The sequence below is a fragment of the Leguminivora glycinivorella genome, chromosome 16 (genome assembly GCF_023078275.1).
Source record: "Leguminivora glycinivorella isolate SPB_JAAS2020 chromosome 16, LegGlyc_1.1, whole genome shotgun sequence".
NCBI classification, from domain to species: domain Eukaryota; kingdom Metazoa; phylum Arthropoda; class Insecta; order Lepidoptera; family Tortricidae; genus Leguminivora; species Leguminivora glycinivorella.
Window position 1 is genome coordinate 19,739,172 of NC_062986.1, and position 144,179 is coordinate 19,883,350.

Below are 144,179 nucleotides of genomic sequence, written 5' to 3' on the forward strand. Positions count from 1 at the left end.
TATTTACGTAAAAATATTTACGAAACACTCCACTATTGGACTACATAGGTAACAATATCAATAGCTCTGTCTCTCTCTAAAACACGTGCAAGCATGCAGATGTTACTACTGATAGGTAAACGATTATTTGCTGAGAGAACATGGACGTTAAATGTATAGGGTGTACGGCTTAGTAAACAAACCAGTCTCCATTATGTCCCCAGTAGGTCTCCAGTCTCCATTATGTCTCTGTTGTGTCTCCGGTATGTCTCCAGTCCCCAGTATGTCTCTGTTATGTCTCCATTATGTCTCTATTGTGTCTCCAGTATGTCTCCAGTCCCCGTTATGTCTCCAGTATGTCTCTGTTATGTCTCCATTAGGTCTCCAGTCTCCATTATGTCTCCAGTCTCCATAATGTCTCTGTTATGTCTCCATTGTGTCTCCAATATGTCTCCATTATGTCTCCATTGTGTCTCCAGTATGTCGCCAGTCTCCAGTGTGTCTCCACTATGTCTCCATTATGTCTCTGTTATGTCTCCATTGTGTCTCTGTTATGTCTCCATTGTGTCTCCAATATGTCTCCATTATGTCTCCAGTCTCCAGTATGTCTCTGTTAAGTCCCCGTTATGTCTCCAGTATGTCTCCAGTCTCCATTATGTCCCCGGTCTCTGTTGTGTCTCTATTAGATACTATAAAAGGGTCGGAGCGAGCCGACGCGCGTCATTCTTACAATATCCACAAGACTAACAGTGTCTCTGGCTTTCGTGTGTTATACTGGTGAGTGAAGTTGTTCTGCTATTATTTCTCTGTTTGTTTTTACTTGGAAATTATTCTAAGTGATTGTAAACTTTGAAATTGTGTCTTTGTTTGATTGTGCGGGGACAATATCGTCGTACAGTTGAATTTAGACCTGTGGTGGAATTGCTTTACTGTCAGTTGTGGGGTTAATTTAGTGTTCTATTTATAGTGTAGTGTTACATTTAAATTGATGTGTATAGTGAAGTTTTCTGTGCTTTGTTTCATGAGTGCCGTCAAGCAATACAAAGACTGGGTCGATGTATGGCTGGTGCTTGGAGATAAGTCTGTGTTTGGTTTTGTAGGGAGTAATTCTTGCAAAACTAAGCTTAGATTATAGCACGTAAAGGAAACTTCATTCGTTTATTTAGTTGGTCAGTAAAATTGAATTTAGTAATTTTCCATGGGGTTATTTAGTGAAAGTTATAAGCCAGATCATTGTTTGTGACAGACTGTTGTCCGGCTAAGCGCTTTATACCTTGCGGCTGTTAAACATAAGGCGTTTAGGGGTCTTTTTGTTCCAAGTGGAGGGCTTGGGCGCTTTTATTTACTTACAAAAGCGTATTTTCTCACCGGTCTCAAAGAGTCCAACTGTTAGATGGAAGTGAGGACTTTCACGATTGACGAAAGACATTAGGAGTAATCCTTGCTCACTGAAGTCGGCAGTATTTGAGGCTGGGGTCCTATATATATTTATATTTATTTACTCGGTGCTCTGGTTCATGCTGGCGTTGGTCGCTGGGGATTTCGGTTGTGATCGATCCATATCTAAGTTAAGTTTGATCGCAGCTGGGTCTTCCGTGTGGCTGGTACTGGTGTGTCTTAGAATACTGGATATATACACGGATAGGGCGATCTACTCTCTGCTACCCTAGCCCGCGGGCAAAAGCAGAGGGGGGGATCTGACCGACACAAGCCTATAGGTTGCCTATCTCAGCTTCGCTGGCTGAACTGTACAGCTTATGGTAGGGATACACTTGTGCATATTCTGAACATTAGATCTATGGTAAGTGATGGTCTGTGTTTCAGATATGCTAGAGTAGGGAAAACGATAGGATTAGGGTAGCGTCACACACTATTTCTATGAAAGTAGGGTTCTTTTACGATTGGTCTTAAAATATAATTGGTCAATGTGTATTTGTGTGGTTTAAATGGACTTTAAATGTGGTGTATACTATCTTAAACTGCTTGCTAAAACTTTGAACTCATAAAATCTCTTATTACTTAATTTACCTGAGTGTGATTAATAATTGTGGTAGCAATTTCTGATCTTTTGGTGTAGCGACGGGATGCTAAGTGTTGCTAACTGGGTTTTCAAGGTAAATTCTATCAAATTGGCTAGGGAAACAAACTGTCTTTGGAATAAAAGGATTAGTTTGTTATAGGGTCCAGTGGCATGCGAGCGCCGTCCACTGATGAAAAGTCAAAAGCTTCGAGGAGTTAGTAGACTTACTTGTTTTCATAAAGGTTAGCGACTACTCGGCATTTCGTTAATACATTAGAAAGGTCGAGAAGTTATGGTCTATTCTTAGTATTGGGGAAAAGGGGGGTTTAGCTAGGGAAAAGAAAAAAAAAACAAAAAACAGGGTGTTAGTTCGTAGATAGATAGCCCTTCAGGCTTACTTGCTTAGGTTCCCGATAAAGTGGTTTGGTCGGGTCAGGGGTCCCATACCGCATCGCAAGCCCTTGCCCAAGCCGGGACCACTAATAAGGCGTAGCGGATGATTACCAAAATATTTTTTAATATTTATTTCATGTATGTTTCACTCACTAACTTTTATTCCAAAATTTCTTCATCACGTCATTAATTTTCTCACATATAACTTTCTAGGCCTAAATCTGATAAAATACTCTTCTATAACACTATATTATTATGCTACAATAACCTTTATTCTTCTTTAAAATATAAATAAATAAAATTTTAAAAATTAGTCAAAAATACAGCTGATACTCATTAAAGGATCTAGGTTATTGCGGATCACGTCGAAGGGTTCTACTTATTCACGCTAGACGATCACAAGGCCAAATTTACGGGGTATATTTAAAGGGGGGTTAGTTATAAGTATGTTTAGTCAAGTAAGTAAGTAAAAAAGTAAGGTGAGCGGAGGTTTAGTTACAAGGGGATAAAACTGGAAGGGTAAAACTGGTGGTGGGGATAATGGCGACTACTGTCAGCTAATATGTGAACCGCTACGTCATCTGTTAACAGGATTGCTCTCTCAAATATAATAAAATAGGCTTCAAATAACGGTAGGAAGCTTAATGAATCGTACTAAAGAGTTTCTAGTTTAGTGTAAGTCTTAATTTTGTGACAGTAATAATTCAAAAGTCATGTTCGCGGTACCGAACACTGCCATCATCACAGTGAAATAGTAGGTTTGTTGCATGTTCGGTGTGGCGAACACCGCCAGCTACGCAGTGTATGAGTTCCAGGCTTGCATGTTCGGTATGACGAACATTGCCAACTAATCGGTGGACTTTATATCAAAATATTTTATTCGCAAATGAGCACAAAAGTAAATTACATTAATCTTACATCTACATACATAAAATTAATAGCCAACTCTAACCTAATTACGAACATCCCGATGCAAAAGTACCTATCCGTGCTCTTGCCGCGTTACCGTGTTGAACCGCGATGGATCACCTTTGCATCAGGAAGGTCCTACAGCGAGGATTCAGACCCCTCTTCTTCATGTCTTCCCACTTCCTCAAAAATACTTTGGCCTCCGTACACCAGAACCCGCGCTGTGAGGCATCCATGCCCGAGGTTCGCTTCAAAAGTGTAGTTAGGCGTGCACTTTTTGCCCTCGGTGTCAATAAGTCCAATGAGCCTGATGGTATACCAGCTATTGTGCTGAAAACGTGCGCTCCGGAACTAACCCCGGTTTCAACGCGCCTTTTTTCGCATTCATACTGCTCAGGTATTAAATGCCCGTCATCCTGAAAGACTGCTTGAGTCCATCCAACCGCAAAGAAGGGTAATCGCACAAGCCCTGCACACTATCGGCCCATTGAGGCCAAATGAGAGAACCTCTCTTCTCTCCAAGGTGATAAAGTAAGTGGTTAATAACCAGCTCTTAGCGTACCTGAAGAGCACCAGCTTATAGTGACCGGCAATACGGCTTACGCCATGGTCGTGGCGCTGGGGATCTTCTGGTATACTTGAGTCATAGTTGGGCCACCGCCATTGAGAACAAGGGAGAGGCTCTGGCAGTTAGCCTAGATATCGCTGCCTAAGGTTTTTGATAGAGTTTAGCATAAGACGTATTTCCCACGCTCCCCTCGTACGTCCTAGAAGGGCTTTGCATGTGGGTCGCCAGCTTTCTACCTGGGCGAAGCATTTCTGTTTTCATCGACGATCAATGCTTAGAAATCCAGCCCATTAACAGAGGTGTACCCCAAAGATCTATCCTATCACCGACCCTGTTCATCCTTCATATCAATGATATGATAGTAACTAGCAATATCTATTGCTATGCGGATGACAGCACAGGTGATAGCCAGCACACAGGTCGTGCAAATGCCTATCGTGAGCAGGTTTTGGAATGCAGAATGCAACTTGTGTCTCAAATGGATGCTTCTCTTAAGCAGGTATCCGAGTGGAGTAAACATAATCTCGTCGAGTTGAACCCCAGTAAGAAGTTTTGCACATTTTCCGCATTTAAAACCCCATTTGAAATAACATAGCGACTAGATTCCAGGACATTCCCCTTACCGTCTCCAAGAGTACCAGGATATTCGGTGTCAACATTACAAAGGAGGTCTAGTTTCGGGGTCACAAGGTAATCAAAGGGCACACAAAGTGTAAACAATACATTTATGTTTATTTTCTACGAATAAATTTGTATGTTTCTTACAAATTATATAGCAAATTATTTGGCACTTTTTATTCTTGATTAGCTGGCAGTGTTCGCCACACCGAACATAATTTTCCTGAAAAACTGAAAGATTAAGATTTTTTTCATTATTTTTTCGGGGCATCTTATGACCCACAAAAATAGTATTCAACAAAAAAATACGACATTTTTAATGTCTCTATGTCTGCCAAATTAAGGGTTAACTTGGGAAGAACATCCACTCAAGATGAACACCGCGAAGGCCGTCCATCTGTCGCCCTTACTGGAGAAAACGTAAAAAAAATTAATGATCTCGTTTTAACAGATAGAAGGATGACTATCAGGCATCTAGTTGAGCTCACAGGCATCTCGTATGGCAGCATTCAAAGAATCTTAACTGATGAATTACATATGAAAAAAGTCTCCGCTCGTTGGGTGCCTAGAATGTTAACGGCCGAACAAAAGAAAATACGTTGTGAGATTTCGAAGTCTAATCTTGAAAAATTTCAAACTGATCCCGAAACATTTTTGCGTCGGTTTGTAACCATGGACGAGTCTTGGATCCATCATTTCGATCCTGAGACCAAACAGCAATCCATGACCTGGAAGCGAGCGTCGTCCCCTACACCGAAGAAATTCAAGGTAGCAAGCTCCGCTGGTAAGGTCATGGCTTCAGTGTTTTGGGATGCTGAGGGAGTCATAATGATCGAATACCTGGAAAAGGGAACCACTATTACGGGCTCCTACTACGCTGACCAAATACGCAGATTGAGAGAGGCAATCAAAGAAAAGCGGCGGGGTAAACTTCGAGCTGGCATCCTGTTTCACCAGGACAACGCACCGCCCCACAAGGCCGGTGTTGCGATGGCTGCCATCCGTGATTCAGGGTTCGAATTGCTGGAACACCCCCATATTCGCCAGACCTAGCCCCCAGCGACTTTTATCTCTTTCCACGGCTGAAGGAAGATCTTAGAGGCAACAAATTTTTGAATGATGGCGAGGTAATGGCCGCTGTGGAGGCATTTTTGGAGGGTCAAGAAAAAGATTTTTTTTTTAAAGGAATTCGTAGTCTGGAGAAACGATGGTCCAAGTGTGTAGACTTGGAAGGAGATTACGTAGAAAAATAAATTATTTTATTAAACATTTTATGTGTCTTTCATACTGATTATCATTACTTTTGGATCACCCCTCGTATACCTAATTGGCAATCAAATCTGCAAATATTTTTGGAAATATTTGTTAAGTACCTACTAAACAAAAAAGGAAAAAAATGTCTTCTAGAACAGAACAGAAAAGTATAGCTTTGACCGTTGTTCTAGTTCCCTCCTAGCGGGTAAGAAATGTCCTCTCTTTAAATATATTAAGTATTATCCTTTTCAGTACAGATGGTGTTTTTTTTACGCACTAGTGCGAGAAGTGGTTCATTATATGTCAGGTCGAAACTTCGGAGGCTCATCTGTACTGAAAAACGTCGTACGATACACGTGCGAAAAGGAAATTCGTAACTCGTGTCGATTTAAAACACTCCCTTCGGTCGTGTTTTAATTTATCGCCACTCGTTTCGAACTTCCTTTTTTACGCACTTGTATCGTAACGTACTATTTCGATGTACAATAAAGTGATTACAAATAGGTATGTGGACGTACGTGAAATAGGTACGTGAAATAGTTATTTGTTATACAAGGGGGCAAAGTTGTATTTTAACGCCGAGTGTGGAATTGAAAAACGAGCAAGTGAAAGGATTCTATAGTTGAACCACGAGCGAAGCGAGTGGTTCGAGAATAGAATCCTGAACTTGCGAGTTTTTTAACACACGAGAAGTAAAATACATTTGCACCCGAGTGTAACACAAAACTTTTCCCCTCACTATAGCGAGGAAACTACAACGCAAAAAATGCGTTTATCACTGCTTCCAGTAGTTCCACAGGTGGTAAATCATCTTTATTACTAGATTCACCTACTTTTATCAATTGGAAAGCAGTTAATTTGTCTTTATTCAAGGTCAAATTACTTTACCCACTAGTGGATAAAATGCGTTTTTACCCGCTGGTATTAAAGGACAAAACACGTGTTTCCGAGCTAGTGAGAGGAAAATAAAGTTTCTGCAATGACTGACTGCGAGTACTGCGACCGAATGATAATAAGTACCAGCGCCATATAGTAGGTACCTAAAATATTTATCACAGTCCGTCCAGACCGGTTTGAAGACAGACGTGTGCTGTGTAAAATGGCCGTAGCAATCAACAGAGGTACGTAAACAATACTATTAAATAAATGTGAAAGAAACAGCTTCGTTTAACATCATTTTTATCTATTTTGAGATTGTAAGTAGGTACTTTGTGTTTCTGTCTGTCACGATTTAGTGCTAAAAGAGTATACTTTTCTAGATTCCAGTTGTCATTATTGTTTTTATGATTATACCTAACTTATTCTCGTAGAATACAAGCGCTGAAACTTTCAATGCTAAAGTCCACAATAAAGCTTATAAATATGAAAACAGAATATTTTCAAGTCTGAAAATAGTTGTACATTGTAATTTAGACCGTGTTGTAAAAGGATTGTGATAATCTTTAGGTACTATTACGATGCCGGCGTTGCCACCTGACCTTTTGAAACGTACGTTGTATTTACAATCGCGGTCAATGTCCGTTCTGATATCAATTTTATTACTTAATAGCATTTGAAGTAAAAATTATATCCATAATCTTATTTATTCACTTTATCATTATAAAGTATTATTACATTACATTTTTTCACGGGTATGAGTGAGGTAAGTATGAGATTTTTTTTCTACGTGAATGTAGATGGCGCTGTATAATACGAGACTTTACAAACATACGGCACCGTGTATGTTGTTTAGCTGTCAAATTCACTGGAAAGATTTTTCTCAAACTTTTTTTTCATAATTTACCTGTAAATAATATGGGTGCATGACACTGCGAGAATAAGAATCAGGTAGGTACTTACCTAATAACGCAACAAAGGTTTATAGTGATACTGATACGCAGAAAAAACAATTACTTACACCTATCTTAGCGTATTACCTTCGTATCGTAGCTTATCCTACAAGCGCGGATCCAGTTTCGTGCCCAAGGGGGGGGGGTCACGTGGTAAAGGCCCGGTTCCCCCCTGGTCACGTGGCAGACCACGTAGAAACGAACGCAGAAATAGATTTGTATGGCCAACTTAGGCTCCAGGGGGTGGTCATGACCCCCATGACCCCCCCCCCTGGATCCGCGCATGTTATCCTAACGTATGTTTGTTTGACCTATTGACTTCTTTTAAAGTTTCGAATATATTTCCACTTTCCAGGAATCTACATCGTAGGTGCGAAGCGCACGCCCTTCGGCCGCTTTGGCGGCAAACTGCGCGATGTCCAGCCATCAGATCTGCTGGCGACTGCCGCCAAAGACGCTTTCAAAGCTAGCGGCGTCGCTCCAGCCTTAGTCGACACGGTCAACATCGGGCAAGTTAATGTGGTAAGTAGTCCTGGTCTGGAATAATGCTAAGAAAACAGCTGTTGCCACATGCCACCACACCACGCACCAAATAACAATATTTGACATCTCGTAAGGTACAGGTGGGCCATCACTCTTGCCATGTTTCACATTATTAACTACAATGTCACATGTATCCACTGAACACGCGTGCCATAAAATATACACGTGGACACATAAATTAGACAAAAGATAAAGTTTTTTTTTTTAATACTACGTCGGTGGCAAACAAGCATACGGCCCGCCTGATGTAAAGCCGTCACCGGCAACTCAAACAGTGTCACATGCGCGTTGCCACCCCATTAGAAACTTGTACATTCCCTTTTGCTGAAGATAAAGATAAAAGACATTTATTCATGACGATTACATAACATGTACGGACATGTTACAGACATCAAACATAAAATGGCAAAGAACAAACACACTACTCAAGTTAATCCGGAAAATTGCGGGTCACAACTGGATGAGAGTAGCTCAGCGTGCGTAGCCGAATGCACAAACGCCTCGTAGATATCTATCTCTATCGCTCTTGCGTATTGGCGCGACAGAGCTAGACTACCTTTCGGGGCGTTTCGTTTCGCGTCGTAGAAATGCCATTCGGCTACGGGGCCTGAACCGGGACAAGTGCCGCACTAGAAGTTGAGGCCTATGCTCAGTAGTGGGCGATAAAGGGCTGAGATAATGATGATGATGAGTTAATTATGTATAAAATATTAAAAAAAACTATTTGTAGAATTAACCGCCCTGTAGCTAACTTAGTACCTTATATATGAAATATTGTTTCAGCTAAGTGGTTCATCAGACGGAGGTTTGGCTCCTCGTCACGCTGCTCTAAAGTCCGGAGTCCCTCAAGAGAAGCCCGCGCTCGGCATCAACAGGCTTTGTGGCTCTGGCTTCCAGGCTATTGTCAACAGTGCTCAGGTAAATCCACAGTTATGATAAGATCTATATCTCTCTCTATCCTTTCTGACATCAAAATAATCAAGAAATTGTATTGTTCTCTGACTCCATCGTCCCACCTTCGTCGTATGTAAAAACAGCAATAGCACATTTTATGGGAAGATCAGAAAACTAAAAACGGGACATAAAGCTTGAATGGATGGATGCTTTTAAACGGTTTCGGTGGATGAAAGAGACGCGCTCAACAGGCCTATAAATACTACCTGCAGTGTAACGACTGTCGGGCAAGAAGGAAATTGCTATGAACTCTGGATTACTCTGGAACTGATCAACACTTTCAACATAGACATCACATGTTGCAATCGACTACACCCAACGTTTAGTTTTTGTTATTAACTTCACATTTTAATTTCAGGACATCCTAACAAGCGCCGCGCAAGTTTCCCTCGCCGGTGGAACTGAGATCATGTCATCCGTCCCCTTCGTAGTTCGTAACGTCCGCTTCGGCACCGCCTTAGGACAGAGCATAGACTTCGAGGACTCACTCCAGAGGGGCTCTTTGGATACGCAGTGTAACTTCACCATGCCGGAGACCGCTGAGAATCTAGCTGAGCGGTATAAGTTGCAGCGAAGTGAGGTTGATGCCTTCGCGCTGCAGTCGCAACAGAGGTGGAAGGCTGGTGAGGATCTATTTCTTATGTTTTTGTAGTAGAATACTGGCTTTTCCAAAGCATAAAAAAGGCTAGAAGAGAGATAAAATACAAGGACAGCAAGAATCTTTTTTCCGGTTGACTTCTTTGCACATGGCGCTATCTAAATCCATAGAATAGATTCAGAAAAGAAATGGGATTGGGCTTTGAGATCCACATCTTATTTGCTCCATTATTCTAACAGAATTAATACGAACTAGGTTAGCTGGAAGAGATCCCTTAAAGGGATAAGCTCGCCTTTGTATTGGGTTGGTAAGAAAGTAATGAGCGAATCATAACCAATATTGTAATTTTTATTTAATTTATTATTTTAATCATTTATCAAAAATATAACGGCCTTCGTTATCTACTACTTGTCTCCATCGTTCTGGTAAAGAATGAATAGCATCGGCGAAGAAGTTCTTAGGTTTAGATTAAAAAAACTCAGCTATGTACTGTCATAGATGGGCTTGATCATTGAACTTTTTTTCATTCAAGGCATTGCTTAGCGATCTGAACAATGCGTAATCCGTAGGTGCCAAGTCTGGAGAGTACGGTGGATGAGGTATCACTTTCCAACCTAGCTCCAATAGCTTTAGCCGAGTCACTTTTGCAATGTGTGGGCGAGCATTGTCGTGTAAGAAAAGACTTTAGCATGCTGTTAACGATTCTGACAGATTTTTTGGTTTAAATTTTCAAGCTGATTACAGTATACTGATGCGGTAACAGTCATTCCACTTGGTAGGAGTTCCCAGTAAATAATACCATGAATATCCCACCAAACGGACAGCATAACTTTTTTCGGGTGAGGCTCTGTTTTTGGTGCCTCTATTCCTTTTTCATTTGGAGCTAGCCACTGACGTTTGCGTGTGTGATTTATATATAAGACCCATTTTCCATCTCCAGTGATAAGATGGTCCAACCAGTTGAATGTGCGGCGAAAAGACAGAAGTTGTATGCAGATATCAGCACGGCGGTTTAGTTGATCTCTATCAAGTTCGTGCGGTATCCAAACACTGTATATGTAGTTTTTTCCCAACTCGTGTAAATGTGTTTCTATGGTGACATGAGAGCAGCCTAACTCGGTAGCAAGAGTACGACTCGTTAGCCTCGGATCTCCTTCAATTAAGGTTTTTAATTTGGCTACATCAATCTTCACCGGTCGACCAGACTTAGGTTGATCTGATAATGAAAAGTCGCCACTACGAAACCGCTGGAAACATCGTTTCGCCGTGGCCTCAGACACAATAACTTCAGGAGCAACACGCTGACATATATTACGCACTGCTTCGGCGGCTGAATGGCCAGACTGAAATTCATATAGTAAGCAATGCCTTACATGCACTTTTAATTCGTCCATTTTCTTCCTTATATTAGCTCGGCGACAGCTAGTGAATGACTGACGAGAAACTGTGCGACTCGCCCTTTATATATTTTCGACCATAGAAGATTCTAGAACTCTCTCAAAAATTTTATGTGGAATTCAATCGATCGCTCATTACTTTCTTACCAACCCAATAGATAACCGTTATAATTATTCTCTGTACATGTAATTTGTTCTGTACAATAAAGTGTTTACTACTACTACTACTACTATTTGATTCAGGTTTTGTTGTTGTTTTTGTATGTTTTGTTAGCTTGATTTATCAATAGCCGGGTCCACACAGAGCAAGGTACGTCGTGACGTGAGGCAAAGTGCTCGCGCGGCAACCATCCAGTGTAGACATGCCTCGGCTGAGGCACGTCTACATTGCACATTTGTCGCGCGAGCACATTGCCTTGTTCTGTGATGACCCGGCTAATGAATTGACAAGCGCAACAAAATTTAAGGTGGCTTTTTCTATTCACAGCTTTCGACAACGGACTGTTCAACGAAGAAATGTCCCCTGTGACGGTGAAGGTCAAGAAGCAAGATGTGGTCGTGTCTGTTGATGAGCACCCTCGGCCCCAGACCACGGCTGAAGACCTGGCGAGGTTGCCTGTCCTCTTCCGCAAGGGGGGAGTGGTCACTGCTGGGAACTCCTCGGTAAGAAACGGAGTATGACGAAGTCTTGCAATAGTATATGACAATCCTCGGCCGCAAACCACGGCTGAAGACCTGGCGAGGTTACCAGGCCTCTTCCGCAAGGGGGAATGGTCACTGCTGGGTACTCCTCGGTAAGATGATTTTGTCATGTCAGTAGACTAGCATTCTTTTCCCCTGTAACGGTGAATGTCGATGAGCACCCACGGCCCCAGACCACGGCTGAAGATCTGGCGAGGTTGCCTGTCCTCTTCCGCAAGGGGGGAGTGGTCACTGCTGGGAACTCCTCGGTAAGAGATGTTGTCATGTCAGTAGACTAGCATTCTCTGTTCCCTGTGACTGTGAAGGTTAAGCAGGATGTAGTTATGTCTGTCGATGAACACCCACGGCCCCAGACCACGGCTGAAAACCTGGCGAGGTTGCCTGTCCTCTTCCGCAAGGGGGTAGTGGTCACTGCTGGGAACTTCTCGGTAAGATAATGTTGCCATGTAGACTAGCATTTTCTTCTGGAGATTTAAGATGGACAGCTGGCAGGACTGCCGTCACTACTGTCACGGCTGGTTGCTCGTGGCTGTTGAGGTTGATGAGCGTCTTCGATCGCAGACCACATTAAAAGTAGCTAAGCTGTCTGTGGCTGTGCTCACAACGGTGGTCAATGCTGGCAACTCCTTGGTCAGATGATGCTTCCATATGAGGTAATTAAGATTTCTCCTGACTGAAACCAGATTATTAGTAATTTACTTAGTTTAAATGGCAATTTCTAAACCGCATATGTGCACAAGTTAACCTTGAAACCTCTCACTTACTTCCACAGGGTGTGAACGATGGAGCCGGTGCCATTATCTTAGCCAACGAGGAAGCTGTGTCCAAGCACAGCTTGAAGCCTATAGCCCGTCTCCTCGGCTGGTCCTTCGTTGGCGTGGACCCTAGCGTCATGGGCATTGGGCCCGTGCCGGCTATCCAGAGCCTGCTGGCTGTCAATAAGCTTAGCTTGAAGGATATTGACCTCATTGAGGTAAGATACATTTTCTTTCCTGGATTGTTAAGATCAGCTTGAAGCTGCTAGCTTTTTCCAGTGCCCGCTATCCAAAGCCTGTTGGATGTTAACAAGTTTTTCTATAAGGATATTGATCACATTACGGTAATACAGTTAAATACAAATAACCTTTTCTTTTCTGGCAGCCTTGAAGCGTAAAAGATAGACATCAAGTAGTCTGAGTGGCTTAAGAAAGACTAAGAACGAGATTTAGGTCTTGCTTCTGCCGCCATGCAATTTTAGACCTCTTAGATAGTGTTAGAACGAATTAGACATTTATCAAATTGTAGGTATAGGTATTATTTATATAGAAAGTTTCAGTTGGAGCAAATATCTCTCTCTCTCTCATCTTAACGGTTTCCCGGTTGCATCCTCAGCTCGGGCGCTTCGGAGCCCGGGGTTCGCTTTCCGGCTTTTTCTCCTCCACTTCGCACGGTCTTCTGCATCCCTTTTAGTGAGACCATTAGCACGCATATCAACCCCAACGACATCAAGCCAACATTTCTTGGGTGCTCCCCTTCGTCCGGGGCCAGGCGGAGGTGGTATAGGAAGACATTTGTTCCCTATGTAACTTGCCGGTTTACGTAAGACATGGCCGTACCATCGTAGGCGGCTTTCTTGGAGCTTGTCTGCTATGTCACGGACATGAAGACTGCCGCGAATGCGGGAGTTTCTCACGCGGTCTCTCCGCGAAACTCCACACATCCAACGGAGCATGTTCATCTCCGTGACGCGCAGCTCCTGCTTGTGCCGCTCAAGCACAGGCCACGCTTCGCTTCCATATAGCGAGCTAGCAAATATCTCTATTATTACATAAGTGAGATCTTATCTCGATAAAATTGTTACCAGATCTGCACTGCAGTACAATATGCCAGTCAGAGATGCGATTTATTTGAAATAATTCTATTTAAAATGCAAATACAAAATGCAAAATACCTATTTTGTATTTTGCATTTAAATACCTTTTAGTAAAAAACATTTTGTATTTTACTTGAAATACTTTTTGAGATGTATTTTTATGCATTTTTAATATGCATTTCAAAATGCAAAATACTTTATGATTAAATTAAATTTAGCCAACATTACCAGTCAAACAAAATGTGAACAAATGACGCTTGTATTGCCGAATTTGACCGATAGAGGCGCCTGCTAGTGCTAGCCATGCGCGCCTGACTGACTAGTGTCAATTTGACACTGTCAATGTCAAACGAAAACGAATATTATCTATGGAAAGCGACGCCCGACGCCACTGACGCCGACGATTTAACGGATTTATTGTTTGCTGGACTGCTGGTGCTGAGTGCTAATGACTGATTTTGATTTAATTACCTACCTACTTTTAAGTGTTGAGTTATTATTCCTATTGTAAAAATCCTAAGCTATAGAATGAAAATAATAAATAAAGAGCATTTAGGTGATATAGGTATGAAATATAAGAACTAGATGCACAATCAACAAAATGGAGACATGGCTCTCTTTTCGTTAGTCTAGTTTTTTTACATTATTTAAGTGAGTAGGTATAATAGGTATAATAATACCTAAAAATAGTAGGCGATCAATAAATTCTGTTCTTCTCTTCTTCTTCTTATTTAAGAGCTAATGTAGCTCTTGTCGGTGGAGTATGCGCCATATTTCCCTATTCTCCGCTTTCCTCTATAGTTCTTGATACGACATGACACCGGCCTTCTCCTTGAGCTGGTCAACAAAATTCCTCCTGGGTCTTCCGCGCCCTCTTCTTCCTTTCACCTTTCCTTCTAGGATATTTTTAAAGAAGGTATCATGTCGTATCAAGTGACCAATCATTTTGCCTCTTCTGTTTTCTATTTCTTTAATTAGTCTTCTTTTTTCTCCCACAATTTCCAGAACCTCTTCATTAGTTCTTCGTTCTGTCCAACTGATTTTCTCCATTCTTCTCCAGCACCACATTTCGAATGCGGCTAGCCGTTTATTCTCTTTTTTGGTCAGAATCCACGTTTCGCAGCCGTATAAAGCTATGCTCCAGATATAAGTTTTGATGAGCCGTTTTCTAATTTTACGCGATATCTTGGCAGTGAAAAGATGTTTTTTATTATTATAAGCTTTTTTAGCCATAGCTATTCTAGTTTTAATCTCAATTGAATCTTCAGAATCTGCTGTCAATGTCCTTCCTAAATATTTAAATAAATAAAATAACATAACATAATTTATTGATTGCCTACTGATAAATATGACCAAAATGTCATTCATTACTTTCATTAGGTGCCATGTTATTAGACGTTTTTGTTCGGCATTGTGACTCTATTTCTCATGATTATTAATACAGAAAATAAATAAAAATATCTGAGATTTGGTCAAAAGGTATTTTATTTTCAAAAAGTATTTTGAAAATACCTATTTTGCATTTAGCACTTGAAATACAAAACTCAAAACTATTTGGTATTTTGCATTTGAAATAGTAAATCTGAAAAGTATTTTGCATTTTGTATTTAAATGCTTTTTTAAAACCATTTTGTACATCTCTGATGCCAGTGGAAGTCACATAATCTTATCGTATAAGTATTTTCGACCATTCCAAATTTAAAAGCTATTCTTATTTTAAGAGTAATAGACTTAAGCAAGGATACGTTTCCTCAGGATCGTAGTAAATGGAAATCCGTGATCTCTGCCTACCCCTCTGGGAAACAGGCGTGATTGTATGTATGTATGTATGTACGTTTCCTCAGCTGATGCCTTTTATTCGTACAGAGGGAAGAATAGTGACAGCGCAACCGGCCCAACAAGGTAGTCTTTCGAACCTCTTGAGTAAGGCCCGCATAATTTTAGGAAATCAGAAATATTTCGCCTTGTATGGCTACTCCGCCGGATCTCACTACTGAATCTTATGTCTTTAGAGTAGGAACTAGAAAATAATTGTAATCGTATCAACAGATCAACGAGGCGTTCGCTGCACAGACCCTCGCTTGCGTCAAGGAGCTGGGCATAGACCAGAGCAAACTGAACGTGAACGGGGGCGCAGTAGCTCTTGGCCACCCGGTCGGCGCCTCGGGCGCCAGAATCACCGCTCATCTAGCTTATGAACTGAGGTAAAAAAAGCAGAGTCTGATAGCAACATAAGCTCTACTATAGTTGCTCGAGGAAGCTCGACCATTGTCTTAGCAGAAGAATAATATAACTTTTTGATTTAGCACTTTAAGGCATCAAAGATAACTCGAGTTTTGTCCCTTTGGATATGTACAATTCCCAAGGCGTGGTGAGGAATGAAAAGAAGAACAACGCACGTTGTAAAAAGTAGTATATATTTGGGAAGTTTAAACCACTTTCATTTCGTTCGAGCGATTCTCGCTCAAACTCATTCCAGTGGTCTAAACTCCCAAATACATCCTAACCCTCAAATATCTGGGCAAGAATTGTATCATCATCGTTAGGAAGTTTAAACCACATCGATATCCTTTCGCGATAATAGTTGTGTTTAAAATCACTTCATACCGTTCGAGCGTTTCGCGGCCAAAGCAGGCATATTAATCGAGTTGACAATGTAAGTCATCATTATGGATTAACATTTCATTATAACAAGACGTTGCTAACTAACGAGTATTTACTATGAAGTTTGTTAAGCAACCTCAAACCCTTCGGTTTGACATACTAGCTTCAAACTGTTCAAAACAGAATTCTTATCATGGAAAACTTTTACCGAATTCAATCCGTTGCGTCATTTGTGGACCATCTAATTGTGGAAAGACCAATCTAATGATAGGTCTTCTTTTACATGAACAAGGAATTCGTTTTCAAAATGTGTATGTGTATTCAAAAACTCTTTATCAACCTTTATACAACTATCTAGAAAAAGTGTTGTCATTGGTTCCCTCAGTAAATTATTTCAAATATCGCGAAAATGATGAAGTCGTGAGTCCTCAGGATGCAGCTAATGACTCTGTATTCATATTTGATGACGTTGCATGTGAAAATCAAAATAATATAAGGGATTACTTTGCGATGGGACGACACAAAAACATTAATAGTTTTTACTTGAATCAAACCTACAGCAAAATACCTAAACAGTTAATAAGAGATAATGCAAATCTGATTATTTTGTTTAAACAAGACGAAATTAATTTACGACATATTTATGATGAACACGTTGGAACTGATATGCGATGGAACCAGTTTAGAGATATGTGTGCCACTGTATGGAACCAACCGCACAACTACTTAGTAATAAATAAGGATTGTGCGAAGAATTCAGGATGCTATAGATCGGGTTTTGATACATTTATTATTTTAGATGAATGTATTTAGAATGCCGCAATTACATTACACCGCCATTTCTTCATATAATTCCAACGAGGTTGCATCGTAATGAACGAAGAGAAGAATTTAAAAGAGAAGCTGCTTCAGTCAGCTGAGGCTGTAAAGAGAAAAGTTAAGTTAATTCGTAACATCAAAACGGCCAATGAAATGACATTAGAGTCAGTTTTAAAACCAATAACAGAACCTCTCAATGAGATGGTTAAAAGTAATAAAAAAAGTAACTTTAATAATGAAAATAATTACCTTAGCGACGAATTTAAGACTGATGATACAGACTGGAAAAACTCAATTAAGCGATTGAAATTCAGCCCTGAGGCCAGTGATAAGGAAAGTACTACTCACACCGTTGGTGTGAATTCTACGATCTCTAAAAGTAGAGACGTTTATGATGGAAGCAACGCCTCTTTAGATGACAGTATTAATAGCGAGGAATCAGCTGATGAGTTCTCTTTTAAGACTTCTGATTCGATAGATTCTCCCGGAGATGATAATAGTGATGGTAACATTTCGTATAATTTGGAGAATATCCCTTTTGGCGTACACAAAGAACGTGGTAAAATTATGCTCGGATCGCATGTGGTAGCGCTTGATAATAACAGTATAGTAATTAGCGGAAAAACTTACAATTTAACCCCGGGTTTGAAGGAATTATTATTTACAAAAGTGCCTGAACTTGAAGTTATAACTGAAGAAGATAAACTTAATTATAAGTTACTGCTATTATAAACGAATGCACACAGGCGTGACTTTAATCCAAATAAACCTATAAAAAGCAACAAAGGTAGAAAATATTTACAAATCATAAGGCCTATGTTTAAATATACTAAAGAACGTTTAAAAAGTAATGGGAGTAATGTCCAGGGACAAGGGCTCCCAACTATGAAAAAGGTAACCAATAATATTTCATACGTTTATTGGGATGATCCAAATGAGTTAGTTGAAAGATTAAAGCTACTTATTGCATCCCGGGATGCTGGTAATACAGGGTTAGATAACGAAATAATATCTATAATTGAAGAATTGAAAGAATCAGATATATTGAAAGATATATAATGACCTAACGATACTTTAGATCCGCAGTCAATCTTAATCTTTTAATAAAGCATGATACATAGCAAAATGAACATTGATAAATTTGGACACCATGTACATAAACGCTTACGAGTATTCGAATTTTCGGAATTTGGCGAAAGGGCACTAATTCGCGCTGATAATGGCGATTTTGATTTACAATCGTCTCGACTGAAAGGTGTTAATACACCTGTGCTGTCTACTGATGGTGTAAACAAACAATATGTTGATCAACTCTTTAGTGGCACTTACAAAAAAAGTGAATTGGATTCTTTGCTTGAAACTATAAATTCACAAATTCATAGCTTGCAGCGTCAGTTGAACTTGAACTTTTATACAAAAAAGGAAACTGAGGGTATTTTGAGCAGACTCAGTAATGGAAAAGAACCAAATAGTAAATGAAATTCATAGGTCTGCTCGCAAAAATTTTGCGCGGCGTTCAGTTGTACTAAAGGGCATAGATGATTTGTGGCAAGCAGATTTACTGGATTTACAAAAATTTCATAATATTAATAAGGGTTATAAGTACGTTTTGGTTGTCATTGATACATTTTCAAAATACATATGGGGAATTCCGATGAAATCTAAGACCAAATTTGAGACCAAAGACGCTTTTAGGCAACTAATTGACACTGCAAAACGCAAACCTAAACATCTACAGACAGATTTGGGGAAAGAATTTTACAATACTGAATTTAAAAATTATTTGGAATCCTTGCAGATAAACCATTATTCAACCTATTCAGTTAAAAAAGCATCAATTGTAGAAAGGGTTATAAAAACTTTAAAAGGCAAACTGTATAAATATTTTAGTTTTGTTGGCAATTACAAATGGTTTGGAAAACCTTTACATGATATTGTGAATTCATATAATCATACATTTCATCGCACAATAAGGTGTAGACCGATAGATGTTGATTTCCATAAAGAGTCTGAAATAAAATCTATACTAAACAAACCTCGCTCATACCTACAAACAAGGGCCAACAAATTCAGTGTAGGGGATTGCGTACGTATAAGCAAGTACAAAGGCGCTTTTCATAAAGGTTATACGCCTAATTGGTCTACAGAATTATTTACAATAAAACAAGTTAAGAATACTATACCCGTTACATATTACTTAGAAGATCAACGAAAAAATTCAATATTAGGCACCTTTTATGAACAAGAGCTGCAAAAAACAAAGTATCCTAATGTTTATCTTATAGAGAAAATAATGAAAAGAAAAGGCAACAAGCTATACGTTAAGTGGTTGGGTCTTAGTACAAGCGAAAATAGTTGGATTGAGCGCAGTGCTGTTGTATAGAGGTAAATCTATTTATAATACTGATGTGAATGTTACTTTATCACTAGTTAACTGACTATGAAAGGAAGAGGACTTTTAAATAGTGCCATTAATAATCTTCCATTTGAACTACACATACCTGGGTACAATTATTGCGGCCCTGGAACTAAATTACAAGAACGCTTAAGACGGGGTGATAAAGGTATCAACGGGTTAGATTCAGCTTGTATGCAGCACGATATTGCTTACGACAAATATTCACGTATAGAGGATCGACATAAGGCTGATTTAGAACTTTATAAAATGGCTAAGCGACGTATGAATGCAAAAAACGCTGGGAAAGGAGAAAAACTGGCGTCATGGCTGGTTAGTAAAGTTATGAAATCAAAAATTAAGACAGGGGCAGGTGTTAAGTCATTTAAGCACTTAGTTACAAAAATACGTAGCGAATTAAAGAAAAAAAGAATGGAAATATCATAAGCAGTGCTTATACAGCTGCGAAGAAAATATTTCCTAACACAAGTCGTATGCGGATACCTCGTATAATACCTATTCCAAAAACTGGAGGCATATTACCGTTGATTCCTATATTCGCGGGATTATCGGCTCTGGGTTCTCTGGCAGGCGGCGCGGCAGGAATAGCTAAAGCTGTAGGAGACTATAAAGCGGCAAGAAATAAACTAGCGGAATCTGAACGTCACAACAAAATGATGGAATCCATAGCGTTGGGCAAAGGATTACATATAAAACCGTACAGAAATGGCAAAGGACTATGCTTAAAAACCTCAAAAAACTAAATGGTAGGTTACCCAGTCGAGCTCTCACAAATGTCGATATTATCAACAATTCAACGGGTATACCTTATTTTAGAGGAGTATTTATGAGAGACCGCTTACCCAAACTTCCTAAGCGTAGAGAATGCGCGATAATTAACTTAGACGAATCAAAAAACCAAGGAACTCACTGGGTAGCCTATGCAAAGGATAAAAAATATTGTGAATATTATAATAGCTTCGGCGATATTAAACCGCCATTAGAGTTGATAATATATTTGAAAAGATTTGATATTTCATATAATTATAGGCAGTTCCAACAATTTAATACTGTAAATTGTGGTCATTTATGCTTAAAATATTTAAAACAATTTTGGCAGAGGCGTTTAAATTGTTAACACTAATAAAAAAAATGTCATTTACACGATGTCTTTCACTTTATCCATAACGGGAACCTCCTCTAGTCTTACAACAAATTATTCGCCTGAACTTCAATTGGACGGTGAATACGAATGTGGTCTACTGTATTTATCTACGTTTAATTCAATACCTAACATAGATAGTCGAAATTGCAAATTTTACTACGGTGAGGGTGAAGTATTGGAGATACCAGAAGGCTCTTATGAACTCCAGGATTTAAACGATTATTTAAAAACACATGTTCAAGGCTGTTCTTTTAAACTTTTGTGTAATAATAATACTCTAAAAACATCTATTATTTGCTCTAAGAGCATACATTTTGGTGGCGATAACTCCATAGGTAAACTACTAGGTTTCGGTAATGAAACTGTTCCTGCGAATATATTAATGGAATCTCCATTTCCAGTGTCCATTCTATCGACGACTATAGTTCGAATCGAATGTGATATCATTAGTGGATCATTTATCAACGGAAAACCGAGCCATATAGTTCATGAATTTGTACCTAATGTGCCTCCAGGATATAGAATAATAGAGACGCCTAAAAACGTTATTTATTTTCCCGTCACTCAAAATACTTTAAGTTCTCTTAAAATAAGACTACTAGATACCAACAACCAATTGATAAATTTACGCGGAGAAGAGATTCAAATATATTTACACCTGAGGAAAAAATGATTGATTTCAATAAAACAGCAGTGAACCGTGATAAATCAGGCAGTACCCTTGGTGCTATCAAGAAAAGAAGACCGAAAAGCAGGCTCACTAGTGAAAATATTTTGTTTCTCAGATCAATCGGTTTACTAAAATGAGCATTCTGGACTTAGCAAACTCCTTTAGCTATGATAACTCAATCGAAAGTTATGAATACCACTCGTACAAACCTTACGTTACAAGTTTTAATTTGAACGATGAAATTCGCATACCCATCAATCAGCAAGATATGTACGTGTTGCCTTCAGCTAGCACATTATACATAGAAGGTACTATTACAGTGATGAACAGAGAAACAAAACAACCCGTGTCGAGCGTCCTGTTTACCAATAACCCTGTCCTCCATTTCTTTCAAGACATTCGATACGAACTGAATGGAATTGAAATAGACAAAATAAAAATGCAGGAATCACAACAACAATGAAATCTCTTTTATCCATGAGTGAACATGAAGCGAGAATGGCAAAGTCGTGGGGGTGGGACATAAAAGGTACTAAAGTTACCCAAGGTTTATTTTCTGCTTCTATACCATTAAACAAAATTTTGGGCTTTGCTGAAGACTACAACAAAATTATTATTAATTGCAAACATGAACTTATACTTTTACGCTCTAACACTAACTTGAATAGCGTTAAATTGAACCCAAATGAATATATAGACAATGTTACTTTATCAAAAGTGGTATGGCGTATGCCTCATATTAAGGTTTCCGATCGGGAAAGACTGAATCTTCTTAAATATGTGGAAAAAGATCGTGCAATACAAATTGCGTTCAGAAACTGGGACCTCTTCGAATATCCACTGCTGCCAAAAACTTCCAAGCACTCTTGGGCTATTAAAACTTCATCTCAAATCGAAAAACCTCGGTATGTTATAGTTGGTTTGAAAACTGGTAGGAAAAATGCGTCCGACAAAGATATAACACATTTCGATCATTGTAACTTGAGAGAGGTTAAAGTTTTCTTGAATTCTATATATTATCCTTATGAAAATTTGAATGTTAGTTTTTCCGATGAGAAGTATGCTATATTATACGAGCAATATTCTAAATTCCAACAGTCCTACTATAATCGTAGTCAGGCACCCTTGTTAAATCCTTACGATTTCAAAGAAATAGCACCATTGTTTTTCGTGGATTGTTCAAGACAAAGTGACACTTTAAAATCGGGTGTTGTTGACATCAGAGTTGAAATAGAGTGCAGTGAGGATATACCCGATCAAACATCTGCGTATTGTCTTATTTTGAATGATAGCATTATAGAGTATAGACCTCTTAGCAATATAACAAGGAAAATATCATGAGCACTAAAAGCTTATTCGTGGATGTTCAAGGATTTAAATCATTAAATAACGATTTTATAATAAAGGAATTCGCACTTAGTACTAAAGAATACACGCAAGTCTTTTTAATAAAACCACCCTACACGTTTTCTCATTTATCTCAGCAAGAAAGAAAAAGAGTAATATGGTTAGAAAAAAACCACGGGATTTTATGGAGGGAAGGATTTGTCGATCACAGAGAATTTAAAAGAATGATTGCGAACCATTTAAATAACAAGAACATTTATGTAAAAGGAGCGGAAAAAATTAAGTGGGTTAAAGATTTGTGTGCTAATTGTGCTGTAATAGATTTAGGTGAACAAGATTGTCCTAATTTTCTACATTTGCATGAAAAATATTGTAATAAGTCTAGTGCATATAACTGCCTGCATCATGAAAAAAAATGTGCTTTAAAAAATGTTATATGTATTAAAAAGTGGTATTTTGATACTATTGTGTCTGCACAAGATTTATAACGATGTTTACTATTTTAGAAATAAGCACTGTATTATGTTTTAATGATAATAAATAAAAGTCTGTAATGAAAGACCCATTTTTTATTTTTTTATTTTACGCACACATACATTTTTAACCTTAACAATAAACTCAGAAATTTTCTTGTAACATTGATTTAGAGATTTGATTTATTAAACTGTATGCCGAATCCACAACATTGTCCACTGGTTCGCTGGCTATATATTGAGCACTAAAGATCATATTTTCTTCATCATCACTCTCTGCCTGGCTTTCCTGCCCGTTACGTAAGCCGATGATTTTTATTTGTATCAGACGGGGTCCCTCAGCAACGGATTTTCTACATTTCACAAAAGTAGTGGATGATTTTAATTTACGTTTTGGAGCACGCTGTTTAGTTTTTATTTTCTTTTTGTTGGGTGTTTCTATTGATGGTGCTGTAATGGTCACGTCATGCTTGTTGGCAAGTTCTGGATATGCGTCTTCAAATGTCTGGGTGTTCCACTCTTGAGCATGGGTAAAAGGATCCTCGGGGTCACAATGTTCGCACATGTTGAAACTGTAACACAATAAGTATTACCTTTAATAAAGCCTTACTATTAAGCATTAAATCTACCTCTTGTAATTTTAAGTTTTTCTTTTGTAAAATAAAGTTTAAATAAATAAATAATAATAATGTATTTAAATTATCACATAATATTTACTAAAAGTATATAATAAAAATAAAATAATTACTTACTTGAACTTATTACTTGAACGACCACTTCTTATTGTATCAAATTCATAAATGCGAACATGCGAACATTATAACAATATAGAGAATGTCAGTATTGCAGTTTTCCAATAATGTTGTTGACCTGCTTTTGCCAGCGTAGGCATGCACGCGCCAAGAAATTAGACTCTATTCAGCTATGCAATATATACAGGTTAGGTAGATAAGCTTCTTGTTACTTGTCGGCGTTAATTGATTTATCAAACAGCTCAAAAGAAGAGAGTCACATGTGATGAGCAAAATTAACACCTTTGTATACTTACTCATTATCATTAGTAAGAAATTGATGTATTTAATTATAATTTATAACACTGAGTGAAAGTTACTCACAGAGCGCACTTGCAACTATTATTTACTATAAGATAGGTATAGCTCTGTACTTCCTTAACGAAAAATGAATCTACAGCACTCAGGCTTTTGAGTAGGAAACTTATAACAAAAATAATTGTCATCCTTTTAAGAATGTATTCATCTTTTTACATTATTTTCATTGGGAAACATTGTTAAAGCTACTTAAAAATAACATAATTATTTGTACAATAGGTACTATATTGAATACATTCTTAAACGGTTGATCAGTATTTTGGTTACACCCTGTAAAAATGGAAAGTATGGGAGTGTATAAGAAGAAATAAACTGAACACATATTTTTTATACGTTTATTAGATAAGTATACAAAATAAAAGCATAAAATACAGACGTGCGTTATTATATATATATATATATATATTTATTTTCCAATGCAGTGAGTTAGCAGAGTATAAGTGGATATCCCTCATCCTGCTAAAATAAAGTGTAATTTTTTTCATGATTAACTGTGTTAACTAAGTTTAATAACAGTTTGAAACACTTTCACGGTAAATACAATTGAAATAGTACATTGAAATTCGCTACAACATATAATATTCAGCACTTACTTTTAGTTACAACTTTTCCATTATTTGTTTCGGATCTACAAAAAAGAACTATTACCCCATGCCATAGTTGAAACTTTGTCTGATAAAATAATTCGTTTATCATCTTTATTACATAAAGCAACTTTGTTGACCGTTTGAGTGAAGATGTCATGTTTGATAGTTTTAAACAAAATATTCTTTTTTCGAATGATTTTATCGTTTAAAAGTACGTCTTTGTAATTTTCCAGTGTCAAATCTTTGATGGCACCAGCCTTAGTACCTTTTGCTTTTTTTACAAAGCCCTTTTTCGGGTGTGTACTAGTTATACAATACAGCTTAGACCGCAATCCTACAAACTCTGTTATAAGTGATCCTTCTAGCTCATCTTTGAATAGTCCCGGAATCTTTTTATTACGCAAAGGAATCTGGAAATCATTTAAAGGACTGTAATTACTCGTATCAAAGAAATCTAAGAAATGTGTTCTTAAGTCTTGGTAAAAGTCTCTAGTTTTAATTTCATAAATGAAACTGTCAGTATCAGAATAACAGAGGCGAACGCGATCACTATAGTGGGGTTTTATTACCGAGTAGTGAAATTTGTACATATGGTTTTTGGATAGTTCTAATACCGAGAATCCTATGTAAATGGGTTTATCCAATACAACTCTTTCTGGCTTCATTTGAATGGCTACCAAGTTGTCAGTGAGCACTGTGGCGCTATGAAAATTGGGTCTTGCTATTAAAGTACCGCCACAAGTAACCTTTTTAGTGCTGTTTCGTTCGTCATACCACTGGTTGACCAGTTTTACGTCAACGCGTCGTTCACAATCCTCAAGAGTTTTTCCGAATATCGAATTGTTCATTAGTTTAAATAGGTCCTGTTGAAATTGGGTTTTCGCATTTTTCCGCAACTCTGTATTTAAGTCTATGTATTTCTTTAAAAAAGAATTTTGTTTAAAAGTGAGTACACGATGTATTTTCTTAATAACCAAACCGTTTTTGAGGCATGTTTTTAGATGCTCGTAATGAATTACGTACTCATATTTATCGAACAAATTTGGAATTAATTTTGTATTTTTCCTCCCGGAGGAACAAACTTTTCTGCGCAAAAAGGATAGTCGTTGTGATCATGATGTAAATATTGCGGATATAGCAAGTCAACCTCAAGTATATACCCAAATTCCGCGTCGTCTGAAACCGATGTAATATCTAGGTGTGAAATTTCAAAGTCATCCAAAAAACGAAAATCTGACACAGGCAGCGGTTGTGACATTGCATACCCGTACAAATTATTACAATCTATGTATATGAGAAACGAATCAGGTGATTTGTTATCGTAGGTTTTCATATACTGATTATTTGCAATGGAATGTCTAGTTGAACACATACAAATCCCTCCTCGAATCCCTTTTTGAATAAAGCGAATGATTTCTAGGTCTGATATTAGCTCTAATTTAATACCAGTCATTAGTAACATTGCATCGAATGAAAGACTAGGGAGGTTAAATAGAACGCAGGATCTAGTCGATAACTAACCATACAATTTCGCCGAAAATTTTCAAAGATGTCTGATAAAAGTAAAACGTCGGTCTGAAGGTAAAGATCCGTATATTGACCAAGATTTTTTATATTAAATGTATTCCATACAGTTTGCGCATGCACATAATCCTCATCACTTATGTTCTCCGAAGTTAACGAGTTATAAAATAAATCCTGCGAAGGTAATTCAGTCTCGGCAAACGTGTCCCAACATGTTATATAGTCATAAGGATAAACACCTTTTCTAGTCAATAGGTCAAATTTGATTTCATCAGGAAAAAACAATCGTAAGTGAGAAAAGTCTGCCTTAGCAAGTCCCTTCGCTAATTTTTCTAAACTTGTATCTAGGAATTTAAACGAATCTACAAATCGTATCCGCACATACTGATCGTCAGGCATCTTTAAAAACTTACTGAAGGATATATAGTTTTCCTTGTTCTTCGCAATTATTTGCACCTTTGAACCTACATCCTCGCATAACTCCTTTATAAACAAGTGCGCATCATATCCTGCTAAGTTATGAAAGAAAACAGGAATAAATTTGGGAACACTATAACGTAAGTTACAGTATTGATGAGCGGCCCCACGATAAACACCAGTTAAGTGGCAGTGATCTCTTACTTTGTCGCCAAATAAAGCAGTCAGGCAAATGTGGCATGTCTGAGCATTTTTGTGGGCTAAAGCATTTGTTTCTGTGAAAATCATAGGCACTTCTTCACGCAATATTTTATAAATATCTTCAACATGTCTGTATAAATATTTTAAAAATTTAGAAACACAGTCGGGTCCTCTGTATTGAATAAATCTATTTAAGCGTTGATCATAAGAGCAGACTATGTTATAGGCAAAAGCTGCGGGTATATGCATTTGTTTATTTACAGTGAAACTTCCCTGAGGTTCCTTTTCAGGCTCACATGATTGAAATGGCCTAAGAATTGTTTCAAAGTCACAATAAACTACAAAAGGAACATTATAGTGACGTTCATAATGTTTAAATTGTAGATATGTACCTCTTTCCGGGAGTACAGTGGCGATTCCACTACAGGAGTGACTTTCAAACTTGTCTAGGGAAGGAAAAAATAAGAGGCAATCTTCACAAAAGTAAAGTTTACCATGATGTTTAGTTATTTGGGAACGAACCAATCGAGACAAATTATTTATTAAAACGTAGTGCGATTTATTTCCTTTCTCTATTAAAAGTAAATTAATTTTCTTACTCCTTTTATATTGAGATCTATAAATAGGTCCTGCCACTGTACGATTATCCATTAAAGAATACACATTAATACTTAAACCCACATTTTTATGCTCAAACATACCAATATCAGAGAAAGTTATGGGAAAACTGAGACCATCAATATTCAACACGTCTTTAAAGTAGGGGTATGAGGCCGTACGCTCTTTGTGATTTTTTGAGGGATAAAGCGCAGCAACAATACTCCACAGAAAACAATATTCATCTTTATTCTGTATGTTAATACAAGCTTTCTTGTTTTTAATAGACTTAGGTAAATCTATGTAAGAAGATCCTTTCAGAGGCTGGTATTTGTTAACATTAACCTCTAAATATAAATTAGATAAGAAAGTCCATCCACTATCGCGCTGCTCAAAATTTTCAATGTTATTTTTTATGTCGTTTATAACTTTTTGGTATAACTCAGAAAATGTATAGTTTTGATGTACTGTGAAGTTTTTTGTCGTAAACGACTTTGTTTCCTGCCGGTTGTTCTTAAATAAAAGAAAGTTTCCAAAATACTCGAAATTGATTTTTAAACACACGTGCTTTATCAAACACTGTTTTATAATATTTTCTAGTTTCGACGTTAAATTATCTAAAAACTGTTCAGGTATAGCAAATTCTAGCTCTTCAGATCCGAAAACTCTATAAGATGATATACGACCCTGAAAGGCAGACGAAATCTCAATTACGCCATCAGTTACTGCCACTAAAGAATTATTTTTGTGTTTAGTACTTCTCAAATGACCAACCCATTTATTTTTCAGAACTTGGATTGAACAGGCAGAGCAAAAAGGCATTTTAGTTCCACCTAACTAAATTCGCGTATAAAACAGTAAAATAAGTATTTATCTAACTAAAGTAAGTACCTATATGTATATGTGTGGTATCCGAATACAGTTCAAAATATACACTTAAAAATTATTTTTGACAATGCTGAATTTTTAACCTTTTTTGTTGTGAAAAAATGTAACTTCAGCATCGTCAAAAAGAGTTCTTAAATGCTTTGTGAGTTTTTGTAGATATTCCCACTGAGGAGTATCGTTATTTATTTGCGCTTTAACTGCCAGAAGGGCCTTTTTCCACTTATGCTCCGCTAACTCACTGCGTATATCGGCGGTGTTGTATACTCGCAGCTCCAAGAAAAACTCCCCCTCAAGATCAGCAGCACGCCGAGTCAATCCATCAGCCACGCGTTGAGTTATAGACGAGCGTAGCTGGTCTGGTGTAGGGCAATTTTTCGCAAATGCCTCGTCATCAGGAAATAGCTCGAAGACGTCGAAGGGGTTGCTGGCAGTCTTTTTCTTAGACGCTCCACTAGTAGTCCTGTAAATAATACAATAAAATATAAGTAATGCAAAACAAGGCAACAAAAAATATTTTTCAGATTACAACATAGGTGGGTGTCACAGTTATAATAATCGAATAGATGCATATTTTAAATGTGTAACATACCTAGGAGATTTCGCCTGGCGAGGCTTCTTCACCTTCTTGGTCCCCGCGTCAATTTCTTCCCACTCTCGTTCTGAATCGGACCTGAAAATATTTTAACAATTTGTAAATTTAAATTCATAATGTAAGTAGGTAAAATAAAACGTAATAATCAAAAACAATTTACGTATGCAACGCATACAATATGTAAGTAGGTACGTGCAGGTGTCATATCTTTTTACCTATTAGCAGCATCGGACTTTCTTTTCTGCACCGGTTTTTTCGCTTTCGCACCTCCAGTCTTGTTATTTAGGGGTACAATAGTTTCAAACTCGGAGTCCGACCTAAAAGTAAATTAAAAAAATCATTTTAAACCTTGCACATGAGCAACTAGTATTATAATTTATAAAAAGACAAAATACAACACTTACTTACATGTTATATGTAGAAATGACGGTGGTTCGAACTTATTATTTATAAGACGTATGAGTACGTAATGTGCACTGTAAAGAGCAAAGTAGCAAAGGAATAAACAATTAGAATGATGGTTTATTAATAGCAATTTATTGATGATTTTACTAAACGAATCAGGGGTGTCACAGTCCTCATTTTACTAGTACTCGTAATAAATGCATGTAAGCCATTTGTATGACTAACTTAATATACTACGGTGTTTAAAATGCAAAATCGAGGCACACTTATTAAGTGTTTAAGTGATAGTGGTATCTTAGGTGTAGGTAATCTTATTCAAGAAATCACTCCATAGCGGCAAGATAACATGTTGCTAAAGTAATTTATACTACTAAATTATTTTTGTAATTATTCTCAATTTGGTTTAAAAGCCAATATTCAAACATATTATTTTAGTGTACTTAGAATAAGTTAAACACCTAACAAGAAAAAACGGTTTGGTTTTAAAACGTATGTTTTGCGCTGATGAAACATCCAAAACAGTGAATAAAGAGATTAAGGTGTTTATCCCGGTTATGATAATGTTACTTTATCATATCACCAATAATCATAAATCACCAAATACGTGCCGGCGGCAACCCTATATTTATGCCAATACTATGCTAACGCAAGTATCCTATAACAATTTACATCCGTTTCGAAATTACGAAATGTTAGATGTTGATTTTAACAATTAGTGCAATCAATGCAGAATACCTAATTAGAATAACATATGGATATGACGTTGCATTTTCGCAACACGAACCTTGATGATCGGCTAAGTAGCAGTACTTAACAGTACCTATAAAATGGATGGTCCTGGGTTCGAATCTCAAAAATGGCCAACATTTCTGTGAAGTGCTTATTATTATTTTTTCTCTTCGTCTTTAAATGAATGAATGAAAATGTTTATATCAGATAAAAATATCCATATTTTTTAAATAAGACTTTAGACTATTGCTATTAAAAGTAATAATAGAGCAAATATATAATAACGTTACAATATATTTATGTGCATCTATTAAGTATTTATCCTCCTAATACAAACAGTCTAAAACTCTTGTTCCAATAAACATACATAGTTCGAAGTCATTATGAAATAATTGTTTTGCTCAAATAGGCTCCTTTTGTTGAGTGCTTAACTAAATGAACCCATGAGATTTTTTAGTTCGAACCATTGAAGGGAAGCTCCTTACTATGGAAACGATAGTGAACGACATCTATGGAAATTAGCGCAACCTAGCATAATAATATATTGGATAACACGATGCCTTAGAAGCATCTAATTAACGAAGTAGCTAGTTAGTACCATCCCTCACTAATAGAGGCCGCACTTGCAGTAAAACATCAATGATAATAAATATGATCTGATTACATTCCTCCTTGACATAGCAAAATAAGACTATAGTGTATTTTCTGCCGTTTCAGACTTTTACTGTTTAATTACAAAGTCCACAATTGTTAATCAAAAGGTGGTATTTACTTCGTTTATTATAAACGATAGGTCTACATCGCACTATCAAAGTTTTTGATGTTACTTCGTATAAATAAACGCCTTATAGACGACGTTGATGAGTCTCGACGACCGGGGACTCCAACGTTCACACTTTTCGGAATTGGCCAACCGACTTGTGTGCAATGTTGAATCAGATACTTAGGGAAACTCTGTATATACGCGGTCGATATATATGGATTTCCATGCCTGAAGAGGATTGTACTTAAATGATGCACGTAAAATGCGGCCTTACGCCGGGGTTGAGCACCTTGGAGGTCCATTCATGTTCTGTGACGCTGACGAGTTGATCAGACATGTTGTGTGAAAACGCCATAGTCAACCGAGCATTCGCTTGGAAGAGACTCGCACTCTGGGACTGGCCACCTCAGAGAGTGAGTTGCGTTAAGCTTTTGCATCTTTTTCAAGAAACATACATTTTATAACGTGTTCTTATAACTGATATTCACTGAAGATTCAAATAAAGTGCTCTCAAAACACCTTTGTTTCAAGAGACGACAAGTAATTTGAATAGTATGTAACATAGAAAAAATCTTAGCCCGATGTTTGAGAGCCCGGATATATGAGTTTGTAAGCACTGGAACGATTTCGATCGCGAAACGCTCGAACGGTATGAAGTGATTTTAAACTTCCCAACGGTATGGTTAACATGATCATGCAAACGCGATTATTATAGCAAAACGATATCGATGTGGTTTAAACTTCCTAACGATGATGATACAATTCTTGCCCAGATATTTGAGGGTTAGGATGTATTTGGGAGTTTAGACCACTGGAATGAGTTTGAGCGAGAATCGCTCGAACGAAATGAAAGTGGTTTAAACTTCCCAAATATATACTACTGTAAAAATATGTGAATTTTCGTGGTACTTGATTGGTTGAATATTAGTTGCCACATCTCAGTTACAGTCTGACCAAAGAGAGTAGGTAGAAATTAAAAAGTGGCAACATTGTAGTGACATCCCTTTCAAATGAATATGTGTGAGAAAACGGGAACACAACGATGTTGCCAATTTTTTATTTCTACTGTTTTTGGTCAGACAGGTCAGACTGTACTTAAGTAAGTAAGGGATTTATATTTATAATATGCTGTCGATGTAAATTCGTGGGTAAAATACATAGATTTGGCCCTATGCCCGAAAGTGGATACCATAATCTCAATAATCTGCCTCAGGCTGCCAATATAGTATCATCTGAATGTCAATATACTGTAATTGAAAAAAAATGAGACCGAAACAACGGAATATTTATGGTTAATATAAACTGTTTTAGGCGCCGTGGACTGAAAAGAGGCATCGGATCAGCTTGCATCGGAGGTGGACAGGGAATAGCTTTATTGTTGGAGACTGTTTAAGACAAAAAACAAAGAAATAAAATATTTAAATAAATAATTATACGCTTATGTATGGCTTTTACAAAAGAACAATATTTCAATTACTTAATCTAAACCAAAAATAATATTTTTTAAGTCTCTCAGACATGTATTATTTTGTTAATAAATTAAACCATTTTTATACATATTTGTATTATTTTACACACACATACACACAATTACGCCTGTATCCCCTAAAGGGGTAGGCGGAGCACATGAAACTACTAAAGCTTCAGTGCCACTCTTTAAACAGGTTGCCAGCCTCTCGCCTGCGTCAAAATTCCCATATCCCATAGTCGCCTTCTACTACACTCACGGGAAGAAAGGGGGCGGTGAAATTCTTAACCCGTCACCACACAGACAATTGTATTATTATATGTTCAAATAATACTTATTTAAATAAAATACGAGTGAGTACAATTAGCCAAGCATACCATTCTCTTTGTTTTATCCTTATCCTTTCCTATTTTAATCTTGTTATCCTTATAAGATGACGTCTCTGTCATTTCTCTTAGATAGCGAAAGAGATGCAAACCGAATATGTGAACGCCGCATGACAAGGTAAATAGAAATGACCTCGTAAGATGTACCATATTATAACAATTAATTGATAACCATGTGTATTCACACTGATACAAACTCTTGTATAGGTCAGTTACTCCGTTGAACACATTGAACATTTTTAATAATAGTAAACTTACATATCTGTGCAAAACATTAGTTAATGAACTATTAATTAAGTAGGTATTAACTAAGTCTAATGTGTCGTAACTGAACCCAAATTTAATTCAAAGCAAATAAAAAGTGTAGGTACACACTTCATATTCATGAGCCTATTATCGCGTAAGTAGTGAGTACTGATAAAAGAAATCATTTCGCTGTAGCTACCCACCCGGATCGTCCGTTGTTTTCCAGCCAGATAACATTGTTTACGAACTAGAAACAAAGTTATATTTGCGGGTGGCGAAATTTGGAACTAAAGTTATTGTAAGCAATATTGAAGTGTGGCGAAGACAGCAGCGCTGCTGGTAGCTGCAAATAAGATTGTTCTAAATTCAAAATGGCGCTGAGAAGTAAAGGTATGTTCTGTTATCGTATTCGATTGATATTAATTATTATTGTTTTATAATTGATTAGGATGACATAACTTCAGTTAAACTACAGTTATATCTAATGAATGAAGTTAAGATATATTTATAAACATTAAGTATTTTAATGAAGTAATAGTTTTTCGTAAAAAAATTTAGAGTTGAAGTATTTTTTGGCAGTATGAGAAACTGTTGTCATTGAGCGGATGATGTTTATATACGGAATTAATAGAAAAACACCGACTGAATATAATTAACGTATATTAATGCAAATCAAAACCGTGTTATGTCACTTAATATTTGATTATGTACAGGTGTATTCATAGTTGGCGCGAAAAGAACTCCATTTTGTAGTTATGGCGGGCCTTTTAGAGAGATGCCAGCTTGGAAAATTTTCGCCTCTGCGGCAAAGGCAGCGATTGATTCAGCCAATGTCGACCCCAATGCTATAGACAACACTGTCGTTGGAAATGTTAATTTTGTAAGTTTTATATTTTATTATGATAAATTGATAACATTTATTTTAATTATTTTAAGATAATGGAGCGAATCCATCAGATCATTGTGATAATCGCTCTAGTCTTGACGCCACCTTACTTTGGTAGATGGATGGATTAGACAACAATTTATCAGTGATAAAATAACGATGCCTGACCAACTTACAACATTTTTTAGCCGTAATGCAATAGGTCTATAATTTGGTGGTAAATACGCCCCTGTCCAGTTCCTGTATTTAAGTTTATTTTCGCATCTTTATAACGGTTCTGTTTATCACGATTGACAATACTGCAAGCCTTATGGGCACATTGGGCACCTTTACGCCTATCATTTGGCATCGCCAGTCAAGTTTTCACTTTGTCAAAAAAAAAATGGCTAAGAACACTCCCGACTAATTCGGCTATGAAACAATGTGTTTTCCATATTTTTTCAGCTGAGCCAATGCGATGGCGGGAAGACCGCGAGGTACTGTGGCCTGTACTCAGGAGTCCCAATGCATAAGCCAGCTCTGGGAGTCAGTAAAGCATGCGGCACTGGTCTTCAGGCCATTATTACGAGCGCTTTGGTAAATTCTGATCCATTACAATAACCACAAAATTAAAATTTTGATAAAACCCCCGACCGCAACATAGTAGATCGATTTTCATGAAACATGGCTAAGAACACTCCCGACTAATTTAGCTTTCAAACAAAAAAAACTAAATCTAAATCTCACAGACAGACACACACACATAAACAGACAGACAGACACGTCAAACTTATAACACCCCGTCGTGTTTGCTTCGGGGGTTAAAAAAGGGCTTTATACTCACTGATTTTTATTATTAGTGTAAGGACGGAGTGCACGCTTATATTGGGCGTTAAGCGGAGCGGGGCGTGCGGCGTGCTTGTCAAACAATTGAAGCTCATACAAGTGTCCTGAGTCGACGCTGCATAGGGTGGACGCACGCTCGCCCGCCCCGCTGAACGCTCCTCTCCGACGGCTCAGCCACGACATTGGTCTAAGCGCGACAGCGGTGAGCGGCGGCCATACATTGGAGCGAGACACAGCGATGGGACTTTTCATTCGCACGTATGGCTGCCGCTCACCGCTGCCGCGCTTAGACCAATGTCGTGGCTGGGCCGCGAGCGTCCCCTCAGACCTTACCCTTGCTTGTTGTGCACTCCAACCCTTCTGGTGTTTCCTGTGTCCATGAGCGGCAATGATCGCTTCCCATCAGGCGGCCTGTTTGCTCGTTTGTCTCCCATCGGATAAAAAAACGTGTAAGTATGATGCCAATTTTCCAACTTTTCAAGGATAAATCAATGCGACTTGAGACTCCGGTGCCGCTACATATCGTATGTCGGTAGATGTCGCTATACGCCACCCCAAAGGCGTGTGTGATAAGGAAAGGAATGGAAAGATTTGCGAAGACCGGCGTTGGCTTCCGTAGCTCAATTGGTTAAGAGCGGCCGACTAGACTTTGATATAAAAAACTTAAAGTATCATTAGCGGACGTTTCCCCTTGTTCAAAATTGATTTTCTAAGGATAAATTGACAACAATACATTTTCAGGATATCCTAACAGGATCAGCTACACTATCCCTAACAGGCGGAACAGAGAACATGTCATCCCTCCCTCTCTTAGTCCGGAACGTCCGTTTCGGTACAACTTTAGGAGCCTCATACAAGTTAGAAGAGTACATCACGGAGCAGTATTTGGACTCTAATGTTGGGCTGACACTGCAGCAGATGGCTGAGGATGTGGGGGAAAAGTGCGGGGTGTCGAGGGAGGAGGCGGATCAGTTCGCGCTGCAGAGCCATTTGAAGTGGAAGGCAGGTGATTATTTATGGGGACATTTTTAGAATTTGGGACACCCCGACTAGCGTAAGTTGTTAACAAAAATTAACTCACTGTCAGTTTTGTGACGATAATTAAGCAAGACAAAAAAAACGAAATCCAAATCGGTTTATCCGATCGGGAGCTACGAAGCTACAGACAGACACACACACAGACAGACAGACAGACGAACAGACACAGACTCGTCAAACTTATAACACCCCGTCGTTTTTGCGTCGGGGGTTAAAAAGCGTCTGGGGAAAATGGTGTATCTACTATCAGGGCGACCCTGTCGTGAAGAATTTTCGCATTCTCAGATCAAGTTAAAAACTATATATTATTCATTTCACAGGTTATGAAAGCAAAGTGTTCAACGATGAAGTAGTAAGCGTAAAAGCCAAAACGAAGAAAAGAGAGGTATTGGTGGTTAAGGATGAATTGCCAAGGACTTTCATTACTCCTGAGCACCTTAGTTCTTTGCCACCTTTGAAAGGACTTAAGCTTATCACTGAAGGGAATTCCTCGGTAAGTTTCAAAAGTTACTTATTTTGAATGATAGTTATTCCGCTTTGTGTGGTAGGGCACAGCACAGCGGATATCGTCTTGCTCGAATCTAGAGCAGAGCCCAACTGGGGAAGTACCTCCGCCTTACAGAAGACCGCAGCCAAATAGCACTAGACCCTAACTCATAGTGTTGTGTTCCTGCCGGTAAGTAAGGCTGCCAGAGCTCAACGAGGGTGCAGTGTGCTGACGTCGGGACGACTTACGGAACTAATTTGTTCCGTCTATTGTCCTTTGAGTCGTCGGCAACCCGAAACCTTGTTGGAACTTGTACACTCCTTTTTGCTGTGTAGGTACTTATACTTAACACAGCAAAAGGGAGTGTACATGTACAAATATCTAATGGGGTGGCAACGCGCATGTGTCACTCTTTGAGTTGCAGGCGTCCATAGGTTACGGTGACCGCTTTCCATCAGGCGGACCGTATGCTTGTTTGCCATAGTATAAAAAAAAGTAATATAAAGTAAAGGTTTGGAAAATTTGGAAAAATGGTAATAATCATCCTGCTTCATGTAGGTATTATCTTTTAGCCCAAAAATAAGCAGATTCAATTAAAATTTGTTAATTTCAGAGTCCAGCAGATGGCGCTGCAGCTGTACTACTAGCAAACTCAGAAGCGGTGGAACAGCACAACCTTCAGCCATTAGCCAGGATAGCTGGCTGGGCTGCCGTGGGAACAGACCCTAAGGACGCGACAGGGGCAGTCCCTGCAGTTATAAAACTGCTGGAGGTTATGGAAATGACTACAGACGATGTGGACATGTTTGAGGTAGGTTGGAACACGAAGCCTCGAGCAGAGTCAAGCCAGCTCAGCTGGTAGTTGCGACACAAAACCTGCAGCTAAACAGAGTGGTCAGCTACGAAAGCGTATATGAACAGACTCTAAGAACGTGACAGGAACAGTATCAGCTGTTAGAAAACTGTTGGGGGTTGTTCGCGGTACTTAATAGTTATTTGTTATACAAGGGTCAAAGTTGTATTTTAACGCCGAGTGTGGAATTGAAAAACGAGCAAGTGAAAGGAATCTATAATTGAACCACGAGCGAAGCGAGTGGTTCGAGAATAGAATCCTAAACTTGCGAATTTTTTAACACACGAGAAGTAAAATACATTTGCACCCGAGTGTAACACAAAACTTTTCCCCACACTATAGCGAGGAAACTACAACGCAAAAAATGCGTTTATCACTGCTTCCAGTAGTTCCACAGGTGGTAAATCATCTTTATTACTAGATTTACCTACTTTTATCAATTTTAAAGCAGTTAATTTGACTTTATTCAAGGTCAAATTGTTTTACCCACTAGTAGATAAAATGCGTTTTTACCCGCTGGTATTAAAGGAAAAAACACGTTTTTCCGAGCTAGTGAGAGGAAAAACGGTTTGTCTTTCTTTTTCTTAAATTCTCCTCTTGTGTCGAGTTTAGACCTTAACCTATTAATAAGTCGTGAAGAACAAAGATAATGTTATCCCTATATCCGTCACAGATCAACGAAACCTTCGCCACAGCCACGCTAGCGACGGCCCGGGAGCTCCGTATAGAAGACAGGGTGAACCGACACGGCGGAGCCCTGGCTGTGGGCCACGCCCCTGCTGCGACTGGCGCTCGAATGGCGGTCCATCTGGCTCATCAAATTAGGTAAGACGCAAACACGACGATATCAGCATTTCTTTTTTTTTTGCCACTTTTATGAAGTGCTTAAAAAAAAATGCTATTTCTACTCAGAATTACTAGCTTTTTCAATCCTAGTAGTTAAAAAAAAATTGTCCCATACGATTTTTTCTTATTTTGTTACCATTTTCCGTAGGTACATGTTGTATGGGGTCACAAAAGAGGAAAGTAACAAAAATGTATGGAAATTCTGGGACACTTTTTGTCTCCTAGTGGGATTGAAAGTACTCGTGATTCTGAGTACAATTGACCTAAAATTCCCTAAAACAATCAAAAATTTTTTATTGGTAAAAGAAAAAGGAATGCTCATATAAGTTTTTTTTTTTAGTATTAATAGGTAGACGTTTGACCACGATCACACCTGATGGTAAGTGATGATGCGGTCTACGGTGGAGCACGCTTACCTATGAGATACCTGCTTATGCTTTAAAGATAACTGGATGAAAATGGCGTGAAAATTTTTTGTTGGTCCTGACTAATTATTTTGGTAATATCCTATTAATAGGACCACAGCCAAATAGCACTTACTCATAGTGTTGTGTTCCTGCCGGTGAGTAAGGCTGCCAGAGGTCAACGAGGGTGCGGTGTGCTGGTGAGGGAAGGACCTACGGAACTAATTTGTTCCGTCTATTGTCGTGAGTCGTCGGCATGTCGGCAACCCAAACTATCCTTAGAACTTGTACACTCTTTTTTGCTGCATACTTAACACAGCAAAAAGGAGTGTAATGGGTGGCAAAGCGCACGTGACACTACTTGAGTTGCTGGCGTCCATAGGTGACGGTGACCGCTTTCCATCAGGCGGACCGTATGCTTGTTTGCCACCGACGTAGTATAAAAAAAATATATCTAGAAACCAAAATTTAGTGTGATGTAATTAATGCATATAGCTTTATTATGCATGTAGCTTTATTTGACGTTCATATGCGCATTGTAATATGCCTACTTGAAATAGTACATTGTGCAACAAGGGGAGGAAGTTGAATATTACTAACGAGAGTAAGTTCTAAGTAAAAACTCGAGTTAGTAATATTCATAGTCCCCGAGTTACAGACAATGTTTTTCATCACACTCGCAATGTAAAAAATATGTAAATAGATGTGAAAAAGTTAAGTACGGTACAAGAAATTTCATTATTTCCTTGGGAGAACGATTTTTCTATAACTCACGCTCCGCCTGCGTGCAATAGCACATTTAAAGTGCGGGTGTGATGAAAAATAAATATTTCATTTTTTTTTTCATATCGTTGGATTATCATCATGTACTTGGTTTTTGGAAGTATTAATAATAATTATTTCTCTCTTTACAGCCAGAATAATGTGAAAAGGAGTATAGCAGCCTCTAGCTGTGGAGGGGGCCAGGGAGTGGCCATTATGATAGAACACATTTAAAATTTATGAACAAATATATATAATATATTAAATAATGTACAGTCAACCAATTGGAACCCTAGGCCACTCTACAACCATGTCAAAATAACAAGCAGTAAGAGATTTCTTACAATCTGATTTATAACGTCACTGTGACATAGTTCTACAGTGGCTGACTGTTCCAATTGGTTGACTGTACAGTTCTCGGCATACGTTGGTATAGTTGACTAAAATTATTAGTTTAACTTCACCAATAATTATTGAATAACACCAAAATTATATGTAATAGCTAACCATGCCTAAATATGCAGAATGTATAATACTCATGAAAATACTGCTTAGTAGTACCCAACTATTTAATTCAACATAATTTATTGGTTGCTTTATAGTATGGTATAGTATATGAAGAGTGTCCTTAATTATAATATTGTAACAGAATTTTATAATATTCCCATGTGAGACAGTCTAGACAAAAATATTTACATTTTTTATGTAACTGGGAATTATAATTCCAATTTTTTAAAGCAGACCCTGCTGACTCCAAATTGGACAGTTACCAAATAGTATAATAATCAAATTGATCATTGCTTAACCTCTATTGTACCACTTTTTTTAATGATTTCCTCATAAATAATGATTTTCAATTGGTGGGGGAGTGTTTGTTTTATATAAAGGAATGAATTTTGAAATTAAAGAACTGTGTGTTATACAAAAACGTATCATGTAATCATTTATATAATTGCAACTTAAATGTAAATTCAAAATGCTCTTATGTATCATGTTTTTGTCACAGTGTCATAAAATAACTCATAGTTTAAGTAAAATTAAGGTAAACATTGCATACTCATTATTTATACAATTGTATGTTTTTTTATTATATATGTACATAATCAGGGCCCGTAACTTTCATGCCGATGACATAAATTTGACATCACGCTGCATATAGTATGATTCAAGAGTTATATATAATAATTAATCATTATTCATCAATCATTTTAATCATGACTTCAAAACTAATATATTCATGCGTGAAACAATTAATACTTACTCAATACGTGAAAAGTAAATTAAATTATTTGTTTATTTTTTACATTCATTTTATTAATTATGTTTGTTACTATATTTCAATAAATTATTAAAACAAAACAAATTGTTTCCTTTTCGTTTCACGTATCAAGTAGGTATTAATTATTCCACGTATGAATAGCTTACTTTTGAAGTCATTAGTACATGATAAAAATTGATTATCGAATAATGATTAATTATTACAATAAAACTATTTGAATCATCCAATAAGCAGCGTGACGTCAAATTGATGGCATGTTCAAAAATATGCAAATATGCTTAACATAACATGGCAAAGATCAGTATTACGTGTGTCACTAAATACAAAGGTTTTTTTATTTATTTTGAAAATGTTTGAGACAACAACCATATTTTGGAGTTTCCATATATTTATAACAAAGGATTACACTGTGACACTGACATTAACTATTTATAAGTTAAGTTAAACTAGTATTAAATGTAAAATGTAATTATTATGTTAATGTCTCCCCTTTTGTGACCTGCAAATAAATGATGTCATTTTTAAATTTGTTTAATTTCAATGGTTTAGAACATGAATATTTTTTGGGATTTTAAGTTTTTTTATTATTGAAAAGTGAAGGAGACTAAATTAATATACAGTGGAACATTGATAACTTGAAAACTCACAATTCTTCATAAAACTTTCACACCGGCATCAGATTTATTTTACCTGATGCAGGTACAGTCACCGGCATAAAGAAGTGATGATTTCTGTACCTTGTCGCTTTTCATTGTTTGACAATTTAGTATGACATTTCAAACAACATGTTAATATGACAAGGTACAGAAATTATGCCGTTGACTGTATGTTTGATTGAATTGTTAACTGATTGCCATAGCGAATCTGTTAACACAAAAACTCTTCAACATCCTGAACCTCTCTTAGAATAAATTAAAACTTTAGAATCACTCAAAAAAAAACGTTTTTATGCATTTTTCCTGTAACTTAAGACCTCTTCGGGGTGTTCATACAAATAAAAAACACATAAAAGTCTTTTAAAGGGGTTCTCCCAAAAAAGGATGAAACCTCATTAACACTTTGGTAATTCTTGAAATTCATGCCATCAATGCTCCACCATAGGCAGGGCCGGATTAAGGGTAGAGCGAGTGGAGCGGCCGCTCTAGGCGCTACATGGTAAGGGGGCGCCAAAATCGAGAATGTGGAAAAATCTATACAAAAAAATTATACGTTGCGTGGGCGCGCACAAATCACGAAAGGGCGAGAGGAGTCGGAAATGAATCCACTATTGAAAATCTAGATTTGTAATTCAGATTAAGTGGAAAGTTGCACCACATTGCCAACATATACCAACATTCATAAGGGCGCTGTTGCTAGGGCGCTGTAAAAGGAGGATTCTTGCCCTTGACGAACCACATTGTTGTGCGGCGAACGACAAAGTTACGTTGCTATCCAAGTCCAAAGCGGAGTTGCGCATAAAGCCAAAGGCGCAATGTTTCAGAGAGGCGCAATTTTGTGAGTCACAGCAGATGGTGGAGCGAACTTCAGTCAAAGCACTAAGATCACTTGGCAAAATAACGAAATGGGCATCTCGAAGGTGACGATCGAGTCCGCAGTTAATCTTTTAATTAACTCTTAGTATTATAAAAATAATAGTGATGGCGAAATATAAGGCCTAAAATTCGGGAACACAGGCGCCCTGTGAAGTCAAAATACCCCAAAATATGTCAAAGACCGCAGCTCTGCAGAACATAATAGTTTGAAAGTTCGCGGATTCCCGCTGGCGGGTTAAGTATTAATAAATCGAGTAAAAAAATTATATGTTCTCTTTTAGTTAGGAAAAAACCCGAATCTGTTTTTCTGATTCTGTTTTTTTATTTCGGTTTTAATTCTGTTTTTCTGACTTAACCACTGTAGTGCTCCATTTTGTTTGTTATTTTATGTATTTACATGATATCCACGTTCAGCCACACGTAACTATACTAGGGTGCCACTACGAAGGTTCAACCATTTGTCCCTTTCGTACTCTGTATCTGTATGATGAAATCCATAAATTCTGTATTACGTTAATCTTCAAATTACGGCATTACTATGAAAAACAATTCGCGCTCGCTACGCTCGCAATTTATTTTCCTACGTAGTGAAACCTTACCAAGGGGCGCCGAAACTCAAACTCGCTCTACCCTGATCGAGTCCACGGGCCGGCGCTGACCATAGGTATACAATATTTTGGTTTCAGTGTTGTTTACTATTAGGAAGTCCTTTAATAGTATTGGCTCTTTGGGTTTCTTTTATTTTATATTGAAAAACAACTGCGATAACTTATGTTATAATCAAATATGACAGAAAAACTTACGCAAGCCTCCAGGTAATCAATTTTCCTTTCCAAAGATGTCAATTTCTCGTTTAACGTAGCTAGGCGTGATCTGCAAGACATGTCTGGAAGGAGATAAATAAGTGTAAATAATATAATCCTCTATATAACAACAAATTTAGTGGTTAGTCGCTTTCACTTACCGAAGGAGTTGAGGAAGTCTGTTATCTTTTTTATGCTTCCCGTGATGACTTCAATGTATTCCCTGTTGGCCCAGTCTTGCTGAATTTGCTTCTGAATAGTTTCTCGAGGCGGTGTAGCCATTATACCTTATTTTGTTAATTTTTTATCAAAATATTCGTGAGACAACAAGATACACAACACACCCCAAACGGATGTAATAGCCGAATAAAATATATATACCAATAACCAGTTCACGAAGCGAGGATTTTAGTATCTTTTTAATTTTGTAGGATAATAATGTACATGACATTAGGGTGACGTTTCTGAACACTGTTTGAGCATTTGTTTAAACGACCAATGGATTGCCTCCATTCGTTTCCCATTCGTAGTGTCTGAAACAAGCTGTCAATGTCATCAACAGCTGTTTGTACGTTTGCCCCGGTAAACTCATAATTTCGGCAAATTTTGCATTTCAAGTCTATTATTTCTTGTAAAACGAATTAATAGTTCACCATGGATGAAATTGAATACAAGCTGAACACTAACAACAGTGTCTTGATAGTGAACGCCATCGACAAGTTGATTAGCACGATAAAATCAAAATATAAACCTGCGGAGCGTCAAAAGTTCGTTTTAGAGAACGGGGAACTGAAGTTCTTGAGGGAGAAATGCTCGTCGAAACAGAGCTTGGTCAGCCTGACGGCTTGCCAGGGGCTCTTGGCTCTAGTGGAGCTTGGTGTCTTGGAAATCGCACACACGATGTCGACGGTTGTAACCTTACTGCCGAGCGCACAGTAAGCACTTTTATTTTCACAATTTTTTTTGCATATTGTTTTGGATGTGTCTGTGACATCCTGCCATCCATCCTACCAGCAGAATGTAAGTCTAACAAATCAAAATTGTCAGTAAATAAGAACAAAGAGAACTAATCTCATTCTTTCGAGTTCTACAGTAAATCAAAGTTAGTATAGTTAGTTCTCTCTATGTTTGAAATGAGATAGTCCGTAGCTAAAGTATAGGTGCATACACAGCCATAATATTTTTTTAGGCATTGAATGACTTGCAAAGTTTTTTTTTAATTTGCCATGAGGCAGACATTAAGACACATTCCATTTCAGCAACTACTCAGCAATAATCTCCACAATGGCCGGCCTGCTAATCCTGGACCTGCGGTCCCGGCTGGTTCCCGGCCAGCCATACCGCTGTCAGTTCAGCCTGCGCTCCCCGCAGCACCCGTTCATCAGTGTGATGGAAAAGAATAAGGATGCGGAGGATGATGTGCTGACGCAGATGCATGCATTGTGTACACATCCCGATTATGTGTAAGTTTTTTCTTAAATAAAGGGAAAATGAAGCCCTAGCCAGTGAAATAATTTTGTAATTGGGTGAATCAACTTTTCTTTGCCAGCAAAATTTCGCATACTTCGACTACATGTGGTCAGAAAATTTAATTGTGATTTAGTCTAATTAATGTATACTTATTATATTAAAGACAAATATACTAGCTACGCAATACAACATGTAATTATAGGATTTCCTATTTTATAACTTTGTTTTGAGCAGTGACCCAGTGGACATAGCCTCACTTTTGTATGAAAAAAGTGTCTCTTCCACTGGGTCACATATTGTTTTAATTAAAAATGAATCGTTTTTAAATTTTTCCCTAATTGGTATACGTGAAATAAGGATCTTTATTCACGATGGTAAGGTTAAAAATCACAAAAGTAGACCTAATAATAAGTAAGGGTAATTCTTGCAAAAAGCAAGAAAAAGTTGATTCACCCAATTCTACATGTATTGAATACGAAAATGATATTTTTCTGAATGAATCTTATTTACATCTGTATTTTTTTAATATAAACAGTAGAAGAAACTATAGTATTAAATGGAGTTTAATATTATTAATGCAATAAACAAAATGTAAGATAACAATTATACAGAGCTCAGTTATTTCAAAAAGAAACAGATAAAACTATTTGCCAAAAATTACATTTGTTACACAGAAAAATCCCATCATTTGGTTCTTATTTGCAGGGTATCATCAAACAGCCTGGAACTGCTCCGTCCAGTTTTCCTCTGGCTGACGAGCAACCCTCAACGGCAATGTTCCCTCCGTCCCTGGCAGCTATTGCTAAGTCTGCCAAACTCACAGGCGCAGAATGACTTACTGTTAGCCTGTTTAAGTTGTCAACAGGTAGACATTATAATTATACAAATAACCAGCCGTATTCTATTATATTCTATTGGCAAAATTACTTGTGAACAGATGCTCCTTCTATTTACGAATCAATGCATCAGTTAGTTGAATTCAAAGTTTGATAAATCTAAAAGTATGACTTTGCGTTTTCGGTATTAAAAACAAGGTAATAAAAGGGTAGTTATTATTATTATTATTTTTTCCTTTATTTATTTTGCTTCTTAGGTTAAGCTTTTTATAATATGAATATAAAAGTAAAATACAAAAACACATACAAAACAATATAAAAAACATATAAACACATTATAAAAAACCTAACCTAGGGTGCCGCCAGCAGCGGGGCAGGGCCCAAGCTGCCGGTGGTTAGGGCCGCAGAGAGAGGAACCGTCGGACTATCCGCGCCGTGTCCAAGATCACCGCCTTCTGCATCTGGCCCTTGATCCAGCCACCTAGCGAGAGTCTCTTAAGATGTTGATCGAGACTCTTCGCTATGAGACCGTTCGCTGAAACGACTATCGGAACAATGATCGTTGAATCAACATCCCACATGGCGGTTATCTCGTGAGCCAAGTCTAGGTACTTACTGGACTTGTCCTTCTCGGCTTTCACGAGACTCTCATCATGGGGGATGGTGATGTCAACGAGCACGGCCCGGCGTTGCGGTCGATCTATTATCACAATGTCAGGCTTATTGGCTACAATAGTCCTGTCAGTGATAATAGATCGATCCCAATAGAGCGTGGCACGACCATTTTCAAGAACTGGCGCAGGCAAGTACTTGTAGTACGGTACTTCGCGGTCCACAAGGCCGTATTGAAGAGCAAGTTGCTGGTGAATAATCCTGGCTACGAGATTATGTCTGTGCAGGTACTCGCCGTTAGCAAGATGAGAACAACCGGAAATGATATGCCTGAGTGACTCTCCGGGACGGCGGCATGCCCGACAAATGTCGACCGTACCGTCCTTCAGGATATATTTCCGGTAGTTGTTCGTCATCATAACTTCGTCCATAATTGCACAGGCAAAACCCTCGGTTTCTCCGAAGAGGTCCCCGAATCGTAACCAGTTCACCGATGCGAGCAGGTCTACATCGGGTCCCGTGAGGGCCTTGTAGAACCGCCCGTGTAGCTGCTTGCTCTCCCATACCGCCTTGCGGTCCGCAGTACTTAGTACCACAGGTTGGCGCCAGTTCTCTTTCGCCAAGGAGAGCGGCGTGAGGTTTCCGTCAACTGCCACCACATCACGATGCATCCCACACTCGTTGTTAAGGAAGTAATTCCTGAGATTGTACACATCACGGTTGTGGAGATCTTTGGCGTTTAGGAAGCCTCGACCTCCGCACTTCCGTGGGATGTACAATCTCATAACAGACGAGCGCGGGTGTAACATACGATGTGTGGTAAGCAGTGAACGGACCCTCCGATCCAGGGCGTCCAGCTCAGTCTGGGTCCACCGTAGTATGCCAAAGGAGTATGTGAGTAGAGGCATTACCCAGGCGTTAAAGGCGCGCACTTTGTTGCCTCCTGACAAAAGACTGTATAGGACTTTTGTGAGCCGACTGAAAAAGCGCTCCTTCACCGACCGTCTAATGCCAACATCCTCAATACCCAACGACTGTGACATACCAAGGTACTTATAGGTTTCTGATTCAGAGATAGATCTGAACGACATCGTCTCAGAAAGTTGTAAATTTTCTGAATTTACAACCTCCCCCCGCTGTACATGCATAACCGCACACTTATCGACACCAAACTCCATTCTGATGGCGGTACTGAAAACTTCTGTGGTTTTCAATAGCACCATCAGGTCTTGGGTGTTCGGTGCAAATAGTTTGAGATCGTCCATGTACAGAAGGTGAGAGATGACTTCACCCTCTCTCCGAAGCCGGCAACCTAGCCCAGAATCCTTCAGCAGCGTGCTGAGGGGATTCAGAGCTAGGCAGAACCATAATGGACTCAAACTGTCACCCTGGAATATTCCTCGCTCAATCCTTATGAAGTCCTGCGGGCCAGTGGGGTCATCCCTGCCTCCTGGTTGACGAAGGACTGTGGTCCACTGCCTCATACATGCAGCCAGGAAGGATATTAAAGCTGCATCAAGTTTATACAGCTCCAATACCCTTCTCAGCCATGAATGAGGCACCGAATCATAGGCCTTCTTATAGTCAATCCAAGCGGCCGAGATGGCTCCCCTGTTCCGCCGAACTTGTTGGCAGATGGTCATGTCTATGAGGAGGAGCTCTTTAGTACCACGGGACCCAACCCTACATCCATTTTGAGCGGGAGCCAGAATGTTGTTAGCGACAATATGCGCGTTAATTTTTGCTCTCAAAATGGATGTAAGGAGCTTGTAAAGTGTAGGCAAGCACGTAATGGGTCTGTAGTTTTTTGCTTCCGTGGTACTACCGGATTTATAGAGCAGGAAAGTAACACCAGTTGTTAGGGAAGGTGGGAGAGAACCAAGATCGAGGGCTTGTTGAAATTGCGTTGCCAAACGCGAGTGCGAGCATCGAAACCATTTTAGCCAGAAGTTGTGCAATCCGTCCGGTCCAGGACTTTTCCAGTTCTGGGCCGTACGGGTAGCACAACTTACGTCGTCGGGGCTGATGGTGATAGCTCCCATAGGCTCGATGTTCTCGCACTCACGTTCGACAACGGTCATCCACTCGCCCTCCGTGTGCTCAACGGGCACCGACCAGATGCTACGCCAGAAATCAGACATGGCAGTAGCATCCGGTAGCCGCACGTCGGACACACGAGGGTCGGTTTCCTCCCACCTTCGGTATACTTTCCTTTGGTCGCTTTGAAAAAGACGATTATTATTATTATTATTAGGAGCCTGCTGTGTCCCACTGCTGGGCAAAGGCCTCCCCCTCTTTTTCCATTCGTCTCTGTTAAGTGCAAAAGGTAAAAGGGTAGTGTTTCCTGAAAAAATAATGTGGCTTTATCCGAAATATGAGTTAAATAACTCAATTTATTATTATTATTAAGCTGACAGGTAGTTAAAAAACGAATATAGCCTGTATCTAATAGTGATCATTTAGGACAGTAATCTTAGCCGAGTTGTAGATGTGATGTGCTTGTCTAGTTTATTTTTAAACTTATTCATATTTTGCGCTGAGACCACGTCTTCCGAGAGTCCAAGATCTCACTACTCGGTCGGTTGGTTTTCAAAAGATGTTCATTTGTTTTAAGCCTTCTTTAAATTACATTCATTTAACCCTTAAATGCATAGTGATGTGTATATGCATCATGCGTTTTTGACTCTATTGACAACCTGTCAAAATTCAAATTTGAATAAATCTTTGTCAAGGTCATGCATTTAAAGGTTAAAGATTTCAATTTGTTTTCAGTTCAACAACCCGAAACTAGTGGATAGCGCGTTTTCGGCGTACTCCGCCGTCGCTGACAACGCCATCTATCTGCAGAGGAATAACCATGTGATGGCACTTCTACCATTACTAGCTAGGGTTGCCAACGAGCTGGTCGCTGATGGGTAAGATATGTTCATTACTTACTAGGTACTCGACTTGTATACGTATATGCTCTATATCTATAGTATACATATGTAGGTATACGCCAGAAACGAACTATGCACTGTGATTAAAATATCTTTGTACTTTCTGCTATATTAGAATTTTAGTTATTCGATATACGAAGCTTTACAAACGCCACCCGAATGCATCATATAATACATATTTACATACATAAACAAGCTCTCACCTGTAGGTAGTGTAGCTATTCCTAAAAGAGGTAAAAAGCAGAACACATGAAATTGCTCAAGTTTAAGTTAGCAATTAGCAATTAAGGGATTTAAAGAAAACAAAATCGTAATATTCGAACACACATTGCTGTCTGATAAAGACTTCTTTTAATACACTTTACATCTATCTAAATTTGTGTTTAAAATTATTTTTACACTTTTTTCACACAGCCGCGATCCCCGAGCATGCTACACAGCCATAGAGCGTGGCTTCGCGACAGATTCGCCAGGGCTACGCGCATGTGCCGGCCTGACTGTGACTCTACTAGCCCGAGACTTGCCCCGCAGCTCTGCGCTACATCTACACTCTCTTTGCAACTTGTGTGAGTTCTTTCCCAACATGATAAAGACTGTATCGTTAAGTATGAGGACAACTTTGAGTAGCCGTATTTATTTGCTATTATATTTTTTTCTTAAAACAAGACATAGGCTTAATAAGGCACATAATAAGGTTCACATTTTGTCCTAGAAACTCGACGTAAAGCAAGTGGTTTAGACAGTATTGACTTAATCCTCCCGAGTAACAATTACGATTCCGGACAAATGCTACTAGAAAATTCACAAAGTGCGTAAAAAACGATACGATTGCGAAAAAAAATTGTACTGTGTGAACCTCAACGACATATGATCCACAAAGCAGAATATCTGGACATAGTCTAGCCATAGTTATTGTTAAGAAATAAAGTTCAGGATCTGTGTATGGCGGCCATTTAGAGAATGTGGCATGGTGCTTCCTCTAACTCCGACTTTGATGTCGAATTTAACTATCATACACTGTTTATATCGATTTGGTTTAGGCACCGTTCAAACACCGTGAATGTCAATTAGACTTTGGCCTATGGCTAATTTTTTTATCTGTTCTCTCATCCTGCTTGCATCAAAAATTTACGACAATCCGGAACGTTGCTCAAAATAGCGTTTTTTTTAATTCTATAAATTCACCGCATTTATTCTGCAAGTACCCAATTGAAAAACCATGAAGAGGACTCTTAAAGAATATATTTTGGCAGCATATTAACCTTTGTTTGTTGAAATCGTGAAAACAGTCATTGAAATATTCTCAAATTAAGCCAGATAGGGGTTGTCCGAAATTTATTTGCTAGACCTTAATGAAAGTACCATAAAGTCTCTAAAATAAAATAAAAATTAGACTTTCTTATATCAAATAGTGCTTACCAATACCTTCAGATCATACTCTCGGAACAATATAAAATTATGCACATGTCAACATTTAGACGAGGTTTGTTTTGTCCTTATACTTATCGATACAGTCCTTAAATAGACAGATGATCTCATAGAGTGATATATTTTGGAATCAAGAGCTCTAAAGATAAATATCTCAGACTCAACCAAAAATGTATGTTACTTCTTTCTGGAGGTCCAGTAAATAAGCCTTACAACGTTTTTTGAAAACCGCCAGGGACTTACAGTTAACTACGGGTGGCGGCAAATTGTTCCAGCATTTAGATGCAGCGTAGCGAAAACTGCCTCTAAATGACTGGAGCCGAAACAATGGGAGGAAGATACGCTCTTAAGTACATATTATACGCTTCCTCCAATCTATTTTCAGAGGAATTAAGTACACTTTGCACAGCCCTAAATTTTTTTTAAGAAAGTTTTTGACCCTCGGGAAAGTGTTGAGCTGATTCTACCTGCAATTTAAAACCTAACATTTGTTTTTTTTTTCTAATTGTGTTTTATTTTTCAGGCCTCAACATAATCAGCAAATATGAAGTCTCAACTCTATCCTTAAGCACATTCGTGTCTTTATCCCTTCAATGGCTCCATCTACCGTCCCATCTCACCGCCTCAGCCTTAAAAACCGCCTCGAAAATTCTAGAAATACACCAGAACGCTAAACAAGACTCCAGACTATACCTTACAAATTTAAAGGCTAACCAGACGTTCCAACATTTGTTAAACACAGATCGTCAACTGTTTATTCTTTTTAAAATCCACGAGACTTGGGAGCGACTGAGGGATGACGCGGCAAAAATGAACGCGTGGCTCGATTCTTTCGAATCTGTGGGAAATTTGAAAATGGAACTGTTGCCGTTTTTCTTCGGTTTGATTTTGGAGAATAGACAAGATTGGTATGATATAGTTTTAAAGGCGTTGAAGATTGTCGTTGGGCTGGTGGGTGGTAGGAAAGAGGTGTCTGTGCAACTTTTGCCTGTGCTGTTGTATAAAATAGCGAATGATACGTCGCCGAGGGTTAAATTGGAGTGTTTGAAGGCTTTACCGCTTATGGCGCAAACGAAGGTAATAAGATAAATAAAAGAATTATATTTCAGTAGCTTTTGCCCGCGACTTCGCTCGGTTTAAATTTTAAATTTGCGGAATGCTCCATAGAAACTTCTACCCCCCCATTTTAGGGAACTGGGGGGTTAGAAAGAGATAAAAAGTAGCCATTGTCACTCTCCACCCCTTCATCTATCTCCACTTATAAAAACGTCAATTCTTCGCATCGTTGTGTCGTGAAAGACGGACAAACAAACAGACACACACACACACACACACACACACACACACACACACACACACACACACACACTTTCTCATTTATAATATCAGTAAGTACCTATTTATGAATATAATATTTAATTAGAACTTTCATGCACTTATTTCTACTAGGTAATTAATTCAGATGTGATTAATATATTTAATGTCTTTTTCAGGAAAACGTGCCTACTATAGTGTCCATACTTAATAAGCTGAAGGCTAGTAAGGGAGTGCCAACATCGTTTCTCATCATGCTATACGCAAGCTTGGCTGAAACACAGGTATGAAATAATATAGAAAATACCCAGGAGATCCTCTGGACTTACATAAACTAAGTAAATACGCAGCCAACTGGGTGAAGAACTTAGATATTAACTTGTAAAGCGACAAAAAAATTCCAATTGATGCCATACGACTAAAAAAAAAATGAAATAATATTTTGTACTAGCGAACCCGCCCCTGTTTCGCACGGGGAGTAAAGCATAATATAGTACATTACGATACAAGTGCGAAAAAAAGGAAGTTCGAAACGAGTGGCGATTCCTCCCTTCGGTCGTGTTTTAAATCGACACGAGTTACGAATTTTCTTTTCGCGCGTCTATCGTACGACTTTTTTCAGTACAGATGGCCCTTCGAAGCTTCTACCCGACATATAATGAACCACTCTCGCACTAGAGCGTAAAAGACACCAGCTGTACTGAAAAAAAAAAAAACTTTTTTGTAAACATAATATATAAGGGAGACACAATTTCACCATAAATTGTTTTAATGTAGCTTAAACAGTTTGGGCAGCGTTTTCGAATACACCTCTTAGTCGGCGGGATTTTGTTCGACTCGATTAGCAAATATCGTCATATTTCAAGTATTTCAACCAATTTATACAAAATCTCAACAAATCACGACACTAAAACCCTCCTCAAGAATAACTCTATTCATAAGTAAAGAACCGCATGAAAACTCGTTTAGTAGTTTTTGAGTTTATCGCGAAAACGCACACGCATACAGATTGGTTTGTTGGTTTATTGAAGTTTGAAATTTTTATTTCAGATAATATAGCTACATGTTTTCACCGCTTTTTTCAATACCTAAATAGTCTATTAATTTTCGTTTTATGTAATACCTCGTTCATTCCAGCCGCGTTGTTTCCCGTACCTGAAGGAACTGCTAGTGGAAACCACCAACCGGCCTGATGATCTGAAATGGGAAGTGGATCTGGCAAGGGCTGTTGCCGTCAAGAGGATCTGTGAGATCAGGTAACATTTACATTAATTTTTATTCAATAGAGTTTAAAATGACTCTGCTATTTACTTCGGGCAAAGAGGATAGAGTATTATAGAGAGTTACTGTCGAAATAAAATGTGTAATCACCGTGCATAGACTGCCATCTCTTAACACAGGCTTAAAACTTTTGAACTTCAGTTTTGACAATTTGGCCCATATTCCTGGTTTGATATGTGTTAAAATGTCAAATATTAATATTAGCGCCATCTAGCTGAGCGACTGAGCGTACTCCAAAGGTGTAACGGCATCTAGATCACCGTACCTTTTTCTGTATGGTACTGAGGTACGTTTTTTTCTTAGACTTTATCTGTCTTGATGGAGCTATATATGTCTTTGCTTCGGGTCATCTAACTCGCCATGAGACGTTTAGTTTTTTTTTAAACTAGGTATTAAAGTTGTTCAAATCCTTGTGTTAATCATTAAGTGTAGGTAATTGACATAATTGTAAATTATTGAAGATGTGCATTGTTTCTCCAGGGCATCATCCCACGGCTTAGAACTAGTCTCCGTGATATCCTCAACCCTGAACCGCTGCACCGACAAATCCAGCGCCCTGGCTGCAGCGGCAGCCCTGGCGGCGCTGGCGGCGCTGTGGCGCGGCGCCGCCGTGGCGCCACCGAGCGCGTGGCAGGCGCTCAAACACAAACTGAGGCCGGACACACGACCGCAGGTCCAAATCGCGTAAGTGAAAACAAGTGACTGCATATACTGCGATATTATATCTAGATGGACCGCCTTCGGTGTTCGAAATTTTGAATTTCGAACGAGTATTATAAAATATTCAGACACGACCAGAGGTTCAGATCGCGTAAGTATTTAAACCGATGAACTGCAGATAAAAAATGGCGGATCTCGGGAGAAAACAAGTGACGACAGAAGAGCCCTCCCGCCCGCTCTTCGGCGTTCCATCGAAATTTTGAATTTCGAACCAATGTAATAAAAGTTTTGAATGATTCACGGTTATTTTCCGTGATCATGATGCATGTAGTCCATGGGCCAGCTGGTCCAATTTTGCCAAACGGTATAATTTGGGGGTACTAAGTTTCCTTTTTACAGCAGTTAGGTAGGCTTATAGGGATGTTAAAAAACCATGATTGCCATCTCAAAATGGTAGCTAAACAAAATGGCCGCCAATCCAAGATGGCGGATATTGAGTTTTAGAAAATCGACCATAACTCCAGAAGTATTGGTCCGATTTCATTTTTATTTTTTTTAAACGAAAGCTCTTTTTGTGTACTCAAATACTTGTCATATTCATTGTTTCGGTAAATTCAACCATTAGTTAGTAATTAACGAAAAATATAAAAAAAATATCTTTTTTTCTTAGACTTTTTGTCAAAAATCATGTTTCTACAAAATATCTTGCATATTCTAATAAATATTTAAATGCAGAAAAATAGTTCCATTAATCACCTTTAATTTGATGTATAAAAGATACAGATTTAATTTAAAAAAAAAACACGTGGAGGCTTAAATTTAATTCTGACTTCGTTGAAATTCACCGTTGTGCATACAGTACTAAAAGCTTCAGGTCAAAGTTTTAGATTGCTAATACGCTGTTTAGTATAATTCTGCAATTGAGAAGAACTGAACATGATAGTATCCGACATCCATTAGCTTTAATAATATAATATAATACTCGTATGTCATAGGTAAACTACAGTTTTAGATATTTAATTATTTGAATAAAATTTCCTTATTGATGCTGGGCCAACCAACCGAGATAATACAAAATAAATAAACTAGACACAGTGAGTATGAGATTCTATCTCAACGCATTAACCTTTTGACCGCCATGGACGGATATAGCTGTCGCTGGAAATGATTCCTAAGGACGCCAACGATGACCATCAGTTTTGCCAATGTAATTGGGACCCATGCGAGCCTTTATAACGCCTAATTTTGCTCAAATAATCGCGATCCACGTCTGGTGTCCGGGCCCCGACTTGTCATATCTTTTTCACTACAGAAACTCTGATCCGTGTTCGAGAAAACTTATATTTAGTTAAAATAATCCTTGCATACACGAGGTGAAGAACACACCCCAAATGACAAATAGTCTTGAGATATGCACTATAATGCATTAATGAGGCATATCTATGAAGTATCCGACTACTAAACGACCTGATATAGGTACCTACCGAATAAACCTTAATTTACGCACAAAAATATAGTACTTATCACCGCGAATGTAGATTGTAGAGCCAATATCACTAATAATCACCTTCAAGACAATCACAGGTAACAGATTAATTTTCTCCTAATTTTTCGAACTTTTATAGCAGGTTTTCTTGAGCTAGGCTTCCACGACTTACGTGCCTGGGCCCGGCCCAAGCCCATTTTAGAGTAGCAATCCGACCTCTATAACTCTGATCCGTCGCCACATCATCTCGTTTCATTTCCATCGTAGAAAGACATACCGAACGTGTTGTGCTCTATATGCAACTTTTAGCCTCTTCATTTCGTACATTGCTAGTGTCCAACGTCTCGCAAGCTTATGTCACGGTGGGAAGTACACGCTGATCAAACATGTTGGTCTTCAGTGTCTGGTATTCTGGCCCTTAATACGTCCTTCAGCCTACAAAAGACATCCAAGTCCTCTGTGTGATCTCCGCCGGCAGCAAGGCCGATCCAAGTCTCTGTATTGTGTTATAGTTCGACACAACTCGACGTTTTGTGCCTATTTTGCGTGATGTAGGGGATTTAGCTAGTCCTACTAGCTCATCTCCTCGAGAAATCCTATTAAACTTTTAATGTTGAGTAAGAGAACCTCGGAGAAGTCTCTCGGGGATCCGAGATGTTTTTTCCTGTATGGAGCCACACTGCTAACTGCAGCACCAGGTGAGAGTGTCTGCTCTGTTTTCACGCACCCTCGTCACAGGGGAATGTTCATAGCATTTTTTATGAAAATATATTTGTTAAATAGTCTACCACCTGTTCTTACATTGGTTACCATTCTCAGGCGGACTTTCCCTAGGTGAAGGAGCGTCTTTGTGAGTTTTCCATTGATGTTAGGCTTGGCTTGTTTGACCGCAGCATTTGATCTGGGTTTGCCAGTGTGCTGTTTGTAGTTTCCCATTGAGCATACCTTGCTGAAGGGCATCGGAAGAATCGGCAGTCGACCCCTGCCTGGCCAGCTCGTCGGTCGCATCATAACCTCGAGATCCTCTGTGTCCTTTGGTCCATTGAAGGATAATTTTGTTATTATGACTTACCTCCGTTAGTCGTTTATGGCATTCCTTAACCCAAGCTTTATTTGTTGTACAGGATAACTTGTCCTGAAAATTGTAGCTTGGGATAAGCCTGTCCTTGCCATAACTTTCAATTTGTACATATATGTTTAACTGGTTTAACTTAACTATTTTAACCCAACACTCACCGACGGCATACAGTTCCTCCAGCATCTGTTGGGGACCATGTGCTTCTTTGAAGATGCCGATGTTACCCGCAATCCGCATATCGGAGATAATTGAGACATACATTTGTACATCCATCATCCCTATTGAGGCTTTTATAAATGCCTTCCTGTTAAAAAACTTGTCCAGATTGCAAAACCTCGGAGTTCTTCTCTACTAATTGAGATTCGTCGATACGGCTGCTAAATTTTCTTCTGATTCAATGTCAGTTTGCATAGAAATATTCGCATTTTGGTACACCTTTTATGAAAATTCAACTAACGTTAGTAGGTAATTAAAACGTTTCTTATTAACGTCTTCTAACGTTTTCCCTTCGGTAATTACCAACAATAGATGTTAGCATTATTTGGCTCTACTTTAAGCGGTGATAAATGTCTCAAAGTTTGTCCATCCGGTATTTCACGTCTTCGTTGTTTAGTAATCAGTAAAATATAGGTAAGGAAAATCTATTAATGCTGTACTAAAGAACATTTCCAAAGTTTGCCCGACTTCTGGGGGTGCTCTGCTTTAACCCGCTCGTGCGTAGGTTTTTTTTTCAAATCGAGTCCTTGAATGCAAAACGATTTTCAATCCGGAATACGATTTTAACCCTTAAACGCAAGATGATGAAGGAGTATGCCGTCTCCCAGACACAATCGCAACAAAACTGCATTGCGAATTCGCCAATATATGAGCGAAATTAGGCATTACGGGGTCCCAATTTCATTGCATTTGGCGTCCGTATCGTTGGCGTCCTTGACAAGAATTTCCGGTGACCACCGTGGCCGTCCGTGACGGTCAAAAGGTTAATAGTTCTATCTTGATACTTTCGACACAAAATGTTAGTCATATATATAGTATACTTAAATACTTAATTTACATCATCGAGGTGTGTTGCACATATGATATCTAAACAAATTTTATCCTAGTACTATCGAATATCTACAAATTCATGGATACTCTCATGCCCAGAACTATTATTCTAATTGTACAATTGTTAAAATAAACTAAAAACGGCATATTCGTACTCTACAACATCTACCTGAAGCTTTTAGTACTGTATGCGCAACGGTGAATTTCAACGAAGGCAGAATTAAATTTAAGCCTGTATGGGTTTTTCTAAATTAAATCTGTATCTTTTATAGATCAAATTAAAGGTGATTAATGGCACTATTTTTCTACATTTAAATATTTATTAGAATGTGCAAGGTATTTTGTAGAAACATGATTTTTGACAAAAAGTTTTAGAAAAAAAGATATTTTTTTACATTTTTCGTTAATTACTAACTAATGGTTGAATTTACCGAAACAATGAATATGACAAGTATTTGAGTACACAAAAAGAGCTTTCGTTTAAAAAAAATAAAAATGAAATCGGACCAATACATCTGGAGTTATGGTCGATTTTCTAAAACTCAATATCCGCCATTTTGGATTGGCGGCCATTTTGTTTAGCTACCATTTTGAGATGGCAATCATGGTTTTTTAACATCCCTATAAGCCTACCTAACTGCTGTAAAAAGGAAACTTAGTACCCCCAAATTATACCGAATTCTTCACTGGCCCATGGACTAATGCAACTGCGTCGAAATATCGGGAGCTCGACAAAAATCAAAAAGGTAATCACGGTCTATATCCCGGTCAATATAAGTCCAATGTAATAAAATCTTTGAGCATTGACTGGATCTCTAAAAGACACCTTATATCTGTGACTGTTTAATTTTGTTTCAGTCTATGCGAACTCCTATCCGAAATCCCAGGTCTCCGAGCGTCCACGCCAGAATATGACGCTCTCATATCAGAGGCGGCGCGCGAACTATGGAGACTAGTCGCTGAGAGCCACCAGCCTACTGTTGTAGGGGCTGCCTGTCTCGCCCTGTCACAGTATAAACTTGAGGATTACAAGCTTAAAGATATACCTGAGGTACTTACTTATTTATATGCTTTCGTTTCTTATAAAAAACCGGCCAAGAGCGTGTCGGGCCACGCTCAGTGTAGGGTTCCGTAGTTTTCCGTATTTTTCTCAAAAACTACTGAACCTATCAAGTTCAAAACAATTTTCCTAGAAAGTCTTTATAAAGTTCTACTTTTGTGTTTTTTTCATATTTTTTAAACATGTGGTTCAAAAGTTAGAGGGGGGGGGACGCACTTTTTTTTCCTTTAGGAGCGATTAATATTATCAAAAAATGATCTTAGTAAACCCTTATTCATTTTTAAATACCTATCCAACAATATATCACACGTTGGGGTTGGAATGAAAAAAAATATCAGCCTCCACTTTACATGTACCTTTACAGGTACCCCCCGTACCCTAATAAAACATTTTTTTCCATTTTTTATTTTTGCACTTTGTCGGCGTGATTGAAATACATATTGGTACCAAATTTCAGCTTTCTAGTGCATACGGTTACTGAGATTATCCGCGGACGGACGGACGGACGGACGGACGGACGGACAGACAGACATGGCGAAACTATAAGGGTTCCTAGTTGACTACGGAACCCTAAAAACGACCAGTCTAATGTTTTAAGTGCTGCCTGTTTGGCCCTGTCACATTTTCGCCTTATGGACTACAAGCGTCATGACAAAATTAACTTAAGGTATGTATCAGTAAACTATTAGCATAAGAGACCAATCAGAAAAAAAATACCAGTCTAATGTTTTAAGTGCTGCCTGTTTGGCCCTATTACATTATGGTCTTGAATAAAAACATGTTGAAATTTGACTACAAGTTTCAAGATCCAATGTATCTGAGGTATGTATAGCTAGTAATACTATTCGCTTGGCTTTTGTATGCAGGATATGAAGCTTTTTTTAAAGGTTTTTCTATATCTTTATACAATAATATGACGCACTCATATCAGAGGCGGCGCGCGAAATATGGAGATTAGTCGCTGAGAGCCACCAGCCTACTGTTGTCGGGTCTGCCTGTCTTGCCCTGTCGAACTATAAACTTGAGGATTATAAGCTTAAAGACATACGTGCCGGCGTATTATGATTCAAATTTTATCATTTATCCACGTGGATAAAGCGTCCGTCACGCTTTGGCAAGTATGTCAGTGTGAGAGTGACAGTTGACTTATCCACGTGGAAAAGTGATAAAATTGGAAGCATGATACGTCGGCTGAGGTACTTACTATACTATTTTACAAAATTTGGTCTATGGAGACAGCAGAAGAAAAATACTCTAGTGCTACCCTGTTGGGATAGCTGGGATTGGCCCTGTGATATTATTGCCTTAGGCACATCTCGGACACTGGCGATCAAATATATGAAAGAGGCGCGTTCCTAGCACACAGTCTAAGTTCGTGTAGGTGAACACGTACTATGCTTGTATGAGTGAAATATGACAGGTCGACTGTTCACGTTTTTTGACAGGCGGTAACTGTGAGGTAACCGAGAGGGAGTGGGCGGCACTTTCAGCGGGGAGCGAGAGTGGCCATACTGTACGATATTACTCTTTATTATACTATGCCTTAGGACTACAAGTTTTAAGATGAGTTATGTACATTCAGCAAAACTCTGCATGAAAAGTATATAATGTAATAGTTTTTCTGATGTACCACATTTTTAAAGAAAATTAAGACGTCTTATCGTCGAAGACACCCCATTTTTCATAAAAAAGTTAATGAAATGATTGGTAAAAAAATGGATTTGTCCCTTTTTAACCCCCGACGCAAAAACGACGGGGTGTTATAAGTTTGACGTGTCTGTCTGTCTGTCCGTCTGTCTGTCTGTCTGTCTGTCTGTCTGTCTGTCTGTCTGTTTGTCTGTCTGTGTGTGTGTCTGTCTGTGGCATCGTAGCTCCCGAACGGATGAACCGATTTCGATTTAGTTTTTTTTATCTGAAAGCTGTGTTAGTCGGGAGTGTTCTTAGACATGTTTCATGAAAATCGGTCCACTATGTCGCGGTCGGGGGTTTTTTCAAAATTTTAATTTTGTGGTTAGGTTATATGACTAAGGAGGTTAGCAGATAAAAACTAATCTAATGTTATAAGTGCTGCCGGTTTGGCCCGGTCAAATAATAGCCTTGAATACGCTTTGAATAAGCCAGTAGACCTGTATGTCCATCCATTCTAATATACTAATACTAATTACTAATATACTAATCCATACTAATATTATAAATGGGAAAGTGTGTGTGTCTGTTTATTTGTTCGTCCTTGACGGCAAAACGGAGCGACGAATTGATGTGATTTTTTTAGTAGAAATAGTTGAAGGGTTGGAGAGTGACATAGGTTACTTCTTGTCTCTTTCTAATGCGAGCGAAGTTGCGGGCAAAGGCCAGTAACAAATATATCTCTCACAACGGTGGTTGTGCCCAGGCAAGCATAGAACACGTACGAAGATCTCTTCAAGTGTTTTGTTGACTATAATCTATTTTTGACCATACATTGTTGTTTGCAGGTATACCGAAGGACGGTGAAACTACCAGCCTCTTATTGTAAGACCCCGGCCGACGCGGCCAGGAATCCCGAAGACGTTTTGGATTACATTCCTTGTAAGTATACACTTTGACCCTATTATTTTACCAAATTCAAAACAAGCTGCTCAAAAAAAAAGGATAAAAGACGGTTTTTCTTTTAATATCGCCCAGATGACAACAGTGATAATTGTCGCCAGCCCTTGTTCCTCGTAGATAACCAAGTTAGATAACTGGTTTTGTATGAGGAAAAATAATTCTTCCTAGCTAACTGGGTTATGAAAGAGGATTTTGAAAACCAGTTATCAAACTTGGTTATCTACGAGGAACAAGGGGTCGCCAGGCAGTGACACATCGTTGTTCATTGCCTGTTCAGCTAGGAAATATAGACCCTGAGTAAATGTTACTTATCGACCTAGAAATATCCTATTTATTCTTGTATTTCATTTGTATTTCCCGGTGTTCTATTGTCCTTGATGATGGATTTAGTAACTAAGTTTGCATGTTATAATGTAAGTAATCTTAACACTTTAATTATTTTTGTTTTTTGTTTTTACCTTCTTGATGTCAAATTGTTTATACTATAGGGAACTTGACTATAGTAAAAATTAAATATTTTATACCATGCACGAAATAAAGAATCAGATAATTATAAGAAAAACATGGACAGAAGTTATTTTTAAATCCAGTTTCTATTTATATGTCAGATAGAAATATATAAAGTAACTGAGTTGACCGTGACGTCACTCAATTCGATTTCATATAAATTCCATATTAGCAAGTCGTTCAAATTCGTTTTGACAGTTCTTAAAAAGATGCTGATTTGACTAGGAGGCAAATAGCCTATTAACTAACAGTGTTATATTTGCAGGTGAGATCTGGCCAGAGGTGTTCAAGTTTACCAACCAAGCGGCCCTGCCGAGCGTTGTGCAGTTGGCCAGCAAATTGATCGAGCGAGAGGTGCGCGCGTACCGAAGCGGCGTTTACCAGGTTAGCCAGCTATAGAACAATAACCTAACCACAAAATTACAATTTTGAAAAAACCACCGACTGCGACATAGTAGACCGATTTTCATGAAACATGGCTAAGAACACTCCCGACTAACTCAGCTTTCAGACAAAAAAAACTAAATCTAAATCGGTTCATACGTTCGGGAGCTACGATGCCACAGACAGACACACACACAGACAGACAGACAAACAGACAGACAGATAGACAGACAGACAGACACGTCATACTTATAACACCCCGTCGTTTTTGCGTCGGGGGTTAAAAACATAACATGGCAATATGTGCGTGAATCCTTTTACAGTCCAATTTTTTGACGACCGGTCTGGCCCAGCGCGTAGTGACCCTGCCTGCTACGCCGCGGTCCCGGGTTCGAATTTTTATTTGTGTGATGGGCACATATATTTGTTCCCGAGTCATGGATGTTTTCTATGTATATAAGTATTTGTATATTATATATATCGTTGTCTGAGTATCTGCAACACAAGCCATCTTGAGCTTACCGTGGGACTCAGTCAATCTGTGTAAGAGCGTCCTATAATAGGGAACTTGACTGTAGTTAAAATAAAATATTTTATACCATGCACAAAATAAAGCATCAGATAATTATAAGAAAAACAAGGACAGAAGTTATTTTCAAATCCAATTTCTATTTAATAAGTCAGGTACCTAGAAATATATAAAGTAACTGAGTTGACCGTGACGTCACTCAATTCGATTTCATATAAATTCCATATTAGCAAGTCGTTCAAATCCGTTTTGACAGTTCTTGAAAAGAAGCTGATTTGACTAGGAGGCAAGTAGCCTATATTGATTTATTTATTAAACATTTTAGAAATTGTGATTTTTTTAGGGTGAAGTCACATTATGTATGAGAAATCGCTCATTAGTATGTAAACAAGGAATTCAAGTATCTACATATTTACATGCAATCAGGATGTTACCTAAAGCGATCGGCTCTTTTCAGAGTCACACCCTGACAAAAGACATCGGCCCTTCCATCCGAATATGTCAGCTAAACGTGGAAGGTATTAGTAAGGTTAAGCCAGACTATTTACAAAAACTACTACTCCTGACGCAGCTCAATGGGTTCTCGTAGGGATGTACCGACTAGTCGCCGACTAGTCGGGAAAGCCGACTATCCGGCCACATTTGTAGTCGGCGATTAGTCGGCGACTAGTCGGCAAAAAAGGCCGATTAGTCGGCACTTCATTAGTGATAGAAAAACAGTACAAACATAAATTAACAGCTGTTATTGTTGTCTTATGAACCTATTTGTTATGTTGTTAGTCAAAAGAACAACTGCGGTAACCACAGAAAGAAATTTCCTACCGAGGACTATCGGTTTTATAGGCAGGATTCCTACCCACTTAAGCCAAACCGTTTGTTAAAAATGGAAATTGTATATCAATATTCTCATTGACTCTTAATATCTTTAAAAAAACCGGCCAAGTGCGAGTCGGACTCGCGCACCGAGGGTTCCGTACAAACCTTATGAGGAAATGGGTAGTAAGGTTAAAATTATTTAAAAAAAATATATTATGTGATGTAACTAAAAATTTATGGTTTTCGTAATTTTTCCTTTATCTATGCTATAAGACGTTGCTTCGTACCAAATTTCAAGATTCTGAGTTCACGGGAAGCACCCTGTAGGTTTTGATTCCCTTGCAAGTGTCGAAAATTTGCGGCATAAACGGCTGTATCTTTTGATTGCGTTGGCTTAGAAGTTTGATTTTTTCACAGCTTCAAGGGACAATAGACCTGAGTAATTGATATAAATTTCAGCTTCATACCTCCACGCGTTCCTGAGAAAAAGGGTCTTGACAGACGGACGGACGGACGGACAGACGGACAACAAAGTGATCCTATAAGGGTTCCGTTTTTTCCTTTTGAGGTACGGAACCCTAAAAATAATGAAAAGCGCCAACAAACGACCAATGTAATTCAAAAATTTTGATAAATTACTCGAAAATTATGTTCTGGCCGACTAGCCGACTAATCGGCCACCCAAGCGCCGACTAGTCGGTAGTCGGCCTAGTCGGCCAAATCAATAGTCGGTACATCCCTACTGAGAACCTTGGACATCAATTTGTGACATACTTTTTATGATATAAAATACTGTATACCTGTGAACCTATTTATGCCATACGATTAAATAAGTATGTAAACGCTTACGCATCGGAAAGCTGAAAGCATGCGTACGTATGTTCATATTAACGAGCGATTTCTCATACACAAAATGCTGATCGATGCTGATAGATGTGCTTCCACCCTTGAAAATCGGCCACACATGCGCGTTTTGAAAGCGTAGGCAGAGCGTTAGCGGAGCGCAATGATAGCGGTGCGCCGGACGCTGGTGCTGCGCCCAGCCAAAGAGGAGAGAGTTACTGTCGAAGTAAAATGTGTAATCACAGTGCATAGACTGCCGTCTCTTGACACAAGCTTAAAACTTTTGAACCTCAATTTTGACAATTTGGTCCATATTCTTGAAGCTTGATATGTTTTAAAATGTCAAATATCAATATTAGCGCCATCTAGCTAAGCGTACCCTAAAAATGTAATGCCATCTAGGCCACCGTACCTTTTTCTGTATGGTACTGAGGTACGTTTTTTTCTTAATCTGTCTATACGTAGTTATATAGGTCTTTGGCCCAGCGGACGCCGGCGGGAACTAACGAGCGCGGAATGCGCGCTCATTCCGCTACGCTATCAAAGAGATTTATGTGTGGCGGAGGCTTTAGTGTCGTGTCCTGTTTTCGTTACAGGTGGCGAATCGTTCCGAACCGACTACCGCTGAGTACCTGCCGCCGCACAGTGTCGTTCGTGGGCTACTCGACTGCTTCCGTAAACAGGTACGCTACACGTAATCTGTTTAACATTTTTCGCGGAAGATAAAAAAAACGTGCCTAAATCTAATCAAGAGTGAACAGGCATCTTCTGGGCGAGCTCACTCCATCGTAGGCCATGTATTTGCGTTTGGCTAGTCTGTGCCCAATAGAGTTAAGCTCATTTATAACAAAAGAAAAAAAACACGGGGAACTTTGTCGCTAAAAGGACGAGATGGTTTGTATCATTATACAAATAACCTTTCTAATTAAGAAAATAACATTTACATTTCCTTTAAATCTTTTATTCAAAATATTTATGTCTTTTCATTAAAAGACATAAATATTTTGAATAAAAAATTTAAAGGAAATGTAAATGTTATCTTAAAATATGTTTCGCTCTTAATTTGCTTTACCTCACGTATATAATCATAAATTTCGCCATTATCAGTTTCGCTTAGTTAGCTAATGTCTTTATGTACAATTATAGTGCTAAAGAATTACATGTCAATATTGCAACTACATAACTTTTCGCGTATACAGTATGTAAACTAACGAAAACCATTTACTGTAACCCGTAAATGTCCAGGTGATACTGAGAAACTTTTACTATGGGATCAACCCCGAAATCACGAAAATATCTTCTGACAGTTTCATAGGTAGTTTTATTTTATAGTAAGTATTTCCTATGGGAGAGTAAATTTTTATTTCGCGTTTTGGGTGTTGGTCCCATAGTAAAAGTTTCTCAGTATCACCTGGACATTTACGGGTTACAGTAAATGGTTTTCGTTAGTTTACATACTGTATTGTTTAAAAGTATTTCCCCCCTTTTGTCTACCGCTAAGGAGGCTAAGCCAGACTGTATTTAATATTTATATTATTTATTTATACAGGCAACAAATCCTTCGTACGACTTCCCTGAACCAGTTCTCCTGGCGATCCTCTCAGTTCTATCGTCGGAGTACCCGCGTCCATTGCCTCCATTGGAACTGTCTTGGTGAGTATATAAACGTAAATCAAAGACATATGTAATGTAACTCCGTATAGACGGATAAAGTCTAAGAAAAAAACGTACCTCAAAGCCCTAGAGAAAAGGTACGGTGGCCTAGATGGCGTTACACCTTTGAGGAACGCTCAGCTAGATGGCGCTAATATAAATATTTGACATTTTAACACATATCAAGCCAACGATAGGGGCCAAATTGTCAAAACTGAGGTTCAAAAGTTTTAAGCTTGTGTCGAGAGATGGCAGTCTATGCACTGTGATTACACATTTTACTTTGACAGTAACTCTCTGTAATACTCGATCCTCTTTGACGTAAATGGACGACCGGTCTGGCTCTGTCGGTAGTGACCTTGTCTGCTTAGCCGCGGTCCTGGATTCGAATCCTGCTAAGAGCATTTATTTGTGTGATGAGCACAGGTATTTGTTCCTAAGTCATGGATGTTTTCTATGTATATAAGTATGTATTTATCTATTTAAGTATGCATATCGTCGCTTAGCACCCATAGTACAAGCTTTGCTTAGTTTGGGGCTAAGTTGATCTATGTAAGGTGTCCCCAATATATATTTATTTATTATATAGGGATCCTAGGCCAATATGGACGAATAAACAAGAAGACAATGGCTTTGCACAAAATTGTTATAGCACAAAACACAAGTTAGGTATTTAAACAGGCATGTTTTACCCATGGTTCCACAGGTTTTGTACCACACGGGACCACGGGTAATTTTTACAGTACTGCTACTTGTCAATAGATGTCGCGACGAACGAAGAGTCTAATGCTCACCAGCTATATTACAAAAGTATAAATCAGTATTCTGTTTTCAATTCCTTCTCCTTGTAATATAAGTTGTAAACTGTTCTAATATTAAATTTTTGGCAGACGAGACACTATTGACACCTAGTATCGAGTAGTGCTGATAACTCACGCTATTTGACGCGTGGCTGTCGCTAGATGTCGCTATAACTATGCCTATACCAATAACTCGCGTTTACTGATGTATGGAGTTACAACTCCTCCCTTACCTGTGTTCACGAATAAACGTTATTCTATTCTATTCTATTCTATTCTATTCTTACTTATTTCTCTATGATCAACATCTCATCAGTTTGTATGGTTCGCAGGTTGCACGGCGCGTCCGCCAGGGGGCGCGCGTGGCGAGCCGGCGCGCTGCGGCTGGCCGCGAGGAGCGTGGGCGCTTCTGGTAGACGAGTCGTAGAAGTGTACCTTAAGGAGGTAGAAGAGGGGCAGATAGAGGTAAGATATACTTATAATTTTAGAACCAAAATAAATGTAAATGTAATGGCCAAATATAAATACAAAAAAAGTTATGAATACCATTTTTCCACTACCCAAAGGTTGCCTAGAAGAGATCGTTCTTTAGCGATAAGGCCGCCTGTTGTTTACCTCTGTAATAAAATTTATTGTAATGTACATTTCTGAGGTTGTGCAATAAAGTGGATTTGTATTGTATTGTATGTGTTTACGCAATTAAGTCCCGTTTAGTTCTAAAATTATGAGTGCAAATCGTGTTAGTTTAAATCAATATAAGATATATTTATGTCGTAAACGAGTTAGTTCTAAAACTGACAGACTCTTAAGCTGAGTCGCATAGCTATGGGTAAGAGCGAATGGGATATCTCTGCATCTCTTTCTTGAATATACCTCTGTTTCAGAACTTGCAGCAATAACTTGCAGGTGTAAACTTGGCTTTTGTTTTACAAATAAGTTAGTGTTGATTGACACTTACGCTTTTCGATTGTCACGACACCTAGCGTCGAATAGCGGTAAAACAGTGATATATTTCTTAACCCATCTTTTTTCCAGGAATCGGAAGTGTTAGAACTGTTCGAGCTGCTCCCTATCTTATGTCGCAACACTCCTCCTAACACGCTCCGCGCGCCCCTGGAGCGCTGCCTGCACGCCGCCTACCAGGTACGGTAATAGGGAACTTGACTGTAGTAAAAATAAAATATTTTTCAGTAGAGATGGTCGTTTTTTTACGCACTAGTTCGAGAAGTGGTTCATTATATAACAGGTCGAAACTTCGGAGGCTCATCTGTACTGAAAAACGTCGTTCGATACACGTGCGAAGAGGAAGTTCGAAACGAGTGGCGATAGATTAAAACACGACCGAAGGGAGTGTTTTAAATCGACACGAGTTACTTTTTCGCACTTGTATCGAAATGTACTATTATACATTGCACGAAATATAGCATCAGATAATTTTAAGAAAAAATGGACAGAAGTTATTTTTAAATCCAATTTCTATTTAATCAGTCGGGTAGAAATATATAAAGTTACTGAGTTGACCGTGACGTCACTCAATTCAATTTCATATAAATTCCATATTAGCAAGTCGTACAAACTCGTTTTCACAGTTCTTAAAAAAAAGCTGATGAGCCTATAGTGGGTGGATCAACTTTTTCTTGCCTGTTATTGCCATGGTTACGGTCCCCTGAGTCACGCTGGTTTTATGCAAAATTATGCTTCTTAAACTATGCAAACATGCATTTTTTTGGTGTTAACTAGCCTTTTAAATCGACACGAGTCACAACAGGGCACGTACCCGAATGGCACATACGCTCACGAAACGAAACGCTTGTACATATCTATCTCTATCGCTCTTGCGTATAGGCGTGACTGAGCCAGACTACCTTTCGCGGCGTTTCGTTTTCGTTTCGCGTCGCAGAAATGCCCGGCTACGGCACTAGGGCCAGATCCCTTTTAAGCGTGATTTTTTATAAGCACTTTTGCTTTAAGTATTTTCGCTTTTTGCATGCAGTTTGCTCCTAATTAGATAGCAAAAGGAAAATATTTGCGAGTGTGTTTAGTAAAACGTCCCACTGTGTCGGTTACCATTAAGGCGAGATTTACTTGCATCTTTATATGAATAAATTGACAAAGTGGCTTTGTAGCAATCGACAAAGTGGGACGTTTTCCCGTGCACACTCACATTTGTTAAGTTTTAACTACTGTCGGGCCTTCGTATTTGAAATACAGGTAAGGTACAGCGGGACAAATCTCGACTAGGGGGCAATTGTAACTGATCCTTTTTTCCATTATTACACTATGATGTTGAGTTCTACATGTATTCACTGAACACGCCTACCATATATAACCGGTGGACACTCTATTTAATAATGCAAACATTGTAAAACATGAAAAAAAAAATGGATCTGTAACAGGTGGCGCCCATCCGGGATTTGACCCGCTGTACCTGAGCAGTTCTCGAATACTTTGTACCAAGGACCATTTAATACTAGACTGATATAGCCCATACAAAAAAGCGTACCCCTGAAAAAAGCTTAGTTTTTGCTTTAAAACTAGATGGCGTTGTTTCGTAACCCGGGAGTGGAAAAAAACATATTTTCACACATATTTTTACTTGTTTTTATATTATACTATGAATAACTATCAAAAAACTTTATTTTAATATCAAAATATTGGCTCAAAACACAATTTTTACAAATTATATTTTTTGGTCGGCCTCGACGTAGTTGTGATCGCTTCGCTGGCTAAGTTTGTTCGCATGTTGTCTAATTATTGCCAAATAAAATGACTAGATGACGTTGGTGGACTAGGAAAATGTCACATCCGTTTCGTTGTTCATTAATATAATATACTTAGTGATAATAAACCTATATGTTGAGCTCAAATACGTTCAACAAAACGCAATCATTGTGCCAACAGATGTGACATCCATGTCACATCACAAATGTCATTGTATGATTTATTGAATATTCATAATATATGGATATTAAATATTTTAGAATCGCAGCAGCAATGCGACTAGAGATACAGAATTAATAACTGTATAAATTAATAATTTTATGACCAATGACCTCATACATAAATTTACCAGTTTAGGTGACAGAAGGCGAATCCAATTTGTAAACATTAAATGTGCTAAGGAAAAGAATCTTTCCGATTTTCAACGGGACACGGCTGAAGGGGCGAGCTGGTTTCGACTGCGCCCATGCATCTCAATTGTCCAGAAAGTTCATTCGAAGATCATTTTGCTTATAATAATCTGAGTAATCACAGTGAATGGTTTGACAGTATTTCAGCTAACATGTAGAGAGACTTGCTAGCTTCGTCGGTCAGGCTTCGTCTTGGACACAATGCGGATAGTTAGGCCGCCAGGTGTGGCACTTTGGATTACGTTTTTATAATAACTTAATGATAGTTTGTATTGTTTTGGTAATATATTTTCTACTCCTATACTACTCGTTTGGTACTCGTATAAACCTAAACTGAGATAATAAATGAATAAAAGGAAATAATTAGTGAAACTCTGACATAAGTAATAATTAATGAGACTAAATGCGTTTTCACATTATCCGATCCGATATCGGATGTAGGACTGATACCCCATACATTACAGGCGCTATCTTGGATTTTTTCCATTTAAATCCTTCCGACATCCGATATCGGATCGGATAATGTGAAAACGGACTAAGACAATAGATACCTTGTTAGTGTTATATACCTATGCCTATGTATATCCCACCAAAAACATTCTGTAAAAAATAGCCGTCTCGATGGAGCTGCTTGTTTATCTCTAAAAAGTAATGAAATCTACATTAAGTTCCTTACTGCGATTTCTTTATTATTATAGTTAACTAGCCTTTGCCCGCGGCTTCGCTCGCGTTAAATTCGAAAATCTCTCCACAAACTTCCATCCTCCATTCTAAGGAAGTGGGGGGATATAAAAAGAGACAAAAAGTAGCCTATGTCACTCTCCATCCCTTCAACTATCTCCACTTAAAAAATCACGTCAATACGTCGCTCCGTTTTGCCGTGAAAGATGGACAAACAAACAGACACACACACTTTCCCATTTATAATATTAGTATGGATGTTGTGTGACTTGGCCGTTGAAGTGTAGTGGTGCTGGCGACAGATTGGTGCAATGGTGTCATGGAGCACCTGGTTATAAACTTCTTTATACCCTTGTGTATAAAGAAGTTTATAAGTTTCATATTCGATGGTCCGAGCTAAGGTTCGTAAAGCCATGAAGCCGAGCTGATAATCATTGTCGCTAAACGCCGATCGAAACGCAGTCTGAAGTGGGTGATAAACGTACGATACGAGCAGGTATGCGTACTTATGGCTCGACGACCTTTTTCGATTGTGTGTCACCGTAAGTACGCGTAAAAACCGCTGCGCATAGTAGTCGACCATCCAACGCGTACTTGCTCGTACGCCTATCACCCACTTGACGTCGCGCCAACACTTTATGGAAAAAGCGGGTTTTCGACAACTACCAAAAAGCTTTTAGACATTCAAAAATCTTCAATAATACTCAACTGTTTCGGTCGCACACGTTCAAATATAGGATAGGATTGGTATGAGCGAGACGGTCAGGAGATTGATTGTCAACATGATATCTATCATAAACACCGTTCGAAATGGCCTCATTAAAATCTAAATTTTAAATATATTGAAAGTAATATTACTAAACATTGACGTCACGCTCAAAATGAAAGAGATAGAAAATTTGACAGTATGGTACTCTTTTGCATGATTGTCATAATTCAAAATAAGAACGATGGCTTGCGTTGTAAACAGGGACTGAAACATGACACGGGCCCCTAGCGTCATCTATATACTTTTCACTGTATCACTTGTAATGCCGTTGAACTACCGCGTGCGTATTTAAAAAAAAAAAACGACATTTTTATTCAAATCATTCAAATGACACTCTTAGTGACATCTAGTGACATAGATTTACGGCTGCCAATGGGGTACGGTATTTAGTATGGACTCTGCTGGTCCTTTATAATCGTCCTTGCTTTGTACATAGCCACGTCAGCAAATTTTAATTGATCCTATTTTGTTATCAACATTTAGTAATATAAGTCGACTTTCGTAAGATATATACAGGATAATTGTTATAATTAAGAAAATATAGATACTAGAGAACCTTGATTATGGGTGCCCTGAAATCAGTACCGTGTCTCTTAGACACGGTCTGCGCTGAGCGGCATCCTATTTGGTATAACAGTACCTAATGATTCACTTGCATCTATGTATCTTGTTATATGTTTTATACCAAATAAATATTTTTTCTTTCTTTCTTTTCATTCTTTCTTGATGACGAAATAAAACTTACTAAATTCTCAATTCATCAAAAAAATCTTGGTAACAAAATAGGAATAATAAAAACAAATTTAAGTTTTTCCTTAATTTTTGTACAAAATTTTCGAAAACTGCTGACCTTAACATACATACATACAATCACGCCTGTATCCCGTAAAGGGGTAGGCAGAGCACATGAAACTACTAAAACTTCAGTGCCACTCTTGGCAAAATAAGGGGTTGAAAGAAAGCGAAACTGTGGCATTGCAGTGACAGGTTGCCAGCCTCTCGCCTACGCCACAATTTAACCCATATCCCATAGTCGCCTTCTACGACACCCACGGGAAGAAAGGGGGTGGTGAAATTCTTAGCCCGTCACCACACAGGCTGACCTTAACATATATTATATTTCAGGATTCGCTACAAAAGAAGAAACATAATGACAAAGATACTCTTTTCGCGAGACAGATGGATGGAATAAAATCCTGTTTGGAGTGTGATAAGATACACGACGCGAATCGGACGTTGCTGTCACAGTTCGTGGAGAACTATTATAATGTTATTGAGGATGATAATGTGGTGAGTTAACATTTTTTTTTTCCTAGCCTATAATTGTGTCCCACTGCTGGGCAAAGGCCTCCCCTTTCTTCCGCCACTCATCACGATTTGCCGCCTGCTCCGGCCAGTCGCCGCAAAATGCGTCGAGGTCATCCCGCCATCTTTTCTCTGGCCTACCTCTGCCCCAACTAATCTGTGGTGTCCAGTCATTTTTGTGGATTATTAATTTATTTACAGTTTATTGCATCATGTTACAAAAAAAATACAAATTGTGTACTTAATGCTTTAGGACATTCTTCATAAGGACAAACAAAGATAGCCATTGTTGTATTATTTTTCTGTGTACGAGCACTACTGATGTGCCGATGGAAAGTTTCCAAAATTCTGAAATGTTCACATAGGAAAACTTCGGAAACTTTCCATACTTTGTATGGACAATTGTATGGATAGAAACTTTCCATTTCATAAATTTAAATTTTCTTTATTTTTCATGAAAGTTCGTTAATTTTTCATGAAATTTAAGATTTTTTCGGAAAGTTTCCGCAACTTGCACATCACTTACGAGCACTAATTTTTTGACGCTCCGAGTCTCTAGCCATGCGGGAAGCTCAGCCTTGGATTTTTGCCATTTATCCATGTTCTGTGTGCCTTGGGGAGTTAATTACCATGAAGTACCAAGTAAATAAGTCGCAAAAAAGCGACTTGGATAAATGGAAAAAGTCGATGATTTTTGCCATTTATCCAAGTTGAGAGAGAGGGACGGAGCTATATATTTAACTGGTTTAGTTATGTCCCTCTATCTCGACCTAAACTGAACGGCTTTAGTATGGTTTTAGGCTTCTTGGCAATTCCTCTGATCTCACAATTTTTTAAAAATTATAAATGGGCTTACTCTTGGCTACAGACTAGCCAAAGGCAAAGACGTGCCCTTCGATGGAGTGAGCTCGCCCAGAAGATACAACACTTTTAAAAAAAATTCCCCTCACTAGCTCAGAAACACGTGTTTTGTCCTTTAATACCAGCGAGTAAAAACGCATTTTATCCACCTTGAATATAATCAAATTAACTGCTTTAAAATTGATAAAAGTAGGTGAACCTAGTAATAAAGATGATTTACCACCTGTGGAACTACTAGATCAAGAGCCCAGGCCCGCCAGACCTTCCTCAAATTCTCAAGGATGAAACTTTGGGACAATGTAGAGTTCACATCGGCGTTTAATGTGTGCATATTTTCTAGTTCGGCCCATCGGCCAATTTTTGGCTATCAAGTGATGAAGGTGAAAAATGTAGAAAATTCAAGTTTTTAGCTTTTATAGACCCGGAATATTTCAATTCTACTAATGCTCATATCGAAACTTTAAGTCGGTCTGGCGGATGGTTGGGTCCATCCGATTGGTCTGGCTGCTTACAAATGGTCTAGTTACAGGTCCCTGCGTATCATATATCAAAATCAGGCTTAAGAAAATGAGGTAAGTTAGAGTCGTTTTTTGCCAACATTGTCGCGTCTGGTAAAAGTTATATTTATTAGAAAATAAACATGTACTTACGCAGTGTAAATAAAATTCATAGCTTAAAATTAATCTTGCACCACATATAAACTTTCATTTTTTTATTTCCTTAGAAGTAAAATTTTTGAAAGTCGCTTATTACGTCAAGTATACAATATACACGTAGCTTAATGTAGAAAATTCAAGTTTTTAGCTTTTATAGACCCGGAATATTTCAATTCTACTAATGCTCATATCGAAACTTTAAGTCGGTCTGGCGGATGGTTGGGTCCATCCGATTGGTCTGGCTGCTTACAAACGGTCTAGTTACAGGTCCCTGCGTATCATATATCAAAATCAGGCTTGAGAAAATGAGGTAAGTTAGAGTCGTTTTTTGCCAACTTTGTCGCGTCTGGTAAAAGTTATATTTATAATAAAATACACATGTACTTACGCAGTGTAAATAAAATTCATAGCTTAAAATTAATCTTGCACCACATATAAACTTTCATTTTTTATTTCTTTAGAAGTAAAATTTTTGAAAGTCGCTTATTACGTCAAGTATACAATATACACGTAGCTTAATGTAGAAAATTCAAGTTTTTAGCTTTTATAGACCCAGAATATAACAATTCTACTAATGCTCATATCGAAACTTTAAGTCGGTCTGGCGGATGGTTAGGTCCATCCGATTGGTCTGGCTGCTTACAAACGGTCTGGTTACAGGTCCCTGCGTATCATATACCAAAATCAGGCTTGAGAAAATGAGGTAAGTTAGAGTCGTTTTTTGCCAACTTTGTCGCGTCTGGTAAAAGTTATATTTATAATAAAATACACATGTACTTACGCAGTGTAAATAAAATTCATAGCTTAAAATTAATCTTGCACCACATATAAACTTTCATTTTTTTATTTCCTTAGAAGTAAAATTTTTGAAAGTCGCTTATTACGTCAAGTATACAATATACACGTAGCTTAATGTAGAAAATTCAAGTTTTTAGCTTTTATAGACCCGGAATATTTCAATTCTACTAATGCTCATATCGAAACTTTAAGTCGGTCTGGCGGATGGTTGGGTCCATCCGATTGGTCTGGCTGCTTACAAACGGTCTAGTTACAGGTCCCTGCGTATCATTTATATCAAAATCAGGCTTGAGAAAATGAGGTAAGTTAGAGTCGTTTTTTGCCAACTTTGTCGCGTCTGGTAAAAGTTATGGCCGGCGGAAACGGTCTGGCATTGATGATAACCAATTTCTAACAACGTGCTCTAACACATATATAAAAATCAGCCTTGAGAATTTAAGGAAAGTAAGCACTTTTTTTTTCACCTTCATCACTTGATAGCAAAAAATTGGCCGATGGGCCGAACTAGAAAATATGCACACATTAACCGCCGATATGAACTCTACATTGTCCCAAAGTTTCATCCTTGAGAATTTGAGGAAGGTCTGGCGGGCCTGGGCTCTGGGTCTATACTGGAAGCAGTGATGAACGCATTTTTTGCGTTGTAGTTTCCTCGCTATAGTGAGGGTAAAAGTTTTGTGTTACACTCGGGTGCAAATGTGTTTTACTTCTCGTGTGTTAAAAAACTCGCAAGTTCAGGATTCTATTCTCGAACCACTCGCTTTGCTCGTGGTTCAACTATAGAATCCTTTCACTTGCTCGTTTTTCAATTCCACACTTTGCGTTAAAATACAACTTTGTCCCCTTGTATAACAAAAATAACTATTACAGGCTACTAATATTTTTTCCCAGGCATGGCCATCATTCGCCAACGCATGTTGCGCTCTCTCCACAAAGTACCTCGAGCGAATGACCTCCCCCTCCAGTTGGTGGGAGGTGTCGGCGAGCGCGTTACGGCGCGCCGCGAACATTCGCGGCCTGCTCGCGGCGCGCGGCGAATGTTCGCTCGTGTGGCTTAATGAGATCATTGATGCGCAGGCGGGGCAGATCACGTGAGTATATTACTTACAATTAAAGTTATTTTGGTAATTTTATTAAGACATGTACAAAACAAGAACAATTTAATACTGTAGGCCTAGCACATGATGGCCGCGAGAGTATGTCGGCGCGAGATAGATGACGTCTTCTTCTAACTGTATAAATGACATAAGGACGGGTAGTCTATCTCGCGGCGACATACTCCCGCGGCAATCATGTGCTAACCCTGCTGGACTGACAAAGCCCATACAAAAAAAAACCTCTAAAATGTATGGGCCTTTTAGGCTTAAAACTAGATGGCGCTGTTCGCCACCTGGAAGTGGCCGACATCATATTTTCCCCAAATATTTTTGCGTGTTTTTATTTTTTAAAAGAACAAATGACATATTTCTTTATTTTTTTTTAAATCATGATATGTAGTGCGCCGTTTTTAGGGTTCCGTACCAAAAAGGTACAACAGGAACCCTTATGGTGCGACTCTGTCCGTCTGTCTGTCCGTCTGTCACATTGTTAAATATCTCGAGAACTACTTATGCTATCGATATGAAATTTGGAATAGTATTAGTTATAAACATTGTGAACCTCTACAAGTTGATCGCAGATTGACTAATCTGAGGTTCGCTGACGACATTGTCCTTTTCTCCTCCACAGCTTCCGAGCTGCAACAAATGCTTGAAGAACTAAGCACCGCAAGCCTCGAGATTGGACTAAAGATGAATATGTCAAAGACCAAGCTTATGACTAACAGTGCACCGCATGGCATAGAGATTAATGGAGAACCAATTGCATATGTCCAAGAGTACATTTATTTGGGCCAATTAGTTTCCTTCCAGGCGCGTCAGGAAAAAGAGGTCGAAAGACGGATTGAAAACGCCTGGAGGAGCTATTGGTCCATGAAACATCTTATGGAAGGTATCTTCCGATGACACTCAAACGGAAGCTCATGGACATATGCATACTCCCAGTTTTGACCTACGGTGCACAGACTTGGTCCTTGACTAAAGCTCAGAAGTCCAAGCTCGGGGTTTGCCAACGTGCCATGGAGCGCAGCATATTAGGTGTCAAATTGGTGGATCGAGTCCGGAACACCACGCTGCGCTCCAAGACGAAAATTATCGATGTAGCTCGGAAGGCGGCCAAGCTAAAATGGGACTGGGCTGGTCATGTCTGCCGGATGCCGAACGAGTTGTGGGGCAGAATCACCACGGAGTGGGAGCCCGAAAACTCGAATCGGGGATCTGGCAGACCCCGACAGCGATGGCGGAACGAACTGGACTCCTTTTTGAAGGAAATGGCCAGACACGGCTTTGAATAGAGAGAAGTGGAAAAATTGGGGGGAGGCCTTTGCCCAGCAGTGGGACACGACAGGCTCCAAATAATAATATAAATGATAGAAAATGGCCAAAATGAAAGGGGGTCAAACTGAAAATTTCAAGTAACTAGGTCAAGTGGGGTATCGTTAGAAAGAGCTCAAACTGTACATTGATATGTACAGTTTGACCCAAACTATTTTTTATAATTTTTTGGTTGTGGAAAAAAAATGTTTTTTGAAGGAAAATGTAAAAAAAAATACCGTCCCCCCCTTATCTCCGAAGTATAATGAGGTCGGTTCAGGAGCGTCCTTGCGACATGTCGTAAGTCGTAAACTATTGAAGTCGAATAGTCTTGATTTTATTTGGACGTTGTCTAACAGTAAAATTGTATATTAAAATATTACTTGTTATGTGGGAAATTGAGTCTTGAGAGATTTAGTCAAATCTGTAGAGTTCTATGAATAACATTTTGATGATTCAACTATTGAAAGTTTGTACGGAACCCTCGGTGAGCGAGTCCGACTCGCACTTGACCGTTTTTTTTTGTCTGGTATTGAATGTGTTAAGATATTAAAATTGTATTTATCTTGCAGTGAACAAGAATATTCGCTACAGTGCATGTCTCCCGCACTACAAGCGACGCGACCGGACGAGGAATCACGTGACTGGCTACTGCAACTAATGGCGCGGACTCAAGTCGCTTTCAAACAGTAAGTCTAGTTCCTAATACCAAGAACGATTTAATACTGGATTGACAAAGCCCATACAAAAAAGCGTACCCCTGAAATGTATGGGCCTTTTAGGCTTAAAACTAGATGGCGCTGTTTCGCAGCCTAGAAGTGGCCAAAATCATATTTTTACATGTTCTTATTTTTTATAAAAACAAATAACATATTTCTTTATTTTAAAATCATGATATCACGTCAATACATATTTTGAAAAAAAAAAATTAATAATAATTTGTAGGCATCATCAGTGTATTTATTTACTTTTTATTTATTAGTTTACCAACAATAATGTTTAACATTTTGATTTTGATCGCTAAGCGTAACACAGCAGTTCTCGAAAAGTTTGTACACAAATTAAGGAAAAAGTTAAATTTGTTTTTATTATTCCTATTTTGTTACCAAGATTTATTTGATGAATTGAGATTTTAGTAAGTTTTATTTCGTCATTAAGGTTCTCTAGTATCTTTATTTTCTTAATTATAACAATTATCCTGTATATATCTTACGAAAGTCGACTTATATTATTAAATGTTGGTAACAAAATAGGATCAATTAAAATTTGCTGACACGGCTATGTACAAAGTTGACGGGAACTGCTCAACAATTACTTGAAGATAAACACCACATGTCGTTATGATACTTATGATAGTATTAATAGGTGGCGCTATAAAATCGTGGTACGATTCTTAGTATGAAGTATGTAAATCCTATATAAATAATCCTTGCTAATACATCCCATACCATGAGTATCTTTAGTGCGTTTTCACATTATCCGATCAGATATCGGATGTAAGACGTTCTCGCAGCTTTAGATGCTTTCTTCTCGTCTAAACATTCTTTGTTCCGTAATTGAGCACTGTGCATCTGTCTATTGTACACACCACAGTTCGACCGAATGTAGGCCAGACTATGAGTGCCTAATGTTCCATATTTGGTACAAATGTATTTTATGGTGTTTAACCCTTTAATCGGTATCGGGAAAATACTTGCCATCATAATTTTATTTTATTTTAATTTTATTTTCTTTATTGGGGAAAAAAACAGATGCAGACCAATAATATTTACAGACAAGTTATAAAATCTTACTTATAGCCTACATCCTAACACAATTCCCACTAGGAGGTACGGCAGTAGTTTTAGGGACAGCATTGTGATCGGAACTAATTAACAAACTTATACTAAGACTTAAACTTAACCTTATAAAGCGACATAGATTGTTACCAACAGAAAAAGATTAAGAAACAGATTAGGAAGTTAACACAATATTATTGAATATTTTGGAGGCTTAGAACTATATAATAATGAGCTTACTAAACGCTTAAATCGTATTTTGGTGTTATTGAAAATGTCAACCGAGACCAGGCGTTTGTTGTAGTTATCACACATCCTACGAAGCGGAGCTCGCACCCCAGCGTTAGTGGAAGTCATTGGAACCGCGAATAGGGACTGGTTTCGTGTCCTGTGGTTAGAAGCGCGAAAACTAATTAAAACAAAAATGCATCTCTACAATAAGAATTACAATTCAAAATCGAATGACTAGATATAAACATCAAATGGTTAAGGGCCACTTGCACCACCCGTTTAACTCAAGGTTAGTGGGCTGTCAACTGTCAAATTCCAAATAAAATGGTGGGTTAGTTTCGGGTTGTCGGGTTGAAGGGATAATTTCTTTGCAGCATCAACACTTTTATTGTTGCAGTAAGTGTTTATGTGTTCATCGGCCTATCGGCTCTTTGGGACCCTATGCGAGACAGCCTCTGCCTTTATAATGGCTGTTCACATACATAATTTCTGTTTGATCCAATCGTTGACTGGTCGAGAATGCTTTAATGCATTAAGTCCGCCATTTGTACAATTTTATGTCGTGCAATAAAGTCTAAATAATTAAATAATTATACAGCTGTGTCCTTATCAATATACCTGTATTTTTTAGAGCCCGTGTCTTTGTCAATCTACCTTCAGTTTTTCTTTTTCTAATTTTAGATCCGAAGACCCCTCCTCAAAACTGTACCTCTGCGACGTATTCGCTCTAAGCGTGGCATCCTTCAGCGGCTACGCGTGTGTGAGCGAGACGGGCAGCCGCGCGAGCAGGACGGAGCTACTGCCCGCTTCTGTAGCCGCGCTGTGCGAGAGGCCCGCGTGGAAGGAACATGTTAAACAGGTAGCGACACCTCTCGGACAATCGCTATCAAATGAAAGAAGCGCGTTCCTACGCACACACACAGTCTAAGCTCGTGGAGGCGCGTACCATGCTTGTATGATTGCGACCAGGTCGACTGGTCGCGTGGTACAGGCGGTAACTGTGAGGTAACCAAGAGCGGAGAGCAGGGAGTGGCCATACTGGTGGTGGTGAGTCTTCATTCGCTTCATTCGACACTCTTGCTGGGGTGTGAGTGGCCCCTTCCGCGCTGGGCGCTCGGGGGCTGTGTCGGGGCGCGCCCCATCCTTGTGGGGCGGTCTGTCGTCATCTCTTTGTGGGCGATTGGGTGATCCGGTATGGCCATACTGTACGATAGCGCTCTTTATTATACTGTGCACGAGGCCCGCTTGGAGCAAACATGTTAAACAGGTTCTTGTTCGTGAAATGATGGGAGATATCGTATGGAGTCTAAATAGCGCAACACTGTTCCCGATTCAGTGTTGTCATAATGTGAGTAGCATTTATTTTTAAACTTTGATTTTATTGGAAAACACTGCATCTCGCTGCGACTTTAGCTGTCGGGAGTGATATGAGAGTTAGGTCAGTAGGTACTATCAGCTGCAAAAGTGCATGGAAAAATTATGAATGAATTCATTGATAAATTCGCCATGCACTTTTACAGCTGACAGTACATCAATCTATGTATTTAATTTCGGTATATGGACATTGACATTGTTGCCTAAGTTATAAAGGTGACGAATTCTCTAAAATACCAATATATTAATGTATTGTTTCAGATACTAGAATGGCTGTGCCACACCCGGGATTCGAGTCCGGACCCGGGTCTAGCGCAGGCGAGCCAGAGGGCGCTGTTAGCTCTACGACACACTACAGAGTTCGACCGCATATGGACCAGACTGTGAGTATCTAATGTTCCATATATGGTACAAATGTTCTCGACGTCGTCCTAGCGCAAGCGAGCCAGCGAGCGCTACTAGCTCTGCGACACATTCTAGAGTTCGACCGCATATGGACCAGACTGAGTATCTAATGTTCCATATATGGTACAAATGTTCTCGACGTCGACCTAGCGGGCATTATTGGCTCTACGTCGCACACCAGAATTCGACCGCATATGGACCAGGCTGAGTAATTAATGTTCCATATTTGGTACAAATGTTCTCGACGTCGGCCGGGCATTACTGGCGTTGCGTCACACTTTTGTGAGTGATACATAAATATTTAAAGAAGGAACAATACAAGCCTTAGTCCGTTTTCACATTATCCGATCCGATATCGGAAGGATTTCAATGCAAAAAATCCAAAATGGCGCCTGTAATGTATGGGATATCGGTCCGACATTCGATATCGGATCGGATAATGTGTAAAAAGCTTACTGTGGGACAGTCAATCTGTGTAAGAGTGTTCTACAATATTTATGTATTTTAATAATTATATTCCACCCGAGATTATAACCCAAATGCCTCCCTGGCGCAAGCGAGCCAGCACACACATACTACACACCAGAATTCGATCAGGATCAGACTGTCTTATGTTCCATATATGGGATAGATGTAAAAGGAGGTATAACACAGATTTTGCTCACAATTTTCACGCTGTAATGAAAATCTTAGTTCTTGTTGATACACAATGGTCTCTGTAACTACAGCAGTTGCTGTCGCCATAGCATCATCCTTCATCAGTTTCATCACCATCATCTGCTACCTTTTTTAATTTTTTTTTAAAGTTTTTATATTAAAGGAAAAAATGGAAAAATTTACGCTTCCGGCGGGACTCGAACCCGCATCAGCCGCAGTCTAGGCGGCCGCTCTTAACCAATTGAGGTACGGAAAGAAGCCACCGCCGGACTTACTTAAACTGTATATGAATCTGTTGTACACAATAAAGTGATTACTACTACTACTACTACTACTTCGCAAATCTTTCCATTTCTTTATTTTCCGCCTATTTTTTCCTTTAATATAAAAACTTAAGTATCGTTAGCGGACGTTTCCGCTTGATCAAAATTGATTTAGTGTTATTTTTGTTTCAGTGAAAGCCACTTCGGTAGACACGTGAGCAACGATGACTGATCACGTGATCATGATTATGTTAGTCGTTTTTTAAAGCTTACGCTCAGTTTTTATATAAAATGTTATTATCCTATTTAAAAAATACCTAAACGATGTACTAACTTATGTATTCATGTAAATAAAACGATTATACATTGTTAAATAGTTGATATTTATTGAATAGTGAATAAGTGACGTTTACAAGTAAAAGATTCCACATTGTCGCTTTCCATAAGAACGAAATTCGCTCGTATATTTATACGAATTACTTGCTAGAGCGTCTTTGTGCTTAAGCGACAATGTGGTAGGTACATTTTACTTGAAAACGTCAGAAATAATTCATAGTTTTAAGACGTTTACTGTCGACCTTACGGCTTTGTAATAAGGGTTGGCCATGGGGCGTTAAATAGAATTGACCTCTCTTATTTGCCACGAGTAAATCACACAAAAACCTATTTTCTGGGCAATACCACACTGCGGCAACATCTAACCTTCCAGATAGTGGTACATTACGAATATAACGATACAAGTGCGGAGAAAAATTCGACTCCCTTCGGTCATGTTTTAATTTATCGCCACTCGCTTCCAATTTCCTTTTCACACGTGTATCGGACGATGTTTTCAGTAGCTACAGATGGCCCTCCGAAGTTACGACCTGACAAGAAATTAACCAATTCTCGCACTAGTGAATAAAAAACACCATCTGTACTGAAATCGCCACTCGTTTTGAACTCCCTTGTTTCGTAATGTAGTATTACAATTGTATATTCTTATCGTTCTCATCATAAGCCATGAATTCGCTATAGACCTTAGGGCAGTACTTCTCCGCCAGTCTAGCGTAGAATGAGTGTTTCGGTAGGATATCGGTCCGGTTGGCGCTGGGCTCGTCCCAGAGATAGTATCCGAGATATGATGCAGTGGCGTTGCGTTTCTGGCTTTTGGGGGACTTTAAGCTTGTGAATTCTGAGCTGTACACTTGAAAACCTGGAAAAATGCTCGTTTTTAGGGTTCCGTAGTCAACTAGGAACCCTTATAGTTTCGCCATGTCTGTCTGTCCGTCCGTCCGTCCGTCCGTCCGCGGATAATCTCAGTAACCGTTAGCACTAGAAAGCTGAAATTTGGTACCAATATGTATATCAATCACGCCAACAAAGTGCAAAAATAAAAAATGGAAAAAATGTTTTATTAGGGTACCCCCCCTACATGTAAAGTGGGGGCTGATATTTTTTTTTATTCCAACCCCAACATGTGATATATTGTTGGATAGGTATTTAAAAATGAATAAGGGTTTACTAAGATCGTTTTTTGATAATATTAATATTTTCGGAAATAATCGCTCCTAAAGGAAAAAAAAGTGCGTCCCCCCCCTCTAACTTTTGAACCATATGTTTAAAAAATATGAAAAAAAAATCACAAAAGTAGAACTTTATAAAGACTTTCTAGGAAAATTGTTTTGAACTTGATAGGTTCAGTAGTTTTTGAGAAAAATACGGAAAACTACGGAACCCTACACTGAGCGTGGCCCGACACGCTCTTGGCCGGTTTTTTAGTATACTTGTTATCTACTTGAGTAACCTAACCACAAAATTAAAATTTTGAAAAAAACCCCGACATAGTGGACCGATTTTCATGAAACATGGCTAAGAACACTCCCGACTAATTCAGCTTTCAAACAAAAAAAAAACTAAATCTAAATCGGTTCATCCGTTCGGGAGCTACGATGCCACAGACAGACCGACACGTCAAACTTATAACACCCCTTCGTTTTTGTGTCGAGGGTTAAAAAGCCTTGACTTGGGAAATGAAGAATAGAACTGCCTGGAGACTCAAAATAAGGAAACTTGACGAAGGGTCTGGCCTAGCGCGTAGTGACCCTGTCTGCTACGCCGCGGTCCCGGGTTCGAATCCCGGTAAGGGCATTTGGAGAGTTTACTGGTGAAACCCGATAAATCAAAATAATTTTTCTTTCAAATAAGAACATTGTGGAAATTGCACATAGTTCGAACTTCAAAAACCAGAGGGGTTACCATGACGTACTAAAGACGTTCAGTTTAGGTTGAGAGAAAGGGACACAGCTATAGCAGTTACATAGCTCCGTCCCTCTCTCTCTCAACCTAAACTGAACGGCTTTAGCACGTCATGGTAACCCCCCTGTTTGCTCAATTTATCGATTTTCGCCAGTAAACCCTCGATTTATTTGTGTGATAAGCACAGATATTGGATCCGTGGATAAAATGCACGTGTTTCCGAGCTAGTGAGGGGAAAAGTTCGTTTGTCTCTTTCTCTCACACCAATACGTCGGAAAAGGACAAACGAATTTTATCGGCGCAATACCTTTAGTAGTTATGAATAAGGGGGTAATACTATTTTTACCTTTGCAGTTCTCCCTTGTCATCTCAGTAACGTTAGTGGTGTTGCACAGCTTCTGTAGCGAGTCTTTCAGCGGCGAATCCAGACTCAGCCCCAGGTCGAAAGCGATGTGCTGCTTTAGCGTCCTAAAGTATATACAATTAGACTTATATTGACTGGGATATACCGTAGTTACCTTTTTGATTTTGGTCAGCCTGGTATTACAGTTTTCCGTGGTCATGATTCATGTAACTGCGTCGAAATATCGGGAGCGACATCAAAAATTACGGTGAATCATTTAAAACTCTGAGTAGATAAGTATTATAAAATGCCAATTGAACAGAATTCGTTAGCCTAATAGAAGTGGTTTACATTACACGTCAACTGCATCGTCAGTATGCCTTTCCCAGACAAATAGCAGGGTGCGTAGCCGAATGGCACAAACGCTCACGAAACGAAACGCCCGAAGATTAGATATCTATCTCTATCGCTCTTGCGTATTGGCGTGACAGAGCCAGACTACATTTCTGCGGCGTTTCGATTCGGAGAAATGCCATTCGGCTACAGGGCGTGACCAGAAATATATGATTATTGTTAGGAGGGCGCTGTTGTTCTGATGTGGGGTAACAGTTCAGTTAGTATGAAGAAAATTGTTCTAATGAAATTCCGCAACATGGCGCCTAGTCATTCTGGTCAGGCTTTAAGTACATAGGGATAAAGATCAAATTATTTTTATACATTTCGATGACGTCGCGTCTAAGTGCGTTTGAGGTTTAACATCAAAAAGGTAAACTACTTAGGCGAGATAAAACAAACATTACTTACCTAAAGAAATGCCTCGAATAATACATCCCCGACAGCCCGCGCTGCACAGAAATGATCGAAGACCCGAAGCCATCGCCGTCTGCCGACGCCCAAGTGTCTCCCAATTTGTCTAAATTACCCACCACCATCACATCCAAATCTATAACTATCCCCCCGAACTTATGCAAGGTCAAGGTCTTAATCAACTCCCTAGTTTTCCTATTGTTCCACTTCCCAAGCCACATCAAACGGAGCAGAGACACATTCTGTAACGGCGTGTTCAGGTTGTAAGTTTTTAAATTCATTCTATATAATTCTACGTTTGGTAAGTTAGACAGCGCGGCTATAACGCCAGTTCTGCAGTCGATCTCTTTAAGCGAACTTGCGAATATAACATAAACTTTCTTGTCTGGATGAGCTCTAGCAGCAGATTCGACGGAGCAAGCTTCGCGGTTTCGTAAAAAGTTCACACAAGTCGTTTCGTGAAAGAAAATAGAATTCGGCGGTTTTGGATCCTCGCCCACCGAGTCTAGGAAGTTTCCTTTTTCTGGATGGGAGCAGGAAATGTATTCTGGTATGGAGTCTTTTGCGTACAAGAAGGAGGGTAGTACGGTGTGGTTTTGAGAGTACAACACGTAGAGGCTCGTGATGGTGTAGGTTATGGAGAATAACGCTAGTACTAGAAACGTCTTTGCGAAGTATTTGCTTTGAGGCAACATTGCTAGGCCGTTAGAATTCCTGCACTTTGTGATCAAACGAAAACCAAGAGCTACATTTATCTAGACATGACAGAAGTCACTATCATGTAAAAGGCTGTCTATGGAATCTGCAGTTTTTTTAGACAATGGAGGTTATGCTTACAAAAGTGGTCAGTGACCATGTCACCACATTGCACATGCTTTATAGACTAAGAGCCCGGAATCGCCAGACATTCATTTTGTCAAGGATGAAACTTTGGGATAATTATAAAGTTTGCATCGACGTTTACTGTCTAGTGTCTACATATTAGCTAGTTCGGCGGTTCGACCCGACAGTCCTTTTTTGCAATAAGTTTTTTTTATAAACACTAATTTTCCTTAAATTCTCAAGGCTGATTTTTAGGTGTTAGAGAATACTGTTAGGACTTTGATAGTCATGATTTCCTAGCCATTTCCGCCGGCCGTAGCTTGAGTAATTAGGACTTGGTGCTGTGGACTTAGTGCGAGAAGTGGATCATTTCTTGTCAGGTCGAAACTTCGGAGGCTGTACTGAAAGACGTCGTATGATACACGTGCGAAAAGGAAATTCGCAACTTGTGTCGAACTTTAATAGAGTTAAATGATTAATTGTTATTATGGCATCGTATGCACGAAAAGGTATTTCGAGGAGTGAAAATCAAACACTTATTAAAAAATCATTCCGTATAATTCAACCTAAACACAATACTTAAGCACCAATTGAAATAAAACTAGGAAAATGACAGCTGTCATAATTAAGACTTCAACGAAAAGAAATCAATCCTTTCAAAATATTTACAGTAAACGGCCATTAAGAATGCACATCGGTCTTTAGAAAGAAACAATGAGGAGGCACACTCAAAGATTATGACAGATGGCGCCACCTTATCAGTCCATTGCACAGATAAAGAATAGAGATGTGTCGTTCGCGAGTGCATGAGTGATTTAAAGAACTATATCTTTTGACTGAACTCGTTCACTCTTCAACTCAGTAGCGATTCAATTCGCTCATTTAGCTCAGTAACTCACCTATCTCAGAGTTACTTGCGCGCTCTTTCCCACTCATGATTCGAATGAGCGGGCCGAACCAAGAGCGAAATGATGTAAATGTTTCGAATGACAGCTTCGGAGCGATTCGGAAGGATTCGCGGATTGGCAATATGGCGGTATCCACAGATGTCTTATATACCATAGATCAAGCAAACGTATCTACTTAGCGTGTCATATGAACTCAGTGAAATCCACTGAGTTGTCCGTCTTTACTCGCAGCTTGCAGCTTTCGGGCGTCAATTTTTGTAAGTTGAAGTCAACCAAAACATAAAAAATGCCTCGTTACGTGATATTCAATTGCAACAACACAAAAATTATGAACAATCAAGAGCCTGAGACATATTTAAAATTACAGGCAAGAATCAACTTCAGTACAAAACTTAACACGCTCGGCCCCTATACAAATATATGAATTTGTTTCTTCTATCTAAATTAAGTTCTGTGGCGGTATCGTATCTCACGATTCGCCGTCTTGCTCAAAATAGTCTGACAGATTCACTGAGCGAAATGAGTGATATATATCACCGCGAGCGAAAGATATGAACCAATCTTTTCATCTCAGTGAAGCGTTTTGCGCATCTCTAATAAAGAATTTCATACGTGAGAGCGAGAAGATATTTTTTTCTCTCTCACATATATGAAAGACAGTGACATGCCTAGGCACTTGCACAGGCGCCGCCTGGCAGGATAAAATGTCAGTGTGCCTCCTCATTGACGTCACAAAAGCAAGAAAGAGACAACGCTCTACAAAGACGAAAAATAGATGTGCATTCTTTATGGCCGTTTACTGCATAGTCATAGTAGTCATACCAAGCTAAAATGACAGCAATTTTGATAATCCCGGCTATGCACGGCTTACAGTCTCACCAAAAAGGGTAGAAATTGAAGTGGCAACATCGTAGTGTCATCCCTTTCAAATCAATATGTGTGAGAAAACGAGACGACACTACGATGGTGCCACTTTTTAATTTCTACTCGTTTTGGTCAGACTAAGTAAACGTCTTAAAAATAGACAGTAACATTTGCAATGGCGGGTCTGTCAAAATCGCTGTCAACTCAGATTGGTATGACTGTTAACATTAATGACAAATCCAAATATGTGGGTATTCATTAAATAAATGTCATATACAAAGTAAAGGTGACCAAGGCCTCCAAGTATTCCGAGCTGGAATCGAACCAGCGTACTTTGTTAACCGGACGGATGCCTGTAAATCCACTCGGCCATCGGATCACAAAAGCAAGGGTCGAAATTTTCAAGTAAGGTACAGCGGGTCATATCTCGACTGGGGGGCAATTGTAACTAATCCATTTTCCATTATTACACTATAATGTTGAGTTCTACATGTATCCACTTAACACGCCTACGATATATAATCGGTGGATACTTACTCTATTTAATAATGCAAACATTGCAAAACATGGAAAAAATGGGCCAGTTACATCTCCCCCCCCCCAGTCGAGGTTTGCCCCGCTGTACCTTATACGACACAATGTCATGATGGTCGAATGGTTTTGTAGGCATCCGTCCGGTTAACGGAGTACGCTGGTTCGATTCCAGCTCAGAACACTTGGAGGCCTTGGTGACTTTTTATTTGTATATGACATTTATTTAATGTTTATAGTATAATAGTAGTGAGACTACTTAAAAATACAAATTAAAATATTTTCAATGAAAATAATTCGATTTGATAGAAGATGTGGGGGTATTCAATGAAAAACATACACTACGGACAGTAATGCGAAATATTGGACAAACGCTGGAATATAATATTATCGGAGAGGCAAAGGCGCTCACAAATATTTGAACATGTAAACATCTCTTTAAGCACCTGGATATCTCTACGTCTGAAGTCTGATACAACAGGGTACTTTCCTATACTTAAATTTAAGCAGTGCATGAAATAAAGCACCAGATAATTAGAAGAAAAAAATATGTGCAGTCGTTTTTTTCTACACGTAATTTCTATTTGGGCCATTTTTTTCAAAGTTGTCCACCCCACTTTTTTGTAACATGGGTAATTTTTACGCGATACATACTCAGAATCGAGAGCTCTTTCGATCCTGATAGGAGAAAAAAAATGTCCTAGGATTTCCATACATTTTTTCGAACCTTCCATTCCGTTACCGCCATACAAAATGTATGAAAAAATGGTAACGGAATAGGAAAAAAACCTTGGGACACTTTTTTTTTCCTATTAAGATTGAAAGAGCTCGCGAATCTGAGTGAAAAGCACATAAAAATTTCCAAATCCAAAAAAAAGTGGGGTGGACAACTTAAAAAAAAATGGCTCATTTAATAAATCGGCTAGAAAAAGTTAATGAGTTGACCGTGACGTCACTAAGGGCCAGTTGCATCAACCACATTTGACAGACATCGTCACGCAGCAGAGGTCTATGGAACTTCCCATACAATAAAATTTAACGAATGCTTTAACGGTGACGGACGGTTTGGTGCAATCGGCCCTATGTTTTTTATCATAATTAATTCCATTTTATTTGACTAGTAGGAAAGTAGCCTATTGTAGTAGCATATCAGCTAGTTCAATTAGATGTACTACCGAACTAGTGTACAAAACAGAACTAAGGGGCGGTATCAGAGATTTTTTTTATACGAGCGTATTTCTACGAGCTTATACGCGCGCATAGATCAAATGTAGGGAACGTTAGGAGCGTATAAGCGCGTAAGAGACGAATTAAACGCGCATATAAGCTTTTAAACCATATACGCTGGCCCGGCGTCTTATAGTCATTTTCTAAATTGAGGAAGTCTAAATTGAATACAATCTACCTAAGGCCTTACGACTATTGACTTAAAGTTCGAATTTGTTCTTGAGATCTGCGATGTCGTTTTCTGAGCAGTTTTCTACAGTTTTACAGTGTTCGAGGAGGCTGTTGAGCGCTGAAAATAAAAATTAAATATTGTTAAGAAAAAAAAACCTTACCGAATATAGGGTGTTACCAAATTAGTCACGGATATTTTAAGGGACGTTAATTAACATCAAAACAATTAACCTCTGGAACGCCGTTGTCAAAACTTTGCTGCTGAATTATGGTCCCGGATTTGTAAGTTCACATTTTTGACACATTTGTTTTGAAGTATGTTGCGATGTGGCTAAGACGTAACGTTTGCCAAATCTAGCGATTAATTTCGAATTGGTTGAATCGATTAGGCCGTATGTACAAGGAGGCGCTTAAACAAATATACGATTTCTATCAACTTACTGAAATGTCATTTGAATAGAAATGACAGACTCTGCCACAGCACTAGTTTAAAAATAAAAATGAATGATAAATGACATAATAAATAAATCCTGCGTGATAAATTAATATCGTAAAATACTCACTAACGAAGATCCGCAAAAATGTAACATGTGTTAGATTATGTTTAAAGTAAGCGAAATATTGATTTTAAGTACTTAATTTATTTAAATATTATTACAGGATTTTATTTAAAATTTCATTAGGTTGTGCGAGTTTACGTTTAGTGTACTCTGTCACGTGTCAAAGAGAGGTTCTTACAGCTCTGGGACAATTATAACCTTCAATGTGTTAATTACAAATTAAATTGTCTGGGACAGATATTAAAAAAACGGGCCAAGTGCGAGTCGGACTCGCCCACCGAGGGTTCCGTACAAACTTTCTTTCAAAATACCTAGTAAAAATAATCTCATATTTTCATATAACTCTAATGACTTGACTAGAAGACAAAAGTATAGGCACTAATGAGTATTATAGTGTATAGCGCCATCTCCCGGTCAATTTGCTAACTAATTTGCGCGACCTGGTTTTTCAGCGATAATTCTTTATAATGTTAACCGATTTAAACAGTTTTTACTTTATTGGACAGAAGATGGTTTACGTAACATCTCGTATTAATTTGATATACATCCGCAAGGGTGGGTAAATTGAATGTAAAAATCTGAAAAGTTTTTTGTGAATTAAAAAAAAAGTATTCAAAATACAAACACGATTATATTTTTCCTGTAATATATAGCATAAAACCAATGTTTACTAAAACTTTCATAATTTTTCGTTGGTAAACTTCGGAGATAATTCGGTATTTTTTTTTACATTTTCCTTCAAAATTATTTTTTTTTCCACAACAAAAAAATTATAAAAAATAGCTTATTTACGTTCAATTTGAGCTCTTTCCAACGATACCACACTTGACCTAGTAACTTGAAATTTACAGTTTGCCCCCCTTTCATTTTGGCCATTTTCTACAATTAAAATTAATATATTTAAAAAAATTATACTTTCTATTTGTAGAGGTTTACAATGTTCACAACTATTCCAAATTTCAAGTTGATAGCATTAGTAGTTCTCGAGATATTTAGGAATGTGACAGACGGACAGAGTCGCACCATAAGGGTTCCTGTTGTACCTTTTTGGTACGGAACTCTAAAAAACGGCACTAGAAATTAGAACAAAATTTTCATGATTTTTTGTTTTCATTTCCTTAACAAAAAAAAATCTAATTAATTTTCTAAATAACCATCCCCTATAATGGCTATAATGTAATTGCCTGTCAGGATGTTTAACACTGTCTCCGCCATACAAAATGTAAGAACAAGTGGTAACGGAATGTGAAAAAAAACCTTGGGACACATTTTTTCTTGTATTAGGATTAAAAGAGCTCGCAATTGTGGGTGGAAACCACATAAAAATCTCCGCGCAGGTATGACGTCACGGAGTGGTGAGCGAACTTGCTGACGTCACCGTGCAGTAACAAACCCTACTCCTGAGAAGCGTGTACTCACTGTGTTTGTCCTTGTCAGACAGGAACATCGCTAGCGCGGAAAATCTCTTCACGCCAGTCAGCCCGCGCAGGTATGACGTCACGGAGTGGTGAGCGAACTTGCTGACGTCACTGTGAAGAAACAAACCCTACTCCTGAGAAGCGTGTACTCACTGTGTTTGTCCTTGTCAGACAGGAACATCGCTAGCGCGGAGAATCGTTTAACACCAGTCAGCCCGCGCAGGTATGACGTCACGGAGTGGTGAGCGAACTTGCTGACGTCACCGCGCAGTAACAAACCCTACTCCTGAGAAGCGTGTAGTCACTGTGTTTGTCCTTGTCGGACATCGCTAGGGCGGAGAATCTCTTCACGCCAGTCAGCCCGCGCAGGTATGACGTCACGGAGTGGTGAGCGAACTTGCTGACGTCACTGTGCAGTAGACGAACAAACCCTACTCTTGAGAAGTTGGTACTCACTGTGTTTGTCCTTGTCAGACAGGAACATCGCTAGCGCGGTGAATCTCTTCACGCCAGTCAGCCCGCGCAGGTATGACGTCACGGAGTGGTGAGCGAACTTGCTGACGTCACTGTGCAGGAGACGAAGGAACTCCGAGAGGACCGGGCTTTCGAGCGCGTTCGCGAATATTGCGGGGATCTTGGACGGGTCTATAATCTGTGAAAAGAAATTAAAGATAGATGATCTATTCTCCGTATAGGTATGTAGTCTGACCAGAAATATATGACTATTGTGAAGAGGGCGCTGTTATTCTGATGTAAGCGGTGACAGTTGAGTATAGTATAAAGAAAATAGTTCTAATGAAATTACGAATTGATTGATTGTTTACTATCAGGGGGCCGATTTTTGAGTCTCACTGTCACTAAAATACCGGTTGAAAACGGTGAATTGCCTATTATTTTCAGTGACAATTTTCTGAATTCGAACGCCGTGAGACTCAAAAATCGGCCCCCAGGCAAGTAAAATTTTTTTTTGTCCGGCATATAAAAAAGTTAAAGTAGAACTTACACTCAAATAATCGGACTTGGCCTGATCATTGCCCCGCAGCATCTTCCACTCTTGCATGAACTGGACACTGTTGGTCGGAGGCACCATGTTTTCTTTCAGCACTTCCTTCTGCGGCAGGTCTGCTAGCAGCTTCTCTGATGCTGGACTGACTATTTCTTTCTGTAAGGTAAAATAAAAAAGGTCATCATCATCCCAAATCTCAGTCTTTTTTTTATTATGAATGGGTAAGAAAAATGTACCGTATAACCTAACAACAAAATTAAAATTTTGAAAAAAACCCCGACCGCGAATTAGTGGACCGATTTTCAAGAAACATGGCTAAGAACACTCCCGACTAAATCAGCTTTCAAACAAAAAAAAACTAAATCTAAATCGGTTCATCCGTTCGGGAGCTACGATGCCACAGACAGACAGACAGACACCTCAAACTTATTCGTTTTTGCGTCAGGGGTTAAAAAGATATTGATACAATATTTCTCGCCTTCACATCAGTCTTCATATCCCCCGCGTTGTCTATGACTTGCGTCTCCTTAGCCTTGTTGTTATTGTTGTTGTTGTCTCCGTGAGACAGGGTGTCTTCTAGTTCCACCATTTGAAGGATTCTAGTACAAATGTACAGTGAAATATACTAATTATGTTCTTACCTTGACTTCAGCCTTCATCTCCCCCGCGTTGTCTATGACTTGCGTCTCCTTAGCCTTGTTGTTGTTGTCTCCGTGAGACAGGGTGTCTTCTAGTTCCACCATTTGAAGGATTCTAGTACAAATGTACAGTGAAAGATACTGATTATTTCTTACCTTGACTTCAGCCTTCATATCCCCCGCGTTGTCTATGACTTGCGTCTCCTTAGCCTTGTTGTTGTTTGTTGTCTCCGTGAGACAGGGTGTCTTCTAGTTCCACTATTTCAAGGATTCTAGTACAAATGTACAGTGAAAGATACTGATTATTTCTTACCTTCACATCAGGCTTCATATCTCCCGCGTTGTCTACGATTTGCGTCTCCTTAGCCTTGTCGTCGTTGTTGTTGTTGTCTCCGTGAGACAGGGTGTCCTCTAGTTCCACTATTTGGAGTCTGGTCGGAGGTTTCTCTGGTTCCGATTTGCCGAGGGGAATCTCGTGAATTGGGATGGATTTTAGGGCTCTCTGAAAAAAGGTGTATGGATGAGTACTTTCAAAATATACACATATTTTATCACTTCCTGAGTTGAAGTGCCACATTTTAGACTGCACCAAATAAATATACATAATTACGAAAATACTTCTTAGAATAATTAACAGCCACATTTTTTATTATACCACGTCGATGACAAACACAGGTTTGATGACAGTGATCCCCTCACTGACTCCATCTCTTCACCATTCCAGTTCGCTTGGTGGTTTGACTTCCTTCACCCGTTGGTCTTGGAGCTGTATGATCTTACCTTGGACCGGAGATGAGGCAGTTTCTTCACAGGTTTGATGACAGTGATCCCTTCACCAACTCCAACCCTCCACCATTCCAGTTTGTTGGTTTGACTCACCCGTTGGTCTTGGAGCTGTATGATCTTACCTTGGACCTGAGATGAGGCGGTTTCTTCACCGGTTTAATAACAGTGATCCCTTCACCAACTCCGTCTCTCCACCGTTCCAGTTCGCTTGGTGGTTTGACTTCCTTCACCGGTTCATCTTGGAGCTCTACAATCTTTGGTTGCCCGGTCTTCGGGAAGGACTTGGTTTCACTGGTCGGGGTTGAGTTGGGTGACGATTTTGATTTGAGCTGCAATCAAAAAAGTGAATTAAAAATATGAAATCACTATTTTGCGATTTATACACGTTAATAGGCCCTAATGTATGATGGTATAGGCCACTTGCCTCCTAGTTAAATCAGCTTCTTTTCAGAACTGTCAAAACGAATTTGAACAACTTGCTAATATGGAATTTATATGAAATCGAATTGAGTGACGTCACGGTCTACTCAGTTACTTTATATATTTCTACCTGACTTATTAAATAGAAATTGGAATTCAAAATAACTTCTGTTCATGTTTATCTTATAATTATCTGATGCTTTATTTCGTGCGTGGTATAATAGTATTTTTCAGTACAGATGGTGTTTTTTTTACGCACTAGTGCGAGAAGTGGTTCATTATATGTCAGGTCGAAACTTCGGAGGTCTATCTGTACTGAAAAACGTCGTTCGATACACGTGCGAAAAGGAAATTCGTAACTCGTGTCGATTTAAAACACTCCCTTCGGTCGTGTTTTAATTTATCGCCACTCGTTTCGAACTTCCTCTTTTTCGCACTTGTATCGAAATGTACTATTATGCAACTGGCGTTTAAGTGAGGTCAAAAAAGACGAGTGGCGTGAGTAACAATTGGAGGCGAAGCCGAAAATTGTTAATAAAGACGCCACGAGTATTTTTTGACTCAGTTAAACACCGTTGCATACAATACTTTTTCTACGACCATGCACTTACTTTTTAATAGTTTTCTAGAATAACTTTCGTGAAATTCGCACTATTTCCTGTATTTTGACTTGTCGGCCTCCCCTCTGTTCCTGTACTCACCCTGTCGCTCTCACTCCCCCCCCGCCGCCGCCACCATCTGATAGCTGTGACTTCACCATATTATTATTATTTGTCTGTCTTTTCCATATCTCGGGACCATGGGGTCCCGGACCTTTGGGAGGCATGCGTGGGGCCGAAGCCAACAGCACAGAGGCCCTTTTAGACATTTTAATCTAAAGGCAAGGGATACACGTGGCGGATACCATCCCCGAGCGCACAATATGATACAACCGGAGATGGTCCCCGCCAGGTGCAAAGACTATTGCAGTGCAGCACTTTTGTGCTGCGATGGGAGCTAAGGTCATGGGTTATTGTTTTGAAAGTTGGATGAACTGGTTAAAGGGCTATGGGAGGAGACTATCGGACACCTGCCGTGACAATTAGTCTCACAATTGTAAAAGGCAGGCGGTGACTCGCCAACTCATTGAGTGGGCCCTGCAAAACGGCCGCACGCACGGTGCGACAACAGAGCAACACTTGAGAGTGGCTAAAAGGTTGTCGAGATAATTATTATTATTTCGTTTTAGACAGGCAGCTGATGCTGGTACGTCTAAATCATAGTTCACTTTGCACGATTTCACTACTTAGATAGTTTGTCTAGTCTATTTTTAAATTGATTAACACTGGTAGAGTTCACAACTTCAGAGGGTAATTTGTTCCAAGCTTGCACTATTCTGTTTGTAATGAAGTTTTTACCGATATTTGTTTTGTGCTTTGTTGTTACAAGTTTTATGTTGTGTCCTCTTGTGCGCGTGTTTAAATTTCGAGTGAACAGGTCGACTAGTTCTGGACAGTACAATATAGTGTTACTAGCTTTTTCCCGCGGCTTCGCTCGCTTTAAATTCGCAAATTGCGGAATGCTCCATACACACAGAACTTAATTTAGATAGAAGAAACAAATTCATATATTTGTATAGGGGCCGAGCCTGTCAAATTTTGTACTGAAGTTGATTCTTGCCTGTAATTTTAAATATGTTTCAGGCTCTTGATTGTTCATAATTTTTGTGTTGTTGCAATTGAATATCACGTAACGAGGCATTTTTTATGTTTTGGTTGACTTCAACATTGACGCCCGAAAGCTGCAAGCTGCGAGTAAAGACGGACAACTCAGTGGATTTCACTGAGTTCATTTGACACGCTAAGTAGATACGTTTGCTTGATCTATGGTATATATGACATCTGTGTCCATACAAATTTCCACCCCTCATTTCAGGGAAGTGGGGGAGTTAGAAAGAGACAAAAAGTAGCCTATGTCACTCTCCATCTCTTCAACTATCTCCATTTAAAAAATCACGTCAATTCGTCGCTCCGTTTTGCCGTGAAAGACGGACAAACAAACAGACACACACACTTTCCCATTTATAATATTAGTATGGATATTATGTGCTTTCTAAACTACCCCTTTTCCGTATTAGTGCGGAGAGATAGTTTCTTTCAGACTTTTTAGGGACCGGCCACATCTAAGAGACGCATGTCCTGAGGTGCGGAACGGACGTCCGCGCCACCTGGGGGCGCGTCTTACGTCCTTCCTATACAAAATGTACTGAGGAGACGTTTTTTGAATTACATTCAGGCGGCGTGGCGGAGACGTCCGTTGCGCGCCCCGAGACACGCGACGCTTAAGTGGGAACGCTACCTAAAGAGAGACATGTGACGTCACACGCAGCGTGGGTACACCGACGACCTAGTCAAGTCAAGATTGCAAGACGACAGTGCAGTCACCAGGCCCCGTAGCCGAATGGCATTTCTGCAACGCGAAACACCACCGTAACGTAGTCTGGCTCTGTCGCGCCCATACGCAAGAGCGATAGAGATAGATAGCTACGAAAGAGATAATTATTATCGTGAGCGTTTCGTGAGCATTTGTGCATTCGGCTACGCACACAGACAATATTGATCTGAAACCTGGAACGGGTGAAACTCACCTCAAACAAGTCTTCATCAGCCTCCTGGCCGCAACAACAAAAGGTTTCATATCACAAGGAGTTTCTACCAGTCAACATAAAGGGCCACTAAATTTGGTTTAATTCCTATTGGGTAACTAACCTAACCACAAAATTAAAATTTTGAATAAACCCCCGACCGCGACATAGTAGACCGATTTTCATGAAACATGGCTAAGAACACTCCCGACTAACTCAGCTTTCAGACAAAAAAAAACTAAATCCATATCGGTTCATCCGTTCGGGAGCTACGATGCCACAGACAGACACAAACATAGACAGACAGAAAAACAGACAGACAGACAGACAGACACGTCAAACTTTATAACACCCCGTCATTTTTGCGTCGGGGGTTAAAAAGTAATTTTTATTTATTTATTTATTAGTAAAAACATGTTTACATGACCTTACAGTAAAACCAATGCGTCACGAAACTTAGATAACAAAAAACACAGAAAATAAAGAAAACAAAATTAAAAATAAAATTAAACAATTGATTTGGGCGATGACGTCACAGCGTGGCTCCGTTGCGTCGTTTGCCCCGGTGTGGGATTTGGCAGGTTGCCCCGGAACCGCCGAAAAACCACACCTTTCGGCCAGAAGTCTGCGCTCGCGATGGTGTCCTGCAGCGGCCGCGGCACGCGCACAACGAACGAGCTGAAGTGCACGTAGTGACGCGACTGCAGCTGTTGCACCCACAGCGTTTGATTTTGACCTTCTTAGGGCATTTGAACAGTACATTTGTACCCGCCCTTAATTCAAGAAGAAAGAAAAAGAAAAAAAGAAAGAAAAAAAAAAAGAAGAAAGAAAGCCCGGCGCCGTAATTTGTAACTTACCTCCTCAGTTCCTTTCCCATTCTGTTTCTAAGGTAATTTCTTCTTTCACACCTGTGAATTGTGAGGTTCCAAGATGAGGGTCTGACTTAGGTCTCGCAAGGAATCCCGGAGAGGTCTAGTCAAGTCAATATAGTAGGAGGTAGGGCATAGCGAATGATATTCCGCTTTGTGTGGTAGGGCACAGCACAGCGGATATCGTCTCGCTCGAATCTAGAGCAGAGCCCAACTGGGGTAGTACCTCCGCCTTACAGAAGACCGCAGCCAAATAGCACTAGACCCTACTCATAGTGTTGTGTTCCTGTCGGTGAGTAAGGCTGCCAGAGCTCAACGAGGGTGCGGTGTGCTGATGACGGGAGGACTTACGGAACTAACTTGTTCCGTTTATTGTCCTTTGAGTCGTCGGCAACCCGAACCCTCCTTGGAACTTGTACACTCCTTTTTCCACCCCACAAAAGGGAATGTACAAGTTTCTAATGGGGTGGCAACGCGCATGTGACACTGTTTGAGTTGCAGGCGTCCATAGGTTACGGTGACCGCTTTACATCAGGCGGGCCGTATACTTGTTTGCCATCGACGTAGTATAAAAAAAAAAAAAAAGTCAAAGCCACTCTTCACTATAATCGACTCTGATATTTATTATTAATTTACGTGGCATGGTGTAAAAACTTACCATAAGCGCTGGTAGCCGTGCGGTGAGTGCGTGGGACTTTCGTTCCGGAGGTCGCGGGTTCGAACCCCGGCTCGCACCAATGAGTTTTTCGGAACTTATGTGCGAAATGTCATTTGATATTTGCCAGTCGCTTTTCGGTGAAGGAAAACATCGTGAGGAAACCGGACTAATTCCAATAAGGTCTAGTTACCCTTCGGGTTGAAAGGTCAGATGGCAGTCGCTTTCGTAATACACATCCTAGTGTCACAACTTACCCCCTTAGTTCCCATTCTGTTCCTAAGGTCATCTCTCTGCTTCCTCGCCTGTGAGTTGTGAGGTTCCAACTTCAAGACTTCATTAAGGTCCTGCGAAGCAGCCCGAAGGGACCCTAGGCGCTCCCTTGCGGTGGCGCGGCGTTTGTAGGCCTTCACATAGTGGTATAGTCTATAGTATATACATCCTAGTGTCACAACTTACCCCCTTAGTTCCCATTCTGTTCCTAAGGTCATCTCTCTGCTTCTTTGCCTGTGAGTTGTGACGTTCCAACTTCAAGACTTCATTAAGGTCCTGTGAGGCAGCCCGGAGCGACCCTAGGCGCTCTCTAGCGGTGGCGCGGCGTTGGTAGACCCTCACATAGTGGTACAGTATATACATCCTAGTGTCACAACTTACCCCCTTAGTTCCCATTCTGTTCCTAAGGTCATCTCTCTGCTTCCTCGCCTGTGAGTTGTGTGGTTCCAACTTCAAGACTTCGTTAAGTTCCTGTGAAGCAGCCCGGAGCGACCCTAGGCGCTCTCTAGCGGTGGCGCGGCGTTGGTAGGCCTTCACATAGTGGTACAGTATATACATCCTAGTGTCACAACTTACCCCCTTAGTTCCCATTCTGTTCCTAAGGTCATCTCTGTGCTTCCTCGCCTGTGAGTTGTGTGGTTCCAACTTGAAGACTTCGTTAAGGTCCTGTGAAGCAGCCCGGAGCGTCCCTAGGCGCTCTCTAGCGGTGGCGCGGCGTTGGTAGGCCTTCACATAGTGGTACAGTATATACATCCTAGTGTCACAACTTACCCCCTTAGTTCCCATTCTGTTCCTAAGGTCATCTCTCTGCTTCCTCGCCTGTGAGTTGTGAGGTTCCAGCTTTAGGACTTCGTTAAGGTCCTGTGAGGCAGCCCGGAGAGACCCTAGGCGCTCCCTAGCGGTGGCGCGGCGTTGGTAGGCCTTCACATAGGTGGGATCGAGGCGGATGGCTGTTGTACAGTCGGCCTCGGCTTGGTGGAGACTGGAAGGGTGATATTGAATGTTACTAAACAAATTTCCATGAAAATTTAACTGACTGACTAGTATAGAAAGCTCTTTTCGTGTGAATGAGATGAGTATGTTATATATGTTATATATAATATTAGTTATGAAAAAGGAGTTCTAGACCGGGGACCTAAGTCACTGTACAGTTATGTCAGAAAGCAACTTTCATCTAAAGTAGCCGTCCCACCTTCGCTTAGAGATGATCTTACCCAGCAGGTAATAAATAACTGTCATGAAGTAGCAAATATATTTGCCAAACAATTTGAGAAGTCGTATGTTCGCGAACCGCTGAATGGACTAATGCATGAAGTAAATGTAGCCAGAGTTAACAACTCTATTGAAAATGTTGAGTTCACACCGGATTTAGTTAGTAAAGCGATCTTGAGTTTCGACGAAAGTTCATCAATGGGACCTGATGAAATACCTGCAGTTTTGTTAAAGAGATGTATAAAGTGCCTTGCACCTCAATTATCCCATATAATGACATTATCACTTAGAGAACAGAGATTGCCCCCTGATTGGAAAAATGCCAACGTAACGCCTATTTATAAGAAAGGAGACAAACTGGTGGCAGGAAATTACCGACCAATAAGCCTCACTTGTATAGCCTGTAAAGCAATGGAAAAAATTATAACATGTGAATTGAGAAACTTCATTGCAAGAGAGCAGATCATTGTCGACGAACAACATGGTTTTACGCCAAAGAGATCAACAGTAACTAACCTGTTATGTTGTGTTGACAAGTGGACAAGCAGCTGGAATGAAAAGATACCGACGGATGTTATATACCTGGATTATGAAAAAGCATTCGACCGCGTCCCGATAAACCGACTGCTCGTCAAGTTGGACCACTTTGGAATTCGCGGAAAATTGCTCAACTGGATAAAAGACTTTTTGACGGGCAGGAAGTTTCGGGTACGAGTTGGAGAGCACCTCTCGGACCCGCATGACGTCCACAGTGGGGTTCCGCAAGGTTCAGTGCTTGGACCAATGCTGTTTGGGATTTTCTTGACAGATCTCAGACAAGTTGTAGAGTCAGATTTGTTTTTGTTTGCTGATGATACAAAGATCATGGGAAACCCGCTTATCAGCCACAACATCATACAGCAGGACTTAGACCGTATTGTACAATGGACTAAAGATTGGCTAATAACTCTCAATGCGGAAAAGTGCACTGTACTCCACATAGGTAAAAACAACCCTGAGCATACGTATTGTATTGACTCTAAAAGTTTGGAGAGAGTTACTTCTCAGCGAGATCTTGGTGTCATTATAACTAATAACTTAAAATGGGAAGAACACATATTACAGCTTACCAAAAAGGCCAACTCTATGTTATACATGATTAGAAAAGCCTTTCGCTATATGGACAAGAAGCTCTTTATTAGAATCTACAAGACGTACGTAAGACCATTGCTGGAATATGCGTTCCAAATTTGGAATCCATATTTTCGAAAAGATATTAGTCTGATTGAAAAAATCCAAAGAAGGGCAACAAAACTGGTACCATCTCTTCGCAACCAACCTTATGAAGACAGGTTAAAAGAATTGGGTCTGACAACCTTGGAGCAACGAAGACAACGCGGCGACTTAATAGAAACGTACAAAATACTCACAGGACACTATAATGTACCTTCATTAAGTGACATTTTCACTCGGAGTGTGTGTGACAGATTGAGAGGACATTCCCTGAAGTTGACACGGACACAGAGTAGTAGCAACCCTAGACGTCACTTCTTATCTAACCGCGTAGTGAGAGTGTGGAACAGTTTGCCCGAAACCGTAATCAGTGCACCTACAGTGAACTCTTTTAAAAACAGACTCGACAAATATTTATTGAATGGACAAAACACAAGTGCATCAGGACATTGACGTGCACGTATCAGCTTTAAGCTGCCTGTGCATTAGCAAATAATAATAAATAATAATAATAATAATACATACTATATTATAGGACATTATTTCTTACACAGATTGACTGAGTCACACAGTAAGGTCAAGAAGGCTTGTGTTGTGGGTACTCAAACAACGATATATATAATATACAAATACTTATTATACATAGAAAACATCCATGACTCAGGAACAAATATCTGTGTCATCCATCACACAAATAAATGTCCTTACCAGGATTCGAACCTGTGACCGCGGCGTAGCAGGCAGGCAACTAATACATAAGAAAGTAAATTACATTTTGATCTGGTCTATAAAACCATTTTGTTTTTATTTGTGGTGTGTGCCGGGATTGTTCCTACTTATTTATGTACTTTTTTACTATAGAAACGCCAATGAAATTGAATATTACCCTGACCTGACTTATTTTTTTTTTTTTTTTTATTATAAATGGGCTTACTCTTGACCACAGACTAGCCAAAGGCAAAGACGTGGCCTACGATGGAGTGAGCTCGCCCAGAAGATGCCTGTTCACTCTTGATTTGAAGGTTGCCGGGTTATATTATTAGTGTAAAAAGACTGGTGATATTGATAGTTCACCGCTGGGTGAGTAACTATAAAGATCGCCAAACGCCGCGGTGTCTCTTTTATTTACACGGGAAGTGCCTAGGTGTCTCGAAATGAATTATTTCATGTTATATGTTAATCCCGGTAAGGACATTTATTTGTGTGATGAGCACAGATATTTATTCCTAAGTCATGGATGTTTTCTATGTATATTGTCGCTTAGCACCCATGGTACAAGCTTTGCTTAGTTTGAGGCTAACTTGATCTGTGTAAGGTGTCCCCAATATTTATTTATTTTAATAATATATTTACCTGTCTTTCTTGAGATAGCACAGTCCTCGGTTGGCGTAGTATATGGCATCATCCTTTACAAGCTCTATGGCTCGGTTGTAGCATGCAATTGCCTCATCCCATTTCTCCATCTTTACAAAACTGTTGCCCTGAAATAAATAAACTTTTTAACAAAAAATAAAACTCGCCTTCAAAAATAAGCGCGTTACAAAACACGGAGAAACTAAAAAGCAAAAAATAATAAACCTTTGAATTCAGATTTCTTATAGTATTGCAATAATCTAAACATCCAAATTATAAACAAATCAATTATTTTTGCAGTCGGTACCAGACCTGTTCGTCGCCTTGCTATTGCCTGTTTGCCCCACCCAACCATACGCAGGCTGGCACATACATACAAAAAAAAAAAAAAAAAACATTCAGTCGAATTGAGAACCTCCTCCTTTTTTGAAGTCGGTTAAAAAAGGACATATTGTTACTGTGGGTATGCCTCTAAGCGCTGGTAGTCCAGCGGTAAGTACGTGCGACATTCGTTCTGGAGGTCGCGGGCTCGAACCCCGGCTCGCAGTTTCGGCTCGGAGTTTTACGGAATTTATGTACGAAATGTCATTTGAAATTTGCCAGTCGCTTTTCGGTGAAGGAAAACATCGTGAGGAAAACGGACTAATTTTAATATGATCTAGTTTACCCTTCGGGTTGGAAGGTCAGGTGGCAGTCGCTTTCGTAAAAACTAGTGCCTACGCCAAATCTTGGGATTAGTTGTCAAAACGGACCCCAGACTCCCATGAGCCGTGGCAAATGCCGGGATAACGCAAGGAGGATGATGATGACGCCTCTAGGACAGTAATCTGACAGACACGTCAGTAAACTGCAGGGAATTGGGCCGAAATAATGCTGATTATTGCAGCAACATTAGAAACTTGTACACTTTCCTTTTTTGAAGAACGAATTACAGTATAGGCTAGTTTTAGTGTCACACGGACCTACCGCACGGAGTCATCCGCACTGGACTAATATGTGTTAACGTCAGGGAGTGTTTTAGAGTGGCGCGGATGGGTCTGCACGGACGACAACATCAACTTCATACAAATTGGTCAGCTCCGCGTGACACTAAAACCAGCCTATACTGTAATTCATCAGGAATACCTCGTCAAAGAGATCATTCCACAGCCGGAGCTTTTGCAGGAGGAAATTCCTCTGAAACCACATGGTGCACAACCATTTAGGTTGCAAGGTGGTGTACCTGCTTCTGTTCTGTCATCCCTGCACTATGTCATGGTCAGATGCTCAACCAACCCCAGAACCATGTTCTCTATATGTTAATAATCCATATGTTCTAAATATAAACATTGAGTTAATAATGCCATCTCTCCAGGCCTAACATATGTGTGGTGTGGTCGGGAGGTTAGTTTTGCGCCGATGCAAGTCCTCAGGGTTGGCTAGAACCTTGAAATGTAGATGTCGCTGGTAATGCACAACTACATCATGGTGACCGGCAATCCAAAGATGTGGGTTCGAGTCCCACGTTGGCCAGAGTCGATCACTTCTGATTTTTTCATTGCAATTGATGTTTGCATTTTTAACTTGTGTTCTCTATATGGTAAATTACACAATACTTACTCTCTCTTTCTCATGATGGGCCTCCTGCCGCATCTTGTCCATTTTTGCCGGCTGGCTCTTTTTGCTGTCTAGGGACGTTGGGCCCACATCTTCCATGTCTATTTCCTCACAGGCCTTGTCCTGAAAATGAGACATATTTTCAACACTATTGCATTTGTTTTAAGATAACCTTGGCTGAATTAAAAGCACTGGGCCTTGTTTCACTTAAGTTAAGGCCCTATTATAGTTGTAGTATACCTTGAAGCATTTTTTTGTTTCTACAAGGATTCCTAGCAACATAAATTTATACTTGACCATTTTAATGATAAGAAACTTTATTACATTTACAATAAAGTAATATAGCCATGCCACAAAATTAAAATTTTGAAAAAACCCCCGACCGCTACACATTGGACCGATTTTCATGAAACATGGCTAAGAACACTCCCGACTAACTCAGCTTTCAAACAAAAAAACTAAATCTAAATTAATTCATCCGTACGGGAGCTACGATACCACAGACAGAGTCACACACAGACAGACAGACAGGCAGACAAACACGTCAAACATATAACACACAATTGTTTCTGGATTGGGGGTTAAAAATAGTCAAATAAAGGTTAAAATGCCTATGGTAAAGATCACCAAAAAAATAACTAAAATAACTATCAACAATGTTATTTCTTTGTTCAGAGAACAAAGAAACCAATGCATGGTAGGCATATGAATACATTGGACACAAATTTGAATAACACAAAACAATAGCACTAGCACTTACAACATCAAAATTATCCCAAGCCTTGTAGTCAGACGACGGAATGCGTTTTTCAACCTTCTTTTTGGTCTCAACAATAGGTTTCTCTTTCTTCACTTTACTCCTCACTGGGGGTAAGTCCTGCCCTCAAAAAGGTTTATATACGTTAACAATTTCAGTCGAGGACCACTTAGAAATGAAGAGATATAGAATATCAACAGTATAAAGAAAAATACACCACCGTTTCACAAACCCTGCGACAGAGATAAAACTAGATACATTTCGTGTTACAGTACTATAACCTGGACTAAAGACACTAATATACATAGCTAACTATACTAGCTAGTGATTTACATGAGAAATATAACCGTAAATGACTGTAAACCTGCTCAAATTCGCCGTTCAATGCGGCCTCTTTACGTTTCATCTCAACCTCCCAGTTATTAAGGTCTGTGAGGTATGTTTGGAGATTTTTTACGTTATCCCGACACGCCTTCTGGATCTCTAAAGCTTTGTCCATTTTTTTCTGTACTTCTAAGGGTGGGAACGGGTATTTGTTACCTTCAATTCAATCACAAAAAATAGCGTTGTTAGATCAATAGCAATCGGTTGTCAATGTGAAATTGTGAAATAGTTTTTCACGTTGTCATGGCGCTGGCTTCGTTCGGAAACCTTATCGTATTCGCAAATGACAGTGGAAATAAATCTGTGCAAATTAGTTTATCATAGCAATTTTAATTGCTAATGTTAATTTTCCAATAAATTAAAAATTTTGTATGTTACCGCATTCAAATATTGCGTTATATTATGTTTACAAAATTTTTATTCCTATAAAAACTGGCCGTTTAAGTTCAAAAACTTTTATGAACGCCATTAAAGTTTTTTCTTCTAGTATTCTTCTTTTACGTTTAAGGGCTCAGCAGAAATCTAGACCAGCCAGCAATTTTTTATTTTAGCTTCAAGAATTTTGAATTTGTGTTCTTAGACTCTGGCACAACCACTTTGTCAGTAGAAATAGGCGCGTACTTTGAATTTCCTATAGGAGACCAACCATTCACATGTATTTTTTGTTAAATTTGCTGCCTTTTGTAAAATAAATATTTTCAAACAAATTTGACTAAACCTTGCTTCACCATTTTATTACTTATATATAAGAAGCATCCTAAACTACAGTCCATTAACCTTCAGTTTCAGAGGCCCTTTATAAATGCCGTGTAGGTAGAATAATTTTGGTCCAAATCCAATGATTTTGTAAAAATTCCACTGGGCCTTGCCCTGTGACACCTAATTGAAATAATTACATACGTTTATTGAGCTAATGTTACGTTATAATTAATTTCGCCATCGCTTCGTGGTCGTGCTCATCGGCGATTGATTGAAAGAGAATTCTGGGCCGCCGGCAAGGTCGGTAAAACTAATTTGGTTGCGCGGACATTGTTTTTGAAACATTTTAGAGATGATTTGCAGCAATTTTAATTTAATACTCGGTGGCAAACAAGCGTATGACCCGTCTGTTGGTAAGCTGTCACGTCACCATAAAGGAACAGAGACGAGTGGGTTATTGAATCAGAGACCTATTGCTCGTCATTGGGAAAATGATGATGATATATATAGCCTAAGGACGCCTACAACTAAAATGGTTTTTCTGATGCTGCTGGCCCTTTGAAGATCTATTATTGCCTACCTATTCGTTTTTATGGAACTTCATACTGTACTCAATGAAAATGTATGTCTCCTAAATATGGAGCAATTATAAGGCCGATTTTACAGAGCCTTATTAGATCTATCGCAAAATTCATGAATCAGAGGAATACAGAACCACACAGAACGTACCTAGTTTTTCAGAGAAGATGTGCATAATTACCAGAACCATGGTGTTGCTAGCACTGACCTTTTCGGTTAAAAATTGTAACTAAATATCATGTTGTCCATATTGCAGGTTTCCATTGCATCATCCCTCTAGAGTTATAGCTGAAACTTTAATGATACGACTATGGACGAAGCAATAAATTACTAACACTCATATTTATAATCTTACAACAGCTCACAGGGGGAGTGGAATCAACCACTCATCACTAAAGTAGACCTACCTCACTCATAGACCGTGCCATTGAATAAGACGTCTGTTTTGGTTCGTATTGTCATATTATTCTAACTTAAAAGTGTCCAATTTGCCCGACATCGTGAATGACACTATCTTTTCTCCTGGGTCCTGGAAGCATTTGTTCTGTTTTTGAATGTGGAGCCTTTTGTTACTCAATAAAAGTTCAAAATAATTTTGAAATACGTGCAAAAATTTGTACACGAGGACTTAGAGGAGGCTATACCTACGTTTGATCGATTGAACTATTAGCCGAGCATTTCCTAAATTACTTAGTAGTCAATTTATTTCCAAAAGATAGTCATGTGAACCGAATCTCGAAGGTCAGCGACCTTGACATGGGCCGAAATCGAAAACACGCAAGGTTTGGAAAGCAATAAGGTTGTGTGCTTCTTTTGGGTGCTGAGGCGGGTTGTAGGTGCTGCCAGTGCAGTGTGGACTTTAGAGACAGTAAAACGATTCTGTTCGAAATTTGAAAATGGCTTTATTTTAAAATTTCGAAAAGAACGGCCATGACCACTATGTCTTTATGACATCTTTTAATAAATAACCCCGAAAAATGCTGAAATTGTCTATTACTTTTAAATTTAAAAAAGTTTAGAAACCGGACCAAGCTAAATTGACAGCGATCTTGATAGCCGAGCCTGTCTGTAAATACAAGATTTAAGTAAACGTCATAATTTAAAAGAAAGTTGACTTGTGCTATCAAAATCACTGCCAACATAGCTTGGTCACTTGTAGTCTGACTAAGTATACCGTCTTAGTCTCAAGTTGTAGCACCCAAAATAAGCAAAAATATAGATTTTCTTGTTCCTACTGATTGACAAATTGTGATTGCCAGACTGTACCTCTGCCCATTTCTTCTAAAAGTATAAAAAAATAACACATATTCAAGACAAGGAAATAGAAGCGGAGAATTCTATATTTTTCGTTCGACTCGCTTATGCTTGGTGCTAGAATGAATACCTACTGATTGATACCCCTAGCGGTAAATTATGGCAAAATTGCTTGCAGTTGATGCGTAGGCGCTTACACGCATTAGGGCAGGTACATATTGAATGTTCATCATCATCATCATCATCATCATTGAATGTTACTTATTAGGTACGTTACGAAAGATATTATACTATAGGTACATCAGGTAGAAATATCGGGAAATAAAAAAAATAATAGGCTTCATTTGCAGGCGGCGTTGACTTCTCATAAAAATTTAGAAAGAAAAGTTTTTTATTTTATTTGCAAACATCATCATAAACAATTGTTGTTAACAAACAATAAACTAAAGAACAGACCATGTGTGTCAGCAAAAAGGCTCAAGCTCAGGATTGGGCTGCGGTGCTGATTTTAATTTGAATTTCGCGTATTTTGCTATTATTTAAATATAAGTGTAGGTACTGTTAAACCCTTTGTCAGTACAAAAAGATGGATATTTCCTCCGTGCTAGAAATGTAAAGAAAAACAATACCGATATTTTATTTAGAGCCAGACATAGTTAAGTTGCCTACGATTTTTATATCACACACTGCAATACGAGTAAATATATAATAGCTAAGACAAATTGTATTTCAAAGTCAAACTTCTATGAAAATATGATGTAACGTTTACTTAACATTCAATGCATGCAAGTCCTATGAAAACGGCTTGACTCTCTATGGAATTTATCAAAAATATATTTGCATACTAGTCGTGTACACTACGCCTAACCATTATTGAAATACATTGCGCATAAGTTAATTTATTAGAGTACTTACCACCCCAAGTGATAATTGAAATCTACTTCAAACTACTCACACCATCTTAATGCTTATCCGTTTACACATAATTTGAGGTAATGGCGGTAGTTTGATGGTAATTTTATAGTGTAATTTATAAATAGGTACGCAATTTTATAGTACCTACAGTTACCATCAATAGCAGTGTATGAAGCGACGCCCCAAAAGCAACAAACTTTTGTAAATAGGTACTTATAGGGTCTGGCCCCGAATGGCATTTCTCCGACGCCAAACGAAAGCGATACGCCGCTGGCTCTGTCGCGCCAATACGCAAGCGCGATAGAGATAGATATCTACTAGCGCTTCGTTTTGTGAGCGTTTCGTGAGCGATTGTGCCATTCGGCTAGCCACCCTGGCCTCGTAGCCGAATGGCATTTCTGCGACGCGAAACGCCGCAGAAATGTAGTCTGGCTCTGTCGCGCCAATACGCAAGAGCGGTAGAGATAGATAGTTACGAAAGAGATATCGTGAGCGCATAGCTGGGCACCGTTAATCAAATAGTTAACTTCGTTAATCGTTAATCCGTTACTTAAAAAGTTAACTTCGTTAATCGTTAAAGCGATACATGTCGGTAGATTTAACGGAAGTTAAAGTTAATCGATAATTCGTTAACACGTCATAAAAATAGGACTTCACTGTAGGTATTATGTATTTGTATTTACTTAGTATCCACCAAAAACCATTAAAACCTGTGACGCCAATCGGTAAAAAACCGAAATGTAATAATTACGGTCTCTTCGGGCTTTTACCGCCATTGGTTGGCTAAATCCTAGGTTTTACTTCGGATTGGTAATTATTGGGTCATTCATGCGGTCGCGATCGTGGTGCGTCGGTTCTTCAGATTGAGATTTGAGACGACAATTCGATGTTGTGGGCCACGATAACTTGGTAGAGTAATCTAAGGCCCGCCGGACTCGATGCGTCGGTTGCGCGATTTGTCTGTCATGCCTGATGATTGCACTCTATTCCCAGGTTAGTGATCGATCTAGCACGTCTAATAAGATTTAGAAGATCTCGAATAAGTGATCCAAAGTCGCCAATTGGTTTTTAGACTGTTTATAACCGACGGATCTGCTTTTACCGATAAATACTAGGTTTTGCCGTACGAGTACTACGGCGGGCTTTTACAGTAGCAGTCAGGACGTGGTATTCGCGACGCAGCGAGCCGCTTGGGGTGCTGGATTAACGATTAACGGACTCGATGAAATTTAACGGAAGTTAACGAATCCGTTAACATTTTTTAAAGTTAACTTAAAAGTTAATCCATTAACCGAAATGTTAACTTCGTTAATTAACGATTAACGGATTAACGAGTTAATGCCCAGCTATGCGTGAGCGTTTCTGCATTCGGCTGTTCGGAAAGAGAAGAGTTGTCAAATGTATGGGTCCAATACATTCCACGACTCGTCTCTTTACGAATATACTCTATGTACTATCAGCAGCAAAAGTGCATGGCGAATTTATCAATGAATTCATTTATAATTTCTCCATGCATTTTTGCAGCTGATAGTACTTATGTACCTAAATTTGTACAGATTGTGGCCAGAAATGTCAAAGTTTTGTTTTTCTATGTAATTATAGACACACGTCGATCCTTTCGAAATTCACCATCTAATATGATTATTTGAGCTAGAATCCATTGAGGTAGGTCATAGTTTCTCAAAATGGGCTAATTGTGTTCTAAGCCAGTACGTGATTTTCTATCTCTTGCAAAAACGGCGCCAGGCTCCAAGGCCGATGGTCCATATAGATGACATTTCGCTGTCATTTGTCTTGCTTTGGATTATTTTAATTGAATGATGCAGTTTTGGCATATGCCACAGAATACATATTAGTACCATAGACAAAGGGAATGGGCACTTATTTCTTTAAAAGCGTAGGTTTGAAAAATTATTGGGACAATCTTTCACTGATTGAGTAGGTAATCGTTCGTCCCACGGTAAGTCCAAAAAGGCTTGTGTTGTGGGTAACTCAAATAACGATATAGATCTACAGTACCTGCTGACGACCGGTTGACCTAGCGCGTAGTTGACCCTGGCTAAGCCGTGGTCCTGGGTTAGAATCCCTGTAAGGGCACCTATTTGTGTGATGAGCACACATATTTGTTCCTGAGTCACAGATATTTTCTAAGTATAATTATAAATATATCGTTGTGTGAGTACTTACAACACAAGCCAACTCCTTCAGCTTACCATGGGACTCACTTCAGCCAATCTGTGCAGTTGTAAGAATGTCCTAGATTTAATACTTATTTATTTATTTGTAATATAGTGTTGATCTTTATCCTAGGATTCACGACAAAATTCAACAGCTATTATGATCATTCTACTAAAATTGTTTGTTTATGGTAAGCTTTTTTTTTTCAAAAAAACGTGTAGAGATATTTTAAAGACATGACAAATGAACATTGACGACTTAGGGAGTATTTTTTATTTATAAGTTAACTAGCTTTCATTAAGATTTTCATTTGGATCCTTAGGTTTCTCTGGTATATTTATCTGCGGTTATTTCGATTGCACATAATACTTTTGCTTGCAATGATTGTAGAAATATTACACATCGACCACAGCGTAGGTAATTCTATATACGCTGGGGAAACCTTTATAAACATCCCACATAGCCCGTATTTCGACACTATATGATCGGTGGGTAAAAAGTAGGGCTCCCGGTCGTGACCGTGTATCGTGAACACGTAGCCGTACGTACGTTGCCGTGATACACGGCAACGGATTTCTGGTTCGTACGTCACGTGAAAATAAATCACGTGAAATTGGGGTACGTACGCTCGTAGATCCGTACGTACGTACGTACGAATTCACGTGACACGCCCGTTCGGTCCGCCAGCGGCGTTTCATGAGAGAAGATAAGATCGGATGCAGTCTCTATAAGTTATGAATAAAAATGTAGGTATCGTGAGGTTATATCTTAATTACTTTTGAATTAAAATTTATATTCAATACTGCGGTTTTTCAAATATTAATATGTAAGTAATAAATAAATATAACCAAACCAATCCGGGGTTTCCGATAGGCTTAATTTAGAAGTGGTTATTAAAATACCAACGATATGGGTAGGTAACCTTTTGTAAGGGTACTACTAAAGGGTAACTGCTAGATTTGGTAACCGTTTCAGATAAAGTTTCCTTCAAGTCATTTGAGTTTTTTACTCTATCCAAAGGTTTTCAACAGTTATAATTCTAAATTCGACTTATTATTGAATAACCACTGTTAGCATTGTCTCTACGCTACAACCGACGCTTCGAGTACAAATTCAAAAAATGATTATACTTTCACTAAAATATTACTTTTATGTTTAGTAAAATGGCACTATACCATGACTATACCTTATCCTTTGTTAAGCTTATCTGTTGAGTGGTTGTGGCTGAAAAATACCATGCGTTAACGTGGTAATATGGGATGGGCTTAACCGTGCACCGTGATACCCTTGAATCTGCTTATTATGTGTCTGCAATATTCGTTGACATAAACTCTCTAGTTACCCTCTGATTAATAAGATTTAATAGGTAGATAAGTATCCACGGTACCATTCAATTATTGATGCAAGGAGTAAGAAATTTGTCAATTTAGTATAAAAATTAAGAATGTGACGATAGGATGACATCCACGGAAACGTAATTTTAACACATACCTAGTTAATAATGTTATACATTTTACGCCAACTTACTTAACTGTTATAGCCACTATTTAATTAAGTAATTACGTTATATAGTAATAAGATTGATGGTAGTAAAAAAAAGTCTACTTTAAGAGTGTTCAAGGCGCAGGATTATCGTTTTATTAAGATGTAAACACTGTTTTATGACTGATATATTGTTCCAAAAATAATAATTAATATAATAACTAATCCATTTATTACTGATTGCTTAATAGGCGCTGCTTAATAAAGTGAGCTTCGTTATACTATTTACATGCAATAACTTTAAAATTATTTTTTCATGGTATTTAAACTTAGACCTTTGCTGCTTTCATTTACTTATTATGGATTACACCTATTAAAAAATTTACTTACTCGTTTGATGTCGTAACAGTAACAGCAGATTTCAAATGAACTGACGTCAAATGCCTCGCGATAGATCCTGTAGTACCATGACGACACGGAATCTCATTGTTTGTCCGATCCTTGCAGAGACTACATAAAGTTGAATCTCCGACTCTGGTGGCATATCTCCACACCAAACTTTTCTTCGTTGTTAAGAGTTTTAAACATTAACAGTAACAATACAAAAACTTAACAAAACAACAACGACAATAACTTTTAAATTCACCGCTAAAGTAAAATGTCAAGGCCTTCAAGTGTTGATCAACTGGGATCTTACAAGTGACTAATTGAAATAAACTAAAATTCTAAACTGCCCCATCCAGATTAAATAAAAAAATCCTAAAATGTTAAAATAACACATCGCTCACTTCACTCAGCTTCACGTACAAAAGGCTGCTCGTAAATTTTACTGTCTATAAAGACCTCTAGAAAGACCGTGGTAATAATACCACGTGGTGGAACTGCACTTATTATTTACAAAATACCACCATAGTAAGATAGCTGAGCTCGTTCGTCAAACAATACAGTGCTTTAAAGGAATATACTATCTAAAAGTATTATTTAATGTACCGAAACTGATAAGAACTGCAGCTGTCATTTTTTTTGTCTTAGCCGTGGCCCCGCGCACATGTGTGCATATTTTTTTGCCTGGAGTATTAGTCATCATAAACTTGCTCTTTTGTTCACCTACACTGCTGTTTGTCTTGTTTACATTTAAGATTACGTTATATTCTTACATAGTAGCAAGCTTAAATATTAATTAATTAAAGCCACTTGGTAGGTAAATCACTTTTTCTCAAACATGCAATGAAATATTGTCTTTACGTTCCTTAAAATGGGCTGGGAAGTATCGCTTTTTGGGCGCAACAACTCGAGAGGACTGTAAAGGGATTTCATATTATTTTTTAAGCCTAGGCCTGCAAAGTAACTTTTTTTATAAAATATTGTCCTTTAGAGCATTTTTTTTATTTCATTGTATGTTTGAGAAAAGCACTATACATGCCTCGGCGTGAAAACGGATTCCCGGCCTCGTATCCCTATCCGGGTATATATCCACTTGGCCGGAAATCCTCATTTTCCCGGCCTCTGATGTAATGTACTATTTATAAAAATCTTTTTCATTTTCATACATAATAAATGAAAGAATAAATGTGAAAACCTTAAGAATAACATAATAATGCTTGACCAGAAATATATGGCTAAGCGTCGTTTTGCTGAATTTCATCAGAGCTATTGTCCCGGATCCGTAAGTTCACATTTTTGACACATTTGTTTTGAAGTATGTTTCGATGTGGCTAAGACGTATCTTTTGCCAAATCTAACGATTAATTTCGAATTGGTTGAATCGATTAGGCCCTATGGACAAGGAGGCGCTTAAACAAATATACGATTTCTATCAACTTACTGAAACGTCATTTAAATCGAAATTACACTCTGCCACAGCACTAGTTTAAAAATAAAAATTAATGATAAATGGTTTAATAAGTGAATCTTGCGTTATAAATTAATATCGTAAAATACTTACTAACGAAGATCCGCAAAAATGTAACATGTTTTAGATTATGTTTAAAGTAAGCGAAATATTATTTTTCTACTCGTCGACTGTAATCTGTCAATTAGGACACCAGAGACTAAACTATAAGTGCTAACTTTTCAGTGTTGGATACTCTATGGCAGTTCCGACTCAACTATAATAATATATGTAATCTCATTATAGTTGACTTTAAGTTAACTGTAATAATTTCAAAAATAGAACATCATACAATTTATATACTAATTTGCGATACCTGGCAAATTTTTCTGCATCTGAAATACATTTTTTTTTATTTGTCGCGTTATCGGCCAATCAGAGACGGTTGTTACAAACAATTGGTTGCTAGCTTGCTAGGTAATTCGATGTTGATACAACGGTGAACGACGCTATTAACATTAATTTAAACTTGCATGAATGATGATATTTCCGTCCATTGATGATGAAGATGATGACTCGTAGAAAAAGTATTGTATACAATAGTGATATAATTAAGCTTTTCACTCTCGTACCGTACTATAAGGCCACTCAGCAAAGCTTCGTGGCCTAAACATGGTACTCGACTGAAAAGCTTTGTATTATATCGCGATTGTATAAAATACTATTTTAAGTACTTGATTTTTTTAACCATTATTACAGGATTTTACGTTTTGTGGACGCTGTCATGTGTGAAAAAGAGGTTCTTACACTTCTTACAGCTCTAGGACAATAGTTACTCCATACTATACTAAACTGTCACCACATACAGTTTTAAGTTAGTGTCGAGTATTTGAGGATTCTGACGGCACATGTCAAAAAATAAACAATATTAAGACGTAACGTAACACAGGTTGACATTTATCATACATGTATATAGTGTAAGGCATCGGACAGTTTGCTAGTTTTAATTTCAATAAAATCGGAAACAGAATAACGCCATAAATCACTTAATCTTCTCTTATAAAATAAACTCCCCAGCCGCGTCTGTCTGTGTGTTCGTGATAAACTCAAAAACTACTGAACGGGTTTTCATATGGTTTTCACTTATGAATAGAGTAATTCTTGAGGAAAGTTTAAGTATATAATTTGTTAAAGTTTTGTTTTATAATGGTCGAAATCAAATGAAATGAAATGAATGGAAGGTGTGGTGGTGGTGGTTGGTGATGGTGGTGGACTAACGAAAAGGGTACACAACGCATATTCATTTGTGGCTGTTACTCAGCTTAATTCATATTTATTTGCTCAGGATACAAGAAAAAAAATATCGCTCACACTGGCGATTACAATATACTCTAGTATATGTATTTCATAAATTCAGGCATTGCTTTAAACGAATCACACTATTTCGTGTGTCCAAGGGTCTCCACGATTGATTCTCGATCGAAATCATGGTCAGCCGTCAAGGATATCGTACCTGCTTGTATCCTGGCGTACCCTGGCTATGCCATATGTGCTACTGAAGATGCGATAGACATAACTGTTTTTAGTTATTTTTCTTCATAATTACCTTTCCCAAACAAATACCTAATACAAAAATATCTTTAAGTGTACAAGATTTCAGGAACTCAAAGTTGATCAAGCTAAGCGTTCTTTAAAATCCTATATGTTTTAGTTTAGTAATATAGTGCCATCCAATTAAACAAAATAACAAAACATAAATTCCAATTTAAAACAATTCTGAACAATACTATATTTTATCTTAAAAAAGATTTTCCGTAATATTTATAGTAATTATTGAACGACTTATCCGATGTTACACATCTCATTGACATTACACAAAGAGTTTTAAAATTAAATAAGTTTTCTTTAAAAAATGTAACTGAAAAGCTAGATATACTTAAATGACACTTACTTAGAACTTTAAGGTATTAAAAAAAATAGATTAGAAACATATTAAGAAAAAAAAACACTAATGTTAATAGTGGCTAAATAATAATAGGTTTTATATTATACCATGCTTTAGCTGATTGCGCGCTGGGCTGGGGCGGGTGCGGTGTGTTGTGCTGCGGTGCGCGACATGGTGCTGCGGTGCGGAGCTGTCGTGCGGAGCCATGGCGTTGCGACGAAGAGTAGCGGGTAGACGATGCTGCGGTGAACTGGCACATTGCTACCGATTGGCACTTGATCTTCTTCATGGGCCAGTGGAGCTGGCTGCTGGAGCGGCGAAGCTTAGCGTGGCTGGGGTGACTTGGCACGCATGGTCGGCTGGGGCGACGTAGTAGCTGGGTGATACTGTTTCAGAGCGTTGGGCGTAGAGGCTGAGCTGGCGCGGTTGTAGTCCGGGATGAGCGGGCGGGGTGGGCTGCCTCGAGCAAGTGGCTAGTGCTCGAGCAGCCCGACTGGCAGGATCGCCATATAATGGTCGGCGGTAGGTGTGATAAAATAATACTCTTGCTTCCAGTGCAGTAATGAACGTAATGAACCTTTATTTGAAGATGGTTAGGCTTATATAGTTGATGCCTACGTGCGTGACATTTAGGCTGACCTTTAAGTATTGTTTTAATATAATATTAATTATGGTTCATTTAGGTCAAGCCTTTACAATGATAAATAAGCTACGTCACGACTACACTACAGTTTGAATTGGTTGAAATATGACGATATTTTCTAATCGAGTTGGACAAAATCCCGCTGGCTGAGAGCTTTAATCGAAAACGCTGCCGAAACCGTTTGAGCTATATCAAAATAATGTATTGGAAAATTGTGTCTCTCTTATAGGTCTACAAAAAAGTCCGCGATGGCATATGTCTATCTTTTACGGATAACTTATTATAACAATTTTTATCATAATCCCCGTGCGTAGCCGGGGAGGGCCGCTAGTTATATGTATTGTATAAAAATCGAAGCAAAACATAAATATAAGTTTAATTAATATGTAAAAAAAATTTCGTCCAGTATTAAGTATAGGTATTAAGTGATAATTCAATAATAGTCATGATTTGGTTTTCTCCCGGGCGAGTTGAATCTACAAAACGTACGATAAGTACCCAACGGAACCGCCACCCGAAGCTCTGCACACGAACTTAGTTCGGGCGGCGGCGTGTCACGGCCCGCGGCGTGTCACGTGAATCCGGGCGCTAAGGCAAGTACGTACGTACGTGCGTACGAGGTACGTACCTTGCCGTGTTCGTGAAATTCGTGATCTTAGTACCGCCGGTGTTAAGATCACGTAGCTACGGTTCGGCGTGAATCACGTGTATCCAGAGCCCTAGTAAAAAGTACTTTTTTCTATTATCCCTTATAATTTTTTTACATTTTGCTTATACTTATCGCAAACGTAATCTTCAAGCAAGCAAACAACGATCGTCTTAGAGCACTTTGATTGTAAGAGACCGCCGACCGATTATCCGTATCCCTCTAACGATACACATATTATCCGTATCCGTATCCGTTTCCGTATCCGTATCCGTATCCCTATCTCTATCCCTAATCCCTATCGCTATCGCTAACGCTATGGCTATCGCTATCCCTATCGCTATCCCTATCCCTTATCAAGATAACACTAAGTTCTCGCGCTTTGTACACATATTTAAAGTCACATACAGGTCGAAAGCGATTAATTAACATTATTTCTACCTTTTTTCCCAACGTTTCGGCCAGGTTGCACTGGCCGTGGTCGCGGAAGACTGACGTCCCAGCAAAATGTCACCGGAGATGTAAACAACACAAAACTACCCGATATTAATTTATATAAATGTTCGGGGTAGACAAATAAATATAATCTACCCGCATGTAATTATTTACGACATCACATTAGAAACCTCAAAAATAACAGTACTTCTCCACTATTTAATGGATGTTATTATACATATAAACCTTCCTCTTGAATCACTCTATCTATTAAAAAAAAACCGCATCAAAATCCGTTGCGTAGTTTCAAATATTTAAGCATACAAAGGGACATAGGGACAGAGAAAGCGACTTTGTTTTATACTATGTAGTGATATCGCTATCCCTATCGCTATCCCTATCCCTTATCAAGATAACACTAAGTTTTCGCACTTTGTACACATATTTAAAGTCACATACAGGTCGAATGCGATTAATTAACATTATTTTTACCTTTTTTCCCAACGTTTCGGCCAGGTTGCACTGGCCGTGGTCGCGGAAGACTGACGTCCCAGCAAAATGTCACCGGAGATGTAAACAACACAAAACTACCCGATATTAATTTATATAAATGTTCGGGGTAGACAAATAAATATAATCTACCCGCATGTAATTATTTACGACATCACATTAGAAACCTCAAAAATAACAGTACTTCTCCACTATTTTATGGATGTTATTATACATATAAACCTTCCTCTTGAATCACTCTATCTATTAAAAAAAACCGCATCAAAATCCGTTGCGTAGTTTCAAAGATTTAAGCATACAAAGGGACATAGGGACATAGGGACAAAAAAAGTGACTTTGTTTTATACTATGTAGTGATTTTAAGTTAGTACATAGTTTAGTTTAGTTAATGTATTTTCTTTATTGTATATATTTCTATTACTTATCTTATAGTCTTTTATAATTTTATGTTATTATTTTATTGAATAAATTTCCAATGAACATATGGTCAAACTAAATATCTTTAACCAAATCAAGGATTAGATATATCTTCATTACTCCTCAACTTTTTGCTGCGCACCCATAAGTCACACTTACGTGTGATAAAGATTAAGAGCGTGTTATAAAAAAGCTTTTTTACACCGTACTCTAACGAAGTGATATCAGAATCCGGATGTTTGGGTGCTGCCAATTAAGATGTCGATATGACATCACTGTTATGCTGTCAGCGTATAAGCACTTGGTTCTGTGGCTATAAGTTTCTATAGTTACTTGTTAGAGTAAACGTCATAGAGAAAATCCAAATAAATTTTTGCAAAAAAAAAACATTTTTGGCACAAGCTTTTATCGTCGACTGTACCTTTTTTTCAACAGTTATCTACTGCTACCATAATATTGCATTGTCACGTGATTTACATATGTGTGCAAAATTTCAGCTCAATCGGAAACCGGGAAGTGGGTCAAATTTAGCTTCTACGTTTTGACGCACACTAACATAATACTAACAAGGCAAGGCAAATCTTTGAAACTATTGTAAGTCATATACTTTTTAGCTCCAAATTGTTAAATAATCAAAATGTAGGTAAACAAGCTGCACGTAAATAGTCAAGTCAGTTATCAGTGGAGTTATTTGTTATACAAGGGGGCAAAGTTGTATTTTAACGCCGAGTGTGGAATTGAAAAACGAGCAAATGAAAGGATTCTATAGTTGAACCACGAGCGAAGCGAGTGGTTCGAGAATAGAATCCTGAACTTGCGAGTTTTTTAACACACGATAAGTAAAATACATTTGCACCCGAGTGTAACACAAAACTTTTCCCCTCACTGTAGCGAGGAAACTACAACGCAATTTAAAAAATGCGTTTATCACTGCTTTCAGTACTTCCACAGGAGGTAAATCATCTTTATTACTAGATTCACCTTCTTTATCAATTTTAAAGCAGTTAATTTGACTTTATTCAAGGTCAAATTACTTTACCCACTAGTGGATAAAATGCGTTTTTACCCGCTGGTATTAAAGGACAAAACACGTATTTCCGAGCTAGTGAGGGGGAAAAAGATATTATGTGTTACCTCCCCCCGTCCCTAGTCCTCTGTCCGCCACCGTCATCCCTTGTTCCGTGCGATGACGAGTTATGAATTTCTGCACCGCCTTTCCTCCCGTGGGTGTCGCAGAAGTCGACTGTGGGATATAGATTCAAGTGTGTTGTGGGCGATGGGCTATCAATTTGTCACTGTAATATCACAATTTCGATTACTTTTAACCTCTATTTTTTTTAGACACACACGGTTCGAACGCTATATTTTTTTTTACCTTTTATCTAACGTTGCATAAGCCGTGGTCGCGAAAGACAACCTTGCTAAAATTTACATTGGAACTTGAACAGTTTTATATGCTTTGCATACCTCTTTTGGGAGTACAGGCATATATACAGAGTGGGGCCTGTAACAAAGGCGAATAATTGAACTCTAGGCTATTCTCCTTATACTGATCAACATTTGTTCGGCGACTTTTAAAAATAACTTGTATTTTGATTTTTATCACCCTTGAAAGTTTTTTCTAAGAGGTAATGTATTGCGAATTCTGTTAAGTCTAAAGTGTGACAGACAACGTCAATGACAACAATAATGGCGTACATTGAAGCTAATATTTATTTTGTATGAAAAATAAAAAAATTAAAGACTTCATAATTTTTAAAAGTCACTGAACAAATGTTGATCAGTATAAGGAGAATAGCCTACAGTTCAATTCTTCGCCTTTGTTACAGGCCCCACTCTGTATATTATTCTAATGATACACACAAAGTGTTGATGATCTCTAAAACTCAGTATCCGGTATATATTAATTGGCACTCATTAACTCAATTTAATCGAAAAAACGCGCAACTTAACGCGGCGTGATCATCCGTATTAAAATGATATTATGACAGCCGCGAGTTACAAAAAGCTTATATTACGTAAATAAATAATACTTTAAATTAGAAGCCAAATAAAGTATCGTTTTTAGAATTCCATAATCGGCAAGAAGCAAGGAGTAGATGGGCTATTTTTTTCAAAGTTGTCCACCCCATTTTTTTGTAACATGGGTATTTTTTATGCGATTCATACTCAGGGGGCCGATTTTTAAATTTCACGGCGTTCGAATTCAGAAAATTGTCACTGAAAATAATAGGCAATTCACTGTTTTCAACCGGTATTTTAGTGACAGTGAGATTCAAAAATCGGCCCCCAGGTCGTGAATCGTGAGGTCTTGCGATCCTGATAGGAGAAGAAAAATGGCCCAAGATTTCCATACATTTTTCAAACCTTCCATTCCGTTACCGCCATACAATATGTATGAAAAAATGGTAACGGAATGGGAAAAAAACCTTGGGACACTTTTTTTCTCCTATTAGGATGGAAAGAGTTCACGATTCTGAGTGCACATAAAATTTTCCAAATCCAAAAAAAGTGGGCTGGACAACTTTGAAAATAACCTAACCACAAAATTAAAATTTTGAAAAAACCCCCGACCGCGACCTAGTGAACCGATTTTCATGAAATATGGCTAAGAACACTCCCGACTAACACAGCTTTCAAATAAAAAAAACTAAATCGAAATCGGTTCATCCGTTCGGGAGCTACGATGCCACAGACAGACACACACACACAGACAATCAGACAGACAGACAGACAGACACGTCAAACTTATAACACCCCTTCGTTTTTACGTCGGGGGTTAAAAAAAATGGCCCAGATAACCACGAGTTGTCTCTTAAGCATTCGTACATAGTGCCCCGAAGTAGACTTATATCTATACGTTTATTACGATTGAAATTTAAGTATACCTAAAATGATTCTTATAACAAGACTGTTGGAAAACAGTTACCGTAGCCTATGAACGACCGGTATTGACGACCGGTCTGGCGCAGTCGGTAGTGACCCTGCCTGCTGCGCCGCGGTCCCGGGTTCAAATCCCGGTAAGGGCATTTATTTATGTGATGAGCACAGATATTTGTTCCTGAGTCATGGATGTTTTCTATGTATATAAGTATTTATATTATATATATATATATATCGTTGTCTGAGTACCCACAACATAAGCCTTCTTGAGCTTACCGTGGGCCTCAGCCAATCTGTGTAAGAATGTCCTATAATATTTATTTATTTATTTATTTATTTATTTATGAACGCCTGCGACTCCAGAGGGGTTATTAAATCTAACACCCATGTTAACATACACGTTGATAAAAATTTCACCATCCCCTTTTATTTCGTGGATTTCTTCGTGGGATATACGTAGGTTCCAATGTGATGTCTGGAAACCTATCACTGTATCACGAAAGGAAGAAACCATGGTCCAGTGGTTTTTAGCTGCGGTTCTTTTCCCATTTTTTTTTATTATTTCCGATTCAAATTCAAGTACAATTGACTTGAAGATGGCACCCCGACCTCCGCGCAAGGCCGGTAGCGATCAATGGCGATCATATCTGTGAATTACATGAATTATATCGATCAATTCGTTATAGTAATGGATCACGACCGCTTATTGATCTGTTTACGATATATGTGGTTTATTTGAGTCGTGTGCGGGCGCGAAGGGGTATATTCTGGTTTGGTTATCGACCGAAAGAAATCACAGTTTCAAATCTGAACTTTTTAGTTGTGGTACTTCTGGAGCATCGTGTATTTGATGTCAGTATCTAACGTATCTGCAAGTGATTGTTGACCCGTTGAGCCGTTTTTCCGGTATTTGGTCCGGTAAAAAAATATGGTCATCAGTGAGTATGCGCGAGAGTCGCGAAATTGTCAGCTAAGGCAATGTCAGTGAAACCTAACCTATGCCCTACCTATGCATTCCATATAAAAGACATCAACGGGATCTGAAGGTTATTAATCGTATTTCATTTTGGATTTTTCCGAGTTTAATGGCCACTACAAATGAAAAAACGAGAACTACAATCAACTACAAAAGATAATTAACAACAATCAACAATAAAAAAAATAAGATTTCAAAAGTGGGGTGCTGCGATTTTTCTTACCCCCGTAACTTTTTTTGGGTTCAACTACAAATGAAATCTTTTGAACTACAATCAACTACAAACGAACCTCTATCAGAAAAAAAAATCGTCAAGGTCGGGCACCAAGTTCACATAGGTCCCTACCTAGCATAAGGAGATCGTGGTTTATATTCAAGAACATAAAATTCACCTTTTTAGAATATGTAAGGGCGAGCCGACTTAATAGGCCAGTTTTTATACGAGTAATGTAAATGCGAGTTGATTTGCAAGTCACATATTTAAGCTAAGAGACATCCTGGCAAAAAGGAGTAGAAAATAATAGGGGCGCCACCGTCTACGCAAACCGTTTTGCATGTGGCAACTATTTTGACACTTTTGTATCAGAAAAGTAAGTGTTGCTATGATAAAAAAAATAGTTCTATTTCTATTTTTTTTGGCTAAATAAATGTTTTGAGTTTTGAGTTTTATCGAGCGCTCAAGAATGGACCCCGTAAGGTGCTAAGCTAAGGTGTATGCGCGGAAGTGTAGCCAAGGCGATGTCAGTGAACCCTGACCCGCGATTTATCGATGCTTGCGGCGGTTTATACAAATTCTTGTATTACCTATCTATGTACATTGAGCGAGTACCTTTAAAACAGAAACATTTCATCCAAGTTATAGTCACCCAACCCAAGTTTAACCGAAGTTTTTACTGGCAAGTTCGATGTGCCAGAGTATAATTAAATTGCTTACGGGATGCGTAGGCGCTTGTCATCTAAGTAAAAAAAAAATGTAAACACTGACATATGACAGCTGTCAATTGACCCACAAACTGTCCGAAACACCTGTAAAAAAGTAGAGTTTATTGAACTATTGAATAAATGGCAAATTATTTTATTATCAATGTGACACAATCTAATATTAACAGTTACAACGGACCTGTCATAATGTCATTTTGTTCAACGAGACATTGAATTAATTATTATAAAATATACAAATATCCGATTACATGCAATCTATAGACGGTCAGGTCAACCAAATCTTGGCACAAAAAGGCAGCAAATTTGAAAAATGTGGGGCTCACCGCCCAATAGGCTACTAGACTCATATCGAATTTGGCACAGTAAATGATTGTATTTGTATTTGACATAAAAAAACAATATTCATAGATTTTGGGTACAAAAAGTGTATTTTGACTACGTATTTTCGATTAATAATGTGTATAATTTTTTTTGGCCACCGAAATCGCTGTCAGCGATGTAGTGACGTCATCGAATTCGAACCTTACTGCATGTCAAAACAATCACTGACATATTGAACTTTATGCCTTCATACCTAAAAAATAAGAAAATGTTGTTTTCGAATAGAATGACCTGTGCACAGATAATCTATAGATTAACATAACTATGTTGTTTTCGCTTGATTACCTAAAAGCCTAAAAGTATACTTTTAAAAATATTTTTTGCTGTTTTTAAGTTATAATAAAATATGGTAATATTTTATTTCGGTTAATTGGACAGTGCTTAATCATATAAGACAGACTTTAAAAAAGGGTCAAGTAGCCTATTATCTTGATAAATCGCGTCTTCCTAACCTTGACTTTGGCGGAATCATCGACGAGCTAAATATTGATTGAAAATGTAGGGGCGAAGGTTTAATTCCCATAAAAAAATCGAATTTCGCGCAATTTTTTATTTTAGTTCGAGTCCCAGGCGAGGCAAGCGAGTTTAAAAAAATCTTTGTATGATGTTTTGCTTTTTTTGTTAAATAAAGGAATGTATTCTTTTAAATGAGGTATACTTTCCCTCCAGGATTCGACTTATCTCTCCACACTGTATAACAAAATACGCTTTTTGGTCGGAGGACAAGACATATTTTGTGTTTTATTTTTAAGGTCTAAATTGAAAAAAAAAAAAAAAGTTTCCGGAAAAGAGAATCTATAGACAAAACAAAATACTATTCAATGTTCAATAAAAAAATAAACAAATGCATACACAATCATAATTGTACAATACAACAAAAATCATGAACACAGCTTGATATTAATTATTTCCAATACATTTATGACACAAGAAATAAAGGTTAATAAAATAAGTAATTTTTCAAGCGCAAACAATGATGATGGCTATGGTCATTCTATGATTAATGAGTTATTAATGAAATGACAGAAAGGGGTCAAGACATACTGTTCGATCGCTATCGCTTCAGCTTATGGACTTGCACGGACTCATCATGATCTTCTCATGAGTTCTCCAAGTTCTCTTACGAAAACGACAGCCTTTTGACAAGACAGCCTGCAGGGTTAGCACATGATTGCCGCGAGAGTATGTCGCCGCGAGATGGACCGGGTAGTCCTTATGTCATTAGTACAGTTAGAAGAAGACGTGTCATCTATCTCGCGGCGACATACTCTCGCGGCCATCATGTGCTAGGCCTACTGGGATCTCTTTTGATTTATTTTGAAAGAAGGCTTGTGTTGTAGCTACTCTGACAACGATATAACATACAAATACCTACACAGGAAACATCCATGACTCAGCAACAAAATATCTGTGCTCATCACACAAATACATGGCCTTACCGGGATTTGAACCCCGGACCGCGGCTTAGCAGTCAGGCCAGACCGATCGTGAAGTAATATAAAATCTAGGCAAGGTCTGAAAATTAGGCAAGCCTGTAGCAATCAACAGTAGACATCTATCTATCGCCTGATAACCTACCACTCTAGCAGGTCAATAATGTCGATGTCGCGTTGCTAATTCGCTATCAGGGATATCAGGATAGATGAAATCTACGATGTGGCATGACCCTAGCTTTACTTTAATTCTGTTGCTGCAGACAATGTGGATAATACGTCAGTTTATGAAATGACCAGAATGACCTTTGCTTTTCTTACAATATGCTGGATACCTACTATCATAGGTACATATCGTCCGACGACCGGTCTGACGCAGTCGGTAGTGACCCTGCCTGCTAAGCCGCGGTCCCGGGTTCGAATCCCGATAACGGCATTTATTTGTGTGATGAGCACAGATATTTGTTCCTGAGTCATGGATGTTTTCTATGTATATAAGTATTTTGTATATTAGGTATATAATATATCGTTGTCTGAGTACCCACAACACAAGTCTTCTTGAGCTTACCGTGGGCCTCAGTCAATCTCTGTAAGAATGTCCTATAATTATATTTATATTAATCGTTAGCTTCCGAATGGTATTTTCAGGAATATTAAAAGCGTAAAATACTTACATGTTGCAAGTAAAAATATTAAGAAATAAAATTTTCGGGTTAAGTAGGTACAATATTAAAAAAAAAAATAGGCGAAGGCATCAGTAGCGATTAAAGCCTCTGTGGCACTTTAAACATAATCTGATACATGTTACATTTTTGCGGATCTTCGTAGTATTTTACGATATCAATTTATCATGCAGGATTTACTTATTATGTAATCTATCATACATTTTTATTTTTAAACTAGTGCTGTGGCAGAGTCTGTCATTTCGATTCAAATGACATTTCAGTAAGTTGATATTAAGAAATTGTATATTTGTTTAAGCGCCTCCTTGTACATAGGCCTAATCGATTCAACCAATTCGTAAATAATCGCTAGATTTGGCAAACGATACGTCTTAGCCACATCGCAACATAACTTCAAAACAAATGTGTCAAAACTGTGAATTTACAGCTCAGTCACAATACGAACTGACAAAGAAGATATAGTAAAACAAAATATTTTAACCACAGCATTAGTCACTTCACAAAACGTCCAGTTTCTCATTTCCCAGCCACTTGATATCATCACCAACCAACAAAAACCCCTCTTACCAACCTAAAGGTTCCACCACACAGCCCATATTTACTGGTTCGTTCACACATTACGTACACCTTCTGTTTCGATGGCCTGTCATTTCTAATTACTGTTAATATGAAAAATGGCTTCAAAAACTGATCGATCATGAACTAACATTTACAGTTACCAAACTCAAAGTCACTTTCTTTAAAACCTTATTGTCTTTTATCTATGAGTGATTTTATGAATGTATCTAGTTGGACAGTTGTTGTTTAAAGTTGTGATTGGTATAACCTTATACGCCATAATGGTCACGACGTTTCGAGTGCAATATCGGTTGAAATGGGATGATTTGAGGTACTTTGCATATTTTGGTTAATAATTGCTATTATTTCTTTAATTACTACAGTCTATGGACTATTGTGATTGTATCGTTTCAAGATCTTTTGCTGTGAATTGTGATTGTTCGTGCTATATCTACCCACTTATGACTAAGACTTTATTAGGTTGATTTTATGTGGGTTCGTTGTGCAACAGACAGTTGACTCAAATTATAAGTTCATGTAAATAAATAAATATTACAAGATATTCCTTAGAGGTAGAGGTTTGACGACCGGTCTGGCTCAGTCGGTAGTGACCCTACCTGCTGAGCCGCGGTCCCGGGTTCGAATCCCGGTATGGGCATTTATTTGTGTGATGAACACAGATATTTGTTCCTGAGATGGATGTTTTCTATGTATATAAGTATTTATATATTGTATATATCGTTGTCTGAGTACCCACAACACAAGCCTTCTTGAGCTTACTGTGGGCCTCAGTCAATCTGTGTAAGAATGTCCTATAATAATATTTATTTTATTTTATTTATAGATCCATCAAGTCTCACAGCAAGATCAATAGACGGTCAACCAACCAAATCTGGCCAAATCCCCAAGTGCCGTAGTCGAATGGCATTTCTGCGACGCGAAAACGAAACGCCGCGAAAGGTAGTCTGGCTCTGTCGCGCCAATAAGCAAGAGCGATTGAGATAAATATCTACGAGCGTTTCGTTTCATGAGCATTTCGTGAGCGTTTGTGCCATTCGGCTACGTAAATTCAACCAATTGGAACCCTAGGCCACTCTACAACCATGTCAAAATGACAAGCAGTAAGAGATTCCTTACAATCTGATTTATAACGTCACTGTGACATAGTTCTACAGTGGCCTAGGGTTCCAATTGGTTGACTGTACCCTGTTTAGCTCCAGGATCTATGTAGATCCGGAATGACATGAGATAAAGTGAAATAAATTCACAGGATTCATACATTTGGACGCAGTTTGAGGACACATACCTAATAACTATGCATATCCAAACTAAACTTGAAAGTTAGAACGTTCTTAAACGTTCCTCAATTTACGAGTAGTTACCTACGTAGGTACCTATCTACTTTTATTACCCGCCGCCCCAAATCTCAAGCAAGGTGGTTCTCAATTCGTCTGTATGCCTTTTTTTATTTTTTTTTTATGTTTGTTCCACGATATCTCCGTCGTTACTGGACCGATTTTGAAAAAAAAAATTTTGAATGTATAACAGCATGCTTTTAAGTTCAGAACAGTCACATTTATTTGTTAGGAGATTTGTTCTCTTCGTTATGCTTACATATTGAGTTTTCAAATTTTGTCAAGCTCGATTTCTTATAATCGGATATCGGATTCATGAGGAATTGAGGAAACTCCTCAAACCTTAACGGTATACGTATATTCATTTGTGTTTCCATCAAATAATCAGAGATTTAAATTAAAAGCAATTTTAAATAATTTTTAAGAAAAAAAAACCGTCGCCTTTCGGGTTCTGGTGAAAGCAATAAATGTAGGGCTCTGGATATTCGTTACTACCCGCCGATCCGTGCGTCCGGCCCCTTAGCCCCGGCGGTGCTAAGCGTCCGAACTACCCGAACCCGCCGAAGTCCGTTCCCGTGTAGTGCCGTTCGCGCGTGTAGTGCCGAATCGGCGTTCGGGGCCGGACGGCCGGACGCACGGACTTCGGCACCGTTCGGGTATTGAACACACGAGGCGGCCGGCGGACCGATCGACTTATTGCCGTGCCGGTTTGTATTTAAAAAAATAGGTGAATTTTAAAATTTATGTTAATATAGCGAACGAATACGAATTGGTTTTATACATACTCATTTTATTTGAGTCAATAACGTGTTAATTATATTTTTTGCACTTATTCCCGTTACGTTATAGGCTATACAAATATTACAAACGTATTCTTATAGGTCCATACTTTCGCCAGGCACACTAGTCTACTGGTTTTTTTCGATAAAGTTGCTTAAGGCAATTGCAAGTTTAATGGACTTTATTTGTCTATAGGTTAACTAATATAAGGGTATTGGTTTGTGTGAAAAATACTATATTAGTTATATTAGTTGATTGTTTTATGATGTTCATGGGGACTTACTAACTACCTATAAGGACCATACCACCTATAGGTACTTACTATATGTACAGATGCTGACAAATATACTTGAAAATATTATCTTCGGTTACCGCGACAGTTACTCATGCAATTTATTATAGTTATATCTATGTCTCATAGTTTTAAAATAAATAAATAAATATTGGGGACATTACACAGATCGACTTAGCCCCAAACTAAGCGAAGCTTGTACTCTGGGTGCTGCGCGACGATATACATACTTAAATAGATAAAATACATAACTATGGAAACGGATTATATCGCGTATACTAAATGAAATGTATTTGAACTATCGAGTTATTAATTTTTATCTAAGAAGTTAGTAGAATTAACGTCGCATGAGAAGACAAAGGTAATAATGACTTGTGGGCGGCACAATACCCGTGGTGATTTTTACTAATAATAATGACACTCAAACCTCACACCCGGCTTCCCTTTGACAAGGACAAACCTTTTGTTTGAAAAGTTCTAGATGTAGCCGCGCTGTTTTACAAATACCTAGTTAAGAATGGTATATTTTTTTTGTTATTTTGGAGGGAACCACCTTGAAGTGAATATGTATCCATAGTCCTGGTTCTTAACTTGCGCTAGTCGGATAGGGTGTGACAAAAAGCATGAGACTTGACATGTATATAGGTAACTTACAAACACAACAGAAAAAAATAAAAGTACGCAGACGCCGAGGTGTCAATGTTTCCCCTCTTTTCCCTCAATTTTATATCACTATTTTCAGGTTTTTTATATTGTTATGAAAACCGTGAAAGCTATAATCACGATATTTAGGAAAAGTATATTCTCCATAAAATTTTCTACAATACTGTCTTTTAAAGTAGGTGTCTTTTAAGGTGGGTAGGTAAGCTTTTAACTCATCATTTTCAAATTATGCTTAAGTCCCCCGCATAATATTTGTTTTTAACTACTAGTGGGATGAGTAGGGGTAGCACTATCGAATGTTAGTATTATACTTTAAATGGAAGTATTGTAGAGAATTTCATGGTACTTCTCCTAGACATATTTCTGGTAAGTACCTACTCGTAATATTTACTTACAAAAACCTTTAGTAGTTTTCGTGAAAATTTAAAAACGCTAAAAATGGGAGATAATAGTGGGGGAAGAGATTGACTCCTCGGCGTGTTTCTACTTCTATTTATTCATATGAACGTCAAAGCTATGTGCATACCAAATCTCATGCTTTCTGACATCATACTAATTTAGGCCACTGAAAACTCGTGCTCTATATAATAATGCCTAAAATGTAAAACATGGAAAAAATCGAGTAGTTAAAATTTGTCCCCCAGTCACAATTGCTCCGCTGTCCCTTTTTCATTTTAGTTATTAAGGTTTTATCATTTTTGGTTCTTTAAACTGATTTTAATATTCGCTTGAACCGAAAACGCGAACGATCATCAAGCATCACTATACGTCGAGAACGGATCGGACCCGCGGGTTTTTAGAGTCCGTCGATCCGGACACACGGACTACACGGGTACCCGGACTTTAATTACACGGTCCCTAATTACCCGTTCCAAACGGGCCAGAAATCCGGATTCGTGTAACACGGGAACGGATACCCGGCAACGGGTACACGAAACACGGACGCGACCGGGAGCCCTACTTAAATGATTTGAGGAGTTCGGTTCTGACTATCATCAGCAGTTCCACTGCACCAAATGTCACTGTTCTGGACGTAAGTGCATGCTGTTCTTAGAAAAATACCGAAGTCACTATAAGCGTGCCGTTCAGATTTGGGGAGTTCGGTTCTGACCATCATCAGCAGTTCCACTGTCCTAAATGTCACTGTTCTAGACGTAAGCGCATGCTGTTCTTATAAAAATGGCAAAGTCACTATAAGCGTGCCGTTCAGATTTGAGGAGTTTGGTTCTGGCCATCATCAGTAGTTCCACTGCACCAAATGTCACTGTTCTGGACGTAAGTGCATGCTGTTCTTATAAAAATACCGAAGTCACTATAAGCGTGCCGTTCCGATTTGAGGAGTTCAGTTCTGACCATCATCAGCAATTCCACTGCACCAAATGTCACAGTTCTGGACGAAAGTGCACGCTGTTCTTATAAAAATAGCAAAGTCACTTTAAGCGTGCCGTTCAGATTTGAAGAGTTCCGTTCTGGCCATCATCAGCAGTTCCACTGCACCAAATGTCACTGTTCCGTACCTGAATGCATGCTGTTCCTTTAAAAACACAAAAATTAACATATGTATGCCTTTCAGATTTGAGGAGTTCCCTCGATTTCTCCAGGATCCCATCATCAGAACTGGGTTCTGAGAAAAATGGGACCAATCTGTATGCATATACATTCAATCAAAAAAAAATTTTTCAAAATCGGTCTAGTAACGACGGAGATATCGAGGAACAAACATTAAAAAAAATAAAATAAAAAACATACAGATGACTTGATAACCGTCCTTCTTGAGAGATATGAGGCGACGGTGTTCCGTCGAGGAACAGAGATTTTTAGTTTTAATTTCTTTTCTTGATATAGTTAAATAGTTATTTCATTTTCATACATACAAGGCAACACAATTTAGAAAGAATACTTTTTTCCATGTATATGTAGCACAGTTTTTTGGAGCTGGCAATTACAGAAGTCCCAAAGCGACTTTTCGGTGCGCCTGCCACGCCACCTGGTGGATAAAAAAAAAACTCTCTCTTCGATCGTGCGAGCGCCATGATCTGCGCTCCCGTTATTACGAATTAAAAATAGTTATCGGTGCACCGGCGCGACACAAACGTGAAAATTGACATTTTAAGTGATATTCCGACCAGTGACCTAAGCTTCCGTTTATATGTGACAATCGTTTTAGTGTGAGGATTTTCCCAAAGTGTTTCCACGTGGCCCCACAAGCGCCTCTGGACAAATGTAAGTAGCCTCACCAATTAAACGCCGCTACATATAGTTTTTTGATCCGTTCGATCCGGATTTTTCTTTCTCACGTTGTGTTGCCCGTGTATTTTGCGGTATTACGTACCCATCATTCCAATTACATACGTTTGTAGTTCAATTTTTCATTGTAATTTCCGCCATCTTTGCTCACGGCAAAATGGTACCGAATCCTACAGACGGTGTCGAAACCGACACATCGTGTATGACACAAGATTTATTCGAGCGAGATCTAATTCTCGACGAATTAAAACGAACATTACAGTTCGCAGCAACGAATATAGAACAATTTCGTTCAAGAACTTCCGATTTAACAGCGCACCAGCGAAAGTTTACCAAAATTCAAACTAAGATCGAAAAGGCATTAATTAAGTCTAATAGCTTCAACAAAGAAGCCAACATTAAGATTCGAAATGATTTCAACGATTTATATTACGCGATAGTTACGCATTTAAATAACCTAAAGGAGGTAGATGTAGAAAAGCGGCGAGCGAGCCGCATTCCTGTGCCTAGCCAACACGACACGTTTATGAACGACCGTCGAAACTTGCCTAAATTGTCGCTTCCTGAATTTCACGGTGAACCTACGGGCTGGCCCGCCTTTTTCGACTTATTTCAATCGTTGGTCCACAACAACAATGCCTACACTGACGCGGAAAAGTTTAGGTATTTACTACTTTCGGTTAAAAACGAACCATTTAATTTAATTAAATCAATTCCCATAACGGAAAGTAATTATTCAATTGCGATCGATGTTCTAAAATCCCGTTATGACAACAAACGCATTATTGCGTCACAACATCTAGATAAATTATTCGATATCGATTCTTGTTCCGCGCGCTCATCAGTTGTTGCTATGCGAAATTTGCTTAATGTTTACCACGAAAATATTAAAGCACTTGAAGTTTTGGAGTTTCCGGTTAAAGAATGGGACTTCGTTCTGTTAAATTTATTATTACGTAAAATTCCCGTTAATACGCGAAAAGAATATGAACGTTCTTTAACCAACCCAAGTGAAATACCTAAAGTCCAAACCTTAATAACATTCTTAGAGCGCGAACTTACGGCGGAACAGATGATTACAGTTTCCCATATACAGTCCACAAAAAATAATTCCTTAAGTACAACAAATAAAAATAATTTAATTTCAAATCAAATTACACCTAAACGGGTTTTAATTACGAATACGTCAGACCAAACTCGACCGTATGTCGATACGAATAAGGTTCGATCTTGCGTGAAGTGCAAAGGCTCGCATGCCCTTCACAAATGTTTGGAGTTTTTAAATTTGTCTACTAAAGATAGATTCACATTTGTTCAAACAAATAACATTTGTTATAATTGTTTATGTTCCGGACATGACTTACGTAATTGTAAATCAAGTTTTAAGTGTCGTAAGTGCAATAAGAAGCACCACACCTTAATTCATTTAGATTCGGACCTTACGCGTACGCGACCCTTCCCGGCGAACAATGAAGCCGCGGAACTAGTTGCCGTCTCGCTCGCTCTAACGGAGCAGTCGCAGCCCGGCGCGGGCGCTGTCCCGAGCCCATCAGCTGTTCACGGCGTGAATCAAAATAATCTAGGTTTAGGTATTGAGCCTCATACGGTGTTACTGTCAACTGCGTTGGTTGACCTTTATTACGAAGGTAATAAAATTGCTACAATTCGTTGTATGTTAGACGGGGGCTCACAAGCAGCTCTTATTACTGAATCGTGTATGCAACGATTAAATTTACCGCGACGAAATGTCAGCGAGCCGTTGGTAGGTGTCGGTGATTTACCGCTCAACCCTAGGGGTACCTTCGTGTGCTCAATTTCGCCCAAGGGCAAACAAAGTCCAAGTATTCCTTTGGAGGCTACTATTTTGTCAAAATTAACCCGTCAAATGCCTAGTGTACCACTAGCACCGTACGGGGAATGGCCTCATTTGCAAGGGCTCGCTCTAGCCGACCCTGAATTTCATAAACCTCAGCCGGTTGACATGATACTTGGCGAGGACATTTTCATGGATGTCATTCGCGAGGGTATAGTCAGGGGTAAACCTGGCACACCCACAGCAATCAATAGTGTATTTGGTTATTTACTAGGGGGTAAAGTCAACTTTACTTCTAATATTTCGACTCCACGCCATACTTGTTTTACGTCGTTCGACAACGACAATCTCGAGAAGTTTTGGGAGCTGGAGTCAGTTCCAGAGATGCGGAGTTACACTCCCGAAGAAAAGCTATGCGAATCCTTTTTCCAAAGGACGCATACGCGCGATGAGACAGGGCGATACATAGTTGCTCTGCCATTCAAGCCCGATGCACCGCCCCTCGGCGAGTCTCGGCAAATTGCTCTAGCACGTTTCCACAAACTGGAATACCGTCTAGAACGAAACCCCCAGCTGAAGGCGGAGTATCACGCGTGCCTCCAGGAGTATGTGGATCTTAACCACATGGAGCTCGCGGACGATAACCCCGCTGGCGCGAGTTATTACATCCCGCACCACTCGGTGTCGAAGATTTCCGACACTACCCGAACTCGTGTTGTCTATGATGCTGGTTGTCGCACAACGAGTGGCTACGCGCTCAACGATGCGTTGCTAAAAGGGCCTAAGTTACACTTAGACATAGTAGATGTACTTCTAAAATTTCGAGTACATAAAGTTGCATTTTGTTCTGATATTAAACAAATGTATCGGAATATTCTTGTACGTGAGAGTGATAGGGACTTTCAGCGCATCCTGTGGCGCAAGTCGCCAGAGGAACCTCTGCGCGATTATAGGCTGCGTACCGTTACTTTTGGTATCAGTAGTTCCCCTTATCTCGCCTTGCGCACAATTAAACAGCTCGCGCATGACGAAGCCGAGCGTTTCCCGCTCGCCTCGCCAGTCCTCCTAAATGACGTGTTCGTCGACGATGTGGTGACCGGCGCAGATACCTTAGCCGAAGCCCTCAATCTGCAGCAGGAGCTGATAGGTATTTGTGCCACGGCCGGGTTCGAATTGCGAAAGTGGCAAAGTAACTCGCCAGCCATTCTCGCTGCCACGCGACCGACAGAGTTTCATGGTGAGCGGCGCGAAAATGTTCATTTTGCCGAAATGGAAAATGACAAAGGGGTCAAGGTCCTTGGACTTCAATGGAATCCAAGATCTGACGCATTTAGTTTCAAAGTTCAAAGTTCTTCGCAGGCCTGTACAAAGCGGGCGATTCTTTCCGAAATTGCAAAAATTTACGACCCCCTCGGGTTATTATCTCCGGTGACATTGTTTGCCAAACATTTAATTCAATTGCTATGGTTAGCCAAAATTTCCTGGGACTCAGAACCCCCTATCGATATTATTAACTCATGGACGAGTTTTATTAACGAGCTACCGCTCCTATCGCAAATTTCTTTTCCTCGTCATATTTTCAATACTGACGACTTCGATTCAATCGAAATTCACGGATTTGCCGACGCAAGCAAAATTGCATACGCAGCATGTGTTTATATACGTCTGACGGACAACACCGGGCGAGTTCAAACCTATTTAGTCATGGCTAAAAGTCGCGTTGCACCTCTTCGGGTATGCCTTACTATACCTAGAATGGAATTGATGGGTTGTGTAATCCTATCAAAATTAATTGAAAGAGTTATGCATCTTTACGGTGGTCACATTCACCCCGATCAAGTGTACGCATGGTCTGACAGTTCCGTCGTGCTCGCGTGGCTTCAGTCACCCCCGCACGAATGGAAAACGTTTGTCTCGAACCGCACTAGTGAGATTTTGTCCCGTGTCCCGGCGCGCTGTTGGCGTCACGTCCCGTCAGCTGATAACAGCGCTGACCCGGCGTCTCGCGGTCTGCTCCCCGCCGCGCTCGTACAAAATGACTTGTGGTTCCATGGTCCTACATGGCTCCAACAAAGTCGCGACTCCTGGCCTATACCAAAACCGGTGGTAAACACGAACGAGGAAAAACGCAATACACATGACTCGGCAAGTCTTAGTTATGCATGTGTGTCCACATTGCCTCCTTCCCCGGACGACGACACTCTTATAACGCGATTTTCGTCGCTAGGTAAATTAGTTCGCGTCACGGCAGTCATATTTCGTTTCTACAATAAATGCAGGAAACATAAACAAACATTCCCAAAGTACGTCACCGTACCAGAGTACAATTTTGCATTAAATCGACTAATATTGATTACACAACAAAAAGTGTTCGAAGACGACATTAAAAGGATTTCGTCAAATAAACTTCCGTCAATTCGTTTGCGGCGTCTCACGCCCATTATAGATAGGGATGGTTTGTTACGCGTCGGCGGACGTATTCACAAATCACTTTTACCTTTTGAATCAAAACATCAATTGATTTTACCTAAAAGACATCCTCTTACAAATCTTATCATTGACGATGCGCATATAAAGGAACTACATGCCGGTTCGCAGTGCGTGCAAAACTCGCTCTTACAGCGATACTGGATTATCTCTGGTCGTGATATTGTTCGCCTCCGCGTACATCGTTGTATCAAATGCTTCCGCGCTCGACCGACTCGCTGCCAACCGCGCATAGGAATGTTACCCTCGGTTCGGCTACGCCCCGCACGTGTGTTTAGTAAAACGTCTTGTGACTTTTGTGGGCCATTCTACGTACGCGCTAATAAGGTTCGTAATGCAAAAATAATAAAATGTTACGTTGCAGTTTTCGTATGTATGAGCGTTAAAGCTGTACATCTTGAGTTAGTTTCCGAACTTTCCACGGAAGGTTTTTTAGCTGCGTTGCGACGTTTCACGTCCCGTCGAGGATATTGTACGGATATATATACCGATTGCGGACGTAACTTTGTTGGTTGTAATAATTACCTTCAAGAGTTATATACTTTTTTACGTAATGATTCGGTCATGAGTGCCCTTAATCAACAAACTTTAAAACAAGGATTAACTTGGCATTTTCAACCACCTTATGCTAGTCATTTCGGTGGATTATTTGAAGCGGCTGTTAAGAGTTTCAAAGCTCATTTACATCGCGTAATAGGTACACAAACGCAAACATATGATTGTATGCACACTTTGACGTGTCAAATCGAAGCTGTATTAAACAGTCGTCCGCTCTGCGTTCTAAGTTCGGACTCCGCGGATCCTTTACCTCTTACGCCGGCCCATTTCTTAATCGGTGAGCCCTTAACGGCCCTACCGGACGTTTCTCTGATAGACGAGAACCCTAATCGTCTTACACGTTGGCGCTGGATACAGCAAGCTGTCCAGCATTTCTGGCGTCGATGGAGTCGTGAATATCTCCATCAACTGCAACAAAGTACAAAGTGGCTTCAAGACCGCGGTCCCGCCGTTCGTGAAGGTACTGTTGTTGTGGTATGCGACGACCACCTGCCGCCGCTGCAGTGGAAACTCGCGCGCGTTCATGCTGTCCATCCGGGCAGCGATCAAGTTATTCGCGTCGTAACATTGAAAAGCGGGAACACGTTGTTCAAACGACCTGTTGTGAAGGTCTGTCCCTTACCTTTAGAATAAACTTATACAATCGTTACGACTCTTAATGTTAAGTTAAATATAAGTTTCATAAAATATTTTGGTATACTTTCGTATAGTTTTTTCTCTTTTTATTTCTTTAAAAGTCACTCCGTGTCTTTTAAGGTGAGCGGCATGTTCCGTCGAGGAACAGAGATTTTTAGTTTTAATTTCTTTTCTTGATATAGTTAAATAGTTATTTCATTTTCATACATACAAGGCAACACAATTTAGAAAGAATACTTTTTTCCATGTATATGTAGCACAGTTTTTTGGAGCTGGCAATTACAGAAGTCCCAAAGCGACTTTTCGGTGCGCCTGCCACGCCACCTGGTGGATAAAAAAAAACTCTCTCTTCGATCGTGCGAGCGCCATGATCTGCGCTCCCGTTATTACGAATTAAAAATAGTTATCGGTGCACCGGCGCGACACAAACGTGAAAATTGACATTTTAAGTGATATTCCGACCAGTGACCTAAGCTTCCGTTTATATGTGACAATCGTTTTAGTGTGAGGATTTTCCCAAAGTGTTTCCACGTGGCCCCACAAGCGCCTCTGGACAAATGTAAGTAGCCTCACCAATTAAACGCCGCTACAGACGGTTAAAAATACCTACACATTTCTACATAATCCAACATTCGGAAGTACCTTTTACCAGAACCACAAAAGCGGCGGTTTTTTTTTAAATATTCATATATTACATTACTACAGTTATTATTGATTAAAGAATTTACAATCAATGGCGCCTAAATACTTGCATTAGTTTATAATTCAAGTCAAGTTCAATGACATCAACAGGTTTGTTTCAACAGCTTCTCTTGACAGCGATTAATTTTTTTGGGTTCCCTGTTTAAAGACATTGTAATATTACTATCCCGATTCCAACTTTAATGTATATGAAGTATTAGATAAGGATACGCCATGGATCGGATATGACAGTCAGTAATATGAAGTGTTTGAAATGAATCGTCGAAATACCTATTTACCTTAGAATTTTTAGGACTACAGGATGGCGATAAGGTTGAACTCACGATTTTTTTGAGTCTTGCCCGTTAAAGGGTTAATAGCTAAGAAGCTAAGTAGTATCAGTACTTAAATATACAGAACGCGCTCTGCGCGATCCGACTCACGCTTGGCCTGTTTTTTGTCATCAATCGTTTAATTATTCGAAGTAATTGGACCAGCCGGCGTACCATGAGTACCATTGTCCACACATTGACAATTCAATATAAACCTTATTAAACGGGGGATAAGCTCCTACAATAATCAGTAAAGTGTTGCTATAATTATGATTAACTTTAATTAAATTGCTTCTGATATGATGTATGATAAGATTTTGCTTCAGGCGACATTTCTCATTAAACGTTGCATTAGTTATATGCATATTTAATGAATTAATTTCAATTGTATTTTGTATGCAGCGACACGAAAAATATTGAAGACAGTATAGTGTAGGTAACAACATAGTGGGCATAATTATTTGGTTTTGCGTCCCGATTGGAAACGGTAGAAAATGTTTGTTCAAATTAAATATGTAGTAGATTAAAACTATTTGCGAGAGTAAGATTTTTAAACGATTCTCGGTTAGTTTCATTAGACTTCTATTGACCGGTGTATATCACGGTCAATAGAAGTCCGTTGTGTTGTGTCACGGGTGACACACGGTTGACCACAAACCACAAACGCTGTAAAGTGTTGGAAACGTCGGGATGAATTTTAAATTAATTATACGCGATTTAATCCGTTTCCATAGTTTTATTTCATATGTATTACTAATTTCCCATAAAGAGTAGTGTCGATCTTAAAATTAAGCAATAAATGAACTCCTAAAGCAATATTGTAATTTTATTAAGTCAAATTACACTTTTTACAATCTTATGGATTATACACCATAAAATTATTCGAAAGTTTACACCTCCAGTAGTATATGTGGGCCTTCAACCTTGCATTTGGATACATTTCATCATATATACGTCGAGTGTTGTATATGCAAGTAAACTAGTATCATATACATATATACAAGTGACGAAAAGGCATATACGGATGGCCCTACAGAACTGCTCCAATGCTCCGGGCACGTCAAATGTACAAACGCTCACGATAATATCTGTTTCGTAATATCTATCTCTATCGCTCATTCGTATTGGCGAGACAGAGCCAGACTGCATTTCTGTCGGCGTCTGGCGTCGACGATTGTCATTCGGTCACCGACTGATCAGATCCCGTAGCCGAATGGCATTTCTGCGACGCGAAACGAAGACGAAACGCCGTGAAAGGTAGTCTGGCTAGTCGCGCCAATACGCAAGAGCAATAGAGAAAGATATCTACGAGCGTTTCGTTTCGTGAGCGTTTGTGCCATTCGGCTACGCACCCTGTTTGAACACAGCCACTTCATATAAACCGTCATCTATCGTTACCCATGATTACCTACTTAAACTTCCACACATATTATTATTATTTTTATCTGTTTCGGATCGTTTTGGTTTTTTTTTAATATTCTTATTTTTAAAGAAAGATTGCCCATCAAAAATTTCCAAAAACGGCCTTTTTCATTATGGCGCAAAAAAGGTGTGATACTCAAGATTGGTAACAATTAGCCGAAAAAACTAAACGGTCCGACACAGATTACTTCATTGTTGTTCAGATTCTCAAATTTCATTCCGATTGATTAAGTTTTGAAGGAGGAAACAGTCGAGAGTGGAACCTCGATTTTTAAGATTTTTTCGCTATATCTTTTAACTGAGTTGTTCTTAATGGGCAATTTTTTTTCGATAAATCTAGTTAATAACACTAGTATATTTAACTAAAATTCCAAAATTGAAAGGGGGGCTCCTTTCCATTTTAGCATTTTCGCTCCTGTAGCGTCTTAACGCGAACGGTTAATCAAAAACTTTGCTCCTTTGTAAAAGCTAAGCTAGCCTATCACCGCTACGTTTGTCACCTTGGCTAGGCCTCCAAATATTAGACGCCATATATTACGCACGCTCGCGATACGCCATCTAAATTATGTTAAAATATCCATAACATGTGTATCATCAAAATTGTTGACCACAAACTCCCTGAAACATGTCACGACGCTGGATTTAGATTATCATAATCATTTTAAATTAATCTCAATATTTATTGTATAAAAGGGCTCATTCTAATACAAAATCTTTGTCGCTTACGGCCTTTTTAATAAAGGAATGCTATCACGATTTATTTAATTGATATGATTAGTCAGTAAATGGTATAATCATACTGTTTATGGTGTTATACGTGATTCGATACTTATATTATTATGTGCATGATTTTGGTCGAATTACATAGGTATCTAGTTTAATGTTAATATGATGTTAAGGAAATGAGTATTTAGGGTATTTATAAACATATAATTAAATCATTAAAGTGTTTAAGAGTTCGCTTATTTGCAAAAAAATATGACAAGCAATGTATTATTTAAAACCGGCCAAGGGCGTGTCGGGCCACGCTCCGTGTAGGGTTCCGTAGTTTTCCGTATTTTCCTCAAAAACTACTGAACCTATCTAGTTCAAAACAATTTTCCAAGAAAGTCTTTATAAAGTTCTACTTTTGTGAATTTTTTCATATTTTTTAAACACATGGTTCAAAAGTTAAGAGGGCGGACACTTTTTTCCTTTAGGAGCGATTATTTCCGAAAATATTAATATTATAAAAAAATGATTTTAGTAAACCCCTATTCATTTTTAAATACCTATTCAACAATGTATCATACGTTGGGGTTGGAATGAAAAAATGGGTCCCGGAGTACCCTAACAAAACATTTTTTTCCTCTTTTTATTATTTTACCATTTTGTCGACGTGATTGATATACATATTGGTACCAAATTTCAGCTTTCTAGTGCTAACGGTCACTGAGATTATCCGCGGACGGACGGACGGACGGATAGACAGACATAGCGTAACTATAAGTTTACTACGGAACCCTAAAAAGTGCCTTTACGGAAATAATTCGCTTCTGGACATTTCAAATGGGTCCACGAGGTACAAACGCCTATTTTTAACCCTTGACGCAAAAACGACGGGGTGTTATAAGTTTTACGTGTCTGCCTGTCTGTCTATGGCATTGTAACTCCCGAAGGGATGAACCTATTTAGATTTCGTTTTTTATTTGTGTGGAACCTGAGTTAGTCGGGAGTGTTCTTAGCTATGTTTGATGGAAGTCGGTCCACTATTTCCGGGGTTTATTTTCAGAAGTTTAAAATTTGTGGTTATTCAATGCAACAAAAACATACACTAAGGGCCAGTTGCATAAACCAAAATTTGACAGACACATCATCGCCCCGCAGCAGAGGTCTATGGAACTTCCCATACAATAAAATTTAACGAACGCTTTAACGGTGACAGACGGTTTGATGCAACCGGCCCTTAAATACATAGATTTAAAAAAAAAACATTTCCATGCATATTACATACATAATTATAAGTTACTTATATATAGATATAGACTTACTTTTAGGTATTTGTATGTGGGAACGCACCAAGGCAACATTATTGAAGTTGTTTACAAATAACAAGTTACAATTATCACATCACTTTCATTGTTTTCGACTTCCATATGACACCATGAACCGCCTACCATGAGCTTTTCACATTTTAAAGCATTTTCGATGCCGGATGTAGGCAGGATGTAAATCGGGCCTACATCCGATATCGGATCGGATAATCTGAAAACGCTCTTAGAATAAGTTGCTCGATAGGTGACGGGTTAATCATTTCACCACTCTGTTTCTTCTCGTGGGTGTCGTAGAAGTCGACTGTGGGATATGGGTTCAATTGGCGTAGGTGAGAGGCTGGCAACCTGTCAATGCAAAATTGCATTTTCTTTCAACCCCTAATTAATGAGAGTGGCACTGAAAATTGAGCAGTTTCATCATCTTATGGGAATACAGTAGGCCTAGCACATGATGGCCGCGGGAGTATGTCGCCGCGAGATAGATGACACGTCTTTGTCTAATTGTATTAATGACATAAGGACAGGTAGTCTATCTCGCGGCGACATACTCTCGCGGCCATCATGTGCTAGGCCTGCAGGTGTGAGTGTGTTTGTATGTACTCGACAGCATTTAACGTTTACGGGAAATGTATGTAAACTTTTGGCTAGCGAGTATTAACCTTTTTGGGGTGCTGTTCACTTGCTCCATACAATGAGTCATATTCCGTGACGTTGAAGCTAATAAACTAACGTATTATAATAATACAATAATTGATACTATATTATAGATTTATTTTTTATCATGCAGAAACGTCTGCGAGCATAATTACTAATTTTTAAATTAAAGGCTTGCTGGTGCCATCCCGCTCCCTACTGCGCCACGGAGGAGGCCTGCTGGATGTGTGCGAATTTATCCATGCCTTCCCACAATTCTCAATCGCCTTAGGGTGGCGTATAGCAAACATCTACCCGTACATCTGCCGGAGGTGTGATTTTAAAATTTTTCCTTTAATTGAAAAATTTGTTACTATATTTATAGGTTTTACTGCTGGGCACTGGCCGTCTCTTAGCGTCAGACGCATAATGCCCTAAAGTCGCAAAATGTCGTAAACGCAAGCCCAATGCGGATTAGGCACTTAAGGTTATACATCTTTGAATTTCTTTGCAAAGGTATACAGGTTTCCTGATGATGTTTAGCTTCGCCCGACATTTTAAGTATGAGGGCACCGTAGGCGCTCGGATTAGGACCGCCTTCGTCGGGCTTCTCCCGACACTTTAATTATGAGGGCGTCAAAGGCGCCCGGCTTAGGACCGCGTGCGTCGGGCTTCGACATTTTAAGTATGGCGCCCGGCTTAGGACCGCGTGCGTCGGGCTTCGACATTTTAAGTATGGCGCCCGGCTTAGGACCGCGTGCGTCGGGCTTCGACATTTTAAGTATGGCGCCCGGCTTAGGACCGCGTGCGTCGGGCTTCGACATTTTAAGTATGGCGCCCGGCTTAGGACCGCGTGCGTCGGGCTTCGACATTTTAAGTATGGCGCCCGGCTTAGGACCGCGTGCGTCGGGCTTCGACATTATAAGTATTTATGAGGGCGCCGAAGGCGCCCGCCCGGCTTAGGACCGCGTGCGTCGGGCTTCGACATTATAAGTATGAGGGCGACGATGGCGCCGGCTTAGGAGCGCGTGCGTTCTTAATACGAAATTATTTTTTGTACAAGATACACGAAGGATGAAAAACTTATTGGTGCAAGTCAGGATTTGAACCCGCAGCGGCGGTTTGAAAGTCTGGCTTCAAAAACACATGGTAGAGGTACCGACCAAAATGGCGTAGGATACAAAACACAAAGCTGTCAGCACGATGTAATTAGAGGTGTTTCTGAAAGTCGGAAGAAAACCATATGATTGTGAGCAAGACAACGCCCAATGTCTAATCGCTTGTTTAGTTGGTGATTGCATAATTATACGTTTGTTAGATGATGTTATACGATTTAAATAGGTACCTACTTATAAGTATAGGAACACTGCACCTACATAATTTTAAGTATACATCATCATCATCATCCTCCTTGCGTTATCCCGGCATTTGCCATGGCTCATGGGAGCCTGGGGTCCGCTCTGACAACTAACTCCAAGATCTGGCGTAGGCACCAGTTTTACGAAAGCAACTGCCATCTGACCTTCAAACCCGAAGGGTAATTAGGCCTTATTGGAATTAGTCCTGTTTCCTCACGATGTTTTCCTTCATCGAAAAGCGACTGGCAAAATATCAAATGACATTTCGCACATAAGTTTCGAAAAACTCATTGGTACGAGCCGGGGTTCGAAGTGTTCGAACCCGCGACCTCCGGATCGAAATTCGCACGCTCTTTTAAATATACATAATATGAGTAACCATATTTGCTCTGCTGCTAAAAATATTCTATTCTATTCTAAAGTTTCAATACAAAATTAAACTTTACCAAACAAGATAT

General features: G+C 39.0%; 7 protein-coding genes across 10 annotated transcripts; 3 read left to right on the forward strand and 4 right to left on the reverse strand.

Annotated features, from left to right (window-relative positions):
- Positions 1-6,765: 6,765 nt before the first annotated feature.
- Positions 6,766-32,456, forward strand: LOC125234432 (3-ketoacyl-CoA thiolase, mitochondrial-like). Of its 2 annotated transcripts, XM_048140669.1 has the most exons (9): positions 6,766-6,862; positions 7,926-8,092; positions 8,897-9,031; positions 9,426-9,690; positions 11,550-11,673; positions 11,961-12,012; positions 12,537-12,737; positions 15,666-15,820; positions 32,213-32,456. In XM_048140669.1, exons 1-9 carry the CDS (start codon positions 6,841-6,843, stop codon positions 32,292-32,294), a joined length of 1,203 nt encoding a protein of 400 aa, XP_047996626.1. In that variant the 5' UTR covers positions 6,766-6,840; the 3' UTR covers positions 32,295-32,456. The 2 variants fall into 2 exon arrangements, with proteins under 2 accessions (XP_047996626.1, XP_047996625.1); XM_048140668.1 differs by lacking the exon at positions 11,961-12,012 and having other exon boundaries at positions 11,550-11,725.
- On the reverse strand, positions 22,865-29,662 carry LOC125234433. 2 transcript variants are annotated; one of them, XM_048140671.1, is made up of 5 exons: positions 29,413-29,662; positions 29,220-29,321; positions 29,002-29,082; positions 28,652-28,872; positions 22,865-23,661 (listed from the first exon to the last, which is right to left on the reverse strand). In XM_048140671.1, coding segments are annotated over exons 1-5 (519 nt in total). In that variant the 5' UTR covers positions 29,415-29,662; the 3' UTR covers positions 22,865-23,548. The 2 variants fall into 2 exon arrangements, with proteins under 2 accessions (XP_047996628.1, XP_047996627.1); XM_048140670.1 differs by lacking the exon at positions 22,865-23,661 and having other exon boundaries at positions 26,274-28,872.
- Positions 32,457-33,210: 754 nt separating the features above from the next.
- On the forward strand, positions 33,211-40,498 carry LOC125234855 (3-ketoacyl-CoA thiolase, mitochondrial-like). The gene is made up of 8 exons (XM_048141273.1): positions 33,211-33,391; positions 33,715-33,881; positions 34,332-34,463; positions 35,454-35,718; positions 36,071-36,243; positions 36,851-37,048; positions 37,764-37,915; positions 39,255-40,498. The coding sequence occupies exons 1-8, from the start codon at positions 33,373-33,375 to the stop codon at positions 39,334-39,336; spliced, it is 1,188 nt and encodes a 395-aa protein (XP_047997230.1). The 5' UTR covers positions 33,211-33,372; the 3' UTR covers positions 39,337-40,498.
- Positions 40,499-40,506: 8 nt separating this feature from the next.
- Positions 40,507-43,079, reverse strand: LOC125234856 (probable protein BRICK1-B). The gene is made up of 3 exons (XM_048141274.1): positions 42,878-43,079; positions 42,717-42,799; positions 40,507-40,880 (listed from the first exon to the last, which is right to left on the reverse strand). Exons 1-3 carry the CDS (start codon positions 42,996-42,998, stop codon positions 40,854-40,856), a joined length of 231 nt encoding a protein of 76 aa, XP_047997231.1. The 5' UTR covers positions 42,999-43,079; the 3' UTR covers positions 40,507-40,853.
- A 243-nt stretch (positions 43,080-43,322) lies between these two features.
- Positions 43,323-81,719, forward strand: LOC125234785 (focadhesin). The gene is made up of 22 exons (XM_048141181.1): positions 43,323-43,651; positions 43,976-44,179; positions 44,892-45,051; positions 48,407-48,549; positions 48,988-49,139; positions 50,525-51,078; positions 51,495-51,599; positions 52,453-52,571; positions 53,077-53,280; positions 57,726-57,918; positions 60,402-60,495; positions 61,289-61,407; positions 64,192-64,278; positions 65,145-65,248; positions 66,381-66,513; positions 67,084-67,191; positions 71,755-71,919; positions 75,141-75,340; positions 77,233-77,349; positions 79,351-79,528; positions 80,305-80,426; positions 81,561-81,719. Exons 1-22 carry the CDS (start codon positions 43,371-43,373, stop codon positions 81,598-81,600), a joined length of 3,582 nt encoding a protein of 1,193 aa, XP_047997138.1. The 5' UTR covers positions 43,323-43,370; the 3' UTR covers positions 81,601-81,719.
- Positions 81,720-82,333: 614 nt separating this feature from the next.
- Positions 82,334-85,451, reverse strand: LOC125234958 (lactosylceramide 4-alpha-galactosyltransferase-like). The gene is made up of 3 exons (XM_048141380.1): positions 84,754-85,451; positions 83,953-84,074; positions 82,334-82,563 (listed from the first exon to the last, which is right to left on the reverse strand). Exons 1-3 carry the CDS (start codon positions 85,449-85,451, stop codon positions 82,334-82,336), a joined length of 1,050 nt encoding a protein of 349 aa, XP_047997337.1.
- A 3,247-nt stretch (positions 85,452-88,698) lies between these two features.
- LOC125234913 (RNA polymerase II-associated protein 3-like) lies at positions 88,699-105,295 on the reverse strand. 2 transcript variants are annotated; one of them, XM_048141333.1, is made up of 10 exons: positions 105,198-105,295; positions 104,661-104,777; positions 103,904-104,023; positions 102,305-102,432; positions 99,299-99,509; positions 93,810-94,016; positions 93,215-93,403; positions 92,261-92,419; positions 91,714-91,909; positions 88,699-89,397 (listed from the first exon to the last, which is right to left on the reverse strand). In XM_048141333.1, exons 3-10 carry the CDS (start codon positions 103,997-103,999, stop codon positions 89,309-89,311), a joined length of 1,275 nt encoding a protein of 424 aa, XP_047997290.1. In that variant the 5' UTR covers positions 104,000-104,023; positions 104,661-104,777; positions 105,198-105,295; the 3' UTR covers positions 88,699-89,308. The 2 variants fall into 2 exon arrangements, with proteins under 2 accessions (XP_047997290.1, XP_047997289.1); XM_048141332.1 differs by having other exon boundaries at positions 105,022-105,237.
- Positions 105,296-144,179: the final 38,884 nt, after the last annotated feature.

Coding starts and splice junctions, on each gene's coding strand:
- LOC125234432 (XM_048140668.1), top strand. CDS start 6,841: ATGGCCGTAGCAATCAACAGAG. Junction 12,738..15,665: donor AGGATATTGACCTCATTGAG/GTAAGATACATT, acceptor TCGTATCAACAG/ATCAACGAGGCGTTCGCTGC. Junction 15,821..32,212: donor CATCTAGCTTATGAACTGAG/GTAAAAAAAGCA, acceptor AAACTGTTTTAG/GCGCCGTGGACTGAAAAGAG.
- LOC125234433 (XM_048140670.1), bottom strand. Junction 29,083..29,219: donor AAGTCCGATGCTGCTAATAG/GTAAAAAGATAT, acceptor AAATATTTTCAG/GTCCGATTCAGAACGAGAGT. Junction 28,873..29,001: donor CGCCAGGCGAAATCTCCTAG/GTATGTTACACA, acceptor TATTATTTACAG/GACTACTAGTGGAGCGTCTA.
- LOC125234855 (XM_048141273.1), top strand. Junction 33,882..34,331: donor TCGTTGGAAATGTTAATTTT/GTAAGTTTTATA, acceptor ATATTTTTTCAG/CTGAGCCAATGCGATGGCGG. Junction 37,916..39,254: donor CATCTGGCTCATCAAATTAG/GTAAGACGCAAA, acceptor CTCTCTTTACAG/CCAGAATAATGTGAAAAGGA.
- LOC125234856 (XM_048141274.1), bottom strand. CDS start 42,998: ATGGCTACACCGCCTCGAGAAACTATTCAGAAGCAAATTCAGCAAGAC. Junction 42,800..42,877: donor AGACTTCCTCAACTCCTTCG/GTAAGTGAAAGC, acceptor ATCTCCTTCCAG/ACATGTCTTGCAGATCACGC. Junction 40,881..42,716: donor TTGATTACCTGGAGGCTTGC/GTAAGTTTTTCT, acceptor ATTTATTTGCAG/GTCACAAAAGGGGAGACATT.
- LOC125234785 (XM_048141181.1), top strand. CDS start 43,371: ATGGATGAAATTGAATACAAGCTGAACACTAACAACAGTGTCTTGATA. Junction 71,920..75,140: donor TTATTGAGGATGATAATGTG/GTGAGTTAACAT, acceptor ATTTTTTCCCAG/GCATGGCCATCATTCGCCAA. Junction 77,350..79,350: donor ACTCAAGTCGCTTTCAAACA/GTAAGTCTAGTT, acceptor TTCTAATTTTAG/ATCCGAAGACCCCTCCTCAA.
- LOC125234958 (XM_048141380.1), bottom strand. CDS start 85,451: ATGTTGCCTCAAAGCAAATACTTCGCAAAGACGTTTCTAGTACTAGCG. Junction 84,075..84,753: donor TATTCGAGGCATTTCTTTAG/GTAAGTAATGTT, acceptor TATATACTTTAG/GACGCTAAAGCAGCACATCG. Junction 82,564..83,952: donor GACAAGGGAGAACTGCAAAG/GTAAAAATAGTA, acceptor GCATTTTTCCAG/GTTTTCAAGTGTACAGCTCA.
- LOC125234913 (XM_048141332.1), bottom strand. CDS start 105,156: ATGGACAAAGCTTTAGAGATCCAGAAGGCGTGTCGGGATAACGTAAAA. Junction 93,404..93,809: donor CGCCTCATCTCAGGTCCAAG/GTAAGATCATAC, acceptor ACCTTTTTTCAG/AGAGCCCTAAAATCCATCCC. Junction 92,420..93,214: donor ATATGAAGCCTGATGTGAAG/GTAAGAAATAAT, acceptor TTTACCTTACAG/AAAGAAATAGTCAGTCCAGC.